Genomic DNA, 103940 nt, shown 5'->3' with positions numbered 1-103940 from the left:
TGGCTAATTTTGAGGCTCTGCACAAACGGTGTGAACGCCAATTTTCAGCTGCCAGGCTGAGGTTTGAAAGCATGCCTTAACGCACATATACACAGCCCCTTTGCAAAAACTAGGAGATTTTTGTTGTTACAGGTGATTAAGGAAATCTCTGTTTGATCATTAGCTGGCTGCTAAGCTAACTGAGTAAAAATTTCATTGGCTGCACATAACAAAGTATACAGACTTTATAGAATTCTTTCAGAAGAGTCACTGAATAACAAGTAGCAATAACAAATCTTGGGGAGGGAGATAAACATGATTTCCAGAGTTGCTGTGTTATTTAAAATGTCCAATTTTCAACAAAAGATTATGATATGCAAAAAAAAAAAAAAAAAATGGATGGCCCAAACACAAGAACAGCAACTGTCCTTCTTCAAGGACATTGGGCTTACTAGACAAATTATTTTCAAGGAGCTAAAGGAAACCATGTCTAAAATATTATATGAAAATATTTTTTAAATGCCTCACCAAATAGAGAGTATCAATAAATAATATAGAAATTAGATTTTAGGGGAGCCTTGGTGGCTCAGTTGGTTGAGCAACCAACTCTTAGTTTCAGCTCAGGTCATGGTCCCAGGGTCATGGGATCAAGTCCGCTTGGGATTCTTTCCCCCTCCTTTTCCCTTCCCCTCCACTCCCCACCCTCACTTACACACATACACACACTCTCTCTCTCTCTCTCTCTTTCTCTTGAATAAATAAATGGATAAAATCTTTTTTAAAAAGTTTTATTTTAGAGGCACCTGGGTGGCTCAGATGGTTAAGCGTCTGCCTTTGACTCAGGTCATGATCGAGCCCTGCATTGGTTTCCATGCCCGACAAGGATCCTGCTACCCCACTTATGGTCTCTCGCTCTGTCAAAGAAATAAAATCTTTTTTAAAAATTTCTATGTTAAAAAGCAAATGGAAAGTCTGAATAGACTGAAATAGAGGGCCTCAGTGTTAGATTTGAGCAGGCAAAAGAATCAGTGAGCTTGAAAATATATCAATGGTGACTGTCCACTGTAAGGAATGTATATGTTGGGAAGAGGGGAGAAGCGTAGTCTCAGGGACCTGTGTGACACAATTAAACAGACTAGCATATACATAAGGGAAGTCCTGGAAGAAGAAAAGAAAGGGGGACAGAAAGGATATTTGAAGAAACATGACTGAAAATTTAACCAAGTTTGAAAAATATTAATGTACAAATTCAAAGAGCTCAACACCAAGTAGAACAAATTCAAAAAGATCTGCCCCACACACATTCCAAAGAAACTATCAGAAGACAAAACAGGAATCTTCAAAGCAAAAAGAAACAACTCAAGAACAAGTAATCCTCAATAAGATTAATGGCTAGTTTCTCATCAGAGTCCATGGAGGTCAGAAGGTAGTAGGTTGACCTATTAAAGCTGCTGAAAGAAAAATGGTGTTGATCAAGAATTCTATATCCAGGACAATTACCCTTCAGAAATGAAGGACAAAGTAAGAAATTATCAAATTAGCAAAAACAATTTGTTACTAGCAGACCTGCCCTACAAGAAATACTAAAGGGAGTCCTTCAGACTGACTTAAGAGCATTAGACAATGACTCAACATTCACTAAGAAATAAAGAGCAACAGTAAAGGTAACAGCAAAGTAAATTTAAAAGACAAGATACAGATGTATTTTTGTAACTCTTTTTTACTCCTGATTTAAAAGACAGCTGCATAAAGCTGTAATTATAAATCTATGTTGATAGGCATACAGTGCATAAAAATTAATTTTTGACAACAGCACAAAGGTACAGGAAATAGAGTTACATAAGAGAAAAGGTTTGTGTAGTACTGAAATTTTGTTTTATTAATCTGAACTAGATTTTTAAAACTTAAAATGTTAGTTGTAGATCCCCAGGACAAACACTGAGAAAATAACTATAAAATACAGAAGAAAAGACAAAAGAATTAAAATGGCATCCTAGGAAATATCTAACACAAAATTAGCCAGGAATGGAAGACTAGAGAAACAAAAAAGACAGAAAATGAACAGCAAAATGGCAGATGTAAATCCTACCTTAACAGTAATTACATTAAATGTACCTAGATTAAACTCTAATTATAAGATAGGGATTAGCCAAATGAATATAAAACGTGATCCAATTGTATGCTGTCTGCAAGAGGCCTGCTTTACATTTAACAAAAGTTGAAAGCAACAAAATGTTAAAATAAATACCATGTAAGTAGCTACCTAAAGAAAGCTGTGGTGGCCGCACTCCTAAATAACCAATGAGTCAAGAAAAAAGTTAGAAAATATGTCAAGGTAAATGAAAACAAAAATACAACATTCCAAAACTTAGATGCTGTGAAAGCAGTGCTTACTGGGAAATCTAGCTGAAAACAGTAAAAAAAAAAAAAAGGGAAGAAAGATGTCAAATCTGTAACCTAATCTTTGACCTTAAAAATCTGGAAGAAAGGAGTGCAGACTAAACCAAAAGCAAGCAAAAGAAAGAAAATAATAAATACTAGAGCAGAAATAAATGAACTAGAGATTTTAAAATTCAACAAAGTTTTTCCTTTGAAAAGATGGACACAATTGATAGATCTGTAGTGAGAATAACCAAGAAAAAATGAGAACACTCAAGTTACTGAAATCACAAATGAAGAAGGGACATTCTATTGACTTCATAGAAATAAAATTAGAATAATATGAATTATATACCAACACATTTGCTAATCTAGATGAAAGGGACAAATTTTTAGGACAAACCATCAAAACTGTTTCAAGAGGATACACTAAACCTGGGGTACCTGGGTGGCTCATTGGTTAAGCGGCTGCTTTTGGCTCAGATAATGATCTCAGGGTCCTGAGATAGAGCCCTGCATCAGGGTAGGCCCCCTGCTCAGTGTGGAGTCTATTTCTTCCTCTCCCTCTGCCCCTCCACCTGCTGGTGCACTCTCTCTTCCTTTCAAATAAAATCTTAAAAAAAAAAAAAAAAAACCAGAAAATCTGAGTAAACCTATAAGAGCTAAAGACATTGAATTAGTAATTTTAAAAATTCCAAAAAGAGAAGCCTAGGACCAAAGGACTTTAGTGATGAATTCTACAAAATATTTAAAGAATTACCAGTCTTGCAGGGACCTGGATTAAGCATCTGCCTTCAGCTCAGCCCCGATCTCAGAGTCCTGAGATTAAACCAGGAGTCTGTTTCTCCCTCTCCCTTTTCCTGCTCATGTGCACTTGCTCACTCACTCACAAGTGAAATCTTAAAAAAAAAAAAAAAAATTACCAGTCTTTTTTCACTGACTTTTTTCTTAAGAAGTGGAAGGAATATTTCTCAACTCTGTGTGGTTGATACTAAAACCAAACAAAAGTATCAAAAGGAAACAACAAAACAGACCAACCAATATCTTTTCTGATTATAGATGTTAAAGTTCTTAATCCAATCAAACTGAATCTATCACTATCTAAAAAGTATTGTACACTATGAATATTCCTTATGAATACAGATGTAAAAATCATCAAAAACATACTGTCAGAATCCATCAACCCATAAAATCATTATATACCATTACCGAGTGGGATTTACCCAAGGAATGCAAGATAGTTTCAACATACAAAATTAAATCAATGTAAAACACAATATAGTATCAATACAATAAAGGGAGGGGCCCCACTGGTGTATCTCCATTGATGGAGAAAAAGCATTTAACAAAAATCCCATACTTTCTCATGATAAAAACACTAAGGGCAAATTTTTTCAACCTGATAAAAGAGCGTCTGAAAAACCCACAGCTAACATCATATTTAATGATGAACAACTGAAAACTTATCATCTAAGATCAGGAACAAGTCACAGATGTCCACTCTCATCACATATATTCAACATTGTACTAGAGGTTCAGACCAGAAAAATTAGGAGGAAAAAAAATAAAGACATCCATATTGAAAAGAAGTTAAACTATTTGTAGATGACAGAACCCATGACCTTTTATGTAGAAAATCCTAGGGAATCCACCCTAAAAAGTATTAGTGCTGATAAGTTCAGCAAGGTTGCTAGATACAAAAATCAATTGTATCCTTATACACTTTCAATGAACAATCCAAAAATGAAATTAAAACAATTCCATTTATGATAACATCCAGAAAAATAAAAAATACTTGGGAATAAATTTAACAAAAGTATAAAACTTGTACACTGAAAACTATAAGGCATCATTGAAAAAGTAAAGACTACTTAAGTAAATGGAAAGACATCTTGTGTTTATGAATTCAAAGACTTAATATTGTTAAAAATGGTAGATCAACTTAGGGAATATTGCTATTTTAACAATATTTTAAATGCAATTCCTATGCAAATTCCATTGCCTTTTTGGCAGATACTGACAAGCTGACCCTAAAATTTGTAAGGGACTGCCAAGGACTCACAATACCAAAACAATTTTAATAAGCAAGAACAAAGAAGACTCAATTCCACTTCCTAATTTCTAAACTTACAAACAAAGCTACAGATCAGGACAATGTGGTACTTGCTTAAGTATGGACAGATAAAGCGATCAAAAGAATATAACTGAGTGTATAAATAAACCCACTCATCTATAACCAATAGATTTCAGTAGGGTACCAAGATAATGCAGTGGGGAAAGAAAGATTGCTGCAGAAGGTGGCTTTGAGCAACCCTTCACTCACCCATAAGCACCAGCTGGACCCGTAGACTCACAGCAAAAAGGCAGTTGGGACCATCCACACCTGAGAAGGGGTGTTTACCTGAAATAAGGAAAGTCTACACTCTGGCATAGCACTTGCAATATGCTTTGTCATTCTGTTAATAATTACATGAAGTTTTAAGAAGTAGCCTAGTTAAGTCATTAATTTAACATGCATACACTGCCTGGGTTCAAAACCTGGCTGACAACTGAGTGTCCTTGAGCCAGTGTTTTAACCTCTCTGTCTCAGTTCCCTCACCTGTAATATTTGGATAATAAAGATCTCTATCTCATAGAGTTAGGGAGAGAATTAAGTGAGTCACTCTGCCCAACAAGACTCAATAAATAAAAACGGTATCAATATAGCAACCTGTTTTGAGGTAGATTTAGGACAATCCCAGATTTTTTTACACTCTTCCCACCAGTTGGTGGTGTCTATATTTCTTCCCCTTGAGTGTGGAGAGATGGGCTCTACAGCAACTTTACCAATCGGATTTGGTAGAAGACGGCTGCCCCCGCCTTCAGAAACTGACAACTCCCCCTTTCTGTCTCTTCTAACACATGTCCTTTTAGAAGCCTGACTATCCTGAGACCACTGCGCCCACATGGAGAGGCCCAGCAGAGCCTGCCGCCTGCCTCCCACTGGTGTGCCAGTCGTGTGAGTGGAGGGACTATCTTGGAAGTGGGGGCTCTCACCCCATCACTCTAGCTCTAGAGAGATGAGCTGCTATGGACTTTCCAAATTCCGGACACAAGCCATGAGCAAATTAAAATGGTTATTTCAAGTTTCTACATTTCAGAGTAGTTCCATCACTTAGCAATAGTTAATAACAACACTGATTATGAAAATCTAAACAAAAAACAAATAAGTTGGGGAAGAAGCCTGGGGGAAAGATGATTCATATTACAAATTAAGTCTTCATTTTTGTTTGTTTTACAAAGTATCCTATAAGAGCTTCCCTGTCAAATGTGGATGCTGTTTATTTCCTTGTTTACTGCTAGAAAGAACACAGGAAAAAGAGTCTCCAAGAGTGGTTGAGCTGAAATTGTCTAGTTTGACCCCCTTTTATAGACAGCACCTTAGACTTGAAGACAGGAGCGAAGGTACCCCAGGTCATGCTGCAAGTTAGGAGGCCTGACTTTGTACTCTTCAGCCAGAACTTTAAAAATATTATTTTATTTCTTGGTTTATTTGTGTTTTTGTTGTGCTACCTTGCAAGAACAGATCTGTTTTGTGACACACATACATTTTACACAATCAGTACACACTGACTGTGTTCCTCGGAAAGGTTGGAAACAGAATTTTATCAGGGCCTGTGGAATATAGGAGCCAACTGTGGTGTACTAATTGCAAAACAATGAAATTCTTCACCCTTTTCAGATTCATTTGTAATGCTAAAATAGTGGCTTTTATTATATCTTTTTGTCTCCATATTCCATCACCCTAGTAATTATCCTTACACATTTCACACTCCCTGTATGATTCACCCCTCAGAACTCAGCACACTGAGATTCAGAGAACATATCCTTCTTAGTTTTTTTGATGGTTGCTGAAAAATTTGGACTACAACCATTCTGCAAAGATGTGATGTTACTGAAAACAAATGCTTTTCTGTTATCTGCGAATGTGGGGGTTCTTTTACCCCCTTTGTTTTGACATATCCTAAAAACTGATGCAGTATTATATTAGAAATATCAAAATGGATAATCCTGAAGAATTACTTTCTCCCTTAAATTGCTATTGATTTTATTATAAATCTTAAACATAATTTTCCCTTAAATTGCCATTTATCATAGTCTCTTGGTGAGTCCTCATGGCTGGTCATGAGATGTGACTGGCTCAGGAAGGAGTAGGGCTTCAGGAAACCCCACTAGCAGCCAGGGAATCATTTAATTGACCATGCCATTCTCCTGCTTAATACCCTCTAACAGCTTCCCATAGAAACCCAAATGCCTGCCTCAGCCAGCAGGGCCTCCACACCCTGAAGTTTGACAAACTTCTATGGTTGATTTGAGTCATTCTGACTATCATAGATAACAAACCACCTCAAAATTTAATGGCTTAAAATAACCCCATAATATTGCTTATGAATCTGCAAATTGGTCAGTGCAAGGTAGGGGAGGCTTGCCTCTGCTCCACTCGCTGGGGCTGTTCTCTGAGTGTGGTTGGATTTGAGCACTCCGTCAGAGGGTTGAGAAGCTGGCTCTGCTGTCAGCTGGGAGCTCAACTGGGGTGAGGGTTGGAGACCTCCATTTCTTCATGAGTCTCCCCACGTGCTCTGTTTTTCCTCAGAGTGTGGTTGGGTTCCAAGAGTGAAATCCCTGAGAGAGAGAACCAGACAGGAGCTATATAATCATTCATGACCTACCTTTGGAAGTCATGCAGTGTCACATTTGTCACACTGCAGCCATGGAGACAGTCACAGAGTCCTGCCCAGGGTCAAGGGAAGGAGCATAGACCCCACCTCTTGATGGGGACTGCCAAAGTTTTGGAAGAGCAAGTGGGACCAGAAAGGTTGCAGCTGTTTTTGGAAAATAGACGGCCACAATATCTTTCATGGATTTTGTTTAGGGGTGTGTGTAAATCCATGTTTAAATGAGTCCTAGATGGTAAGCTCTCTCTAAAGGTTTTTCTCTTTCTTTTTTTTTTTTAATTGTGTTATGTTAGTCACTATAAAATACATCATTTCTCTAAGGGTTTTCTTATGTGACAACAAATTATGATTTCTAGCACAGTGTTTTACGTGGAGCTAATGCTTAATTTTCACACACGATGTTATGACAGCTGTAAGATATCCATAGCTGAATCAATAATTTTTGAAGAATTTGAACTCCCAAGTATATCCTATCTTAAAATCACACTGTATGTAATTTTATCTCTATTTGATTACTCAGGAATCATTTTAGAACACTGCAGTTCTTCCACCAATGGTAGGGATTTCAACTGTCACATTCCAATACTCGGAGAAAATGTACAAGGCTGACCTCATGTTCTGTAGGAATATTTAGAGTGTGGAGATGACAAAGATGCTGTCTTTACTTCAGAGTAGTAATGTCTTTAGTTATCACATCAGGACCCTATGGCAACAAACTCAGGATTCATAAGACATACAACTACAAAACAGGTCTTGAAGTTAAAGGGCACAGTATCAGAATCTCATTCTGCCATATCAGGTACTCATAGATCTACTAGTAATTTTATTTTTAACTGTTTGGCTATTAGATTTTTACTTCAGTGCTAGAAAATTAAAATGAGAAATCTTTCCAAAGGGAAAGAAAATGTTGTTTTGTTGTTCCAGCCTGCCTAAATGAAATAAGCACACTTGGTGACTCTCTAATCATTCATTCACTCATCCGTTCAGCAGTCAACATGTACTGAGCCCAGATTTTATAAACCACAGGGGCTGTGCCAGGAGCTGTAGACACAAAGATTAGTAGCATGTTGGCTCTGTTCTCGGAGGAGATCCCCACATCTTCACGGTGAAGAAGACCCAAACCCCTCTAATTTGCGTGTGGGCAACTGACTAGCATCTCTGTTCAGTTTTCCTCCTCTGCAAGATGGCCATGTCAAGCCTTAAGGCTCACAGAGGAGGTTAAGGGAGCTGTTTATGTGCATGTCCAGCACACAGCTGTCACTCACTACAGGGCAGCCACTCTCGGTGCAGCTCATGTTCTGGCAGAGAGGACCTGGATAAGTATGATGGTCCAATGAGGAAAGGCTCTGGGAACTTGGAACAGGAAATATCCCTTCAGTGGGAGAAGATTCACAAAGTGCTTGTGATGAAATGGACCTTGAGAGGTGTTTCCCCCTCAAAGAGGCCATTTCAAGTAAAGACAATATTGCTGAGACCGGATTCTGCTCAGCACATTGTGGAGTTGAGAGAATTCGGCCATGGCTGGAGTAGGGAGCTGGATTCATAGTGAGGGGTCAGCATGGGGCTCAGCACAGGCAGGGGTCCAGTAAGCCTATAAACTTCAGGGAGATGAGAAACAGGAGAAGCGGCATTTGGACTGAGGGGTGTGGCAACCAGCTCCAAGATGGTGCCCAGTGATCCTCCCCTCCTGGCCTGTGTCCTGTGTCTCCTCCCTCATAAGCAAGGCTGATCTGGGTAATAGGGAAATGATAAAGTGTGGCTCCTGAGGGTGGGACATTATAGACACTGGCATCCACCTTGCCCTCCCTTGGATCACTTGCTCCAGGGGAGAATTCAAGCCGCTGACAGAGGTTGTCCCTCTCTGGGCAGAACTTCGGTACCAGGCCACCTCACAGGTCACCAGCCCGCTCTCTGACTGGTTGGTCTGGGGTCAGGTGCCAACTCCCAGCCCAATGTGCGATGGCCAGGGGATGGGGACATAGGTTCAGAGCAGAGCCACCTGTGAGGAAGGGCTGGCCCAGGTGGGCTTTCCTCATCAGGGCTGCAGGCAGGGTCACCCCTCAGGAGGGGGCGGTGGGCACTGGGACTGACGGTCTGTGAGCAGGGCATGGTTTTGCCTTCTCTAGGAACAGGCCTTTCTCAGTCCAGTGTGAACACAGCTGATTGTGCCTCTCACTTCCTCTGTGAGGAAAACCACAAGCAGGCACAGCTGCACCTACATGAGAAACCACACCGACCAACCAACTTCCCCCAAGTCTCATTCGACCAAAAATACATTGGATTTCCTGCCTCTTACATTATGGCCAAGATTGCCATTTGTTTCCTGAATTTCAGGATTACAGTTGACAAAAGCATATCACAACCATTAGTCATAGGTGCATTTTTTTTCCCAAAAATGATTTTTTACTCATTTTCCCCTGTCCTCCATTTTGTTCTGCCCTCTGGCAGCTACTTTTTATTGTAAAAGCAATTGTTTTACCACCATTATTTACCTCCCCCCTCACTTCTACTTCGTAAGCAGTCGGTTCTAAATTGTCAAGACAAAGTAACTCAGGGAAAGTTCTAGGTGTTCTGCTCAGAAGGGCAAAACGTGCATCCAGCAGGTGCTTCCAAAGTTCTTCCTGGGTGGAGGGGTTCCACCGAGTGTGTATTTAGGATTGCTCTCTCTATCTCTCACTTTCTCAGGCTGACTTGAATCCTCTTGGCATGAAGCAACAAGATGCATTTTTAAGCTGGCTTCTATTTCCCTGGGGTTTGGGGCCAAGAGCTAAGTGGGCGGCAGCCAGCCACATCTGGCGCCACGAGCGCACCCCTTCTGGCAGGTCCCGCGTGGGGGAGGGCAGGCAAGCTCTGTCGGCTGGTGGGAGAGGTCCTGTTCCCCTTGCGGCAGGACTTCCCAGGGCTTCCTCAGGAATTCTCAGTTCTTCCTGCTTATTCCCTAAAGATGTGACTCATTCCAAACCTTTGCGAGCGAGCAGTGAATCAGCAGGGGTTTTGCTTGTTTGGCTCATTCCCACGTGCACTATTCAGTACACATTCTATGAATGAGAAGATTGCGGTGTGACAGGGTTTAAATAAATTGTCCAAGGCCCAGGCAGTGAAGAGTAAACAGTGAGGCAGAGGAAATGAGCCTGGACCATCTCAAGTGCAGGGTCTATGCTCTTTAGTAGCCTGCCTGGAAGCCAGAAAAGGGGTCTTGGAAGGCCATACTGCATGGGGATGGGGATGGGGATGGAGTCCCATTTCTTACTTTGCAGAATTATATATATGCACATACTGCTTTAAGACACCTAATTAAAAGAGGAAACCAGCCATGACATGGAAGAGGTAAGTCACAGCAGGATAATTATCCATCTTCCTTAAAACTTAGCCACTTCCCCACCTAAAAATCATCTGAAACAGTTACTAGGCATTGATTCAAAATGACTTTGAAATGTTGGATACAAATAATACAGAAATTAGTGGCCTAGTCATGATCCCAGGGTCCTGACATGGAGCCTTGTGTCACGCTCCCCACTTAGCTGGGAATCTGCTTCTCCCTCTCCCTCTATTCCTTCCCCCCACCCCCAGACCTATGTTCTCTGTCTCTTTCTCTCTCTCAAATAAATAAATAAAATCTTAAAAAAAAAATCGAGAAGAAAAAAAAAAAAGAAATTAGTGACCTAAAATTATCTTCCCTCACTGATTATAATGGTTTTGCTTCTGGAATTCATACTTGGCAGGACCTCACTCCGTACCTGATGGGCTCTCCAAAAATACCTGTTGTGTGATTGAATGAATGAATGACAACCGTGGGCCAACCTCCATGGCAGTTCTTGAAACTCTTCTTCAAGAGGTGGGACTCTGGGGACCACGAATGGACTCACACCCACGTCAGTCCATCCTGCACAGTTGGGCAACTGGCAGGCTCTCACCCAAAGTTAGCATGATTTATTAAGGTCTCTGGAATCCTGGATGAGACACGTTGTGCAGAAAGAATCCTCTTACTCATACTTTCCCACTGCTGCCCCTCTCTTCAGCACTTCCTTCCAGCCTCCTCCCTCTCGCTCGCTCGTTCTGTCTCTCTGGGGCACTGTGCTCTTTCTTTCCAGTTATTATGAGTCCTGCCTGACACATTCCATTTACTGACAGAAAGACAGATGGAAGGAAAACTTCCCTTCTATTTTTAAGAGCTGCTTCAAGATGCACCTTTCTGATGTTGCTAAAAGCTCTGGCATTACCATTTCCTCTGGACAGAATTCTGTTCATCCAGAATGGAAACGGGCCCATGCAGCCATTTCTAATACAGCTTTTGCTTTGGGAGTTTGTTTCTCACCTTCGCCGGTGTTTGAGATACGTGAGCTATTGTGTGTCCTGGGTGTCACTTGATCAACAACAAGAACGGGGAAAACACACACAAAACCCACCGCTTTGTGGGTGTGTAAAATATCAACTGACATTTATTGTTGTTTTAGCTCTAAAAACCAAATGTGAAATGAGAGATTGGCTGGAGGAAGATGTGACGTGGAAACAATAAATGTGAGCAGAGACTGCCAGAAAAGACTCGATAATTCACGTGGAAGAGGAAAAGCCGCTGGGGGAATCAGCCTCTCCTACTTTGTCTCACAGCTGCCACGATGGTAGTCTGGGGCAGAGAGGCGGTCCCAGGGCTCCTGAGTGGCAGCCTGGGAAAGGGCAGGGCAACCCGCCCACACGGCCCTAGTCCCTCTCATACAGCCGCCCGTACAGAGCTGCTGTCACCAGGCCGGAGGACAGTCCCCTCTTCCTCAGGAAAGAGTAGTCACTCTCCCAGCCAAACTGATCAGGGGTTTCCAGGGTCATCCCTGAGGTAAGAAGCAGAGGAAAGATATAGGAAGTACTGAAGTTCCCCCACAGGTGAAACGCAAATCTCCCCGTGGCCTCTGTGATCTCCTGGCCACAAGTGTCAAAGCCAAGACCCCCACACTTGACCAGGGCGCAAGCTTGAACATAGTAAGTGCCGTGCACAGTGTGTAGACCATCGAAGACCCCCAGGGCATACAACTCTTTGGACAAAGCGGGCCTCTGGTAAAGTAAATGACAGCAGAGGCCATTTGCACAGACACGGAGGTAGCCTTCCTTTCCCCACACAGGGACCAGGGTGAAATTGTCATACATCATCTCCGAGTGAAATGTGGGAGGAGCGTTCATGTTCCATTTGGTAGCTCTGTCACAGTGGACTTCCTGAGCATCCTTTTCACAGTATGGATCACCTGCCAAGAGTTCTAAAAACTTACTGTGGGACGGGTCCATTTTACCAGTGGCATTCTCCGTACCAATGAGACCCAGCGGATTTTTGGCTACTTGTGCTATTATAAGATGACCTCTGGAGTCTTCCATGTCATGATGCCAAAAGGATTTCCAAGGGCTGTGTATACCACTTCCAGTCATCCCCAGAGTTGGGTGGTGGATGTTAGCAGCTAGAAAGTTGATGCCGAACGCAATGGCAAAAGCTCTCTGAATCTGAATGGCTGCCAAGAGTGGGAGCTGGTTCATCCAGGCAGTTGGGTACACGATGTGCTTCACCTCAGGGTCTTGGAGGAGCCTAACGGCAGGCTCAAAGAACAATATATCAAAGCAGGTGAAGATGCCAAATTTGCCAGCAAAGGGGGTATCAAAGATGATGAGATCCACTTCGAGAGGGGCATCAAAAGCTGCCTCAAAGTAGAGGTTGTGTTTGCGGTAGCGGTCAACAAGGGTTCCATTATTGCTGAACACGACATTCGTGTTAAACTGGTATCTTCCATCATTTGGGCACCCCGGGTCATTGCGATGACAAGGCTGCTTCGTCCCGAGATTGGCCACCAGGAACATGTTTCCCTTGATGGCCATACAACTCAGGCGCTGGAGGACCTAAAGAAAGAGAAGGTATACATGTTTTAAATTTATTTTTTAAATCCTGCCTCTTGTCTTATAATTTTAATTAGAAATAATTTTAAAATAGAAAAGTAGCTATATTTTATCTATAATATGTAAACAGCTATCATAAATCAGTAAAAAAAAATACAGAATATGTGCAGTGGATGTAAAGAGTTGATTCATAGAAAAATAAATACGAACATCTGAGAAGATACCCAACCAGATTAGCAATGACAAAATGCAAATTAAGATAACGAGAGATCATTTTGAACCTACATAAGATTGGCAAAAATTCCAAAGGTGATTCTATTTTGCATTGAACAAAAGGTGGGAACACAGGCACTCAAACTATTACTAAGGAAGTAAAGTGAAAGAGCTTTTAAAAGGGAAACTTGGTACTCCTCAAAATAATTTAAAATGTGCATATCCTGTAGCTGAGAAATTCCAATTCTAGGAATCTTCCCTCATAGAAAAGCTTAGACATATTTACAAAAATAAGGACAATCATTGCAAAATAATAGCAAAGTTTCTTTTAAAAAAGCATAGAGCATGCTAAAAAACAGGATGTCAGTAACTACGAAATGTGCAGAATATAGTTGGATGCACATTAAACTGTTGGTGGCAGTTTCTCTAGGAAGAGAAGTAGGCGATGGGTGGGGTGTGTGACTTTCTTTTCTTTTTTTACTTCTGATTGATTCGTTTGTTTTCTAGGGGTATATTCATGTATTTCTTGTGTAATTAATAAATAGAACTATCCAGAGATGAGTAAAGGCCCCATAGTACTAGACATCCTCTAACTAAATGAATATATAGCCCAGGGAGTTTGGGGAGCCTGGGTTTCCTGATTAGGATCCTAGGATCTCCTTTTATCTTGATTTAATACGTCTCGGCTTTTGGCCCCGAGCTGGGTTCATCTCTGTGTGCCTTCTGCCTACTGAGGAGGAAAGCTGGGACCCTCACGTACCTCTGTGTCGTTGAATCGGTGGGGCTCCAGGCATGGGTTCCACCTGACCAACCGGGGAGATGGCATGAAGTCCAAAAATGGGTAAACAGATGTTCTTGTAAAGTTGAATCCATGAATGCCATCTTCTGGAAACACTATAATCTGTATGCCCTGTAAAGTCAGAAACATCGAAGTAGGGCATGTCATTGGGTAACAGGAAGCCTCCCTGCTTTCATTTGTTCATTCTTTCGTTCACATCGCTTCTCGGCCTTTTGGCTAAGATCAAGTGCATTCTTTCGTTCACTTGTCTGACCCCCATCAAGCTGCTGTTCCGTGCTGGGAACCAGGGGTATAAACAGGGTAGCTGGACTCTCCTCAGGGATCTTAGTCTCGGGGAAGCCGTCTCACTTGGCCTAGTTGTGAGGGAACCAAGGCTGAGGACTTTAGAAACCACCATTAACCACACCTGGGGTCGTGTCAGGGAAGGGGGGAATGAGGGAGAGGGGAACGGAAAGTGGGCATTTGCCAAGCAGATGGGAGGGGTGTGGAGTTCCTGATGGTGGAGTGGAGGATGGGACACAGTACAGAGGCCTCGAATACTAGGCTTGGTCACAGAAGGGGTGTCTCCAGTCCCACGGTTTCCACTCATTGTGCATTTTTTTTTTTTTTAAGACTTTATTATTTGACAGAGATCACAAGTAGGCAGAGAGGCAGGCAGAGAGAGAGGGGGAAGCAGGCTCCCTGAAGAACAGAGAGCCCGATATGGGGCTCAATCCCAGGACCCTGAGATCATGACCTGAGCCGAAGACAGAAGTTTAACCCACTGAGCCACCCAGGAGCCCTTCTCATCATGCATCTTAATCAGATGGGGAGCTTCTGGAAAAAAGCACGCTGGGCCCCACTCCTAAAAAGTCTGCTTCATTTGACTGGGTCTGACCACACAGTGTTGTCAAAAGGTTCCCGGGTGTTTCTTTCTTTTCTTTTTTAAGACTTTATTTATTTAGGAGGAGGAGTCAAGATGGCGGAGAAGTAGCAGGCTGAGACGACATCGGGTAGCAGGAGATCAGCTAGATAGCTTATCTAACCATTGTGAACACCTATAAATCCAACGGGAAATCGAAGAGAAGAAGAGCAACAATCCCAGAAACAGAAAATCGATCACTTTCTGAAAGGTAGGACCTGCGGAGAAGTGAATCCAAAGCGACGGGAAGATAGACCCCTGGGGGAGGGGCCGGCACCCGGCAAGCGGCGGAGCGACGGAGCACAAAATCGGGACTTTTAAAAGTCGGCTCCACTGGGAGACATCGCTCCAGAGGCTAAACTGGGGGGAAACCCAGGCGGGGTCAGCATAACCCCAGGACCCGCGGGGTCACAGAAGGACTGGGGATGTCTGAGTGCCGCAGAGCTCGCAGGTATTAGAGCGGGGAAGCCGGCTATAGCGACAAAGCCAAGGAGTGAGCTCTAAGCCCGGGGTTACCTTGTGCCGGTCGCAGGCTGGGTGGGCTCGGAGCGCGGCCGGAGGCCACGGAGACAAAAGCGACCCGGCGCTTTTCTCCAGCTCCAACAATTGACTGCTTTCCTCGAGGCGCGACCGCAAGCCAGGGAGGCGGGGCTATTGGGCGCTTTGCTCTGAGAGTGCACTGAGGAGCGGAACCCCAAGCTCTCGGCTCCTCCGGGCCGAGAGATTGGGAGGCCGCCATCTTCATTCCCGTCCTCCGGAACTCTACGGAAAGCGCTCAGGGAACAAAAGCTCCCGAAAGCGAACCCGAGCGGATTACTTAGCCTGGCCCCTGGCAAGGGCGGTGCAATTCCGCCTGCGGCAAAGACACTTGAGAATCACTACAACAGGCCCCTCCCCCAGAAGATCAACAAGAAACCATCCAAAACCAACTTCAGTCACCAAGAACAGCGGAATTCCACAGCAGGAGAAAGCAAATCCTACCTGGACAAAATGACAAGGCGGAAAAACTCACCTCAAAAAAAAGAACAAGAGGCCGTACCGAAGGCTGGAGACCTAATCAATACAGACATAGGTAGCATGACAGATCTAGAGTTCAGAATGACAATTCTCAAGGTTCTAGCCGGGCTCGAAAAAGGCATAGAAGATATTAGAGAAACCCTCTCCGGAGAGATAAAAGCCCTTTCTGGAGAAATAAAAGAACTAAAATCTAACCAAGTTGAAATCAAAAAAGCTATTAATGAGGTGCAATCAAAAATGGAAGCTCTCACTGCCAGGATAAATGAGGCAGAAGAAAGAATTAGTGACATAGAAGACCAAATGACAGAGAATAAAGAAGCTGAGCAAAAGAGAGACAAACAACTACTGGAACACGAGGAGAGGATTCGAGAGATAAGTGACACCATAAGACGACACAACATTAGAATAATTGGGATTCCAGAAGAAGAAGAAAGAGAGAGGGGAGCAGAAGGTATATTGGAGACAATTATTGGAGAGAATTTCCCTAATATGGCAAAGGGAACAAACATCAAAATCCAGGAGATGCTAAGAACGCCCCTCAAAATCAATAAAAATAGGTCCACACCTCGTCACCTGATAGTAAAATTTACAAGTCTTAGCGACAAAGAGAAAATCCTGAAAGCAGCCCGGGAAAAGAAGTCTGTAACATACAAGGGTAAAAACATTAGATTGGCAGCGGACCTATCCACAGAGACCTGGCAGGCCAGAAAGAACTGGCATGATATATTCAGAGCACTAAACGAGAAAAACATGCAGCCAAGAATACTATATCCGGCTAGGCTATCATTGAAAATAGAAGGAGAGATAAAGAGCTTCCAGGACAAACAAAAGCTGAAAGAATTTGCAAACACCAAACCAGCTCTACAGGAAATATTGAAAGGGGTCCTCTAAGCAAAGAGAGACCCTAAAAGTAGTAGATCAGAAAGAAACAGAAACAATATACAGTAACAATCATCTTACAGGCAATACAATGGCACTAAATTCATATCTCTCAATAGTTACCCTGAATGTTAATGGGCTCAATGCCCCAATCAAAAGACACAGGGTATCAGAATGGATAAAAAAACAAAACCCATCCATATGCTGCCTACAAGAAACTCATTTTAGACCCGAAGACACCTCCAGATTTAAAGTGAGGGGGTGGAAAACAATGTACCATGCTAATGGACATCAGAAGAAAGCTGGGGTGGCAATCCTTATATCAGATCAATTAGATTTTAAGCCAAAGACTATAATAAGAGATGAGGAAGGACACTATATCATACTCAAAGGGTCTGTCCAACAAGAAGATCTAACAATCTTAAATATCTATGCCCCTAACATGGGAGCAGCCAACTATATAAACCAATTAATAACAAAATCAAAGAAATACATCAACAGTAATACAATAATAGCAGGGGACTTTAACACTCCCCTCACTGAAATGGACAGATCATCTAAGCAAAAGATCAACAAGGAAATAAAGGCCTTAAATGACACACTGGACCAGATGGACATCACAGATATATTCAGAACATTCCATCCCAAAGCAACAGAATATACATTCTTCTCTAGTGCACATGGAACATTCTCCAGAATAGACCACATCCTGGGTCATAAATCAGGTCTCAATTGGTACCAAAAGATCGAGATCATTCCCTGCATATTTTCAGACCACAATGCTCTGAAGCTCGAACTCAATCACAAGAGGAAATTTGGAAAGAACGCAAATACATGGAGACTAAACAGCATCCTTCTAAAAAATGAATGGGTCAACCAGGAAATTAAAGAAGAATTGAAAAAATTCATGGAAACAAATGATAATGAAAACACAACAGTTCAAAATCTGTGGGACACAACAAAGGCAGTCCTGAGAGGAAAATATATAGCAGTGCAAGCCTTTCTCAAGAAACAAGAAAGGTCTCAAATACACAACCTAACCCTACACCTAAAGGAGCTGGAGAGAGAACAACAAAGAAAGCCTAAACCCAGCAGGAGAAGAGAAATCATAAAGATCAGAGCAGAAATCAATGAAATAGAAACTAAAAAAACAATAGAACAAATCAACAAAACTAGGAGCTGGTTCTTTGAAAGAATTAATAAGATTGATAAGCCCCTGGCCAGACTTATCAAAAAGAAAAGAGAAAGGACGCAAATAAATAAAATCATGAATGAAAGAGGAGAGATCACAACCAACACCAAAGAAATACAAACAATTATAAGAACATACTACGAGCAACTCTATGGCAACAAATTTGACAACCTGGAAGAAATGGATACATTTCTAGAGATGTATAAACTACCACAACTGAACCAGGAAGAAATAGATAACCTGAACAGACCCATAACCAGTAAGGAGATTGAAACAGTCATCAAAAATCTCCAAACAAACAAAAGTCCAGGACCAGACGGCTTCCCAGGGGAATTCTACCAAACATTTAAAGAAGAATTAATTCCTATTCTCCTGAAACTGTTCCAAAAAATAGAAATGGAAGGAAAACTTCCAAACTCATTCTATGAGGCCAGCATCACCTTGATCCCAAAACCAGACAAGGATCCCACCAAAAAAGAGAATTACAGACCAATATCCTTGATGAACACAGATGCGAAAATTCTCACCAAAATACTGGCCAATAGGATCCAACAGTACATTAAAAGGATTATTCACCACGACCAAGTGGGATTTATTCCAGGGCTGCAAGGTTGGTTCAACATCCGCAAATCCATCAATGTGATACAATACATTAATAAAAGAAAGAGTAAGAACCATATGATACTCTCAATAGATGCTGAAAAAGCGTTTGACAAAGTGCAGCATCCCTTCCTGATTAAAACTCTTCAAAGTGTAGGGATAGAAGGCACATACCTCAATATTATCAAAGCCATCTATGAAAAACCCACCGCAAATATCATTCTCAATGGAGAAAAACTGAAAGCTTTTCCGCTAAGGTCAGGAACACGGCAGGGATGTCCGTTATCACCACTGCTGTTCAACATAGTACTAGAAGTCCTAGCCTCAGCAATCAGACAACAAAAAGAAATTAAAGGCATCCAAATCGGCAAAGAAGAAGTCAAACTATCACTCTTTGCAGATGATATGATACTATATGTGGAAAACCCAAAAGGCTCCACTCCAAAACTGCTAGAACTTGTACAGGAATTCAGTAAAGTGTCAGGATATAAAGTCAATGCACAGAAATCAGTCGCATTTCTTTACACTAACAACAAGACAGAAGAAAGAGAAATTGAGGAGTCAGTCCCATTTACAATCACACCCAAAACCGTAAGATACCTAGGAATAAATCTAACCAAAGAGGCAAAGAATCTATACTCAGAAAACTATAAAGTACTCATGAAAGAAATTGAGGCAGACACAAAGAAATGGAAAAATATTCCATGCTCATGGATTGGAAGAACAAATATTGTGAAAATGTCTATTCTACCTAAAGCAATCTACACATTTAATGCAATCCCATCCATTTTTTTTTAAGAAATAGAACAAATAATCCTAAAATTTATATGGAACCAGAAAAGACCTCAAATAGCCAAAGGAATATTGAAAAAGAAAGCCAAAGTCGGTGGTATCACAATTCCAGACTTCAAGCTCTATTACAAAGCTGTCATCATCAAGACAGTATGGTACTGGCACAAAAACAGACATATAGACCAATGGAACAGAATAGAGAGCCCAGAAATAGACCCTCAACTCTATGGTCAACTAATCTTCGACAAAGCAGGAAAGAATATCCAATGGAAAAAAGACAGCCTCTTCAACAAATGGTGCTGGGAAAATTGGACAGCCACATGCAGAAAAATGAAATTGGACTATTTCCTTACACCACACACGAAAATAGACTCAAAGTGGATGAAGGACCTCAATGTGCGAAAGGAATCTATCAAAATCCTTGAGGAGAATGCAGGCAGCAACCTCTTTGACCTCCACCGCAGCAACTTCTTCCTAGGAACATCGCCAAAGGCGACAGAAGCAAGGGCAAAAATGAACTATTGGGATTTCATCAAGATCAAAAGCTTTTGCACAGCAAAGGAAACAGTTAACAAAACCAAAAGACAACTGACAGAATGGGAGAAGATATTTGCAAATGACATATCAGATAAAGGGCTCGTATCCAAAATCTATAAAGAGCTTATCAAACTCAATACCCAAAGAACAAATAATCCAGTCAAGAAATGGGCAGAGGACATGAACAGACATTTCTGCAAGGAAGACATCCAGATGGCCAACAGACACATGAAAAAATGCTCCACATCACTCGGCATCAGGGAAATACAAATCAAAACCACAATGAGATACCACCTCACACCAGTCAGAATGGCTAAAATTAACAAGTCAAGAAATGACAGATGCTGGCGAGGATGCGGAGAGAGGGGAACCCTCCTACACTGTTGGTGGGAATGCAAGCTGGTGCAACCACTCTGGAAAACAGTGTGGAGGTTCCTCAAAAAACTGAAAATAGAGCTACCCTACGACCCAGCAATTGCACTCCTGGGTATATATCCTAAAGATACAAACGTGGTGCTCCGAAGGGGCACGTGCACCCGAATGTTTATAGCAGCAATGTCCACAATAGCCAAACTGTGGAAAGCGCCTAGATGTCCATCAACAGATGAATGGATAAAGAAGATGTGGTATATATACACAATGGAATACTATGCAGCCATCAAAAGACATGAAATCTTGCCATTTGCGACGACGTGGATGGAACTAGAGGGTATCATGCTTAGCGAAATAAGTCAATCGGAGAAATATAACTATCATATGATCTCTTTGATATGAGGAAGTGGAGATGCAAGGTGGGGGGGTTTGGGGGGAGGTAGGAAAAGAAAAAATGAAAAGATGGGATTGGGAGGGAGACAAACCATAAAAGACTCAATCTCAAGAAACAGACTGAGGGTTGCGGGGGAGAAGGGGGATGGGAGAGGGTGGTGGGGAAATGGACATTGGGGAGGGTATGTGCTATGATGAGTGCTGTGAAATGTGTAAACCAGACGATTCACAGACCTGTACCCCTGGGGATAAAAATACATTATATGTTTATTAAAATAAAAAAATTAAAAAAAAAAAAAAAGACTTTATTTATTTATTTTGAGCGGGGTGGTGGGGGCAGAGACTGAGGGAGAGAAAGAATCCCAAGCGAACTCTGCACTGAGCAGGGAGCCCGAGGCAGGGCTCCATCTCACAACACTAAGATCATGACCTGAGCCAAAATCAAGAGTCTGATGCTTAACTGACTGGGCCACCCAGGCGCCCCTCCCGGGTGACTCTAATGTGCAGCCAACTTTGGGACCTTCTGTGCTGCTGGGTAAAAGTCAAGTGTATTGATTTCGGCATAGAAATAAGGATTTTCTTCTACTTGCAGTTCTCCACCTGGGAACAAGGAGGCTCCCTTCAGAATTCTAACCACCCCACAGGCTTTGTCCCACACCTGGAGACACCCTCAGCTCCATGACGTCTAGGCACCCTAGGGCACCTGTGGTGTCTGCAGTAACCTAACGAAATCCAAACAAGTGGGGTGCCCTCGGCTCTCAGCAGCAGGGCCTCCTTCTCCTGCTGCTCTCCAAGTACGACTTAAAATGTCAACGTGAAAGGTGGAGGAGGAAGGCAGAGAAGGTATGAATAATCTCAAATAAGAGGCAGTTTGAGTCACTTATTTCTGGAATGCACTGCGAACTTTTTTCTGGTTAAGAAAGCTTCGAAAGTTTAACTGTAGGAAACTCAGAAAACAAAATACTAGTTAATATTAGTTTAGTTTTTCATTTTTTCTCGGTGTATAATTGAGATATTAAATATTTATTATAAATAATAAGACATGTTTTCCATCTTGACTTTTCTCACTACCCAGAACCTCAAGACTGCACAGCTACCTTCAGAAATACCATTTGCTGTGGCTACATTCTATTTAAGGGGCCACCCCAGCTCATCCATTATCAGTGGACATCTGTCTGTATTGTTCCCAACTTCTGGTGACCGTCTGCATTCAGGGGGCTCAAAACACTTGCTGAGTGTTGTTCACAAGTCTTTGGATCTCTGATTATTTCTTTAGAATGAAGTCTTTTTTTTTTTTAAGATTTTATTTATTCATTTGACAGAGATCACAAGAAGGCAGAGAAGCAGGCAGAGAGAGGAGGAAGCAGGCAGAGAGGAGGAAAAAGGCTCCCTGCTGAGCAGAGAGCCCGATGTGGGGCTCAATCCCAGGACTCTGGGACCATGACCTGAGCCAAAGGCAGAGGCTTTAACCCACTGAGCCACCCAGGCGCCCCTAGAATGAAGTCTGATAAGTGAAAATACTGGCTCTAGGATATGAAGAGTTTTCAGTTCTTTACACTGCCAAATAGCTTTCCAGAAAGATGAGGCCCGTGTATACTCCTTCCAGGAGACATTGGTCATCTGGTCGCACCTTGTAAAGCAAAGTCATTGCAAACTGGGAAATAAAGCAGGATGAAGAACGTTTGCCTTTCTAACACATGCCAGGGGACTGGTTAACAGGCTCAAGGATGACTGACCCAGTGAATGTGTCACTGTTGGGCTTTGTTATTTCATAGAAGATCACCTCAGAGATGATCCTTGCCTTGCCCTGTAGGACATTAGCCAGTTTTGTACTGATTCGCAAATTCATTTCAACATTCATTTGGTGAACACACTTCTGCTCCTCAGATGCTCTTCTGAACCAGCTTTACCATCTTATAGATTTCTTTATTCATCAGTGAGTTAAATGACAGCTTTGACACATGCCCATCCTGCATTTGTATTGGAGTCATGTTCTTAACGTCTTGAAAATTATACTTGGACACAAGTTTTCATTTATTAAAAACAAAACTCTGAGAACACTGAATGGTTCCCTTGGACAAGAGCACCTAAATTATGGATACATAGTAGATTCATACTGAGGTTAAATTGCATTTCCTGAAGTACGTATTTTCCAGGAATAAGAAGAGGAACCAAACCTGAGCCAGGGCAGAACTTGGGGTCTAATGTGATTACTGCTCCCTCTAGAAAGCACTCAGCACTCCTGATAAATGAGCACTTTTCTGACAGACCTCCATGAGATCAAGAACTCCTGAGGAATTAAGGTTGCCAACCCAGCTGACTGAGCAGCCCAGCAGCTTTACGATGGGCTCCTTTCTTTCTCCACAAATACCTCTACCAAGAGAGAGATACTTCCGTTGGCTTTTTCGGGAACCCCTGCCTTGATATAAAAGTTTGACACATGCTTGGCAGCCATGTGTCTTAGAAGTTGCTTTAACACGTATAACCACGCGAGGGAGCCGAGCGATGTGGAAGCACTAAAAATGATCAGATTAGCTGCTTCACCCCTGCCTTTGGGCCACACACACAGAAGGAAGGAAGCCTTGCAGCCAGCCTGGGTTCAACAAGAACATGGTGTCTAGGTTTCCTTCGGGGGCAGGTTATCGGTAGGCAGGGGAATACTACAGCTGTGGTGTCCGGGGTTCAGTAGGGCGTTTGCAAACATCTTAGGACAGTCTTATGGGCAGGATGGAGAAGCAGGAGGCTGACGCTTCAGCCCCGTGCTGGCGAGCACCTCTGCATGGAATGCTCTGGAGCGGATCTCTGTCATCGGCAGGTCCGAGGGCACAGCCTGGGATTTTTTTACACTGACTTCAGCGTAGACCTCAGTGAGGTGTGTATCAAATGTGTGAATGACGTGAAGGTAACTGATAGGCAGGATGTCCGTAAAGATCCCCAAATAGCCCACCAGGCTGGAATGAGGACACTTCCCAACATAAACGTGAAGTCAGGCGCTCAGGTTAGAGACATTAACTTCGTAAGGACAGGGTGGCAATTGGCAGCACGTGTGTGTCTGTGTGTGGAAAAAAGGCTCAGGAGTGTGAGCAGACAGCGAACACTTCATGAGTCCACAGTGAGACGTGTCCACCAACAGTTTTCCGGAGACAACGTCTCACATGAGACTGCCCTCGTCAGACAGCATAGGGAGAGCTTCCTATAGCTCTGGGCACACAGAGCATCTGGGAAGTCTTTGGTAGAAGGGATATATAGCCTGGGGGAGAGACACTGAGTTTGTGGGGTGGGAGCGGGTCATGACCAACGTCCTCAGGTCTGTGGAAGATGGCCGCCAGGGTGAGGCCCTTGGTCTGCTCTGTTTAGCTCAGAAGGCAGAATGATGGGAAGCAGTTGCAGGGAAGCCGATTGTTCATTGAAAGGAAGACCTTGCCAGAAGTCCCCACTCTCTCAGGAGACAGGGAGTGCTGGGCTACAGAAGGTGCTCAGGGAGAAGCTGGATGTGGGGCTTTGAACAAGAGAGGAGTGTCTCCCATCAGAAGAATCTGGACCAGGTCTTCAAGTTCCCTTCCAATCTTAGTTTTATATATGTGTATATATTTTTGAAAGATTTTATTTATGTATTTGAGAGAGAGACTGAGAGAGCAAGAGAGAGCACAAACAGGGAGAAGAGGGAGAAGCAGGCTTTCCATGAACGGGGAGCCCAAAGCAGGCCTCGATCCCAGAACCATGGGATCATAACCCAAACCGAAGGCAGACACCCAACCGACTGAGACACCCAGGCACCTCTATATGTGTATATTTAAGAAAAAATTGCCTATAATTTTATACATACAAACATAATGGGTTAGAATTTTAAAATGCAGCACTAGAGAGTGGCTGTGCCGGGACCCCTGACCTCCCAGAACAAACACAGGGACCACCAGGGGCAGGGCCTGTGGGCCTCACCCTTTCTGGCTTCTACAGTCTGGGAGGAAGGAGGCTGTGCTGACATGGGCTTCACCTCCCGCTGGGCAGGGCAGGGCCTCCTCACGCAGTTGGGCTCCCCACCACTGGGTCAGAGCCCAAACTCCCATTTGGTGATGGGTTTCCCAACAGGGCATTTTCTTGCAGTCACATCTGGCACCCAGATTTCCCCCTGCGCCCCACCCTTCCTGGCGGGAACAGTGCCTGTGGGCCAAGCAGGAAGCCCTCACAAAGGCTGGCACCGACCTCCCTTTGTCCATCTCCGTTCTGTCTGCACTGAGTTCTCAGCCTGTTCATGGTCTGGAACAGGGACCAGAAATGAGCCCCAAATAATCAGAAGTGGCAAACAGCAGTCCTGCGGATGCTTACTATTTTCAGTGCCTCAGAGAGCGTGAGAGACCCCCATCCCTGCTAGTTTCCAGATTTTTCTGTGCATTGGAATCCACTGGGGAGCCTTAAAAAAAATCCCGCGGCCCAGCTCAGACCCCCTCTGACTCTGCGAGCATGAGACCCAGGCACCCACTGGACAAGCAGTCCCTCTGCACAGCCACACTGAGAGCCAGTGGTTAGCTCCAGGCTTCTCAGATATGAGGAGCAAAGCAGCACCGGGAGACCTTGGTACAATGTCGATCGATTCAGCAGATCTTGGGTGGGACCCAAATTCTGCACCTCTCACAGGCTCCTGAGGGCTGCAGCGGCCGGCCGACCACTGAGACAGCTTTACCAGCTGGACTAGTTTTCCAGAGGGCCTGCGGGAACCACTGACCAAAGAGCGAGCTGCCCTGTTCTACCAGACAAGCTGGTGGGGGTCTGCCCCGGAGCTTTCCTTGCCTTTTGGGCTGCGATCATCACTTGCTGCTCATAGATGTCGAGGTTCTGGTTCATCAGCTCCAAGGCCTGCTTGCGGCTCATGAGAGCCAGGGGGTCGGGGGTCAAGATGGACCGGTGCTCATACACGGCGGCCATGTAGTGTTCAGCCTCGTGGTGACTGGCCATGCGTGGCTCCTCGGCGTGGACTCCCAGGGCAACCACGTAGCAGCCGCAGAGGAAAAGAGCAAGCTGGCGGCCGGCCCCAGACATAACGCAGACCGTAAATCTGGAACGTAAGGAGGCAAGGGAGAAACAGCTGAATAAAGAATCCTGCCAAGAATGTAACTTTTGCAGCTGTGATTTATTAGTCCCAGCAATTAAAGCTCCCGCCTGAAACTGCAGCTCAAAGATTTTTTCATGTGCCTAATAAAAGAGTATGTGTTTCTCTCCAAACACGTAGCAGGCGACATTTAACATGGCTCGCGTTGTGAATCTAGTTTTAGAACGTTTCCAAAACAGACCCAGCATTGGCCACGATTTTCTAACCTGGGGTTCAGCAAGACACGAGCACATCACTACTCACCTTCCTAGCCACACACTTAGGTTTTAGGCAAGAATGATGACTACGATTATTTTACAGAATTCGGGGGCCTATTCCACATCCCACCACCTGCCCTCTCTACACACAGGCAGGTCGACCCTCTACGCCAGCTCTGACTGTTGTGATCCTGGTAATACAACTCGACTTTCCTGGCCAGGAAGATCCCATGGATTAAAATTCTCCCTGCCTTCCTTTGGTCGGTACTGAATATAAAGGGTAAGTCCTTCTTAGCACAGGATTCTTTCTTTGGTGCAGAGAAGCTGCTGACTTCTACTTAAATGCCAGTACCTACTCTCCATTATAGGCAGGTAAAAAGAAGTCTCCCGACCAAAGCATTTTTTCCCCTCCTTCCTGAATTTGACAAGTATCAGTGTACATCATCATCTTCTCAACCTCTGTCTCTGCAATTCCAGAACTCTTGCTCCAAAGTGTATCCATTTGGAAGTAAAATCCTTTTGCAGCAGTAAAACGCCATATTCTAGAAAATAAACTAGAATTTTCTAGAAAATATTCTAGACTTTTCTAGAAAGTAAACTCAGCTTTGTAGGTGTTACCATAAGAGATTAGAAGTAAATTAGGTCACTGACGACAACACTTCTGTGTGCTCTTTTCCCAAGAACAGGAATTTTTATTTCTAATGGTCAGGTATTACACCGAATCGTCCAATTCCCCCTTGAAAAACAGCCTGGCCTCCCGGCTGAAGGCCCTCCCCCTACACACAGATTTACCAGGGACCTTGCCAAGACCGGGCCACTTGCTCTGTGGAGAGGTTCTGGGGCTGACCAAGTGCCCAGGAATCCAGATTAAACATCAAGATAACAGAGATGAATCAAGGAATCCTATCTCAGCTTTTTAAAAAGACAACGGACACCCTGTCCGAGTCTGACTCATAACTCCCGTGTTTTCATTTTAAAACCAAACTCTCCAGGCCGCAAATTTCCTCTTATTTTTCTCTTAAACGGTCCAGAAACAAAAATAGCCCCAAGTATTTTCAACAACGGAACAAGGACGAGGGATGCTCAGGCAGGATCCTTGCAAAAGCAAACACTTCTCAGGCTGAGCAGGGCTCATCCCGCCCGCCCCTCTCCCTTCTCCTGCTGTTACTCCTCGCCCCAGGGAGTAAGTACACCAAATACCAAACCCCGAGACTTGTTGCCATTCATCTGGGACACTGAACAATGTTTGAAGATTAGAACAAGGCGCCTTTGAGTAAGCAGTCATGAGTTTCTGAGTAAGAAACAAAAGTATAATTGATAAGCTCTCTTATCTGAATTTTGCCTCTGAAGATCAGCAAGGAGTAATTTTAACAGCCTCAAAATCTAGTTTCCATTCCCCCTGGCTCCATAATGATGATATTGGGGGGGGGGGTACTTTTATCTTCAAAGACACATTCCCTATATTTCTCAAGTATTAGGCAATGGCCTCAAGAAGAGGTAGGGAAACTGAGGCTGGGGGTGGGGAGAGTTGTACTAACCAGTGCCTGGTGGAGCCAGGTCAGGAGTTCCTGGAGGACAGAGTGTCCCCTGTTCTCAGCTAAGAGGGGTGTGTCACCAATTTACCTGAGGACAGAGGGTGTGTGTTTAAGTCTCGGGACTACCACACAGTAAAACCAGAAAACTGGGACGCCGGCAAGATAGCATTTTTCTTTCTGTTTCGAGAAAATAAAATTTAGATTATTTACAAAAGGTGCCTGGTAGGAGAGCTATACATGGCAACCATTTGTGTGTGAACGAAGGTGGGTCCATAATAAGAGGTTAGGAAGAGTCTACCAGGTGTTCACACTTGAAAGAGACGAGCTTAACGAGCTAGGAGAGAATGAGTAATTATGGTAAAAATAGCTACAACAGTTTGCCCTTCTTGAAGAGTGGGGAAACAGCAGTCATTTAAACCAAACTGGCAAACGCTGGCTTTCTCTCTTTATTTGGCACTAACAAATGTCTCAGGAAAAACCAAACAAGGTCCAAGGCAGACACTTAGAAGGGCAAACCAGGTAGGAGAGCGGGCACAGTTATAATGGGGCAGGACATCATCCAGATGTGGTTACCAGGGGCTGGCTCACAACGGAAAGCACAGGTGGGCTGGGGTGGGTGTAGGGGCTGCCTGGGAAGAAGAAAGTTCTGGAAGTCCTGGTGTTCTTGCAAACCCAGCAACAGATCTCTTTAGAGCTGGCCAGAACCTGGACCCTAAACAAAATGGTGAGTAGAGGTATATGCTAAGCCTGAAAAGGTAGATTCACACCCTCTTCCATGGGAGGGCGTTTGACAGGTAGGCTCAAACTGCAGCAAAGCCCGGTGCCAAGGCCCCCGTCTAGGTGACAGTGCATCTCTGTACCCTGCTTTGTCCACTCTGCTCACTGTAACCCTCTGAGAAGAGGGCGTGGGCCCACAAGGTGCCCCGAATCCCCCTGCCAGGAAAACAGCCGAGCCAGGAGGGTGCTCAGTTTATATATCCATGGGACACCCGACTGTGAGCCAGATGCACTTGGCGGTGTTGGGCACAGCCCTGAGCAAGCTAGGCCCTTTCCCAGCCAGCACTCCTCAGGATGGATGGGGAGACACACCACAATCAAATCAATCCCTAGGATGTCAGACAGCAGCAAGCGCAAAGGAGAAATAAAGGCAGGGAAGGGGCCAGGGAGGGCTTGGCCTGGGTGGGGGGCGATTTTAAACAGGAAGGTCACGAAAGGCCCCTGTGAGGTGAGGTCTGCCGAAGGTCAGAGAGGAGACCATGTGGATGCCTGGTCGGGGGTCGGGGTGAGGGGTGTTCTAGGCAGAGAGAACAGCTGGGTCAGAAGGCCCAGGTGGGAACTCGCTGAGTAGCTTCAGGAAACAGCAAGGAGATGGGGCGCCTGGGTGGCTCAGTTGGTTAAGCATGTGCCTTCAGCTCAGGTCATGATCCCAGGACCCTGGAATCAAGCCCTGCATCGGGCTTCTCTTTCTCCCTCTGCTGCTCCCCCTGCTTGTGTGCTCATGCTCGCTCTCTGTCAAATAAACAAATACAATCTTAAACAAAACAAAACACACAGCAAGGAGAGCAGTGGGCTTGGCCCAGGGGCAGAGGAAGGCAGCAAAAAATGAAGTCAGAGAGACACAATGCAGACCTCGCTCCCTGGGCTCTCACAGCCCCCTGCAGCTGCCCTGTCCTCTCCCATTCTCCTCTTGCTGGAGCAGCTCATGAGAGCCAGTTCAAGTGCAAGTCAATCACGACACTCCTGTGCTCCAAGTCTTCCAGTGACACCTTGCTTCACGCAGCGGAAAAGCCACAGACTTCACAGCGTGCCGACAGGCATGAGCCGGGAGGCAGGAACTCACTGATGGGGTGGGCAGAGATTTGCTGGAGCCTGCTTCTCATTTCCCCATGAAAAACATTCCTCCAACCCTAATCCTGGTCAGGAAGGTTCTTGGGATCGTGAGAAAAAGAAATCAACATCTAAAGTATATGGCAATCTATTTGGTGGAAATTTGGTAACATGTCAATCACTAGTTATTTTTATACATGTGAACTTGTAGTTCTACCCTGCTAAGTGATTCATCTCGATAATTAGCTGTATTTCCTTCCTCGCCATACTATTACAATAGTATCTTCTGCAATAAAATGAAAGGACTATTATTAAGGTGCTCTTAATAAGATAATTTCAGAGGCAGGCATACACATTTAGAAATTTATATATAGAACTACTGATCATTTTAATAAAAGATCTTGTCATTCTTGACTTGTCAGGGAGAATAACAGTCCCAGGACTGGGAAAGGAGGCAGGAAAAGTCAGCAAAGGAAACGGCATATCCTGTGGAACAAAGCCGGAGGGACCTGCCAAGTCCTTAAGGAACCAGCACGGTCTATGCTTCCATGTGTATCTGAGAGAATGCCTCCAAAGACACTGTGAGTTTCCAAATGGTTTAAAATTTATTCTCGTGACGGTCATGATATCCTTGTCTAGATCCTTTTACATAAGGGGAAATAATGTCCAACCTCCACCTAATTTACAGACTCTGAATTTAAAGAAGTCCCAAGAGACCTTTTATTTCCTAGAAAGCCTCTTGTTTTCTGATTCTTCCCTCTGATGCTGCTAGTCGTGAGCTCCTCTATGACTGGCCCCTGGAATAGGAAGCCCCACAGTGGTTTTAGCTTGGACAGTTTCATGCAAACCTATCCACCGACAAGACTTTTGATGTCTCCATTGGAAATGTCAAGTGTAAACACTTGTGAGTGGCAGGTGACGATGACGTCAACAGTCAAAGCTGAACTCAAAACAGCAAATAAATTACCCAGTCCTGTGAACTGACTTGCTAAGTTGTGATTTAGCTTTTTAAAAAATCTCACCTATTATCTTACAAAGAGAGAGTGACATACAGAAGTGTAACTCCGGACCAGACCTTTGATGAGGGCCTATTTGTGTCACGTTAACTAGTTTATCTTAGGATACCCAATGAGCACTCAAAGGATTGTTGACACTTGAACCTAACTATAAGTCATCTCTCTTTTTCCTCAGATGGGAAATTGCCTTCATAATTTAAGTCAAATAAAACTTCTTTCTGAAATGCCCAAGTGTTTAATGCAAGAAGGCGCTTTCTTTTTCATTTTCTTGGGTGAACAGAAAGGGTCCCAGTGGAGACCGAGTATACAGGTTCACCACTGCCACCGTGTGGACAAACAAGACCGTCAGCCTAGGTTGGATTGCTTGTCAGTAACAGAGCAAAGCGATTCCTAAGCAGTGAATGAACAGTGTTTTTCCTCCTTTCCTTCTCCTTTTCATTTATAACACTTCATCTACCTCTTCTACAGTGGAAAAACAGGAAAAAAAAACATTTTCCCCGATGTGGGCCTCATGAAAATTGTTTTTTATTTGCCATGCTTCCAGGACCTAGGGTATCTTCTATATTCACAAGTTCTAAATTTGTTGCAATTTCTTCTCTCACAGTGGTACCCTCCATAGGATGTGACTGGATGTGCAGAGTGACACAGCCCATCCACCCAGTGACAGGCAGCACAATGAAAAGGGAAATCTAGCCAAGTCAAGGGTTCTATAGGGACAACATTTTATATTGACGATTTTACATGTCACAGGCTAACATTTTAAAATCATTTTAATAGCCGTCATTTCAGTTTCTCATCCTGTTGCATAAAGCATGAAACCAAATGGTAAAATTCTAGTCTCGAGGTGAGGGAAAACTCCGGCACTAGTTAGTAGTGAATAGGGTAGAAACCAGGTCCCCTGGCTCCTGGTCCAGCTCCCCCCAGCACATACTGAAGAACTGGGGCCATTTATCAGTCAAACCTTCAAAGACCACTGGGAGACTCCAGTTTAACTGTGGCAGAAGGAGAGATTCACGGGGGCTCTCAAATGCTAGCGTGCCTTCGGAGTCACCCGGAAGGCTTGCCCGCATAGATCCCCGTGCCTGGGAGTTTTGATTCAGCCAGCATGGGACCAGGCCTGAGAATCTGCATTCCCTAAAAAGTTCCTAGCTGACTGATGATGCTGATGCTCAGGGCCTGGGGTCATGCTTGGAATGTCGCTGGCCTAGAAGTTAAAGGCACAGAGATCCTATATTCTGACTCCTATCTTTCCCTCACTGTCCAAGACAGGAGTCTGAACCAACACCTTTATTTCCTGGGTGCCTCCCCAATTGGGCAGACTTCCAAGTGTTTCCACCATACTTAGTGAAAATGGGCCGCAAAGTATTTAAATACTCAAACCATAGGAAAAAAAAACAACAAAACCTCCTGAAACAACTAGGTCCATGTCAGCTAAAGGATTCAATTCTTGTCTTTGGTCTTAACAGGAACATCACTGTAGAACCAGGTTGTGAATGGTTTTTCTTTGTTTAAATAAAATAAAACAAGAGCATAAAATAAAATAAAACAAGAGCAACACAGATATTTTGTTATATAAATAGAGAATCCATCTATACATTTAAATTATACATTTATAGATAAGAAAAATCGCCTGTTTGGCCAAAATGTATCGGTTTCCTTCTCAAAAACATATCTGAAACCCTTAGGGGTCGAAACTGAATCACTGAGGATGGAAGTCTTACACCGCGTTCCGGAGACTTGGACCAGGGAGCAAGGAAAGAGTCAGAGGAGGCTTCTTCTGCTGCCAGTCAGTCTTCAGAGAAAAGAATGACAGGGCCACTTGCAGCCACTCTGCTCTTCTGGAATATTTATAGCTTCCAGCGAGCCTTCACCATCTTCATCCTCCAAGAATGATCATCAGTTTCTCTGAAATGAGCCTCAATGACTGTCAGCATGGAATTGTTTTTCAAAGCCCTTGGGAAGTTTCTCTTCCATTTATTTGTTGGAAATTAGAGTCACTGGGAGAATCACCTTCTAGATAATGAAGACCTGAAGGCTGGACATCTAGGAGAAACACAGCCAGTGCATGGAAAACATGATGTCCCAAAAACACAGGTCAAATTTTCCAGGGAGATGTGCTCAGAAATGTGGGCAACGTAAAGGCTCTTTGTGATTACTAAGTGTCTGGACACAACATCTCTAAGGCTGGAGTGGGTGAGACATCACCACGAGTCCATCGCCCCTGTGCTCTCATGTGCCAGAGCTCTGGAGTGAAAAACCAGATCCCAGGACCAGCATGATGGTGCACATGCCCTGGATCCTGTGAAGAACAAGGGGGTGAGTACTACAGCCCAGGGACCCTGGTCCCTAGGGCAAAAGAACAATCCTTCATAAAATAGCCTGGAAACACTGAAAGTGAATGATAGCAGGAAATGTGAAAACAACAACATCAAAAGCGAAAGCAAAACACAGCACTAGAAAAAACATGCCAAAGTCTACTGAGTTTCTCCTGTGGAGAAGCCAGGAGGTATATGTTTGGGGGAGGCACAGTCAAGATCACCACCAGCGAAAAGTGGACAAATGGATCCAAATGCTATGGGTTCTGAGTATCTAGAGAGGCGACTCTTGACACAAGCATGGTGAGAATGTGTGTGTGAGACCCACGGCGTAGGCAGGTGGTCAGTGGTATTCAGTTACAGGGCAGTGCACTGGCGAGAATGACAGTGACCTTCCAGCCTATTCACTAATTTGGCTGTCTTCTCCACCCATGGTATGGTAGAGGTGTAGAGAAATGGTCAGCCTCTCCCCTTTCTCTCTCTTCCTGGAGGCACCAAAGGGGTTTATCTTCTTCTGCTTTGGTTAGATCGGTAATTACACGTGTGCCTCTGGCAAAGGTCCCAGCTCGGCCACAGCTGCATCCCGGTTACTAACACAAGTCCCGTGGGGCCTGATGCCCTCCAGATCCTCTGGAGGGCAGACCTCTGACTGTCCCTCCCATGTCCTCCAGGTTTACTTGGCATAAGGGTCCAAGTCCTCCAAGCTCAGGGCTTTCTGAGGCTGGTGGAAGTGTGGAATTAGATGAGAAGGTATCAGAATCTTCCATGATAGGCTGGGGCTACATTCCTCGGCACTAGGGGCAAAGCCGAGAACAGTCTAGCTCTTCTTTGGAAAGAGATTACTCCTAAACTCGAAAGGGATCAATATCCAGAGCCAGGATTCAACCCAAATTGATTTTGTTCAAAAGCCTACATTCTTTTTATGCTCCTGCACTCATAACAAGGGGAGGAAGCATTTGACTGAATAAGTGATATTGGGACGACTGAATTACAAGCAATTTTTTCTAAAGATTTTATTCATTTACTTTAGGCAGGGGAAGGGAGAAGCAGGTTCCCTCCTGAGCAAGGAGCCTGACATGGGAGTCAATCCCAGGACTCTGGGATCATGATCTGAGCCAAACGAAGATGCTTAACCGACTGAGCCACCCAGGCACCCTGAATTACAAGCAATTTGGAATTAAGTTTAAATATCTTAGGCCATATACCATAATAAACTCAAAATCAAGAGTTTACTATTGAATGATAGGAAAACTAGCATAAATTAGAATCTGCTATCAGATACTTGATTAAACCACTTTCTAAAATTTGAAGCAGGTAACATAATAGAAGAAACAGACTGACAGAAATTTACATGCAAAATATAAACATCAACACAACAGTTATAAACAGGCAATGAACAGGAACACATTTAAATGAGAAGAAAACAATCATCAACAAATACTTTGAAAGATTTTAAACTTATGTACAAAATAAACATTAACTGTACTATTCCAAGGTGTTAAATTTGAAAAAAGAATTGGGGTAAACTAGTAAAGTAATAATGAATTTTTTACTGGGGGATAAAAGTTTGACAATTCCTCTTATGAATCACTTCTCTGTAATTCTTCTCTGTAATTCCTCTTACGAATCACTTCTCTATAAAGTCTACTTCTGGGACTTTATCTTAGGAGTCATTTGAAAAACAAGTTAGTTGAAATGACAGCGTACCATGGAAGTAAAGAATACAGGCTTTAGGGGTTTCAACATATCCAAGTTCAAATCCTGGCTCTGATTTACTCATTTCATAACCTTGAGTAGATTATTTGTGATAAGCTTCTGTTTCTTCATCTCTAAATTGAAAATGAAAATATATGATGTAAAGTACTTAGTGTTCAATAAATGGATGCCAGCTAAAAGCAAAGAATGACTCACAACAGGTGAAAGTTGGAAACAAACAGTATTCAATATGAATGAAGTTATGAAAATTAATGTATATATACCAGGTGGAACATTAAGCAAACATTGAAAAGACAGTAATGAAGACTCTGATGATGGACAATATCTAAGACATGCTAAATAAACATATAATGAAAACATTTCTATATTTACAATGAGAATAGCTAATAAAATATGTACACAGGTGAACAAAGACTGGAAAAGAATGTGAATTAACAAAAACACAGAAGGTCACATAATGGGGATTTAAAATGTTTTCCTCAATGTTACCCTATTTTTGCCAATAAATGAAAAACATAAGGGAAAAAAAAAAAACAGCCGAGACTTCTGGCATCTAGTCTGGTGTACAAGGAGCCTAGCAGGAGCCATCCTATTGTTAATGAGCCAAAACCTGAACGATCCAAAAACCAACAAGTCTTCTTAATGATTTCAGAGAAATGAGGTCAAAATTAGAGAGACAGACAGGTGGATGCAGAGAATCCCCACTTACTGGAACAGCGACCTCCGTGGGAACAAGGACTAGCACATGAAAACTTAAACTGTAACTGATGGGCCCCTGGGTGGCTCAGTCTGTTAAGCGTCTGCCTTTGGCTCAGGTCATGATCCCAGGGTCCAGGGATCCAGCCCCACATTGGGCTCCCTGCTCAGAAGGGAGCCTGCTTCTCCCTCTGCTCCTTCCCCTGCTTGTTCTTTCTCTCTCTCTCAAATAAATAAAATCTTTAAAAAAAAAAAAAAAGACAAAACAAAAAAAAACTGTAACAAACAAACTTTGGAGGCTCAGGCAGAATCAATGGGAGAACTACACATGGCAGGAGAGCCAGGCTTTTGCAAGCTTTAGCTCCAGGAGCTCTGCTAGGTTCTCACAGCGAGCACTGGGAAGAAATCTCCTGTTTCTGGCAGGGAGAAGGGGAAAGCAGCCAGGGCATTCTGTTCTTCGGGCCACCTGCCCTCAAGAGAAATGGTTTCATCAGAGCTAACCGCTTAAGCCTGTATCAGAACCTGACTAACCTAGAGGAAGGGCAGATACCCACCTCTGGCCTCCTCTCACCATCCTGCGACCTCATGAAATTCACAGTCCGGAGCCACAGGCTCTCTACCAGACTGCTGCAGCTCCAGTAGCCAAGTCCACTAGGCTGCGCGCCAGAGGAAGAACTAAGAGGGTATCTGCCAGTGCAGTCAGTTTTCCCCAGAGCCCTGCCCAATGACTTCATTTAAACTGCTCTGGCCCCCAAGGGACAAGTAAGGCTGGCCAGAATGTTGTATTCCTGGGTGCCTGGGTGGCTCATTTGGGTAAGCATCTGCCTTCAGCTCAGGTCATGATCCCAGGGTCCTGGGATCGAGCCCCACATTGGGCTCCCTGCTCCGTGAGGGTCTGCTTCTCTCTCTCCTACTGCCTGCCCCTCCCTCTGCGTGTGCCACACCCCACCCCCATCAAATAAATAAATAAAATCTTAAAAAAAAATTTGCCTAACTTTAAAAAAATTTAAAAAAAATAAATATGTTCAAATCCTAATCCCCGGAAACTGTGCAAATGTTTGGTTACAGGGCAAAGGGTTATTAAAGTTGCTAAAGAGCTGACTGTAGGGCACTTGGGTGGCTCAGTTGTTTAAGCCACTGCCTTCGGCTCAGGTCATGATTCCGGACTCCTGGGATCTAGTCCAGCATCGGGCTCCCAGCTCTACGGGAAGTCTGCTTCTCCCTCTGACCTTCTCCCCTCTCATGCTCTCTCTCTCTCTCTCTCTCTCAAATAAATAAATAAAATCTAAAAAAAAAAAAAAAGCTGACTGTAAAATGGGGAGATTATCCTGGTTTACGTGGGTAGGTTCAATGGAATCACCAGTGTCTTTATGAGTGAAAGAAGTATAAGAAGGAGAACCAGAGGGACTGTAGCATGGGAAGGTTTTGCTATTGCTCACCTTGAAAATGGAGCCAAGAATGTAGGAAGCCTCAAGAAGTGAGAAGTAACAAGACATGGATTCTCTCTTAAAGCCTCCAGAAAACCCATTTCAGACTTCTGAACTATAGAACTGTAAGATAATAAACCACTTTGTTGTTTAAAGCCACTAAGTTTGTGGTAATCAGTTATAGCAGCATAGGACACTGATAACAACAGACAAGATCGTTTAAAAAGCACAAAGTTGGGGTGCCTGGGTGGCTCAGTGGGTTAAGCCTCTGCCTTCGGCTCGGGTCATGATCCCAGGGTCCTGGGATCGAGCCCCGCATCAGGCTCTCTGCTCAGCAGGGAGCCTGCTTCCCCCTCTCTCTCTGCCTGCCTCTCTGCCAACTTGTGATCTCTCTCTCTCTCTCTGTCAAATTAAAAAAAAAAAAAAAAAGCACAAAGTTGAAGGACATTCCTACCAACATAAGACTTATTCTAAAAAATATAGAAATTAAGATAGTGTAGGATTGGTGCTGGGATATAAAAACAGTGGATTCCAGAGAGAAACCGCTGAGCAGGGAGCCTGATGCCGAACTCCATCCCAGAACCCTGGGATCATGACCTGAGCCAAAGGCAGACACTTAACCAACTGAGCCACCCAGGTGTCCCTCCCAGACACCTTTGTAATAATGTCTTTTGTAAGCTGGGGCTGAGGACATGTGTATGTATCAATCCCTGTTTCTATTCATGTGTCTGAAAGATGTCACAAATGTTAAATATAAACATATTTTAAAGTAAATGAAACAATAAATCACAGGTTAAGTGCCAAAGAACTCGAAGGTTATGATACAGAAAGAAGTTTAAGAGCTTAAGCTCTTCATCAGGAAGCTATCCCTCATCTGGGTTACACCCCAGCGGTTCAACTCCGAACCCTGCGAATCAGTCCGAGATTCTGCCCTAGAGGGGATTCTCTGTTTTGCTGACACAGCAAACAGATTAAAAAACACAAAACAATAAGGTACAAAGGCGATGCAATGAAGGCTAATGGCCAAACAGAAGAAACATGAAAACAGAAATGTTTAACCGCGGGTACCATGTTTCCTAAGTGAGAGCTGCTGCCCCCCAACTCCATCCCATGGGCCACCCCAAGTGTGGAGTTCTAGCATATGGAGAAATACGAGAGTACGTTTCAAGGCCATTTCTGATAAATCTCTCATGTTGTCATAGCATGACGTACAGTTGTCACCATTTCTGGTGCACTTTACACAAAGTAAACATGTTTATTAGTGATTTAATGATTGTTGATGCCAAACTACCCTAAATTTAAATTTAAAAAAACCAAAACCCCACTACCAAACACACAATGGATGAAGATAAAGCTAAAAGAGGGAAATAATGTTTCTTCAGTTTCTGCCCCAGGGCGCTTCTGGATCCAGTCTGGGTCTATCTCACCACTCAAATGTGGAGCAAAGGTGCTTGGCTGTCCAAGCCAAGGGCAGACCCCAAATTTTCTCTAGATCACAGGGCAAATGGGAAAAACACCCAGCGCCCGTCCCCTGCTAAGGGGCCTTCGGTCTGACCCTGACATCTCAATGAAAAAAATGTTTTCTGTGGTTTTGCTTCAAGCCTATTTCTGAGCACTAGTAATTTGCAGTCCATAAATTTAATTAGAAGCAAAAAATAATCAATCTCACCTATTTGCCTCAAAGAACAATTTTATTAAATATTTTATTTTCTGTTGTTTATGTTAATGTATTGCTTACAGCACATTTCCTGTTGTTCAGTTTTTCATGTTGGTTTTAAAAACAGATTTTTTTTTTCAGATTTTATTTATTTATTTGACAGACAGAGATCACAAGTAGGCAGAGAGGCAGGCAGAGAGGAGGAAGCAGGTTCCCTGCCGAGCAGAGAGCCCGATGCGGGGCTCAATCCCAGGACCCTAAGATCATGACCTGAGCCAAAGGCAGAGGCTTTAACCCACTGAGCCACCCAGGTGCCCCCCAAAACAGATTTTTTTAAAAGTAGAACTCTACATAGATTTGCCTTTTTTGTTATTGTCGCTTGCTTTTTGTTGGTATTTGAGATATTTGGTTTCAGTTTTCTCTTCTTTTATTTCAGCCACTTTTCTTTTCAGCCATTCTATAATGTATCACACATAACCTTAATTCATTTCTTCATTTGATAACCAAACACTTGCCATCTTGATAAAATAAGTTTGTGAGATAATTTCTCACAGGTGCAGGTGGTGTTATGTGCTTTAATAACCACAAGGATGTTTAGTGTCCTTGTTAGTTTACTGAAATTAAAACATACTGCCATAATTTGGGGGCCTCAGGAGGCCTTCTACAACCTTTAGAAGCTGATAAGAACAAGGCAAGAGAAATGCAGTTTAAATTAAATCTCCTTGCAGCCGACAGCCCACTGGGAGACCCTTGAGACATGCACAGTAATGGCTCTCCTCAAGGAACTTATGGCTGCCTTAATGCCTTCATGTTTATATTTTATTAAAGACTAAAAATAACCTTATCTTAACAGCAGCTAGCCCCCACGCCCCAAGGTCCTAAAAGCCTTGCTTCAAAATTCCTTAGGAACTTTATCTCTATCCTCGCTCCCTCCACAAACTTAGAGGTATATAATCAGTCACTCCTCACAATCCTGGGGCAGTTCTTTCTGCCCACGGATCCTATCCCAGTGCTATAATAAAATTACTCTTTTGCACCAGAAACATCTCAAGAATTCTTAGCCATTCGCTCTTGAACCCAAAATTCTTCCAAATGTCATCATTTTGGCAGCCCATGTGGGGCTCGAGTCTTTTCATCTGGACTCTGAGCCTCACTGCAAATTTGAAGGGTAATTCCTCTTCTCTTCCCTTTACTTTCATTTCAGGGGCTTCTCAAGGGGCCTGCTGGCTCTTAGTCAAACACTTTCATGTGGATTGCTCAGGCTGTAATCCTCCAGCCCGTGGCTACTCTACAGGGAGGGAAAAGCCTGCCTTTTGGCTAGAAATTAGTACATTGGCTGGAATAGTAATAACACCCAGAAACTTGATGCCCTCTCTTTATTCCTGTCCTTTTGTTTGTTTCTTTTTCTTTATTCCTGTCCTTAGGCTTGGGACTGCCTCCTAAGTCACTAGGACGCCTGCCAATCTTAAGAGTCCCCTGTTAGGTTTCCTTCTCATCAGTCTAATATGATCCCCTTCACACCTCTGGTCTAGCCGCTTCAGGCCACAATAATTCTACTTAGAGCTGACAGAAACCAGTACCCAATTAAATTAAAGCCCAACTGGGGACCATTTCCTAGGGAAGTCGGTTATAAGGACTATATGTGCTGGAATGTTGCTTAGATCACAGTGGATTTCTATCTTTACTGTTTTTCTTCAACATCCTCTATTGACTACTTAAGTTACTAAATGGAGTAATTTCCCCTTGTAAAACTTTTCTGGTGTTCTCTATGGGTTAGAAATGGCAGGTTCTTCGCTGCATGGCAGGACACTGTATTTTGGTCCATTCACCGGCATCCCTTTGTAGTGTAGAATGCAATGGGGAAGAGAGAGGACATGGGCAATCCTTCCTATGGGGCCTTTACTTTATAGCAGGGATGGTGCTCAATAGTGATTTTGTTGGAGGGATGCCTCCAGTCACTTGGATATCCAAAACTCCCAACATATCCTGCGTGGGACACCACCCAGGAGTAAGGAGAGATTTTTGATAAGGGACCTTCTCTAGGCTTCTTCGGTTCCCAAGGACTTTCCCATGGCATGCCTTTTAACCCACTGGAGACAATTTGGATTGTGAAATTTAAGAAAGAACTGATTTTCTTTTGTAACACTGCATGGCCTCAATAGGATCTACCAGATCTCTTCTGCTAGGAAACAGGGACAATGAACTGAGGTACCCTATGTTCAGGCTTGAATGGCCCTAAATCAGAACCCAATCTAAGGACCTCTTACAGAATGTGTCTGGCCACTAACCAGGCTGATAAGCTCCTTCCTGATTGTCTAAACAACCAAGGTTGTTAGAGGAAACACAGCGCATCTCTAATGAAGGGGATGCTGACCCCCTCTCCCTGTTCTCCCAACAGACTCAGGTTAGTTGTACACTTTGATGACTGGCTCCCCTGTTTAGAGAGCCTATTATCATTATGTTAGCCTTTTCTTTAAAAATAATTAGACTCATTCCTTCTCTGACCTCCTTCCATGAACGAATAAAGAAAAGCAAACAAAAAATTCCAATAAAACATCCGACAAATAAAATTCCATGTCTACTACCAATGAAAGTAATAAAGAATGTGGTTAATGCTTACAAAGTCTGCATGGAAGGGCCTTGGATAAATCACAGAAGAATCCTATAATCACAGTTGGATTGCAAGGAGTTGCTCCCAGCGCCTGTGAATCCTGGGGAGGAGGACCGTCATCACTTCTGCTCAATCATCTGACCAAGTGAACAGTGGAACGTTGCACCCTGAACCAAAGATATAAAGGTGAAAACAAGTTTAAACAGTCTCGTTGACTTTTCCCTTTGCTAAAGGACAAAATCCAGTCCATTGAGAATGTATCCTTTTTGCAAAACCAGTTAATGTGAATTCAGGGGATTTGTTCCAATTTATAGCATAGTTTTCACCACACTTTATAGGGAGTGCTTTTGTTTGTGATTCTCCTGACGCAGAAGTAGACACAAGGTCCATTGGCAGTCTGTGTTGCCAATGTCAAACTAGCCTTGAACCTGTTAGTCCAGACTAATCAACAGTATTACTCTGGTAACAGGCAATCACACAGTTAATTGTTAACTGATGCCTCTAGCATGAGTACAGAGCTAGTGGTTCCAAGATGGACTACAAATTAAAATAATGAAAATGTAGGTGCCTAACTTGTTCTAACACACCGATTTAGAAAATATGGTGTAGGGCCCAAGTAATTGTATTTTTAAAAAGTTTTCCAAGTGATTCTGATGCAAGGGGAGTAGAGACTGTCACATAGGTACTAATATGAATAATACCCATGCCCATGCTTCTCAAACGGAGACAGGAGATGAATAATAGAACTACTCGAAGCCACACAAAGAACATTTTGTGTATTTCTGGAATGGAAATTTCACTTGACAGGTAGTTTAAAATGTCGTTTTTATTTTGGGTGGTGATTACATAGGTATATACAATTGTTAAAACTTATTTAACATTTAAGATCTGTACATTTAATTGCATGTTTATTTTACCTTATAAAAAGATAATATTTATATTAAAATATGGACATACTTTGGAGTAGAACGCAAGATTTGCATTTATGTTTTAGAGGAACTCTGAGCCATTGAAGAAATCTCCGTATTTGATGGGCTGGTTACCTTACATAGGCTAGTCCCTGAATCCAGAGAGGACCCGATTATACTCTCTTCTGTTTAAGGTGGGAGGTTAGGGCTTGAAATGTTGAAAGGAAGACCTCTTGGAAAATGCCCAGGACTGTGGTTTCAAAATCTCTGGATTTAGAAATCCTTTCACTTCCAACGCTTTTCATCCATTTCTCTACCCATGACCCACTACCCCCCTCCTCTTTACCTTCCACATATTACTTGTCTTCTTGCTTTAAAACACTCAAAATCCTCAAAAATTTCAAGTTACTCTTTGTTATGGAGATGGTTTAATGACTTGGAGGCCACATCCACAGAAATCACACATTGCAAGCATCTTTCTCCACTCAAAAATGAGTGTGGGTTTTTTTTTTTTTTTAATTTTATTTTTGAGCCACCTCAGGGCCCCTCAAAAATGCGTTTTAAAAGGTTATCAGCTACAGGGGCTGGTCGACAGGAATTGAATCTAAGAATTATGAAAACCCACATTTCCTGATTTTGGAAAAGACAAGAACAGAGGGAGAGTGGAGAGGAAGAGTGAGTGAATAACAAGAGTTTAAGAAAACAATGGTCAAAGGTAACTAGGTTAGGTGCGCCTGGGTGGCTCAGTCAGTTATACATCCAACTCTTGTTACGGGGTTGTAAGCTCAAGTCCAGGTGAAGTAACTAGGTTCAAACGTTCCTCTTTGTCTCCTGTAGCCCAAGAGTACAAGTTTGGGATTCTGAGAAATGGTGTAAGCAGTTTCTGTCTCTTGCTTATGAATTAGGTGTCATCTATGATATCGGGGTAGAGTACATACGCATCCGGTTATGGATTTAATTAAAGTGTGTTAGTTAATTCCTATGTTTCACGAACTGCATAGTTGTTACAAAAGCATGTACAAACAAAAAAAGCATATAGCAAACGTCTAGCGGAACCCCAAGAGGACCCAAAGGCAACTTTGCACCACGCTAGCCTCCACCCACTGCACCCGTGTCCCAGCAGCCTTTGCGAAGCCAGCCCTCAACCCCTAGAGCGTGGGGGCGAACAGGGGGCGGCGCGGCCACGCCCCGCTCCGCGCGTGCTCCTAGTCCTCCTGCTGCCCCACTATGCGCATGCGCCACTCGCCTTCGCAAGTCCTCCGAGGGCTCCGGACGGTAATCGGACCCGGGCCAGAGGCCTCCGAGGTTTGGCGCCTCACTTGCCTGGCACTGGCCGCAGACTCCTGCTGGTCCCGCCTCCTTCTGACGCTCTGACCCGGCGACTGGAGGAGCTGGGAAAAGGACACGGCTCTGATTGGAGAAGAAGTGTATTTACAGACTCCTCACCGGGCAGGCCAACTACCCTAAGCCCCGCCTTTTCCTCCCCGCTATTTAAAGCGGTTGGGCGCCTTCCTCCTGTCAGTCAGAGGACGAGGGTCCTACAATTGGCGCGCCGCTGCGTCTTGACTCTGTTTTGACTGGTCACTGCGCGTGTGCGTGCGTGTTGACTGCAAGAGTACCTCGAACTTTTAGGTGGACGATGTGGGAAAGTAACTTCGCCGAGGGTAGCGACAAAAGCGAGAAGCAGGTTTCTGGTGCTGAAGTCATCGCCCAGGCCTTAAAAACCCAAGTATGGTGATTCTCCGGCAGGGACCGGAGACGTCCCGCTGACTTGGAGAGCACTGGGGTGGGACGGGTGGCGGGGGTGGTTTGCCTTGAGGCTTTCCCTTTAGCGCCGCGGGAGGGAACGGTGTGGCGGGGGTCCGGGCATTTATTCCCCTGTTCTTGGCCCCCAGGATGTGGCGTACATGTTTGGCATCGTGGGCATCCCCGTGACCGAAATTGCCGTTGCGGCGCAGAAGCTGGGTATCAGATATGTCGGGATGAGGAATGAACAAGCCGTAAGTATGGACGCCGGGAGCCAAAAGCATTATTGGGAATGACTGATAGTAATGGCAAATATTCATTGCAGACACACAGTCCTCACCACTGTGAGTACTTCACACATGCCAATTAAACGACAATCTTACGAAGCAAGAACGGTGGTTAATCCTAATTGACAGATGAGAAAAGTGAGACACAGAGAGGTTAAGTAATTTGCCCGAGGGGACAGTTGGTAGCGGCAGAGCCAGGATTTCAACCCACTTGTTCTGGGTCTGGAGCCCATGCTCTTGACACTACACTGGGTTGAATTCTGCCACGTCTAGAGGGTCAGGATCGGAAGGAACAGTTTCCCGGTTTGAATCCAGGCCTTCTGTTCTCGCATAACTACCTGTTACTGTGTGTCTGTTTCTGTGTATTATTTGGTGTGGTCTGACTTCCCTAGTTGGCTGTGAGCGCCAAAAAAGGAGGGATATTATTTCTTGATACATCTATATTCTCGCTGCCAAGAACATGATAGGTGCTCAGGCACTTCCTACCAGATGAATGGGTGAAGGCCAGGTCTCCTATTATATAATAGATGGCCCTGCAGGGTGACAGTATCCCAAATGGTAAAGCTGTGATTAGAACTTGAATCATTACCTTTTCTCTCCAGACTGGCTCTTCCCTCTGTATTCATGATTTGAGTCAGTGGTGCTGTGATTTCACCTAGTCAGTCAAGCAAGCCCAAACCTAGAGAGGTATATTAAAGGAATCAGGTTTAGTCTTGGTCTTTAAGTTGAACACAATCTGGGAAGGTGAGTGCAAAACACACAAAACAAATTTATCTAGTATAATAACTTAAAATAGATGTGTGTATAAGGAACAGTGTGTATACAGGGTGACTTTTTCTTTCTGAGTGGGACAGAGAAGATTATCCATAAAGACAATGTTCATGCTGTTCCATCAAAATAGCTTAAAGGCACAGTGGGCTGTGAGCCTGACTAGATAGCCTGAGGGTAGGTTGTAGTAAGTCCAAGGCTGGAAAAGGAATGTGGGCTTTCTTATTCAGCATTGATTGAGACTGCAAAGGGTTTTCTAAGCAGGTGGGAGACATAATTAGATTTGTGCTTTAGAAATCATGGTAGTACAGAGTATGGATCGGTAGGACTGGTTGAAGTTTTATTTAAGTCCCTATAAGCTTACTGGAGGGCCTCTGTAGGTCCCAGGGGCTTTATTGGGCATATGGATATGGAGATGAATGATATACTGTCCCTGTCCTTGAGGAGCTTATAACCTAGCTGTGAAGATAGACATAAGCTGACAATTTTATTATAATGTGATAAGTGCTGTGATAGAGGTATATTCAGGGTACTGTGGAAGCCCAGAAAAGGATACTCAGCCTAAAACTTCACAGGTTTCCTAGAGATGATCCCTGGGCTGTCCCAAAGGATGAGTGGGCATTAACCAGCTAGGAAGGAGAGGACAGGCTCTTCTGGAGATGATTCTTAGGTTTGGGCTTGCTTAACTGGCTGAGTGGCTCACAGAGCTACTGACTCAAAATTGGGAATATAGGGGTGCCTGTGTGGCTCAGTGGGTTAAGCCTCTGCCTTCGGCTCGGGTTGTGATCTCAGGGTCCTGGGATCGAGCCCCACATCAGGCTCTCTGCTCAGCAGGGAGCCTGCTTCCTCCTCTCTGTCTCTGCCTGCCTCTCTGCATACTTGTGGTCTGTATCTGTCAAATAAATTAAAAAAAAAAGATTGGGAATACAGATGGAAGAGCCAGTTTGGAGGGAAAGGATAATGAATCCCAATCTGGATATGAGTTTGAGATGCCTGTAGTACATTCCCAGTAGTACACAGTCCCCTCAGTCAACCTGACACTCGGCAGTAGTCAGATGACTTAACTAGTGCCTGAATTAGGGAAATGCCAGGGTAATGAAGAGAGAATGTGAGGACAGATTCAGAAGCCATGCGGGAGGCAAAAGAGGACTTGGCATCCAGTTACATGTTGTACTAAAGAGAAAAGTGTAAGTGTGATTTGATTGTCTTTCATCAGATCCGTAGAGTAATCAAGACATATACTGGGGTTTCCAGAAAGTAGGTACACTGTTAGTTCTCACTGTTTCATTTCTAATTGTGTACAGGCAATATTTGGAATGTTTTACGTGTATTAATTGATTTCATCCTCCCAGCAATGCTATCACTTATGTTCATTTTGTAGGTAAGGAAGCCATGGTCCAGAGTAATTTGCCAAAATAACACAGCAGAAAATGGGAGAGCAGGATTTGAATCAAAACAATTTAGTTCTGGAAGTCTGCTCTTTTAAGAACTGCACACAGTATTCTGCTTGTGAGTGGAGGTAACTTCGTAGAGAAATACATGTTTGTTTTCATTTTATTTATTTGAGAGAGAGAGTTTGCGTGATAGAGCACACAAGCACACAAGCACATGAGCTGGGGTTGAGGGGTGGGCAGAGGGAATGAGAGAGGCAGGCTCCCCACTGAGCAGGGAGCCCAACGACATGGGGCTCCATCCCAGGACCCCAGGATCATGATCTGAGCTGAAGGCAGATGGTTAACTGACTGAACCACCCAGGTACCCCAGGAAATACATGTTTTATGATCTATAAGAGGAGTTCCTTTTCAACTTTTGACATTTGCAGCAAAAGAATATAATTTTTGTTTTATGTTGTTTTGTATTTTGCATTCTGAAGCAACATTTCTTACCCCACTTTAATAAATGGACAGTGCTCCATTTAATAAATGGACAGTGTCCAAATAAGTGTTTGTATCTCAACAGATACTGTGTTTTATGCACTTGCATTCTTAGGAGTTATCTTATTATTATCCTATGTGAATTTGGTTTTATGTGCAAAAGGGAAAGAGATAAGGGCCAGTGGAGAATAGTAACACAGAAATGATGAAGAGCCTTTGTGCACCTTCTTAGTTGGACATATGTAGTGGTATCAGTTAAGATTATGATTCATAAAAATTTATTTTTAATTTTTTACATTTATGTCCTAAACATCTAAGTTTAGTGTACCACACATAAAGTTGAATGGAGGTTAGAAAATGTCCTATTTTTTATTATTTCTAAAAAAACAAGAAGAAATAATACTGGAAAAAAGCTGTCTCAGACTAAGAAAAAGGATTTTTTTGAGATGGCATTTAGCATATTTTCAGCTTATCTTGTATTTAATTTAGCACCTCCCCTTTTTTGCTGTGTAGCTGAAGTGTAGTTTAAAGGTGGGAGACATAATTAGATTTGTGCTCTTGCCTGGTTGGCTCAGTTGGTTAAGCATCTACCTTTTGCTCCGGTCATGATCCTGGGGTTATGGGATCGAGTCCCATGTTGGGCTCCCTGCTTAGTGGGGAGTTGCTTCTCTGTCTTCCTCTACCTGCCCCCTCCCAACTCCTGCTCTCTCCGTGTCTCTGTCTCTCAAAGAAATAAAATCTTTAAGGAAAAAAAGAGTAAAAACTAGCCATATGCAAGCCATAAAGAGAATCTCAACAAATCTCCAAAGATTGAAGACATATAAATATGTAACTTCACCATGTCAAAATAAATTTAGTAACAGAAAGATAACTAGGAAATCCCCAAACATTTGAAAGTTAAATAACACATTTGATACTTTATAAACAATTAAAAAGACTGGTATAATAAAAAACTCCAGGGCAGACTGGTCAAAAATGAAAGACTGAGGGCACCTGAATGGTTCAGTCGGTTAAGCGTCCACCTTTGGCTCAGGTCATGATCCCAGGATCCTGGGATTGAGTTCTGCATCGGGCTTCCTACTCCACAGGAGCCTGCTTTTCTCTCTGCCTCTCTCTCTCTCTGTCTCTCATGAATAAATAAATAAAATATTTTTTAAAATATTAAATATTAAAAAATAAAATATTTTTTAAAAATGAAAGAAAATACAAATTACTAATAGCAGGAATGAAAAAAGGATACATCAGGGGTGCCTGGGTGGCTCAGTCCTTTAAGCATCTGCCTTCAGCTTTGGTCATGATCTCAGGGTCCTGGAATGCAGCCCTGCATCGGGCTCCCTGCTCAGTGGGGTGTCTGTTTCTCCCTCTCCCTCTGTTCCTCCTGCCTGTTCATGCATGCTCTCTCTCTAATAAATAAATTAAAAATCTTAAAAAAAAAAAAAAAGAGGGGGGTGAGCCAGGGTGGCTCAGTCAGTTACACGTCTGCCTTCTGCTCAGGTTGTGGTCCCTGGGCCTGAGATCAAACCCTGCATCAGGCTCCTTGCTCAGTGGTGAGTCTGTTTCTCTCTCTCCCTCTGCCCCTCCACCTGCTCTCTCTCTCAAGTAAACCGATAAAATATTTAAAAAAAAAAAAAAAAGGATACATTTACTACATCACTATGAACCCTAATTAACCAGTGGATTGAAGAAGAAATCATAGCAGAAAATAGAAAATATTTTGAACTAAATGATAATGAAAAGATAAATTTCAAACTTGTTAGTCATAGCTAAAGCATTTCTTAAGAGGAAATGGTTTTAAATAAATCAATTACTGAGGAAGAGCAAAAATCAGTGCTCTAAGCTTACATTTTAGGAAGCTAGAAAAAGAAAACCACACTAAATCCTAATGAAAAGAGTAAAATAATAAATACAAGAGCAGAAATTAGTGAACTAGAAAATAAGTGAATAATATAGAAAAACAACAAAGCCAAAACTTGGTTCTTTGAGATTAATAAATTTGATAAATCTCTGGCAAGACCAATGAAGAAGGAAAAAAAAACACAAATTGCCAATATTAGGAATAAGATAGAGAACATTTCTGTTGATCCTATAGATATTTAAGGAGTTGTAAGAGGATATTATTAATAAACTAGATGAAGTAAACAAGTTCCTTGAAATACTAAGAACTAGATTAGATGCCTAAACTATTACTTGAAATTTACAGGTAGAACATTATTTGTTAAAACTGAAAGCGTTCCAAATCCTCCTTTACCATTCAGTTCTAGTTTCTTACTGAATACTGAATTTTTATACGTGCACTTACTGTAAGGATCCCAAAATGCTTAAGTTCCAGTATTTTTTCTTTGTAGGCTTGTTATGCTGCCTCTGCGATTGGATATCTGACAGGCAGGTAAACTAAAATCTTTGTTTTATTTCAATATCTTTTGAAGGCTGTCTTAAACAGAGTTTCTTAAGAAATGACTATAAATGTATAAAATGGCAAACTGAATTATAGGGAGATACTTTTTCCTTGAGTGTTGTAAGGTTAGAAAGTCACATCTAGTCTCATTTTCAAATTCAATTTAAAAAATTTGAGGCAGAGCATTACCTTTCAGAATTATTTTCTGTTAGAGACTAAATGACATATTTATTTGTTAAAAAAATTTTAAAACACTTTTCTCCACACAAACATGTACTCAGTATTAAGAATTGGCTTTTATATGCAGTTAAATTGATTGGGCCCAAATATAACCTCTTCAAAATACAAAGAGTTTCAAAATATGAAAAGGTTAGTGAAATACAGTGTGAAGATGATAAGTATCTTCTTTCTTGCAGGAAGACTAACATAATCTTCCCCATGTTTCTTTGATAATTCAGAAAATATTCTAATAATTGCTTTACCAGTTGTGGTAAAGACCTCTGTGTCCTCCTTTTGAAGTCCAGGAAGATTGCCATGTTCCCCTCTAGAGTGATATTAATCAGCATTGTATTTGACCTGCTTTTAATACGGTAAATTCTGTTTTGCTTCTAGGCCAGGCGTATGCCTTGTTGTTTCTGGCCCAGGTCTCATCCACGCTTTGGGTGGTATGGCAAATGCAAATATGAACTGTTGGTAATTAATTGTCATTTGCGATCTGGGGTGGGAAGACTTGGAATCAAGTGCTTGAAGGAATGGCTCTTTAAAAAATTAGAAAAGTATTAGGAAGAACATAAAAAATATCAGTAATCTTACTTAGAGGTAAACACTGTTAACATTTTGGAGTTTTTGGAAAACTTATGTATAGAAGAATATGGGAATACACATATGATTAACTCATTGAGTCTACCCTGTATATAAACTTTCCTTCAAGTAACATCTTCCTTCATTGAGATGTAAGTGTTTCGAGGGGTGCCTGGCTGGTTCAGTTGGTAGAGCATGCAACTCTTAATCTCAAGGTCATGAGTTCAAGCCCTATGTTGGGTGTGGAGGCTACTTAAAAAAAAATATGTGTTTCTAAACATATATGTAGAAGCATAGGGGCATAGCTCTGTGTTTAACTCATGGGAACTAGACAGTATATAATATGTCCTTCATCTGACATCATCTTTGACTGAAATTTTAAGTGTTTATAAACTTACGTGTAGAAGCTTATAGGAATAACTCATGTTTAACTCATTAAAATGAAAAAAAAAAACACATTTTGGAGTTTGTGTGTGTGTTTTTCTCTCTCTGCATATGTGAATGTGTGTTCAAGTCTTCTTTAAGTGCAGAATTATTTTTTAAAGACCCCAGCTCCATATGTAAGAATGTATATCCAGGTCTTCATCTTGTTTTGCATAATTAGCAAGACAACTGAAATTTTATTTTTTGAGTTTGCTCTATAAGCTCCTTAGTACTTACTCTTTGACATTGCCCTTAACCCCATCATTGGTACTTTACCAAATAGATCATATTAAATGGGGTTATGTTCTGGTCAATGCATAAGATAATTAACCTTCCTGGTATAAAAGAAGATTAAATATTTAGGTATTATTTAGACTGATGTCCTGGCAGGAAGGGCATTGTTCCACTTTCTTGCCATGTGCCTCTTTCCTTTTATCCTTCCTAGTCTTTCTCTTTCTTACCTACTTCTAGGGTCTGATATTTTTTAGTAACTTTAAGTTTGCTGTATCTTTTCTTTAAGAAATTTATTGCTGAGGAATTTCTCTCACTCCACCATTTCCAAGTAGACTCACTTGGGAAAGTGTGAAAAAAATTGTTTCCTCCATTTAATCCCAAGACTAATGGTAAGGGCATAAAAATTTATTTTACATCACCACACCTAGAAGTTTAGCATCAACATTCAGAAGGGCTTAGAAAGTGGATGGCCTGGAGGAAAAGCATTTACTATGAATTTCAGATTTTTCTGAAATTAAGGGAGGGTTCTCTTGTATCAGGTTGCTTCCTAAATCTTTTTTTTAATCTATAGTTTGTTTATTTTAAAGATTTTATTTATTTATTTATTTAAGAGAGGGAGAGAGAGAGTGTGCAGTTGTGTGTGAGCAGGTGGGGAGGGGCAAGGAGAGAAAGGAGAGAGAGAATCCTAAGCAGATTCCATACCCATCACAGAGCCCAGTGAAGGGCTCGCTCTCAGATCTCAGGACGCTGAGATTAGGACCTGAGCCCAAACCCAAAAGCCAGACACTTAACCCAGTGTGCCACCCAAGTGCTGCCCCTAATCTGTAGTTTTGAAGGGAAATGAAATCTCTCTCTCTCTCTCTCAGCATACATGGCTGTTTATTAATTGGGCACTCTCTTGAGTATTTTACATGTCAATCTCATCTGTAATTCTCTTTTAAAACAATGACTGTTTCAGGCCCTTGATTGTGATTGGCGGTTCTTCTGAAAGAAGTCAGGAAACGATGGGAGCCTTCCAGGAGTTTCCACAGGTACCAAACTCTAAAACTTTTCTTAGAGTTTAGTAGCATAAATGTATGCTATTAAGATTTATGGAGAAGAAATAAAAATTCCTATCTGCAAAATAAACAATTAAAATAAAATAGAGGTACCTGAGGTAATTTATAGATAATGTTCCTTAACTATAAGACAGTCTTAGTGTGCATATTACGGGAGCTCAGGCTCTGCTTAGGAGCAGTCTTCCAAGAAATATGTCTTTTAAACTCTGAAAGTAAGGTCTGAAGGAGTCAAGATGCAGGAATAAAAATGGTGTGGGACTATACCTGTCAAACTTTAGAGAAGTAAAAAGTTAAGAGGAAAAATCCTACATAAAATGACTATTAGTAGACTCTGGACAAGTTCATTTTTATTTTAGAAGGCTGAAGGAAAGCATTTAAAAATTTCTAAAAACTGAAAAGAATTTGTCAACAAAATGCTGTAGTTTGTTTTTCTTGTTTTTTTTTCCTTTTTTCTATATATTTATTGCAGTATTACAGAGATCTTCATAAATAGTTGTATAAAACAAAATGCTACAGCTTTAAGAATAGGTGTAGAAAGCGAAGGTGAGAGTGAATGATCAACTCTTAAGAAAATATTTGCACGTTTCTAGCACAAAGTTCTGAGCAAAGTTAAAACCTTAGGTAAAGTCTGTTGGTTATTACAGAAGTCACTGTGAGAACCTCAGAATATAAACATAGAATTTTCTCTATGACTTAAATTATTGTAAAATAACAGATCTTGTTATAGGTTGATGCAAAAGTTGTACTTTTATCCTCTTGAAAGGCAATTGAAGGGGCGCCTGTGTGGCTCAGTCGTTAAACCTCTTCTGCCTTCAGCTCAGGTCATGATTCCAGGGTCCTGGGATCCAGCCCGCATTAGGCTCCCTGCTCAGTGGGAAGCCTGTTTCTCCCCTTTTCTACTCCCCCTGCTTGTGTTTCCTCTCTTGCTGTGTCTCTCTCTATCAAATAAATAAAATCTTCAAAAAAAAAAAAAAAAAGAAAAGAAAAGAAAGGGTATTTCCGTTTACTTAGTTAATGGTAAAGAATAACAACCATTATTTAAAAGATGCTGATATATTTGAAAAATAAGCAGAGCAGCTAAGTTATTTAAAAGGAAATTTAAACTTACTACAGAAACTTTACAGATGAGGAGAAAGCAGAGGATAATGTCCACTACAAATATTTTTTCCTGAAAAGGAAAATAATAAAAGTTTATTAGGTGAAATTAAAAATGTGAGGAGAAAATCACTGATTTGATTTAAAATCCAAGTATCTGGTTTTTGTTTGTTTGTTTGTTTTCCAAGTATCTGTTTTTGAGGAAATACTTTAGATGACATGACTGGGAACAGACTGAAAATCTTAATTCTGTCATTCTCATGGGACTAAGACTACCAACTTTCATACCAAAAAGTATCAAGAGACACTATTTCTGTATATTGCTTCAGAGTACAATAAACAGTGAAAAAAATAACACTGCTAAATTGAGACATCCCAAATAGTGTAGTAGTGAAATATGTAACAGGAAAACCGACAGAAAAGTAATAAGAATAGATTATAATTGTAACAAGATGAAGCAGGTGAAATTTTGTTTTTCTGACTGTGAAATTTTGTATTTCTGACTGTGGAATTTCTGGGTCCAGGGATATGCTCATTTTAATTTTTAGCGGACATTATCAGCTTCCCTTCCCATTTATACTCTCACGGAGCTGAGGAGAATGCCTGCTTTCCTGTGTGGTGGTAAATGCTGAGTATTATCAGTCTTTCATTTTTGCCAGTCTGAGAAATGAAAATGGTGTCTTGTTTTGATTTACTTCCTAAATCATCCTGAGGCAGAAATTTGATTGTGCTATGTGTAGGCTTTTAAGAAACAGTCCAGGTAATGTACTTTCTCCGTCTTTTCAGTACACATAGTAGGAAGTAATGACTTAACATTTTGTTTTCCTTCTGAAGAGTAATATGATCTGTGAGCTGAATTTTAAGTGATTTTCTTTCTGCATATAGGTTGAAGCCTGTAGATTATATACCAAGTTCTCTGCCCGGCCAAGCAGCATAGAAACTATTCCCTCTATTATTGAAAAGGTAAGGTACTTAATTATAAGTCCTCTAAGTCAACTGGTTTTTCTCAGTTGCTCATACCTGTGTTATTTGTATTCCCCATAGAATGAGCAATAATTTGGTATATATTCAGGCAGTCAAAAATGATAGCGTTGGGCGCCTGGGTGGCTCAGTGGGCTCTCTGCTCAGCCGGGAGCCTGCTTCCCCCTCTCTCTCTGCCTTCCTCTCTGCCTACTTGTGATCTCTATCTGTCAAATAAATAAATAAAAATCTTTAAAAAATGATAATGTTAAAGAGCTATTTATATTTTAATGTTTGTTGTCAATTCTAGAAACATAAAATAAATCATTTTTGAAAAAAGTTTCTCCTTCAGTTTTTAAATTTTTACTACAGAAAAGTAAAGAGAAAGCTAAAATGAAAAATGTTTATAAATAAAATGTTTCTCTTGTGCTTTTGCAAAAGTTTAGTATTGAAAATTAGTACTAATGCTTATAAAACCATGTCTTAGTTGCCGAAACAGCTTTTTATAAGTTAATCTTAGTTAACCAACATTTGTATGTGGAGTTACATTTGAGCTGTTGCAAAACCATGTGTTACAGACACCATTTGACACATGTGATAATATCACTATTTCTGAAAACTTAGCCAAGTCATTAGGACTAGGAAGCAAGTAAGAGCACATTTATAATCCCTTGGCAGGAAGAGCCTGGTGGATAAGTTCTAAGACTAACGTGTAATAAGACATGAATTTTAAAACCCTAGTGAGTATTTTCTTTCTTATCGCTCCTCTTTTAAACAAAAATATCTTTTAAAATATATGCAGTCAATAGAGGGCATTTCAATTTTAGTTAAAAGTGTTTATTTCTTGGGGTGCCTGGGTGGCTCAGTGGTTTAAAGCCTCTGCCTTCAGCTCGGGTCATGATCCCAGGGTCCTGGGATCGAGCCCCGCATCGGGCTCTCTGCTCAGCAGGGAGCCTGCTTCCTCCTCTCTCTCTGCCTGCCTCTCTGCCTACTTGTGATCTCTGTCTGTCAAATAAATAAATAAAATCTTTAAAAAAAAAAAAGTGTTTATTTCTCCAACTGGGAATGTCCAAAAAAATTAAAATTGTATTCCTTTCACAATTTTTAATTGTCTCTGAGTGGACTACGTGATAAAGATTGAGAATTTTAAAATATTTTCTTCCATTTGTAATAAATTTAGGCAGTGAGAAGCAGTATTTATGGTCGTCCAGGTCCTTGTTATGTTGACATACCTGCAGATTTTGTGAACTTCCAAGTGAATGTGAATTCTGTAAAGTAAGTAATAGTTACACTGGAGTTCTTTCTTAATTGTGTTATTAAAATGTTTACCTTTTTAACAATTTACCTAGCAGTTTATAAGTTAATCTTCATTTGTTTTAACTTTTTTTAAAATTTATTTTGATAAATATATAATGTATTTTTATCCCCAGGGGTACAGGTCTGTGAATCGCCAGGTTTACACATTTCACAGCACTCATCATCATAGCACATACCCTCCCCAATGTCCATTTCCCCACCACCCTCTCCCGTCCCCCCTCCCCCCAGCAACCCTCAGTCTGTTTTTTGAGATTGAGTCTTTTATGGTTTGTCTCCCTCCCAATCCCATCTTTTCATTTTTTCTTTTCCTACCTCCCCCCAACCCACCCTCATTGCATCTCCACTTCCTCATATCAAAGAGATCATATGATAGATGTCTTTCTCCGATTGACTTATTTCGCTAAGCATGATACCCTCTAGTTCCATCCACATCATTGCAAATGGCAAGAGTTCATGTCTTTTGATGGCTGCATAGTATTCCATTGTGTATATATACCACATCTTCTTTATCCATTCATCTGTTGATGGACATCTAGGCTCTTTCCACAGTTTGGCTATTGTGGACATTGCTGCTATAAACATTCGGGTGCACGTGCCCCTTCGGAGCACCACATTTTGTATCTTTAGGATATATACCCAGTAGTGCAATTGCTGGGTCATAGGGTAGCTCTATTTTCAGTTTTTTGAGGAACCTCCACACTGTTTTCCAGAGTGGTTGCACCAGCTTGCATTCCCACCAGCAGTGTAGGAGGGTTCCCCTCTCTCTGCATCCTCGCCAGCATCTGTCATTTCTTGACTTGTTAATTTTAGCCATTCTGACTGGTGTGAGGTGATACCTCATTGTGGTTTTGATTTGTATTTCCCTGATGCCGAGTGATGTGGAGCACTTTTTCATGTGTCTGTTGGCCATCTGGATGTCTTCTTTGCAGAAATGTCTGTTCATGTCCTCTGCTCTCTTTGGGTGTTGAGTTTGCTAAGCTCTTTATAGATTTTGGACACTAGCCCTTTATCTGATATGTCGTTTGCAAATATCTTCTCCCATTCTGTCAGTTGTCTTTTGGTTTTGTTAACTGTTTCTTTTGCTGTGCAAAAGCTTTTGATCTTGATGAAATCCCAATAGTTCATTTTTGCCCTTGCTTCTGTTGCCTTTGACGATGTTCCTAGGAAGAAGTTGCTGCGGTTGAGGTCAAAGAGGTTGCTGCCTGCATTCTCCTCAAGGATTTTGATGGATTCCTTTCTCACATTGAGGTCCTTCATCCATTTTGAGTCTATTTTCATGTGTGGTGTAAGGAAATAGTCCAATTTCATTTTTCTGCATGTGGCTATCCAATTTTCCCAGCACCATTTGTTGAAGAGGCTGTCTTTTTTCCATTGGACATTCCTTCCTGCTTTGTCGAAGATTAGTTGACCATAGAGTTAAGGGTCTATTTCTGGGCTCTCTATTCTGTTCCATTGATCTATATTTCTGTTTTTGTGCCAGTACCATACTGTCTTGATAATGACAGCTTTGTAATAGAGCTTGAAGTTTGGAATTGTGATGCCACTGACTTTGGCTTTCTTTTTCAATATTCCTTTGGCTATTTGAGGTCTTTTCTGGTTCCATATAAATTTTAGGATTATTTGTTCTATTTCTTAAAAAAAAATGGATGGGATTGCATTAAATGTGTAGATTGCTTTAGGTAGAATAGACATTTTCACAATATTTGTTCTTCCAATCCATGAGCATGGAATATTTTTCCATTTCTTTGTGTCTGCCTCAATTTCTTTCATGAGTACTTTATAGTTTTCTGAGTATAGATTCTTTGCCTCTTTGGTTAGATTTATTCCTAGGTATCTTACGGTTTTGGGTGTGATTGTAAATGGGACTGACTCCTCAATTTCTCTTTCTTCTGTCTTGTTGTTAGTGTAAAGAAATGCGACTGATTTCTGTGCATTGACTTTATATCCTGACACTTTACTGAATTCCTGTACAAGTTCTAGCAGTTTTGGAGTGGAGCCTTTTGGGTTTTCCACATATAGTATCATATCATCTGCAAAGAGTGATAGTTTGACTACTTCTTTGCTGATTTGGATGCCTTTAATTTCTTTTTGTTGTCTGATTGCTGAGGCTAGGACTTCTGGTACTATGTTGAACAGCAATGGTGATAACGGACATCCTTGTCGTGTTCCTGACCTTAGCGGAAAAGCTTTCAGTTTTTCTCCATTGAGAATGATATTTGCAGTGGGTTTTTCATAGATGGCTTTGATAATATTGAGGTATGTGCCTTCTGTCCCTACACTTTGAAGAGTTTTAATCAGGAAGGGATGCTGCACTTTGTCAAATGCTTTTTCAGCATCTATTGAGAGTATCATATGGTTCTTATTCTTTCTTTTATTAATGTATTGTATCACATTGATGGATTTGCGGATGTTGAACCAACCTTGCAGCCCTGGAATAAATCCCACTTGGTCGTGGTGAATAATCCTTTTAATGTACTGTTGGATCCTATTGACCAGTATTTTGGTGAGAATTTTCGCATCTGTGTTCATCAAGGATATTGGTCTATAATTCTCTTTTTTGGTGGGATCCTTGTCTGGTTTTGGGATCACGGTGATGCTGGCCTCATAAAATGAGTTTGGAAGTTTTCCTTCCATTTCTATTTTTTGTTTTTGTTTTTTGTTTGTTTGTTTGTTTGTTTGTTTTTGGTTATCCATTTCTATTTTTTGGAACAGTTTCAGGAGAATAGGAATTAATTCTTCTTTAAATGTTTGGTAGAATTCCCCTGGGAAGCCGTCTGGTCCTGGACTTTTGTTTGTTTGGAGATTTTTGATGACTGTTTCAATCTCCTTACTGGTTATGGGTCTGTTCAGGTTTTCTATTTCTTCCTGGTTCAGTTATGGTAGTTTATATGTCTCTAGAAATGTATCCATTTCTTCCAGGTTGTCAAATTCGTTGGCGTAGAGTTGCTCGTAGTATGTTCTTATAATTGTTTGTATTTCTTTGGTGTTGGTTGTGATCTCTCCTCTTTCATTCATGATTTTATTTATTTGGGTCCTTTCTCTTTTCTTTTTGGTAAGTCTGGCCAGGGGTTTGTCAATCTTATTAATTCTTTCAAAGAACCAGCTCCTAGTTTCGTTGATTTGTTCTATTGATTTTTTAGTTTCTATTTCATTAATTTCTGCTCTGATCTTTATGATTTCTCTTCTCCTGCTGGGTTTAAGCTTTCTTTGTTGTTTTTTCTCCAGCTCCTTTAGGTGTAGGGTTAGGTTGTGTATTTGAGACCTTTCTTGTTTCTTGAGAAAGTCTTGTACCGCTATGTATTTTCCTCTCAGGACTGCCTTTGTTGTGTCCCACAGATTTTGAACCATTGTGTTTTCATTATCATTTGTTTCCATGAATTTCTTCAATTCTTCTTTAATTTCCTGGTTGACCCATTCATATTTTAGAAGGATGCTGTTTAGTCTCCATGTATTTGCGTTCTTTCCAAATTTCCTCTTGTGATTGAGTTCTAGCTTCAGAGCATTGTGGTCTGTAAACATGCAGGGAGTGATCTCAATCTTTTGATACCGGTTGAGACCTGATTTATGACCCAGGATGTGGTCTATTCTGGAGAATGTTCCATGTGCACTAGAGAAGAATGTATATTCTGTTGCTTTGGGATGGAATGTTCTGAATATATCTGTGATGTCCATCTGGTCCAGTGTGTCATTTAAGGCCTTTATTTCCTTGTTGATCTTTTGCTTAGATGATCTGTCCATTTCAGTGAGGGGAGTGTTAAAGTCCCCTGCTATTATTGTATTACTGTCAATGTATTTCTTTGATTTTGTTATTAATTGGTTTATATAGTTGGCTGCTCCCATGTTAGGGGCATAGATATTTAAGATTGTTAGGTCTTCTTGTTGGACAGACCCTTTGAGTATGATATAGTGTCCTTCCTCATCTCTTATTATAGTCTTTGGCTTAAAATCTAATTGATCTGATATAAGGATTGCCACCCCAGCTTTCTTCTGAAGTCCATTAGCATGGTACATTGTTTTCCACCCCCTCACTTTAAATCTGGAGGTGTCTTCGGGTCTAAAATGAGTTTCTTGTAGGCAGCATATTGATGGGTTTTGGTTTTTTATCCATTCTGATACCCTGTGTCTTTTGATTGGGGCATTTAGCCCATTAACATTCAGGGTAACTATTGAGAGATATGAATTTATTGCCATTGTATTGCCTGTAAGGTGACTGTTACTGTATATTGTCTCTGTTTCTTTCTAATCTACTACTTTTAGGGTCTCTCTTTGCTTAGAGGACCCCTTTCAATATTTCCTGTAGAGCTGGTTTGGTATTTGCAAATTCTTTCAGCTTTTGTTTGTCCTGGAAGCTCTTTATCTCTCCTTCTATTTTCAATGATAACCTAGCCAGATATAGTATTCTTGGCTACATGTTTTTCTCGTTTAGTGCTCTGAATATATCATGCCAGTTCTTTCTGGCCTGCCAGGTCTCTGTGGATAGGTCGCTGCCAATCTAATGTTTTTACCCTTGTATGTTACAGACTTCTTTTCCCGGGCTGCTTTCAGGATTTTCTCTTTGTCGCTAAGACTTGTAAATTTTACTGTCAGGTGACGAGATGTGGACCTGTTTTTATTGATTTTGAGGGGCGTTCTTAGCATCTCCTGGATTTTGATGTTTGTTCCCTTTGCCATATTAGGGAAATTCTCTCCAATAATTGTCTCCAATATACCTTCTACTCCCCTCTCTCTTTCTTCTTCTTCTGGAATCCCAATTATTCTAATGTTGTGTCGTCTTATGGTGTCGCTTATCTCTCGAATTCTCTCCTCGTGGTCCAGTATTTGTTTGTCTCTCTTTTGCTCAGCTTCTTTATTCTCTGTCATTTGGTCTTCTATGTCACTAATTCTTTCTTCTGCCTCATTTATCCTAGCAGTAAGAGCTTCCATTTTTGATTGCACCTCATTAATAGCTTTTTTTATTTCAACTTGGTTAGATTTTAGTTCTTGTATTTCTCCAGAAAGGGCTTTTATCTCTCCGGAGAGGGTTTCTCTAATATCTTCTATGCCTTTTTCAAGCCCGGCTAGAACCTTGAGAATCGTCATTCTGAACTCTAGATCTGTCATATTACCAATGTCCGTTATTGATTAGGTCCCCAGCCTTCGGTACTGCCTCTTGTTCTTTTTTTTGTGGTGAGTTTTCTGCCTTGTCATTTTGTCCGGATAAGATTTGCTTTTTCCTCCTCTAGAATTCCGCTGTTCTTGGTGAGTGAAGTTGGTCTTGGATGGGTTTCTTGTTGATCTTCTGGGGGAGGGGCCTGTTGTAGTGATTCTCAAGTGTCTTTGCTGCAGGCAGAATTGCACCGCCCTTGCCAGGGGCCGGGCTAAGTAATCCGCTTAGGTTTGCTTCGGGAGCTTTTGTTCCCTGAGCGCTTTCCGTAGAGTTCTGGAGGACAGGAATGAAGGTGGCGGCCTCCCAATCTCTCGGCCGGAGGAGCTGAGGGGTTCTGCTCCTCAGTGCGCCATCAGAGAAAAGCGCCCAACTGCCCCGCCTCCCTGGCCTGCGGTCGCGCCGGTAGGAAAGCGGTCAGTTGCTGGCACTTGGAGAAATGCGCCTGGTCGCTTCCGTCTCCGTGGCCTCCGGCCGCGCTCCGAGCCCACCCAGCCTGCAACTGGCACAAGGTAACCCCGGGCTTAGAGCTCACTCCTCGGCTTTGTCACTGTAGCCGGCTTCCCTGCTCTAATACCTGCGAGCTGCGTGGCATTCAGACACCCCTGTCCTTCTGTGACCCCGCGGGACCTGGGGTTATGCTGAACCCGCATGGGCTTCCCCCCGGTTTAGCCTCTGGAGCGATGTCCCTCCGTAGAGCAGACGTTTAAAAGTCCCGATTTTGTGCTCCGTTGCTCCGCCGCTTGCCGGGAGCTGGCCCCTCCCGCCGCGGTCTGTCTTCCCGTCGCTTTGGATTCACTTCTCCGCAGGTCCTACCTTTCAGAAAGTGGTCGATTTTCTGTTTCTAGGATTGTTGCTCTTCTTCTCTTCGATTTCCCGTTGGATTTGTAGGTGTTCACAATGGTCAGATAAACTATCTAGCTGATCTCCTGCTACCCAATGTCATCTCAGCCTGCTACTTCTCCGCCATCTTGACTCCTCCTCCTGTTTTAACTTTTGACAATTTAATGATTCAACTAAATCCTGGCCAAAGGGTTTAATTCTCTAATTAAAATGGTATTATTTAGTAATGATTTGGGGGTTAATTATTAAGTCAAATACATGGAGCTTCCCGAACACTCATTTGAAATTATTCTTCCAGAGGCTGTAATTAATACATCCCCATTAATGTGGTAGGGGTTATTCAGAGTCTTCATAGTGTCAACCAAGAGATGATGTGACCATTGAAAAATTATTTAGGACTCAGCATAGAAAATTTTAGTCTTTCTGTTTCTGTGATTTAAAAATATTCCAACTCAGGTGTTACTCTGAGTTTCCGTGTTCCCTTATTCCTTAAATAAACACTGAGTGAATAAAAAGTATAAGAAGCATTTTTCACTGGTATCTAAGTCACCTCTGGTAAGGATAGGTATTTAGGTTAAGACATCACCCTGGGTACCATTTAGTATATTACTGGTATTGTGGACCAAGTGGTTCTGTAGTGACTGCATAGAGACAGTGTGCATTTCTGTATATTCAGTATACCAAGGAGTTGTTTCTCTTTGTGAGAGTCAGACAAAAAGGACATCTATGCTGCATAATACCTGAACATGATAAAGTATTACTGGGGGGGAGGGAAGCAGACCTGAGTCTCTGGTAAATTAACTCTGTAAGCCTTCTTTAAAATGTTTGTAAAGGTTGGGGTGCCTGGGTGGCTTAGTCAGTTAACCATCTGCCTTTGGCTCAGGTCATGATCCCAGGGTTCTGGGATCGAGCCCCACATTGAGCCCCACATAGGACTCCCTGCTCAGTGGGGAATCTGTTTCTCCCTCTGCCTCTCTGTCCCCATGCTCACACATTCTCTCTCAAATAAATAAAATGTTTTTAAAAAGTTAAAAAAGATAAAATTTTTGTAAAGAGTGAATGTCTTTTTTTGTTTTATATGCTCAAATTTTGCACAGTGTGTGATGTTTATTAATTAAAATAAATAAAGACGTCCAGAAATACTTAACTATGACAGTTTAAAAAAATTTTTTTTCCTAATGCATATTATATTTCTAAAATTCTGACTCTCCCAGTGAGGTAGTTAAAGGCATGGACTTTGGAGACAGAATGACCTAGGTCAGTCCAGTCTCTGCCACATACCATCTGGGGACCCTGGGCAAGTTACTTTCTGAGTTTCCTTCCCCATCCCCCAATGGTGAAATGAAGATAATGGTAGTGCCTGGCCTCATTGCTTTGAAAAATTAAATGAGATTAAATAGCACATAGTATTAAACAGTGACTCTGAGTATGTTTTTTACTCTTCTTACAACAACTATTACTACAACATAGAGCCATTAACTCAAAATTTCCTGTCAATGAATTACTGATTTGATTGGCTTTTAGATGGTATTAAGGAGTAACTTAATTTACTAGGTATGGTAGGGACATTATGGTTATATAGGAGAAAGTCTATCTTTTAGAGCTGCATGGAAAAGCTTTTAACTGCCTATACTTCATTTTAAAATGGTTCAGGAAACAAATTTATATGCATGTGGGTGTGTGTATGTGTGAAGCAAATGTGGTAAAATATTAGTTGTTGAATCTACCTGGTGGATATGTGGAGTTTATTGTACTATTTTTCCCCTACCTTTTAGATATTTGGTATTTTCATAGTAAAAGGTTTAAAACTTGGCCTCTTTTAATTAACAGAACTCTTTATTTCAAGGTACGTGGAGTGCTGCATGCCCCCTCCTGTCGGTATGGCAGAAACCTCTGCTGTATACATGGCAGCGTCTGTTATTAGAAATGCCAAACGGCCCCTTCTTATCATCGGGAAAGGTAGCAGTGAATGGAACTCTAAATCTTGCTATGCCATTGAAAGAATGCTGATTCTGTTTAGGAATTATCTTCATTATTTATTAACATATCTAATATTTGAAATTGGCATATGAGTTATTTTCATGTAGGATTAGTTATTAATTTCAAAATCATGGAATTATTCTAGAATGCCCAGAGATCTCACCCTTTTAAAGAAATATCACCCATTCTTTTTCTTCAGTCTTATGTGTAAAATGTGTTTTTTCAATTATAATAATAATATTTGATCATTATAAAAATATTGGAGAAAACAGACGCTTAGAAAGAAGAAATCCCTTTATCCAAAGACAACTATTTTTGGAGCACTTGGGTGACTTAGTTGGTTAAGCATCTGACTCTTCATTTTGGCTCAGGTCATGCTCTCAGGGTTATGAGATTGAGCCCTACATAGGGCTCCATGCTGGGTGTGGAGCAGAACCTGCTTAAGATTCTCTCCCTCTTTCTCTCCCTCTGCCCCTCTTGCCTCCCTCACTTGCACTCTCTCTTTCAAAAAAAAAAAAAAAAAAGATAACTATTTTTAACATGTAATGTTTCTAGTCATTTCTGCATCTATATTTCATATATTGTGATCACACCATATAGACAGTTTTATTTATATTCTAATTATTTCATTTAATATTATAACATTTCTTCATGGTCTTAAGTTTTTTCCTAAATATAATTTTAAGGTCTATTCATGTATATACCAACACTTCACTGAGAGATACTTAAATCTTTGCCAGTTTTTTTGTTTGTTTAGTATAGCTATGACAGACATGTTTGTGCTTAAAGCTTTTTCCATATTTAGGATTTATGATAGATTCCCAGAAAGAAAATTAAATTAAAAGGTAACTCATATTTTAAGGTTTTTGGTACCTATTGTCAAGTTGCTCTCTCCTAAGAGAGGAGTTACTATACTCCTGTCAGCAAGTTATTTTAATATCCATTATATGTTCTAGAACTGAGGGGGCCATGAGTCACCTATGACCCTGCTAGTCAATTATCAACTACTGAGGAAATAGAAAGATACATAGAAACCAAAGATAATTTTAGAAACCAAAGATAATTAGAAACTACATAGAAACCAAAGATAATTTTAATGAAAATGGTGGACAGCAGAAAAAAAAACCCAAGTCAGAGCTGAGTCGAATGCAGCTATATGCTATCTTAGCTCTGTGGTCTTGGCAAACAACTACTTTGAGTCTCAGTTACCTTACTTGTAAAACAAAGATACTAACTTCAACAGAGTGATTATGATTAAATAATAAGATTGGTAGAAGGAACTCAGTAGATGCTAGTTTTCATTCTTCTTTTACCCCATATTTGATGAGTACTTACAATAAGGCGGGGATTACAGAAAACATTTGTAAGCTATATAGAGGAATAACGGTCCCTGCCTCGAGATATATTAGGAACAAATAAGTGCAGTGTACCCATATGTGGTGTGTATAGAGAGGATGAGGTGGATTCTCAAGGGAAGCAGCAACAATTTATTTGTGTAGGTAGAATGGAAAGACTCTCTGGAAGAGATGACACTGCTACACCTTGAAAATGGATGATAGGTCACTGAGTGGACAAGTCCGGGAAGAGAACTGGGTGGACAAAGATATTGAGGCAAGAAAGAGAATACAAGGAAACTTTCTGGATGAAAAAAAGCTATTTTTCATCTGACATGTATGAGAAAAGATTGTAAGGTATTTTTATATGGGAGAGCATTATGTTGAATCTGAATGTACTAAATGTCTCTTGTTAGAATTTCCGTGCTAGGGTAGGAGATTGTGCAGTCCGGGTTAGCTGATGGTAGGGAGCAACGTGTGAGGTTAGAGAGGGCCTTTCTCTGTCAGAGCAGAGTCCTTCCTTGCCCACCTGGGCTGGTCAGTAAAGATACTGTATTTAAAGAATTGTGAGTAGTAATTCAGTAGGAACCATAGGACAGACAATTGAGAGCAGGAAGAGAGAAGAGATGCAACTTTTGTTTTGTAGTAGACATCCTTCAGGATAATTGAGAATATTTTGGGGGAGGAAATTAGCACTGTTGTTTTCTTAAACATTTTAAAATACCAAAGATAAAAACCATAGTCACAGTTTGTTTTGAGTGTAAGCAAGCCCTGTATAAACAAGAGATTCTCTGAGAAGTTCTGAAAGCAAATTCATGTGAGTTGCTTTAAGAGTCACAGTGCCTGGAGCATAACTGACTTGTCCAATACATTTGCATTGGTTGTAGGTGCTGCTTATGCCCGTGCAGAGGAGGCTCTCAGGAAATTGGTGGAGCAGTGTAAATTACCATTTCTGCCCACCCCCATGGGAAAGGGTGTCATCCCTGATAACCACCCATACTGTGTGAGCGCTGCCAGATCCAGGTGCGTAGCATACTAGAGTTTAAGTACAATAGCTTGGCAGATCTTGGGCTAATTTATTTTGTGACTTTAATGAATCTAGGGGAAGTCCTAAAAATGTTATTTTAAGCACACCTGTTTCTTTTTAGAGTTTTCAGCACTCTAAAGATGTTGTCCACTGCCTTCTGACCCTCATGGATTTAGATGGGAAATCTGTAGTCATTTGAATCCCTGCTTCCCTGTATGTAATATGTTCTGTGGCTGCTTTCAGGATGTTCCTTTATCTTTGGTTTTCAGTAGTTTATTATGTATCTGGGTATGGTTTTCTTTTAGTTTATCCTGTTCTCTGATCTTCTTCAGTCTGTAAAGTAGTATCTTTCACTACATTTGTAGTTTTTGGCCATTATTTCCTCAAATTTTTTTTCTACACCAATCTCTTTCTCCTTTCCTGGGATAATGCAAATAGTAGACATTTTGATATTGTCCCATAGGTCCCTGAATATCTGTTCAGTTTTTTTTTTCCATCTTTAAGTAGCTTATTAGAATTTCTTTTCTTTTCTTTTCTTTTTTTAAGATTTATTTATTTATTTATTTTAGAGAGAGTGAGCAGGGAGGAGGAGCAGAGGGAGAGGGAGAGAGAAAATCTTAAGCAGATTCCATGCCTAGCATGGAACCGGACAGGGGACTTGATTTCATGACCTGAGCCAAAATCAAGCACTGGATGCCTAACTGATTGAACCACCCAAGCACCCGTATTAGAAATTTCTTATACAAAATATTCTTTTTATTTTTATTTATTTTTAAGTAAACTTTTTATTGTATTTATCTTTTAATTGAAGTATAGTTGACGTACAATGGTGCATTAGTTTCAGGTGTACAACATAGTGATTTGACATCTCTATACTTTATGCTATATTCTCTGTTTGGTTCTTTTCAATACTTTTATCTTATATTTTATATTTCTCTGTTGAGAATGTCTATCTTCTCATTTATTTGAAGAGTATTTTTGTTTACTTTATGGAGTATATTATAATAGCTGCTTTAAAGCCTTTGTTTACTAGTTTGAATATTTGGGTTATCACAGAATGGGAGTCTATTCATTTCTTTTGAGAATTGGGCACATCTTTCTGGTTCTTTTGTATATTGAGTATTTTTGGAATGTATCCCAGATTGTAAGTATTATGTTTTAAGATTCTAGGTCATATTTACATACTCTGTAGAATGTTGACTTCGTTTGTTTTAGCAGGCAGTTAGCCTGGTTAAATTCAGACTGCAAGGTCTGTCTTTCTGTCTTGCTAGAGGCATTAGGTCCAGGGTCATTTCAGCTTCAAAGCCCTTGCTATGTTCCTTTGGGTCTGTCTGCACATGCACAGCCCAAGCATGAGCCCCAGACATATGCCGGTTCATTCCCAGAACTAGAAAGTTCTTTTCTATTTTCTCTAGGATGACCCCCCCCCACACCCATCCTTTCTAGGAGTCTCTTGCTGCTGCCTTATAGTACTGCACAAACAGAACTGCCTTTGGGGCAAATAACAGAAAGAAAGGAAGGACAGGAGGAAGGAAGGAAGGAGAGAAGAAAGGAAGAAAAAGAAAGGAAGGAAATAGAAAAGAAAAGGAAAGAAAAGAAAGAATACGGGATTTTTCCCATACCCTTCACAGGCCACAGGGACCTCTTTTCTGGTTCCTCTTGCCTGAAAAATGATAAATATATATAATATATATAACATATAATTATTATGTTATATAATTATACAAACATAGTTAACATTATATGTTAATTTTTTTTTTTTAAAGATTCAAGCATAAGGATGTGCAACCCAGGGGCGCCTGGGTGGCTCAGTCAGTTAAATGTCTGCCTTCGGCTCAGGTCATGATCCTGGGCTCATGGGCCCTGCTCAGAGGAGAGTCTGTTTCTCCCTCTGCCTCTGCCCTCCCCTGACTTGTGCCTGAGCTCTCTTTCTCTTTCTCTCTCTCAGATGAATAAATAAAACCTATAAAAAAAAAAAAAGAAAAAGAAAAAGGATGTGCAACCTAGTACTTATAAATTATCCAGTAATTGAGAAAAGTTAAAATCAATTTGGTATATATGTTCTGCAAAGTATATAGCCTTCCAAAATTGTATTTAAGGGGTGCCTGGCTGGCTCAGTTGGAAGAACATGCAGCTCTTGATCTCAGACTTGTTTGTTCGAGTCCCACGTTGGATGCAGAGATTATTTAAAAAACGTAAAATAAAACTTAAAAAAAATAAAAATTTTAAGAAGAACATAATGTTGAAGATGGTTGTAATAAGCAAAAGTGCATCAGACAGTATTATAGCAGATGAGCTCAACTATGTAAAAATACACTTGTGGTGAAAGAAGACTTGATGAAAATATGCCAGGCTATTAATAATAGCTTTTTAAGTTGATAGTATTATAGGTTGAAGTTCTTTTTCTTTATACTTTTTCTGTTTTACAGAGAATTATCTACAGTAGACCTATTTTTTTAATGATAAAAAAGTAATAAACAATGATGTAGGTGTAGTTTTATAGTATTTTTCTTCTTTCATCTTTTAGAATACTATTTAAATAGAATGGTTTCATAATTATTTTGGTTTGAAAGATCAAATTTACCCTAGAAGCTAATTCTGAAGGCTAAAATAAAATAAGCTCCACGTTATTTAACTTTTCTAAGTAATTTAGAAATTAATTTTAGAATAATTCAAATCAGAAATGTAGATATACTTTCTGCATTATAACAGATTTTTTCTTTTTAATAGGGCTTTGCAATTTGCTGATGTAATTGTATTATTTGGTGCCAGATTAAATTGGATTTTGCACTTTGGACTGCCTCCAAGATACCAGCCAGATGTGAAATTTATCCAGGTACTAAGAGCACAGAGATTTAAAATCAGAGCTATCTGTGATTTATTGTTCTCCTTAGCTATTACCAGCTCTGCTTTCTTCTTGGCTTCTGTAGATTTTTATAAATTGTCTAATACAATTACAGGTACCAAAGTAAGCTGCCTTTTCAAGCCTATGAAACATAATATGCTGCTTTGCTTCTAACCAGAAAACCTTTTAAAACAAAGTTTTAAATAGTTTGAAAAGCAAAACTTGCCTCTTCTTCATAGTTCAAGTATATTTAAAGGTACACAAAGGGGTTTAAGTGAAATGGTAGATTAGAACAAAACATTCAGCTTTGTTAGAGATTGAGTTGTCCTTTTAGATGCCAAATCTTTCAAACAGCCTTTGGTTGGAAATCTCTAAATGCTGCTTTTACCTGTCACCAAACAGAGTGGAATATACTCTGACCTCCCTTTAATGGTTCTTATATCATTATGATTCTCTTTCTAAGCCACTTTCTTTATTGGTGTAGAAGGTACTGCCTGGGTGGCACAGTGGGTTAAGCCTCTGCCTTCGGCTTGCGTCATGATCCCGGGGTCCTGGGATTGAGCCTTGCATCAGGCTCCCTGCTTGGTTGGGAGCCTGCTTCTCCCCTGCTCATGCTCTATCTCTTGCTATCTCTCTCTCTCAAATACATACATAAAATCTTAAAAAAAAAATGAAAGAAGGTACTGCCTATGTAGTGCAATATGAACCTGTTTTTCCTACAGAGACTGTGTATGGTGTTTGATGACCCAGCTATAATTGCTGTCTTCTCCCTATTTGCCTTTCACTTTTTAAGGAGTCAGCTTCTAACATTGCCTCTCCCCCTGGGGCTATGGAGAACTAACTCTGCAAATAAGCAAGATCTGGGTTTACCTGGAAGATGCTACCACCTCTTTATTATCCCCCCTAAGTACAGAATAAAGTGTAGCCCCTTTGACGTGGCTAAAGCACAATTCCTTGCACAGCTGTTTTCACTTGCCCACAGCCATTCAGATATGGAGCGTCTGGGTAAATGGGAAATAATCATGCTTATCCTAGGAGTAGTTCTCAAAATGTGGTCCCTGGACCAGCAGTGTAGCACCATCTGGGAAATCTTTTAGAAAAGCACATTTTTGGTTCCCACTTCAGCTCTACTGAGATCAGAAACTCTGAAGTGGACTCTTGCAATCTGTGGTTTAACAAACCCACCAGGTGATTTTGATAGCTCACATTTGAGAACCGCTCTAGGTAGCAATTCCAGTCTAATTAAGTAGAACCTTTTTATTGATTAGATTCAAAACTATAATTGATCAAATCAAATGCATTCCTGTGTGTTTAATAGAACAATACCCAAATCTACCGAGTCGATATTAAAATGAATGAAGATGATGATGTTTCTGTCCTAGCTGTGATACGCATAGTTATATGGATTTTTGCTTTTATTAAGAAATTTCTGGGGTGCCTGGGTGGCTCAGTTGGTTAAGCATCTGCCTTCAGCTCAGGTCACGAGCCTAGGGATCAAGCCCCACCTCAGGATCTCTGCTCAGCCGGAAGCTTTCTTCTCCCTCCACCTCGGCCCGTGCTCCCCCTGCTTGTGCTCTCTCTGGCTCTCTCTCTCTCTGTCAAAAAATAAATAAAATCTTAAAAAGAAATTTTTGGGGCGCCTGGGTGGCTTAGTTGGTTGGGTGTCCAACTCTTGATACTGGCTCAGGTCTTGATCTTAGGGTCGTGAATCCAAGCCCTGCATTGGGCTCCATTCTGGGTCTGGAACCTACTATAAAAAACAAAATTTCCTGAATATAAAATTTTCAGTTCATTTATTCAGCCTTAATTGACCTCTTAAAGATTTTTAAGAATAAGAATGGCTTCTTCTTAAGCTTTTTCCCTTTTTTAGGTTGATATCTGTGCAGAAGAATTGGGGAATAATGTAAAGCCTGCTGTGACTTTGCTAGGAGACACAAATGCTGTCACTAAACAGGTAAGAGCTTTTGCCTAGGTTTTAGTTTATGGGGATTGGGCTTTAGGGAATAGTTAGTTCCTAAAAATGTTTCAACCTTAGATTCACTTGGTGGCATGTTTATTAATATCTATTTTAAACAAAATTTATGATGGAAAGCTATTCTTAAATATAACTTTGGAACTCACTAAATCCAACTGCTTGTATATAGATCATTTTTATGTGAGTAAGTTAAGCATTTTTGGAAGGCGATTGAGGACTTAAAGACATTCAGTAGGCAAACAGTGATTTACTAAGTACTATTTAGCTGTCTGAAAAATTATAATACAGCTTCCAGAAGAACTGAACTTAGAGCCAAGAAATGTCTTTATGTCCTGGAAAATTTTAAGTATTTCTTTAGGCAATAAAGAGAATTTTTACTCTTCAGATGGTACTTAGTGACTTGTCCAGATTCTTTTTTATTTGTACATAATTTATATACTTCACTGTAACAGGAGATAGAATATAGTCACATGTATTACTTGATTTTGGATACAAATTGGTATTGTTCATCATGGTCCTATAATTTTATGAAGCATCCTCCAATCACATATTAAAACATCCTGGAGCATGTGGTCTTATCTCAGGAATCCCTGGATGTTTGGGGTTGTTGTCCTTCCCGCAAGGATTCTGTGATTTTTCTCCTAGTGTCAAAGGCTGAGGAGGACATAAAAGCCCCTGCCTATGAGGTGTGGAGAAGGTAGCATTTCCCCTGTGTTCTGTGGAAATCCCAACTTCTGGTGGAAGTCCACAGTGACCCAAAATAAAGCTTTCCATGTTGCCTATAAAGTTGTTAGCCACCTAGAGGAAAAACAGTATGAGTGATGTGAATGCCAGGATAGTATAGCAGTATTGTCTTCTTTAATAAGAGATTGTTGTATTAATATGAGTTAAGTTTATTTCCAAAAAGTAAAAAGTCTGTGGTTTTTTAGCTTTTAGAACAATTTGATAAAACACCATGGCAGTATCCTTTAGAGAGCAGCTGGTGGCAAACTCTGAGAGAAAAAATGAAGAGCAATGAAGCGGCATCCAAGGTAATATGAGAGTCACAGAAACTCAAGAATACTTTTGGTTCATGGTTCAGTTAGCTCTGTCATAATATGACCTATGCATTCCTAAAATCACCACACTGTATAAAATCTTGCAGTAAAAACCACAGGGTTCACAGGAAAAAGTGTTGAGAGGCACAGCTCTCAAAAATTTTGTGAAATACTAAGATAGGAACCTAATAAAAATAGTGGCAGAGGGACACTCAGCCACTGGGTGGCTCAGTTGGTTAAGCGTCTGACTCTTGGTATCAGCTAAGGTCATCATCTCAGGGTCTTGAGATTGAGTCCCCACTCAGGCTCTGTGTGCAGTGGGGAGTCTGCTTGAAATTCTTTCTCTCCCTCTGCCCCTCCCCGCCAACTTGCATGCATACATGCATGCCCATGCACTCTCTCTCTAAAATATATGAATAAATCTTCAATAAATAAACAAAAATAAAAATGGCAAAGTTTTGTACATGATAAATGGTTAAGAAATATATATTTCAATAAATGTGGTTCTTTTCCTTGAAGAAGACCTGAAATCTTTTGTGGAAGTAGGCATTAGAAGGGTTGCGGCTTGTTGAGTTAGTGTGAAGTGGTAGAAGGAGACCAATCTGACGTTGGACAGAAAGTTTGTAAGAACCCATATGAATAGTTAGAGCTCACTGTCCTCGGTTTGACCTTGGCACCAAATCACAGTTAAGAGATCTTTTGGAATCTTAAATCTTGGAACATATTTTTTTACCTTTAAGATAAAAGTCCTTCAAGCAGGCATGTATGTATAATAGATAAGTGGTTCATCAAAATGGAAAATTCGATCTAATGTACACCCTTCTTTTTCCTTGTTAAAAAAATTTTCAGCTTTATTGAGGTATAATTGACATATGAGATTGTAAGATATTTAAAAGTACATTGTTTGGGGAGGGTATGTGCTATGGTGAGTGCTGTGAAGTGTGTAAGCCTGATGATTCACAGACCTGTGCCCCTGGGGCAAATAATACATTATATGTTAATAAAAAAAAAAAGTACATCATGGTGACTTGATATGCATATACATTGTGGAAGGATTCCTACCCTCCATCTAGTTCATTAACACATCCCTCACCTCACATTTCTTTTCTTTTTTTTGGTGGAGACCATTTATGGCCCTTTCAAATTAACTTTTGTATCACTACTGGAAATGACTTCACAACTTTCTCATCTGCACTCATGGCTTTGCCTGATACCTGAAGGCTTTGGAAGTTGAATAATGTGTGGAAATCACCACATCCCCCACTACTAGCAGTGAAATGAACCACTTCTGCAGGATGTGGTGATTTGTTTAGAGTCTTTGTATATAGGTAGATTTTTTTCTTCGTGAGAGAGGTTGTTCTTGATTTTTTTTTCTTTTTTTGTGTATTCCTATGTATCTTGGTTCAGCTGGGTGCAGTTTTCTGTGGCCATGTAGTGTTTCTCACTGACAGAACCCTGCATAAGCAAATACGAAATTTGAGCTATACTCATATTGTTCCCTAATATGCCAGATGTCTTGGAATGAATTAACATTTTCAAAACTAGCAGGATTATTTATACATGATTCTGTATTTCATTGGAATTTTAATCAGTGGCTGTTTCTATCAAGAGCCAGGCTCAATGCCATTTTCCCAAATGGTGTGATGATTAATCCCTCTTTTCCCTAGGAATCATATTAGTTTAAGATGAAAGGAACTTGCCTCTCTTCCTGGTGCAGGAGTATAGGCAGGAGCCTCATCCATCTGACATATAATTTCCAGCAGGCCAGAATAGCGCAGGTGAAGAGGCAGTGCTGGGAGCACATGGGGCTGTTGCTGCTGAAGCCCCACCTGGCTTTCTCTCCACTCTAGAAGGCATATGGCTAGACAAACGTACTCACCTTGCTCCATTCAGAGACTCTTTGGAATAGAGGGTGAAGCATATCCCCTTACTCTCCAGAGCATGTGGAGAAGAACCAGATTTTCAGATTTTCTAAAATCCTGACTTCCTTTTCATTTTAAGTTTAAGGGCATATTTCAGATTAAAATATTCTAGAATAGGGGCGCCTGGGTGGCTCAGTGGGTTAAAGCCTCTGCCTTCGGCTCAGGTCACGATCCCAGGGTCCTGGGATCGAGCCCCGCATCGGGCTCTCTGCTCAGCAGGGAGCCTGCTTCCTCCTCTCTCTCTGCCTGCCTCTCTGCCTACTTGTGATCTCTCTCTCTCTGTCAAATAAATAAATAAAAATAAAAATATTAAAAAAAAATATTCTAGAATAAATTTTTTACTTTTTCTAATGCAGCATTTCCCTAAAAGTACTCATATAAGACTGTTTAGTTTTGTTTAACCCAGTGTTTCCAGCTATCTTTACTGTAGGACTTGTCTGACTCTAGTATGCTAATGTGCCTGCTGGGTGTCCAGGAAGAAAGCTATTCTCTGGTTTATTTGTATCCAAAATTGGGTCTGTGGGTCCCCTTTTCCTTAGCATGTCCCACAGGCCTGTTCACAGATCCATTAGCTTCTCAGGGTGGCCATTTGGGAACCTCATAGCTCGTTCTTATTGCCTATTTCCAAATAAGTTGGATAGTAGCTTATTGACATTGCTCATTTTTCACTGTATCTCAATCTAATTTGATTATATTTCCCTCAAATGCTTTAGGAATTAGCTTCCCAAAAATCTCTGCCTATGAATTATTACACAGTATTCTACCATGTTCAAGAACAACTACCCAGAGACTGTTTTGTGGTAAGTGAAGGAGCAAATACTATGGATATTGGACGCACCGTGATTCAAAACTACCTTCCTCGTCACAGGTGAGGCTTCCGGTGAAGAAACTATAATGTGTTAAATTGGAAGCTATAGTAGTGTAGGTTCATAAAACATTTGAGAATTACACGTGTTCAGTATATAAGGACATATTTCCTAAAAGTATTCTTGGGTAAGATTTGGTGGAGTTTTTATGCTTGATACATCTTCATGATCATGTGATAATTTGTATACTTAGAGTTCCAAGGATATATTCATAGTCTTCCAAGCAATCATGAGAGACTTTTTCCACCCATTCTGCTTATCCTTGGCCTACTTGGTTCCTCACAATCTAAAAGCTTTATATTAAATAAAGAGAATGTTTTTATTGCTCTTTATTTTACACGTGAGTATGACTTGATTTGTGCCACTTCCAACATCAGCATGCCCCAGAGGGTTTCATTTTAGCTTTGTTCCCCAACAGGCTTGATGCTGGTACTTTTGGAACAATGGGAGTTGGTTTGGGGTTTGCCATTGCAGCTGCTATAGTGGCTAAAGATAGGAACCCAGGGCAACGTGTCATCTGTGTGGAAGGAGACAGTGCATTTGGGTTTTCTGGCATGGAGGTGGAAACCATCTGCAGGTAAATCAGCATTTCTTTCTCCAAAAGATAAAAAAATTACACATAAAGACTCACTCGCCTAACAAATGCTTACCAGGTGTTCACCATGTGCCAAGGGCCCTTGTACATAGCTCTGTGCTGTGTCCCGAGAATACTGGCATGAAGTAACCCTGGCGCCTTTCTCATCCAGGATAGTGTGTTCATGGCCCTTGACTACATGCCCAAACCTGCAAAACTGTGACAGGTGGTTCTGAGATCACTGCAGAAAGTTCTGGTCTGAGAAAAGCTTGTTTTCTGCAGGGAGACAGCAGAGCTTTGTGGTTAAGAGCGCAGCCTCTGGGTCATATGGCCTGGATTTAAATACTCATTTGACCACATCAGAGCCAAGTGATGTGGGTGATGGGGGTTAAGTTCCTTTACTAAGCTTTAGTCTCCTCCAAAATAGGAAGAGGAATAGTAATAGTTCCTACCTTAGAGGACAGTTGTGAGTAACAAATGAGGTAATCTCAGTAAAATTTGAGATGCCTGCTCACTCAGTGTGAGCTGCTCACATTATGCTTCTCGTTGTGAGGATTCATGGCAAAACTCATGAGCTGCTGTGGATCCTACTCTGTAAGTATGGGGATTTTTTTTTCTCCCTAATTATTTAAACTGTGGTAAAGTCATTCTGTATTCTTAGCCTGGCCTCTTATTAGAGCTCGTGTGTAAATTATGTTTTGGGGCCTTTCAAAGCTTTGGTGTACAACACTTTAAAGATCAGAAGGAAAGTATATGCTTATTAGAGTGTCTGTATTGACAGCCAGGTGATATACACCAACAAGATGGGTTATGGGAAAGCTGGCCTTCTAGAGAGTCCTGATTCCCTTTGAGCATGGAGAGCAAGTAGTTACCACAATCCCGTTATGTAACAGTGTAAAGTTTTTTTTTTTTTTTTAAAGATTTTATTTGTTTATTTGACAGACAGAGATCACAAGTAGGCAGAGAGGCAGGCAGAGAGACAGAGGGGGAAGCAGGCTTCCTGCTGAGCAGAGAGCCCGATGTGGGGCTCGATCCCAGGATTCTGGGATCATGACCTGAGCCGAAGGCAGAGGCTTTAACCCACTGAGCCACCCAGGTGCCCCTGTAACAGTGTAAAGTTTTGTTTGGTTTTTTAACACATAGTCTCAGAAATTATTTATTTGCTGTAGAACATAAAGCCCATCTTTTGTCAGTCATTAGTAAAGTTTAGTCATCCTTTTTTTGTCTTTACAATACTGTTTAGCTCATTATTAAGTATTCTCTTTTTCTCTACTTGTTAAACCATATAATGTTTTCTAATTTTGAGTGAAGTGGTTTGAGAGAAGAGAATGTAGTCACTTGTATACTTCCCCCGGCATCTAGCAAGTGCTGGTTATCTATGAGGAGTTCAGTAAATAGAAAGATACTTTTCAAATAGTACTACTGGGCACCATCTAGAAGTGGTGCTTCAGAGAATATTAAATATGGAAAGTGTCATTCTTATTAACACCTGGATCTGTGAAAACTAAGTTCAGAAAAGCTGTGTGAAGTCCACAGGTTCATAGAGGTAGAACCAAGTGTGCCAACCTCTAATCTACATCCTTTCTGTGACTCCATGTTTCTGTTAATGACTTGAGGTTCCTTATTAGGATAACAAATACTTAATTTTTAGCATTACCCTAATATTACAAAGCAAGCTTATGGAAAACTACTGATTTATGAGTTAAAATTTCAGCCTGAAGAAAAGAAACTGCTTTAGAATGAAGAATGATTTCCTTAATATTTTGCTTTCAATTTTAGGTACAACTTGCCCATTGTACTTTTGGTGGTGAATAATAATGGAATTTACCAAGGTTTTGATGCAGATTCTTGGAAGGAAATGTTAAAATTTGGAGATGCTACTGCAGTGTAAGTAACCCAGAACAATGTGTATTTAATTTCTCTCATCTATTTTAATCTCTCCTTAAAGAGTCTGCTGTATTGGAATGTGCTTCTGTGGTATGAGTATTGTTTACTTATATTGTCAGCCCCTCTAAAGAGCAGGAACCCTGTCTGCTCTTTGTATAACCATTCATGGTGGAGTGCTTCATTTTTTTTTCAAATTTTTACTTAAATTCTAGTTAGTTAACATGTAGTATAATATTGGTTTCAGGAGTAGAATTTAGTGATTCATCACTTACATGTAATACCCAGTGCATGAGGGTGCCTGGGTGGCTCCGTCTGCCTTCAGCTCAGGTCATGATCCTAGGGTCGTGGGTTTGAGCCCCACATCAGGCTCCCTGCTCTGCAGGAAGCCTGCTTCTCCCTCTCCCCCTGCTTGTGTTTCTTCTCTCGCTGTGTCTCTCTCTGTCAAGTAAATAAAATCTTTAAAAAACAACAACAACAACAAAATACTCAGTGCATGATAGGGTGCTTCAGTAAATAATTTATGATCAGGGAGCCACTGAAGACTTGGACAATTAAGTTTGATGTCTAAGCTTTGTTAATGAAAGGGCTTATTGCAAAATGTCCTTGGCCCTTCTACTACTACTACTCTATGGTGTAAATGAATGTTAACATTTATGATCCAGAAGTCTTCCTTCTTTTTATTAGTTAACAAACTCTTGATTATCTCATGGTAGAGTCAAAATGAGACAGTGTTGGGGTACCTGGGTGGTTCAGTCATTAAGTGTCTGCCTTCAGCTCAGGTCATGATCCTGGGATCCTGGGATCAAGCTCCACATCAGGCTCCCTGTTCAGCAGGAAGCCTGCTTCTCCCTCTTCCACTACCCCTGCTTGTGTTTCCTCCCTTGCTGTCTCTCTCTTTGTCAAATAAATAAATAAAATCTTAAAAAAAAAAAAAAAAAGTGAGACAGTTGCTTAGCTGGCCATGGGGTATGAGACGTGAATTTGCTCAGCCTGGGGGTGGAGCAGGGTGTGAGTATGTTTGCTTATGCCTCACTGACTTCATTTCTCATTTTGCTGTTATATGCTGTATTGTAGTAACCATTTCTTTTTTCTTTTTCTTTTGGGTTCATAGTAGTTGATGGCATAGCTCACACTGTTCAGTATAGTATCCAGTAGCCATGTATGGCTATTTAAATTAAATTAAAAAGTCAGTTCCTTATTTTAACTAGTCACATTTCAAGTGCTCACCCCAAAAGGTTGCTAATGGCTATGATATTGGATAGCACAGATATAGATATAAAACATTTCTATCATCACAAAAAGTCCTATTGGACATTGCTGCATAGACAATAAAAAATATATGGGAACTTTAGGGGCACCTGGGTGTCTCAGTCAGTTGGGCTTCTGACTCTTTGATTTTGGCTCAGGTCATGATCTTGGGGTCCTGGGATTGAGCCCCACATCAGGCTCTGTGCTCAGTGGGAATTGTGCTTGAGGATTCTCTCTCTCTCCCTCTCCTTCGGCTCCTCCCCACCAAAACAGATAATCTTTAAAAATATATATATAGAAGGTTCAGTGTATTGGTATCTTTGTTTAAGTGTTGGACATAAAAGTATGCCTTTGAGTTCAGCCTAAACGTTTCCACAAATTATTTCAAAAATGACTTTTTTTCTATTGACTTTAATTTTTTAGGGCTCCTCCAGTCTGTCTTCTGCCAAACTCACATTATGAACAGGTTATGGCTGCATTTGGAGGAAATGGATATTTTGTACAAACACCAGAAGAACTCCAAAAATCACTGAAGCAGAGCTTGGCAGACACAACTAAACCTTCTCTTCTCAATATCATGATTGAGCCACAAGCCACACGGAAAGCCCAGGTAAATTCAGTTGCTAAGCAGAAATCAGAAATGCATCTCCCCTCCTATCCCCAGAAGTATCTAGTAAATAGAGCACTCTTTTCACAGAGTTCTTTCTAAAATCTGAGTTTGGCACTTTCTAAACACTGTGTTTGGCACTTTCTTGTGTTTTTTCAATTAATATTTGTTGAGATATGTGTTAGGTATGTTGGATTACTTGTTAAGAATAGTGTGATGAGGGGCTCCTGGGTGGCTCAGTGGGTTAAATCCTCTGTCTTTGGCTCAGATCATGATCCCAGGGTCCTGGGATCAAGCCCCGTATCGGGCTCTCTGCCCAGTGGGGAGCCTGCTTCCTCCTCTCTCTGCCTGCCTCTCTGCCTACTTGTGATCTCTGTGTGTCAAATAAATAAATAAAATCTTAAAAAAAAAAAAAAAGAATAGCGTGATGAGCAAACCCAGACTCAGCCCTCACCTGGTGGAGCTTAGACACCAGTAGGGGAGAGGAACAGCCTAGTCACCTCACAACTGAACACATAACAACAGAGTGAAGCAGTTGTTCTGAAGGAAGGCACCCAGTTCTGAACAAATACACTACCAAGGAAGCTGATTTATTTTGGGGTCACAGGGGCAATCTCAGGGAAACTGGCACTTAAACTGAGATCCGAAATAGAAGTAGGGGCAGTCTCAAGCAAAGAGGGTAGGGAAGAGATGTGCAAAGGTTCTTTGGCAGCAAGGAGCATGACAAGTCTGAGCAACTGAAAGAAGGCCATAGGGGCTGGAGGGCAGAATGCAAAGGAAGCACAGTGGGAGGATGAGGCCATAATAGAAAGATATGTGCAGTTAACATTCAAAACTGGTTACTTTGACCTCCATAGCAAAGCTGTGGTGTGGATTATAGCAGTAAAATAAATGACAGGGTGTGTAGCATGATCCTTTCCCATCCCAGATTAAGCTGTTTTTTTTTTTTTTTTTTTAAAGATTTTATTTATTTACTTGACAGACAGAGATCACAAGTAGGCAGAGAGGCAGGCAGAGAGAGAGGAGGAAGCAGGCTCTCCACGGAGCAGAGAGCCAGATGCGGGGCTCGATCCCAGGACCCTGGGATCATGACCCGAGCCGAAGGCAGAGGCTTTAACCCACTGAGCCACCCAGGCGCCCCTAAGCTGTTTTTTGTACTAAGTTTTGTGCTCTGATTCTGGTCCTGCCACTTCCCTTCTCTTCTATACCTGTCTTCCATGCTTACATCTTGTGTACCAGTCACTGTTTTCAGAGCAGATTATTTTTTTAAGAAGTGTCTGTCTTGGTTCTTTATACATATATATGCTGCAACATCTTTTTCTTTTTTTTTTTTTAAGATTTTATTTATTTATTTGAGAGAGAGAGCTTGAGCGGGGAGGAGGGGCAGAAGGAGAGGAAAAAGCAGACTCCCCACTGAGCAGGGAGTCCAATGTGGGATTTGATCACAGGACCCTGAGATCATGACCTGAGCCAAAGTTAGATGCTTAACTGACTGAGCCACCCAGGTATCCGTCTTTTACTTTTTTGAATAAGGTAGTAGACCAATAGGCAAATGGATGCCTGGACAATTAGTTAAATGTAAATTAACTAATTTGGAAACTATAAAATATATAAAAATCTACTAAAATTCTTTTTCTAGATATCAGATCAGAGGGGCGCCTGGGTGGCTCACTTGATTAAGCGTCTGACTCTTGGTTTCAGCTCAGGTTATGATCTGAGGATCCTGAGATTGAGCCCTGTGTAGGCCTCTGTGTTCAGCGGGGAGTCTGCTTCTCTCCCTCTATCTCTGCCCCTCCCCCTGCTCATGTGTACTCTCTCTCTCTCAAAAAAATAAGTCTTAAAAAAAAGAAACCCAGATATTAGAGACTTTGTGAAAGGAACAGAACAGAACAAAAAATAGCTGGAAAACAATTAACAAAATGGCAATAAGTATGTATTTATTTGTAATTCCCTTACCATAAATAGACTAAATGCTCCAATCAGGAGTGGCTGAGTGAGTAAGAAAACAAGACCCACCTAGATGCTGTCTGCCACAGACTCACCTCAGATGTAAGGACACACAGTCTGAAAGTGAAGGGATGGAAAAAGATATTCCATGTAAGTGGAAACCAAAAGAAAGCTGGAATAGCTATATTTATATCAGACAAAGTAGACTTTAAAACGGGTATCGTACTAAGAGACAAAGAAGGACACTGCAGAGTGATAAAGGGGTTAATGCAAAAGAAGGTATGACATTTGTAAATATTTATGCACACAACAGGAGCACCTAAATGTATAAAGCAAATATTAACAAGCCTAAAGGGAGAAATAGCACTACAATAATAGGGAATTAAAATAGGGGATTTTAATACACCACTTACATCATCCAGACAAAAAATCAATAAGGAAACATTGGCTTTAAATGACACATTAGACCGAATGGATTTAACAGCTATATTCAGAACACACACACACACAGACAGTCTTGAGACCGTGTTAGTCACAGAAAAGCCCTAATGAATTGTCCACCTCCCTGCTAGTGAATTCACATTTCTAATGGTCTGCTTCTAATGATCTATTCTCCAAGTTCTCTATGAATTTGGGGGGTATTGCTGGAGAAATACAAGTTCTTGTCTCCTCTTTTTTAACTCCATAAGGATTATCCTTGTATTTCTTAAATCTATCATTTCAACATTATTTATCCTCATTTCAGTAAATTCCACATATATTACAGTTTCCAAGCTGTTCATTTTCATTGTCTCTGTGTCCATCTGCCATTTGTTTTTGGTTTGCAGTATAGGGCAGGCTGACTGCTTCCTGCTACAATAGTGAGAGGACCTGATTCTCTGCAGTCACCACCATGTCCAGGCCACCTGTGTAGGATGGTGTTAGTCCTGGGAAAGGCTTCTGTGCACTGCTCTTCTTAACCAGGTTCTTGGATTTGGGAGCTTGCCCTCTTTGGCCTTCCTTCATCTCCTTTCTTCTTTTGGGTTTACTTCTGGTTCTTCCCAATTCTATTGTTTGTGTACTGATTCCTGTTAATAGTTGTTTTGTAGGACAAGACAGCAAGGTTCACTCTGAATTTTTAGCTTCCTTTTGGGAAAAGCACAAGACCAAAGACAAACCTAAATGTGGACATAATGGACTTTCAGATTTTAGAACAAGGAAAACAGTGAGGATATAGTTTGAGGCAATTAATTCTTTTAACTGAATGTTTGTTGTCTTTTCTTTTTCTAGGATTTTCACTGGCTGACCCGCTCTAATATGTAAATAAAGATGCCAGGGAGTGCTCTGGAGGAGTTTTCTCTTTCTTGTAAGATGGAATGTTATTTTCCACAGCAAAATTACTAAAATGTCAAAAATCACTATATAAAGAAAAATAAAAAACATTTCTAAATGACATTTTATGGTAAAAGAATTGACTAAAAACAGAAAAAGTTGCAAGTATTCTACCACAGAGATAATCCATTTACAGATGAAAGGTGGAAGAGGGTTTTATTAAATAATAGCTTTGTAACTTTGTAACTGCCTAACTGCTGAGTTACACATCAGTATTCTTTTACATAAATCCATTCTTTTTTTTTTAATAAATCCATTCTTAAAGTCACATTTTTTAATTTAATTTTTTAAAAGATGTTGTTTATTAGACAGCAAAAGAAGGGGGAGGGGCAAAGGGAGAGGGAGAAGCAGATTCCCTGCTGAGCAGGGAGCCCAACAAAGGGTTCAGTCCCAGGACCCTGAGATCATGACTTGAAGTAAAATAGAGAATTGGATGTTTAATCAACTGAGCCACCCATGTGCCCCAAAGTCACATGTTTTTTAAAAAACATCTGAGAGGGCACCTGGGTGGCTCAGTGGGTTAAGCCTCTGCCTTCAGCTCAGGTCATGATCTCAGGGTCCTGGGATCGAGCCCCACATCGGGCTCTCTGCTCAGCAGGGAGCCTGCTTCCCCCTCTCTCTCTGCCTGCCTCTGCCTACTTGTGATCTCTCTCTGTCAAATAAATAGATAAAATATTAAAAAAAAATCTGAGAAAAAATTCTCAAGGATTTTCTAATGTAGAGGTATGTTCAGTAAGTTGGAGTACATAGGCTATTTCTACTTCACAGTTTATCTGTTGATCACTTTGTACAGAATTGGGGTTTTGTTTGTTTTGTTTTTCTGGAAAGAACTTACTGAGCTAAAGGAGAAGTCATACCATACCCAAACTAATAATTTCAGGGTATCTTTGGATTAATAGACATTAGTTTGTGGGTACCACATTGAGATCAACAGAGTCAACAGCCTTAATTTTTAAAGAACTCTTTCTTTTTTTAAGAGAGAGAAACACACACAACAAGAGAGGGAACACAAGCAGGGGAAGTGGGAGAGGGGGTAGCAGGCTTCCTGCTGAGCAGGGAGCCTGATGCAGGGCTCCATCCCACGATCCTGAGATCATGACCTGAGCCCCAGGCACACGCTTAATGACTGAGCCACCCAGGTGCCCCCCAAAGAACTCTTATAACTAAGAAAAATATTAATGTACTAGTAGAATGAGCAAAGGGCTTGAATGTATAATTAACAGAAAAAATACAATTTAAATGAGTATAAGTAAATATGAAAGAGTATGAATAAATGTAAACATGTAAGTTAGACTAAAAAGCTTTATTTTTGCTTATCCACTTAGCAAAGCGCTTTTAAAATTATGATTCTCAGAGAGGGCGTCGGTAAAATGAAGATGAAATTGCTATGCTATGGTAACTTTTCAGAGAGTAATTCCAGTGGTGTTTGTATTTGGAATCTTAAAAATGTTCATACGCCCTGGTTTTTGATTCAGTGAGCCTATTTGGAGAGTGTATCCTAAAGATAGTAAAATAGTCAAATATTTATAAACAAAGCCATTCATCATAGTGTAGGAACAGTGCCAGTGTTTAATAGAAGACATTGCTTACATATATTATGATCTGTTGACCTGATAAAATAAAAATTGTGCTAAAGAGTATGTGTAAATGGAGGAATCATCACAGTATAATACTAGTGAAAAAGACAAGCTGCAGAATGGATGGATACAGGTCAGGGTGTCCACCTATACTCTTGCACACATATACACACAGAAGAAAAAAGATGGGGACAACAAAACCAAGATTTGAATATCCTTGGTGATGGAAATATAGGCAATTTTTATTTCTTCTATTTTTTCCTTCGTTTACAAAATTTTAAAACTAATCATGTAATTTTTGTTATCAGAAAGACATTATTTTGAAAGAATATTAGAAATGGAAAAGTATTTTCAGGGTCATTCTTATTATCTGCAATTTTATATGAATTGGAGCACAGGACTTTATCTCAAAGTTCAGCGGGTTTGCATCATATGCATCAGACTTGTCTCCATTGGCTACTTAGGGGCATAAGTGACTTCTGCAGAGTGTACTCCAGCTCTGAGATGTCAGTCCAGGAGATACTTGTGGGAGCTGTAGTTTTATGCAGCGAGCCCCTGAAATTGGGCCCAGGCAGGAGATACTTTTTTTTTTTTTAATCTGTTTGACATAGAAAGGCTATAAGACGGGGAGCAGCAGAGGGAGAGGGTTCGAAGCAGGCTCTCCACTGAGCAGAGAGCCCGATGTGGGGCTCAATCTGAGGACCCCAGGACCATGACCTGAGCCAAAGGCAGATGGTTAACTGACTGAGCCACCCAGGTGCCCTAGCAGCAGATGCTCTTCTGTACTTCTGAGGTACACACTAGAGAGCCTGGGCTGCATAAAAGCATAGAGAATATCAAGAGGAGTGTTGAGAGTGTGTAGCTCCTATAAACCTCATCAGTGTCCTACTCTGCCCATGGACAGTTGCCTCTGGCGGCCAAGTGCAATACAGGATTCTGCTGCAAAAGAAGTGTGGAAGCTTTGATGAATAATCATGAATTGAACTATATAAATCTAACTCGCAGATATAGTTTGGGGAAAATGCTTGCTCTCTATCCATATTTAGCTCAAGAGGGGAAGAAAATAACGTGTTAGTAGACTATCCAGCAGAGGTCAGTCTGAGCATTTGAAGACCAGATTAATCTAGGAGCCCTTTGATCACACTGTCCATTGACTGCTTATTTTATAAAAGTACTCTAGAAATTAGTCTCCTTTTAACAGTTTTGCCTGGGGTGCCTGGGTGGCTCAGTCAGTTAAGTGGCTTCAGCTTAGGTCACGCATGGTCTCAGGGTCTTGAGATTCAGCCCACAGTGGGCTCTGGCTCGGTGGGGAGTCTGCTTGTCCTTCTCCCTCTGTGCCACCGCATGTGCATATGCTCTCACGCTATCTCTCTCTCAAATAAATTTGATTAATTAGTTAATTAAATCTTGGAAAAAAATAGAATTTTCCCTTAGAAGGATAAGGTGTTGAAGAAGTCCTTCTAAGATGAATCTATTGGTTGATAATCAAACTTACTTTGATAAAACATTTTTGCACTCCCTAGTCTAATAATTAACATTTAGGGGTCCCTGGGTGGCTCAGTTGGTTGAGTGTCTGATCTTGGTTTCATGCTCAGGGTCGTGAGATCAAGCCCTGCGTTGGACTTTTGGCTCAGTGGGGAGTCTCCTCTCCCTCTCCCTCTGCCCCTCTGCTTTTACTTTCTCCTTGGTTTGTTTGTTTTTTTAAGTTTATTTATTTAAGTAATCTCTACACCCAGTGTGGGGCTCAAACTCATGACCCCAAGAACAAGAGTCATATGCTTTTCCAACTGAGCCAGCCAGGTGCCCCAATTTTAGGTCTTTATACAGCCACCTGTTCTGCAAGTGTTCACTAAATAATAGTTGGATGAGAATTCATGATGGTTGGAAATAGCTCAGTGGATATTTTCTGTGGTTATTTAACACTAGGGCATTTGAAGTAGCTCAGCGTATTATGTGAAGTGAGTCTCTTTTCCTTAGGAAAAAAATCTCAACTCTGTTACAAAGCAACAGTAGGACTATTGCACACCAAAGGAAAATGAAAATATGGAATCCAGCAATGTTTTTTGTTCCTTTGCTGTTTGCAGCCACTTGGCTAGGCAATGGGGAAGTAGTGCGTTCCTATGAAGAGTGCCTCATGACTGAAACAAATAGAACTTAGAGTGACTAGGTTAGCGTTTCATATGAATATATTAAGAAAGGTGGAAACTAGCTGAATTCCAGATGGGAATTATGACCAAGAAACCCTGATCAAATGGACTCTGCTGACTGGAGAATGAAAGGTTACAGAAGTCAGAATCATCTGTTGATTCCTGGTTGCATTTGCTGCTACTAATCTGAATAATTGAGTAATGTGGATAGAGGAAATTGAAGATCCTATTAATTCCTCCTGTATAAGGTGCAAATAAAAGTATACCTTACTTGGATTCAGATTTGACAAGCAGCGCTGTCTACACCACTGGTTTTCACTGGATTGTCTTAGATCTTTCCTCCCTTCCAAGGCCTCTTCCAGGAGAGAGGCTAGCCAGTCAGTGAACCCATAGTAAATCCAGGTTGAATGCTTACTTCAGTTAGGGAGCAGAGAAAGGCACGCCCAGAAACCCCTGGATCTCCAGTTTCAAAGTTTAAGGAAGCACTTTAAATTTTGACTCAGGCCTGGAAATCACAGAGATGGCATTATCCACAATTTTGTTCTTTGTATCAGTGGTCACTAGAATAATCTGTGTGGTCTATGGAATGGTTAACCTACAGCCACGTGGCTCATGCCCTGGTTCCAGCATGTTGCTGGGAATTGCCCTTTTCCCTCCACTGAGGAAGGTGGGCTCAGGAAATCAGATTCGGTTTCACCTTAGCCTGAGTTTTGCTCACGCTGTTTCTACTACAGGGCCCTGTGTACACCTACCGATTTTTGCCATATGAAATCAGCTGTATCTTTCAAACTCTAGCGCAAAAGACATCTCTTCATGGAAATGCCCTTCCTCCCTGCACTCCTACAGCACCCTGTGTGTGCCTCTGTCACTACTCAGAATGTTCACAGTAAATTCCCATTGTTCTCCCCCACTCAGCTGAGTGTGTACCCAGATGTCACCCAGCCCTTGTCTTCCGAGGACTGTGCCCTCTTGCTCCTTTTTGACAGGCTCCTCTGTAAGTTCACTCCTGAAGAATCTACCTCCACATGGCATACAGCAATATAAACATCACAGACATTTTCTTGGAGAGGAGGTGACCCAGGGGTGGGGTTTATATCACAAAAGCTGCAATGAAGAGCCTCCCAACCAGGATGCACGGTGGGTACAGCAGCTGCCAAGGATCAGAAGCCCAGCCCTGATGGCTGGATATTAGCTAAGCCCAATGGTTCTTAGAGCAGTGTGGGAGGGGGTGGTCAGGGCCACGAGGCCCTGACACGACTGAATTAGTTTCCACCCTGGCAAAATGGAGGATAAAATCGAGTTGAATTACTAAAAATAAATATTTCTTTCACACTTGGGGACTTTGAACTGAAATTTATACCCACCATGTTCATAAAGCCATTTCATAATACAGTGCTACCCTGCCTCCCCCTACCCTTCACCAGCCAGCCACTCCAGCTCTCTCTGCACTGCCCTACCCATGTTATTTTTCAGAATTTTCATGGTTTTCTTCACTTGATTATTTTTGCATATTAACTTCACTAGCACATACACAAATCCACAGTGTGCTTTAAAATACAGTGTACTAATAGAAAAAGGTGAAGTTCAGTAAGGCCAACAGATCAGGAGATAATTATCTTGAGAAGATAGATTTTTTTTTTAAGGTTTTATTTATTTATTTGACAGAGAGAGATCACAAGTAGGCAGAGAGGCAGGCAGAGAGCGCGGGGGAAGCAGGCTCCCTGCTGAGCAGAGAGCCCGATGTGGGGCTCGATCCCAGGACCCTGGGATCATGACCTGAGCCAAAGGCAGAGGCTTTAACCCACTGAGAACCCAGGTGCCCCAAGAAGATAACTTCTCACAGTTCCTAAAAGGAGAATGCCACACCATTCCAGAACACACTGAGGTCGGTCTCAGGTGTAGAGAGAAAGGGAACTAGCAGGCTGAAGCCTTTATTGTGGTCTCCTAGGGAAGAAGGAGGTGAGGTACAGTAAACAGGTTTAGGACTGGCGGGTTTGAATAATTTCCAAGGGCTCTGGGGTGTAGGGGCAGCCCTGGTTATCTGGTGCTGGTTCTGGGGTGATTAGGGCAGGAGCATAGGGCAGTGTGAGAGTCCCTACAGCCTGTGATAGGGAGGAGGATGTGTGGGCTCCCAAATGGTTGGTTTGCATATGAAAGGAAAGTTTTATTTGTTAGGAGTTAGCTAACCTGGGAGGGGCAGTCCCTGGAGGCTCCTGGTGTCAAAGCATCAGAACTATAGAGAACAGAAAGACACAGCTAATAACAGTGTGGCATTAAATCACTATATGAAACTTGTTCACATGATATTTGGAGAACTGAATTTAAAGTGTTGTTTCTATTCAATGCTAAGGTATCTTTGGATTTTGGAAAATGTTTTGTTTGGTTGGGCTTTTTTTTGGTCCCTCAGTGAAGTTTTAATGTTTTCATCATATTAACCCAGCCCAATTTATGTTAATTTTATTCCTAGACGGTAATCTGTTTTGTGCTATTGTAAATTCTGTATTTATAGTGAGTTACTGTTTGCATATTTTGTGTATTAATTTCATACCTTAATGAATTCTCTTAAGTCTCTTCTTTCTTTCATAGAGAACTAACTGAAGGTCACCAGAGCGGAAGGGTGATGGTGGGGGGGTGGGTAGGAGCAGGGAGGGGGTGAAATAGGGGATAGGGATTAAGGAGGGAACTTGTCCTATTAAACACCAGTTGCTGTATGGAATTGCTAGATCAATATATGGTACACCTGAAACTAAGATAACACTACGTTAACTAATGAATTAAATATAAACTTAAAATATAATAATTAGTTTAGAAAAGAAACACCTCTTCCTCTCTTTTATCTGGTGCTTTGCTGGTGCTTCCAGAACAATTCAAAATGATACTGGTGACTGTGGTTACGCACCACTTTCATTCTAGGTGTTTTAGAATCAGCATAGATATATGGCTTACCTCCTTTCTTTTTTCAGGAGGAGCAAAAGATGACAAGAAAATCTCCCTACAAGGAGTTACTGAGGATGCAGGGTTTGAATGTCTTCCCCCAAAGGATATAAAGTCGGAAAAGAATCCCCAGCTTTTCCATGTTAGTCCTTATGCTTGTGGACACCTGTAATAAAAAGTAACTTCTTGGCAAATGACTTAGGGCTAGTTGGGGTGCTAGTCAGTCATTTGTTGCCTAGGCTGTCTTCCTTCACGGCACCAAGACCAATGACAAGGGCAAACATACCGAGAAACCTGTTCCTCTGTAGTCTTCACCTTCACAATCTCAGACCATGTTCCCCCAGAAAAGTCAGGAGAGGCTGACCTCCTTTCCCCCCACAGTGATGTGTATATGGTTGGGGGCACCACTGGGGAGGGGCTTTGCATGGGATTAGACACATCGAAGATTTTATTCAGGGGACCACCCTTGTGAGAGTAAACAGGGAAGGAACAGGAAAAGGCTGGGGGAACCATCCGACTGCTGGGCAGACCTGACCCTGGGAAGGGAGGGAGGGAGAGGGAAGGTTGGGCGCAAGCATCCCGGATGCCTGCAGTCTGAGGAAGATGGGGCAAAGCTTCCATCACAGTCCCAGGTCTCTCAGGAACAGGCCCCCTTCGTACCCGCCTGGGCACAGACATTGGAGAGGAGTGGCCCAGTGCCTGGGAGATGTGGCCTTGGCTCACATCGGGGATGGATTTCGGAGAGCAGCAGCTGGGTATCTTGACCATTGGCCCGTCATGGCTGCCACAGGCACTTCTGGAGGTCTCTTTGCTGCTGCCTTTAGACTGTTTGAGCTTAAAAATGGGGAGACAAAGTCTGGTCAGTGGGGCTTAAAATCCAAGGATCAGATCCAAGTCCGTCCGTAGCTTGTTTTCAGCTTGAGGACTCAGCTGTCCCTCTTGGAAGAGTATGATAAGCCCGAGGTTCTATCCTAGCTCTGCATTGGTGGTTATACACTCTAAGTCTCAGTTTCCTCATCTCTATAATGGGAATAATAGAATGCCTAACTCACAGCTTTTTCTGGAGCATATGCTGTTCATAGGAATGCATAGCACAAAAACCTGGCACAAAAGTGCTCCTTGACAGCTGTCAGCCCCTCTCCCTTCACTCCCTCTTCCTGCTTCAGGCACCCAACACTCACAGAACAAAGGGTCAGGAAAAAGCTAGCTTTCTCCCTCTGTGGAATCTTCTGGTAGGAGAAGTCCCCTCGTCTGTATAGTTATCGTGTGCTTTGGACAGCTGGGCTACTGACCATGGTCAATATTGAGTTTGACTGCTTTCCTTCCACACCTCAGCACAGGCCTAGGCTGTCAGTGTAAACTCAGGAAAAGGCACATTCATTTGAGCCAAACTAAATTAACCAGACCAGTCGGTGGCTGGGAAGTCACGTGATGCTTTCCCAAACCAAATAGAAATTATTTTTAGATTATTCACTGTTTGGTATTATCCATGCCACAGCTCCCTCCTATTAAGGCACATCAGAGAAAATTGGCACAGCCAATTAATGGATATTTTGCAAGCCATTTGTCAGTCTTGGGCCTCTGTTCTCATTTGTGCAAAGAGTGGTTGAAACTGACCAGCGGTTCTCAATCCTAACAGCTCATGGAAATCACCTGGGGGGTCTTAAAATTCTTGAATCCTAGGCCATGCTCTGGCCTAATTAGGTCAGAATCTCTAGGGTGGAATCCAGGCATCAGTAGTCCCACAGGTGATCCCAGTGTGCAACGCAGCTTGAGAACCAGTGGAAGAGGGTTTCAGAACTTCCTTCATCTCTGGTTCCACGGATAACCTTGAAGAGATAGTCTGCTTCTAATTTAATTCATAAAGTAGGAATTCTGACTGAATATGTCAGCAGTTTTGTAATTTTATATTTTTAAATTCTCTGCTCACCATCACCTTCCTCTTTGGCATTTTGGTCTGTCCATGTTTAAATTCATAATTTTACTTTTTCCTTCGTAAATTTTTGTTTACTTCATGTGTCTATCGTAATGTCTTATTTTCACCTATTAGTATGTTTGTGGCAGGTATATATTTCACAGAATTGGTTAACTTTTATTACTCTATAATAGAAATCAGCTGCTGAGCTCGACTTTTTTTTTGAAGATTTTATTTATTTGTCAGGGAGAGAGGGTGCGCACGCGCACAAGCAGAGGGAGCAGCGGGCAGAGGGCCCTAGGATCATGACGTGAACTGAAGGCAGAAGCTTACCCGACTGAGCCACCCAGGTGCCCCTATGTATTTATTTTTAAAGATTTTACTTATTTGAGAGCAAGAGAGAGAGTGAGCACAAGCAGCCGGGAGGAGTAGAGGGAAAGGGAAAAACAGGCTCTCCGTCGAGCAGAGAGCCCAACATGGGACTCGATCTCAGAACTCCGGGATCATGACCTCAGCAATAATAACATGTGGACCATGTGCAACTGAGGCTACTCCTCAAATTCCTGGCAACGCGGTACTCAATAGAACAGGAGATAGTTTTCATAGGACTAGCAGACAAAAGGACACATGAGAGATTTTGAAAATGGCTTCTCACTGGCTCTTTTAATTAATACAACTTGATTCTTCTTTAAACTATTGCATAGTAAACACTTTACATTCATTATTTTTTAAAAGCCATATTCCATTCTAAATAAAAATAGACCACTGGCTGGCCAGAGAGAGAAAGAGGTGACCAAAAAAACCAATGGTATATATGGCCAATGTCAGAGAAATTGCTGCTTCTGTTCTCTTCTATGATTTTTATGGTTTCAGGTCTCTAATCCATTTTGAGTTCATTTTTGTGTAGGTATGGTGTAAGAGAGTGGTCCCATTTCATTCTTTTGCATGCTGTTGTCCAGTTTTTCTAGAACCATTTGTTGAAGAGACTATCTTCCCCCATTGTATATTCTTGCCTTCTTTGTCATAGATTAATTTGAACATATAATCTTGGGTCCATTTCTGGGTTCTCTATCTATTCCATTGATCTATGTGTCTGTTTTTGTACCAGTGCCATACATTTTTTATTACTGCAGCTCTGTTGTATATCTTGAAATCTGGAATTGTTCTACCTCCAGTTTTGTTCTTCTTTCTCAAGATTGCTTTGGCTTTTTGGGGCCTTTGTGGTTTCATACAAATTTTATTTTTGTTCTTTAAAAAATCCTGTTGGTATTTTGATGGGGTTTGCATTGAATCTGTAGATTGCCTTGAGTAGTATGGACCTTTTAACAATATTAATTCTTCCAAACCATGAGTATGGAATATCTTTGCATTTGTTTCTGTCATCTTCAATTTCTTTTATCAGTGTTTTATAGTTTTCAGAGTCTAGGTCTTTCCCCTCTTTGGTTAAGTTTATTCTTTTTGGTGCAATTGTAAATGGAGTTGTTTTCGTAATTTTCTGTTGCATCGTTATAGAAATGCTGCCAGTTTCTGGGAACATATTATTTTCTTTTTCCTTTTGCTCTCAACGTGTTTATAATTGCACACTGGGTCTAACAAGTTTGAGCTATTTGAATATAAACCATTACAGCTTTTTTTGACAGTGTGACTCAACTTAGGCAAATAGGGTTGAAGATGATCCAGAGAAAAGTAGGAAAAATTGGCTATTTATGGAGCCAACTACTAATAGAAATGGAAATGCTTGTAGCACATGTTCTTTCCAGGAATCTCCCAGACTGACTGAAATAGGGCAAGAATAAAAATGGAAAATTATTTTAGAAGATCATTTGCATATTGGATGCTGCCACTTATTGGTTTCCTTGAGTATGTAGAGTTCCTAATTCAAGAACTGTTCAGTTTTAAAAATGGACTTCAAACTGAGATGTAAGGGGGGAATTGTAAAAGAAATTTGGGGCAAAAAAAAAAGTCATGAGATGTATTTTTAAATTGTCTTCAATTCAAAATATATCTTTGAATTTGCAAACCACAGACCTCTTCCAGAAAATTCTGCATTGATAAAGTGAAATATAATTACAAACTGGAATATGAAAATATGGTTAGCTATGTTTTTAGGGTAGATGTGCTATTTAAAGGGAGGGGAGGAACATGAAGAAGACAAGACAAGAAGAACACTGCTACGGGGGCACCTGGGTGGCTCAGTGGGTAAAAGCCTCTGCCTTCGGCTCAGGTCATGATCCCAGGGTCCTGGGATCGAGCCCCACATCGGGCTTTCTGCTCAGCAGGGAGCCTGCTTCCCCCTCTCTCTTTGCCTACTTGTGATCTCTCTCTCTCTGTCAAATAAATGAATAAAACCTTTGAAAAGAAAAAAAAATTTTTTTGAGAAAAAAAAAACAACACTGCTACAAATTAGAATTCTCTAGGGAAGCTATAAATTTGTCCAAAATTCCCTGCTGAAATGGTCATCTGGATAATTACACCCCAATAATTCGATCACTGTGAATACACTCATTTTGCTGACTGAACCCTGGCTTCTTAAAGTGTCCATGGACCAGCATCCACAGGACCTTGAGATATAAGAAGTGCAAATCTCACCCAACTTCCAAGACATTCTGAGTTCAAAACAGAAATCCGTGTTCTGACAAACCCTCTGGATGATCTGGTTACTAAAGTTAGACCTGTTTACTACAGATTCGTAAGTTTTTAGTTTTAGGCATCCAAGAGAGGAAATTTGGCCCATTTTTCTCCTGCCTAGGTGTGTGTGGACTTCTAGCCTCCAGATGTGTGAGAAAATGCATTTGTTGCTGAAGCTCCCCAGTCTGTGGTCATATGTTACAGCAGCCCTAGCAAACAAATACACCAGGTTCATGTGTTTTCCAGGCAGCATGTGGAGAATCACAGAAGGTAATCGAGAGAAGATCAGCGTCGTCCTCTCTGAAGACTGTTTCTAGGGGTTGGTGGCATTTATTTCCCAAAGCCAGATGTGGGTGGAGCGAGGTATTCAGATATCACGTGGTATCACTGACATGAGTGGGGTCTAGCATATCATGGAGAGATCCTGTGGGAGGCAGATGGGAGCCAAGGCACTCATGAAGCCACCGATCAGAGAGGGCTCTCTGGAACCTCACATTTAAAGGTCAGACTATGTGCCAGCTGTTTTACATGTGTCATTTCATTCAAAGCTAACTCCCCTGCAGCTGCGCAAACTCATGGTTCCCTTGGCAAGAAACAAGTCTGTTCTGAGACATGACAAAAGGCATCTTGATCCAGTCAGAAGTACTCTTCAGGTTTTAGATCCACTGCAGTGCAGTTTATCTATCTTGTGCGCACAATGCAAACCAATTCATTAACTTGTTCAGCACTTTGAAGACCAGCTGTGTATCTGAGTTGACACTTGGGGGAATAAAGGGATGAAGCAGTCATGAGCCTTGTGCTCAAGTAGTTAGTAATTCACTCAAATAAAATACAGCAAAGTAACATGTTACAAGACTGAATACATAGACCAGAGCTACACTTACGTCTGCATATATACTTACATGTGAAGTGTTCTTATTTCTGAAGAGTTTAGATTGCTCCTGTTAGATGAACCATGAGAGACTGTGGACTCTGAGAAACAAACTGAGGGTTTTGGACTGGAGTGGGGTGGACGGATGGGTGAGCCCGGTGGTGGGTATTAAGAGGGCACCTATTGCATGGAGCACCAGGTGTGGTGCATAAACAATGAATCTAAAAAAATAAAATAAAAAAAAAGTATCACCAATACTCCAGAAAACCCCTTCATACCCCCTTCAAGCCTTACTCCTCCCACAAGGGTAATCACTGTCCTGCTTCTATCAGCATGGCTTAGTTTTGCCTATTTTAATACTTTATATAAATAAAAGGGTACATTATACACTAAAAAAAAAAAAAAGATTGTTCCTGTTATGTGGCAAGGCATTGTATAAAGCGTTTTAGAAGTGGTATATCAAATCCATACTGTTGAAGAGGAGACCTCTCTCCCTACACTTCCACCCTCGGCCACTGTCTTGTAAGTTTATGTCCCCATGCCCTCCAGAAGGAAAGGAGTTATCAGTCTGATTAGTCAGAACCCAGGACATGAATTGAGCCATTTTGCCCATGAGCAGGGTCCCTCTAAAAGATCAGCTTTGTGGCAGATTCGCCAGTCTTTTTCCTGTACATGGGGTCAGAGGCTTCCTAGGAGCTGCTCATCTAGGTCTGGCCTCTGTCCCATCTTCCTTACCCTATTTCTGCAGGGTAGGCAGCAGAAGCCCAAAGAAGGCTGGTCATCTTCATTCTTTTTGGGAAAGAAGCAGGCAATCTTCTGTGGCTTGCAGACCTAGCCAACATCTTCCGACTCAGCCTTTGCAAGACTCTGCCTTGGTTGGTTACCACAATTAATTAAATGTTCCTGGGGCTCTTAGGTGGCTCAGTTGGTTGAGCTTCCAGCTCTTGATCTCAGCTCAGGTCTTGATCTCAGGGTCACAAATTCAAGCCCAACACTGGGCTCCATGATGCATGTGACACCTATTTAAAAAAATAAAAATGGAGTGTTCCTGATTCCCCCTTGGCTACTATCAGGCTTTCATGGAGCCCCTAATCAGGAGTCCTGAAGGGAAAGAGATGAGTCCTGAGATCTGGCTATTCCTAGTCCAAGGAAACTCAAGTTTAATCGCTTAAACTTCATAGAGAGAACATCAGGGAATGTTCTCTCTCTTGAACTCCTGAAGAGTTTCCCCATAGTGAGTGGCAGAGCCATGATTTGAACCAGCTACTGTCTGACTTTAAGCCATAGCTCTTGCCACCACGCATACTGCCAAGAATGAAAATCAAAGAACGCACTAGGGAAACTCCCTAGCTGGGGGAGTCCCGGGGGGGGACACATTTCTCCTGGCAAGCTCCTCATGGAAAGGAAACATTTGAACTTGGGAGAACTGGGAGCATTTGGACATGAAGGAGTGGGAGCACAGCCTTCCAGGAGGGAAGAAGCACAGGTATTCTGGAATAAGCTGTCAGGCCAGGGAGAACACAAGGCAAACAGTCCCTGCCAGCAATTCCCAGCATGAGCAGGAGCTGGAATGCTCCTGTAAAATATTCCACAGTCAGGTCACTGTCTAGTTATTCACATTTGGAAGTGATCTTCTGCTATTCCAGGCTGCCAGAACGGGCCTGTGTCTACCACCTAGGCTCAGCTTGTTCTGTTTCCCTCTGAGGACTCTGGCCCATGATGGTCCATGTTCATGCCTACTCTGAGCCTGGGGCTGGAGCAGTTGCCCTCGCCTGCCTCTTCCATCCCTGAAGTGTTTGGACTGGGTGCTAACTAGTGCGGTGTGAAGAACCCAGGCTTTGGGGTATGTGGCCAACTTTGTGCTTTAGTTCTGTGGCCTTGGGCAGGTGACCTAACTGCCCTATCAGCCCCTGTTTCTTTATGGAACACAGCGATAGTAGCACCTACCTCATGGGGTTGCTGTGAGGCTTCACAAAAATAACATATGTACTAGTATAATAGATGCTTAGTGAACAGGGGCTCAAATTGGTATTTCCATTCCTTAGGGTCAGAATTACCTCCAACTCTTTCATGAATCCCTCCTGAGAACTAATTTCAAGACTCTTCCTTACCTCCTTCATTTCTTTTCCTTTTTCCACTCTTCATGGAAGCCCTCTTGATTGATTATCTCTTTCCATTGTTCTCCCTTACATTGAATACCCCTGGACTTCTTTTTTTTTTTTTAAGATTTTATTTATTTATTAGGCAGAGAGGCAGGCGGAGAGAAAGAGAGGAGGAAGCAGGCTCCCTGCTGAGCAGAGAACCCGATGCGGGGCTCTATCCCAGGACCCTGGGATCACGACCCGAGCCGAAGGCAGAGGCTTTAACCCACTGAGCCACCCAGGCGCCCCACCCCTGGACTTCTATCCTATATGTTTCTTATCTGTCTTGAGACTCCCACGAGACTGTAGGTCCCTGAGGGCAAGAAATTTTACATTTGATTTGACTGAATCCCCAAATCCTGGGTCTTTGCCTGGGGCACAGTAGGAACTGAGTAAATATTTGTTGAATGAATGAATGAATGCTCTGAGCTTCCGCTCATCTTCCCGAGTTCTTCTTTTTCTGTTTCCATCTTCTCCAGTTTAGCCTTGTGCCTCCACTTCCAGAGGACACAGGACGTTTTGTGAAAATGGTGCAGTTATGTTCAGTAACTCTATGTGTCAGGAAACAGGTAATCACATAATCCATAACCGGGTGGAAAATTTTTCTCTCTAGTACTTAAAAAAAAGTCACCTCTTCTTATCCTAGATTGTATAGGTAAACATTTGGCCTTGCAGACAAACCTTCCTTTGTGGCTATTTTTAAAGCACTTTAAGACTTCAAGAAGTGGATTACATACAGAACATACTGTGGCCCCTAGTTTGTGCACGTTCCACTATAGCCTTCAGGACAGAGAACTTTCTGGTTACAGGAACATGGATCCCAAAGAAACATGTGTATACTCTCCTCTCTGTCATAGCTTATTGTTTCCTAAGAGTCTGTGATTCTAAAACACTCCTCAGTAGCTGCCAAGTATTGTTCATCTTGGCCAAGATCTCCCTTCCCAGAATGCGATTGGAGGATGTGTCATTATACGTGACATGGGCAGTGCCCTTTCCCACCCTTTACTTCAGAGCCTGGATCATAATGGGCCTATCAGTGTGTTAGGAATGGTCCTGTTCTAGGACCTTGCCATACAACACAGCCATGTGCCCTTGACCTCTCCCTCTGGCTGTACAGACACCAAATCATTTGAAAATGCTGCTTTGTCGGGGCACTTGGGTGGCTCAGTCTGTTAAGCACCCAATTCTTGGTTTTGGCTCAGGTCATGAACTCAGGATCGTGAGATCGAGCCCTGCGTTGGCTCTGTGCTAAGATTCTCGCTCCTTCTGCCCCTCCCCCCAACTTGGCCCATATGCACATGCACTCTCTCTCTCAAAAAAGAAAAAGAAATAACGCTTTGTCTTTACCATGGACCAAATCAAATTGTGAGGTGGCCCTTCCTCTGTACTCCATCCATTCTCGGAATACAAGAGGAACCATTGTCTCTAGGTGGGATTGTTGTAGAGGTGATGTGATGGGGCGGTGCGGTTGAGTTAAGGGGGAGGCAGTGGGGTTGGGGTGGTAATGTTCTTCCAATAAATATATAAAAATAGAATTTTTCAATGAATACATGGTAAATACAAATAGCAATCAACTAGGAACATGCATTTGGACTGGCTAGAAGAGAATGTCAACTAAGTTTTCTGGAATTCACCCTAGCAGATATTTGGGGCAAACTCAACCCACCTTCAAGAATGGGGCTAAGGTTGGGGCGCCTGGGTGGCTCAGTGGGTAAAAGCCTCTGCCTTCGGCTCAGGTCATGATCCCAGGATCCTGGGATCGAGCCCCGCATCGGGCTCTCTGCTCAGCAGGGAGCCTGCTTCCCTCTCTCTCTCTGCCTGCCTTTCTGTCTACTTGTGATCTCTGTCTGTCAAATAAATAAATAAAATCTTAAAAAAAAAAAAAAAAAGAATGGGGCTAAGGTTTGTTATGACCTTTGGTGGCTTAACAATTATTTTGAAGGGGCACCTGGGTGACTTAGTCGGTTAAGTGTCTGCCTTTGGCCCAGGTCATGATCTGTGGTCCTGGGGATTGGCCCCACATCTGGCTCCCTGCTCAACAAGGAGCCTGCTGCTCCCTCTCTCACTGCAGCTCCCCCTGCTGGTACTTTCGCAGTCTCGCTCTTTCTCATATACATACATAAATAAAATCTTTTAAAAAAACAATTATTTTGAGTTCATATATTTCTATGATTCTTGAAATAAGCAACATCAGGAAACTGGTTTTGCTTGGAAATCAGGATGTTTTCCCTTCTTACAGGTTCAGCTCAAGAGTCATTGCTCCTCAGGTGTCGTAAGCCATTTGGGGATCTCCTCTGAAGTGTCCAGCCCTCTCTCACTTCCTGCCATAAAAGCTTTCCCGTCTCCCTACCAAGAATGTGGGTCTTGCCTCTTCAGAGCTGAATGATTCTTGAACTCCCACCATTCTGAGGTCCAGTTTCAGGTAAAGACAAGTTTGACTGACATTCCCTTTTAGAGCAAGTCAAGACCTGGGAGCACTGATGGCATCTGGCTATGTGTACCAACATGAGGGCTCAGGTCCAGTCTTGCCAGTCATCACTCCACCTGCCAATGACCTGATACCTGCTGCTATCCCCAGAGCCTCACATAAGCCTGTTTCCTTATCTGTAAAATGGGAATTATAAATAATGTTACACTTCTTCCATCATGAAAAATCAAGGGGGAAAAATGATAAAAGGATTTTATAAAAAATCTAGCCCAACATAGTAATTATTTGTTTAGCACATCAGTAACGTGCTTGCTGTATAAAACATAGGTAAAAAGGGGAAATCAAATAATAGGAATTAAATAAAAATGGGTTTGAGAGTCAAATACTTTTCTTTTTTTAATTTTTTTTATTTTAATAAACACATAATGTATTTTTATCCCCAGGGGTACAGGTCTGTGAATCGCCAGGTTTACACATTTCACAGCACTCATCATAGCCCATACCCTCCCCAATGTCCATTTCCCCACCACCGTCTCCCGTCCCCCCTCCCCCCAGCAACCCTCAGTCTGTTTTTTGAGATTGAGTCTTTTATGGTTTGTCTCCCTCCCAATCCCATCTTTTCATTTTTTCTTTTCCTACCTCCCCCCAACCCCCCTGCATTGCATCTCCACTTCCTCATATCAAAGAGATCATATGATAGTTGTCTTTCTCCGATTGACTTATTTCGCTAAGCATGATACCCTCTAGTTCCATCCACGTCGTCGCAAATGGCAAGAGTTCATGTCTTTTGATGGCTGCATAGTATTCCATTGTGTATATATACCACTTCTTCTTTATCCATTCATCTGTTGATGGACATCTAGGCTCTTTCCACAGTTTGGCTATTGTGGACATTGCTGCTATAAACATTCGGGTGCACGTGCCCCTTCGGAGCACCACGTTTGTATCTTTAGGATATATACCCAGTAGTGCAATTGCTGGGTCATAGGGTAGCTCTATTTTCAGGAGTCAAATACTTTTCGAGGCAAAAATGAAGTTAGTAGGTTTATTTACCACAGAACTTCCCAATGGCTTTAGTATATACTGTAAATTCCCAAGAGGAACATAAAATAGACAGTGTTTCTCAATTTATGTGAACTCCTCTGCTTTTTAAAAATTGAGTGTCTCTTAAAATGTGTGTACCTCAAGCACAGTTTGGGAAACACTGAATTGGGTAAGATTATTGTTGCCATTATTGTGATTGCATCCAGGTAGTTCCAGGCCAGCTCAGTGCAAATCTCTTCCCTGAAAGTGAGCATGACCAAGCTTTCTGCCCTGGGGATGGAACCACAGCCTCCAGGCCTGGGTGCATCTAATTGGTCTCGTTAGACTTCCTGCTAGTTGTCCTGGTTCTCCGGTGGGTGTTCCCATTGCATCCCGAGCTCCATGGGTTCTGGCTCTGATTTCAGCTTGAGTTGCCGGGAGCCAGGGAGCTTGTGAGGAGGGACTTTCCCTGGGCTTCTTAGCTGCCCAGTCTTATCTCTCTCCTGCTGATGCAGCCGCCAGTGGGAGGTGGCCAGTGCCTCAGCATAACCGAGTCATCCTTAATTCCAGGCCAGAACATGCTCAGAGCTCTGTTCTCCGGCAGGACCAGTCAAAAACGGTCTGTTTGTGCCTCTCAGCACATTGGCAGGAACTTGCTGGACCTTCTACATGCAGAAAAGTCACCTTGTTTCCCCCTTTCTTTACCCCAAGAATTTGATTTTGTTAAGAAAATCATTTTTTGAATGATAGATTATGTCCATTGTAAAAACTTCCAATAAGACAAGTACATATAAGATTAAAAAGGAAATTTCCCTCCTTCTTGTCCCATATTCTTCCATCCCCAAGTGTGCAGTGTACACTCTTCTAGATCTTTCTCTCTGAACATATAAATAGTTGGTAAACAGAATTGCTTGTTCAGATGTTTGGTCAGATGCACTGCATCTTTCTAATTTTACTCAGTGATTCTCTGTGGAGAGCCTTCCATGTCCAGGCATAAATGCTAACTATCTTTGCCTTTTTTTTTTTTTCAGTCAAGTTTACTGAGGGGAAAATTCACATAAAACTCACCCTTTTTAAGAATGAGTTTTGACAAAGTAGACAAAAAACCACTCCAATAAAGATAAAGAACATTTCCATCACCACCAGAAATTCCCCTTGTAGCTGACTCTCATGACCATAACTGCTGGTTACCACTGAGCTGTTCTCCATCCCAATAAGTTTTGCCTTTTCCAGAATGCCTTATAAATGAAGTTATGCATTCTGTAGCCTTTCCTGTTGGCTTTAGCAGAACACATTTGAGATTCATCCATGATACTTGTTTCAGTAGTGTTGTTACATTTTATTGCCGTGTGGTATTGCATTGTACACAAGTGGTTATACCAGCTGATGGCCGTTTGGGTTGTTTCTAGTTTCTTGTTATTACAAACAAAATAGTAGGAATATCCACATACAAGTCTCTTTTGGTGGATATGGATTCATTTCTCTTGTATAAATACCAAAGAGCAGTATTGTTGTGTGGTGTGATGAGTGTATATTTAACTTTACAAGAAACTGCCAAACTGTTTTCCAAAGTGGTTGTACCATTCTGCATATTCCCACTAACAGTGCGAGAGAGCTTCAGGAGCTCCACATCCTCACCAACACTTGGAATTGTCAGTCTTTTTAAACTGAGCCATTCTAGTAATACATAGCGATGTTTCATTAAGGTTTTAATTTAGATTTCCCTAATGACTAATGATGTTGAGTATTTTTTCACATGCTTGTTTTGCCATTCATATACCTCCTTTGGTAAAGTATTGGTGTTTTGCCCTTTTCTTTTAATTCGGTCATTCGTTTCATTATTATTGAGTTGTAAAAGTTCTTTATAAATTCTGATTACACATCCTTTATCATATACATGTATTGCAAATCTATTCTCTTAGTCTTTGGTTTGTCTTTTCAACTTAACATTGTTTTTCAAAGAGCAGAAGTTTAAGCATTTTTATGAAGTCCAATTTAACACTCTCTTAAATGATTGGTGCCTTTTTGTCCTACTTAAAAAAGTTTTTTCATAGAGAGTCAAATGATGATTATCAGGGGTTAGGGAAGGTGGGGAAAGTGGAGGATTGGTCAAAGGGTAGTGGATTGGTCAAAGGATACAAAGTTTCAGTTATATAGGATGAATAATAATGGACAGCACGGTGGCTATAGTTAATAGTATTGTTTTGTACAGTTGAAATTTTCTAAGAGACGAGTTTTTAAGCGTTTTCACTAGGAAAAAGGTAACAATAGGAGTTGACAGATATGTTAATTAGCTTGATTGTAGTAGTCATTTCATGAAATACATGTGTATCAGAACATCATGATATATACTTTAAATGTATACCATTTTTATTTAAGAAAAAAATTTTAATTTAAAAGGAGAAATCTTTGCCTAACCCAAGGTCACTAAGATTTTCTCATGTTTTCTTTTAGAAGTTTAATTAGTTTTCACTCTGACATTTAGGTCTATGATCTATTTTGAGCTAATTTTCATGTATGGGGCAAAGTAAGAGTTAAGATTATTTTTGTTTTGCATATGGAGGACTCATTTTTCCAGCATCGTTTGTTGCAAAGACTACTTTATCCTTTGCAATGACTGTATAATATGACACTGAAGAGAGGTCCCATGATTTATTCAGTAATCTTACGTTCACAGAGAGTCAGGCTGTTTCAGATCTGAAGCTATAATGAACATTCTTGCACCTCAACCACCGGGCAGTTGAACGAGTATTTCTGTGGACTTTCTGGGTCAAATGACACTTGTAAGTTGTGTATTGATGGTATCATTGGATTGTGCACCAGTATATGTACACTCTTACCTCCATGACCTGCGAGAGAAAGCTCAAGTTTTGATTGGTTTTATTGTTGTAAACCTTTCACAGATCTCAAATAATTTCCTTCCGGATAATCTAATAGCCTGTGTTATTAGATTCTGAAGGATTGAGAGCCCTTCAGGAGAGTTTGAAGAAAGATGATAACTTCTCAGTCAGGGTAACCCTGTAAGAAATAGGCTCATAAAATAAACAGTCCATGGGAAATGGAAATTGACAGAGCTGTTTCATAAGTATTGGGGCTTATCAGTACCTACCTGTGTTCTGCAACCTCCCAGAAGGGCAGAGGGGACTCACACCCCAGTGGCCTGAATGTATACATGCAGCTTCTCCTGGCAGGCCCTAACTCTTCATGGCTGTCTGCCCACACTCCTCACTTTCTCCCCATCCTCGCCAAAACCCTGTCTTGTACCAGACCCAGGCCAGCCAGCTGTACGTGCAAAGACACAGAGAGGGGCTGGGAAATGCAATCGGCTCAGTGTGTCTGGAGCATAAGATCATGCCAGTTTTTCTACTTTTCTTTTTATCCTGTGGTGCTGTGTTTTGATCAAATTAACTGACACTGTTGAGGATGAGGTGACAAGGACCGTCCTGGGGTACACGGAGATATGGGACAGTGTTCTGTCTTCAGGGACATTAATACAAGTTAAATAGCAATGCAAGGTAGTTTAGAAGTAGCTCAAAAATCGTAGCAGAGGGTGTCACAGGCCGGACATATTGATCTACCTTGTGCCGACTGCACAGTCAATGGTGAGATCCAGGTATTAAGAGAAGGAAGAAATCAATTTGGTTTCACAGGAGGAATCTGAGCTGGATGGTGAAAGTTCAGATTTTTGGCACCAAGTCACTCAAGAGTTACCTTCCTCCTGAGTAGACCCCACCTTCTCCAGGCCACCAAAAGCCCGTTGTTGGGACTACAGGTCTCAGGAGTTAAGAAGAACAAGCCTGAGAGTTTCCTGGTGGGTTGAGCCAGCAATCACAGATCCTCCGTCAAATAGTTTGGGAACAGCTAAAGCTGTCCTGTTAATTTTGAATGTAACCCAAGTTTATTTTCATGCTTTCGAAAGACTTTCTTGTAAACCCTTTGTCAGTTAGCTCTTGCTACATAACAAATCATCCTAGAACTGAGCGGCCTAAAACAACAGCCATTTTATATAGTCATGAATCTGTAATCTGGGGTGGGTTCACCTCGGCAGTTCTTCAGCTGGTCTCACCAGGGGTGACTCCCGTGACTGCCTTCATCATCTGGAGACCTGCACGGGACTGGCTGATTCCAGCTGTCCTTGCTCGCGTGGTCAGTGCCTCATCTGAGGTGGCCGGGCACCAGGGGCTGGATGCTTCCCCGTCCCTGTGGCCCATCTGACAGTTCTGACTTCTTGTGTGGCAGTTTCTAAGAAAAGACAAAGGTAGAAGCTGCCAGGCTTATTAAGGCCTCAGCCTGGAAGTGGCACAGTCTCCCTTCTGCAACACTGTATGTGTCAAAGCCAACCCCAAGGCCAGCCCGATTGAGTGGGAAGGCGACTGGACGCCACCTCTTGCTGGGAAGAATGATAGGCACATACAGGGATGGAAGATTTTCAGTGGCCATCCCCGCGCCCAATCCACAGCTCCCTGGATTTCATTTTCGCTGTCTCTGTACACAGATTTTAACTCATGTATGATTCATCCCATGTTACCTCATTTAACCTTTCCAACACACCCTTAAAGGGAACATGGCCTCCATTTCATGATAAGAAACCTGAGGCTCAGAGATGTCAAATGTTTTGTCTGCTGTTGCAGTGGTGCTGGGAGTCAGATGCGACTGGTGCAAGAAAGATCTGGGGAGTGTTGCCTTACACTCTGCCTTCCCCCAGGATGAGGATCAGTGCTTTTCCCCCAGGAGGCCCAGCCCAGAGTCCAGTAACTACCAAACCATTTCTCAGTGAACTCCCACGAGGCACTGGGAGGACATTATGTAAATTAAACTTAAATGGACAACTCTGTAGATTATTATTTTCATCATTTTAAAAATCTAGGGGTTGGGATGTCTGGGTGGCTCAGTTGGTTAAGCCGCTGCCTTTGGCTCAGGTCATGATTCCAGGGTCCTGGGATCGAGTCCCACATCGGGCTCCTTGCTCGACAGGGAGCCTGCTTCTCTCTCCGCCTCTGCTTGCTTGTGCGCACGCTCACTCTCTCTCTGACAAATAAATAAATAAAATCTTTTAAAAAAATA

The 103940-nt window shown here is 41.6% G+C and overlaps 2 protein-coding genes across 6 annotated transcripts; one reads left to right on the top strand and one right to left on the bottom strand.

The window, feature by feature from the left end:
• Window positions 1–11489: 11489 nt before the first annotated feature.
• On the bottom strand, window positions 11490–43015 carry BTD (biotinidase). The gene is made up of 5 exons (XM_080814673.1): window positions 42895–43015; window positions 40750–40907; window positions 25425–25689; window positions 13915–14064; window positions 11490–12944 (listed from the first exon to the last, which is right to left on the bottom strand). The coding sequence occupies exons 2-5, from the start codon at window positions 40758–40760 to the stop codon at window positions 11772–11774; spliced, it is 1599 nt and encodes a 532-aa protein (XP_080670799.1). The 5' UTR covers window positions 40761–40907; window positions 42895–43015; the 3' UTR covers window positions 11490–11771.
• Window positions 43016–43167: 152 nt separating this feature from the next.
• On the top strand, window positions 43168–81480 carry HACL1 (2-hydroxyacyl-CoA lyase 1). 5 transcript variants are annotated; one of them, XM_080814612.1, is made up of 18 exons: window positions 43168–43377; window positions 43544–43648; window positions 47818–47870; window positions 48669–48709; window positions 49331–49411; window positions 51135–51207; window positions 53215–53292; window positions 54470–54564; window positions 62439–62551; window positions 64794–64929; window positions 67664–67769; window positions 69649–69732; window positions 70683–70784; window positions 73426–73580; window positions 73997–74155; window positions 75932–76039; window positions 77711–77897; window positions 81111–81480. In XM_080814612.1, exons 5-18 carry the CDS (start codon window positions 49386–49388, stop codon window positions 81141–81143), a joined length of 1455 nt encoding a protein of 484 aa, XP_080670738.1. In that variant the 5' UTR covers window positions 43168–43377; window positions 43544–43648; window positions 47818–47870; window positions 48669–48709; window positions 49331–49385; the 3' UTR covers window positions 81144–81480. The 5 variants fall into 5 exon arrangements, with proteins under 5 accessions (XP_080670738.1, XP_080670734.1, XP_080670737.1 ...); XM_080814610.1 differs by having other exon boundaries at window positions 43333–43377; window positions 49331–49383; XM_080814608.1 differs by lacking the exon at window positions 47818–47870 and having other exon boundaries at window positions 43172–43377.
• The last annotated feature ends 22460 nt before the right edge of the window (window positions 81481–103940 follow it).

The sequence above is a fragment of the Martes martes genome (genome assembly GCF_963455335.1).
Source record: "Martes martes genome assembly, chromosome: 1".
Classification (NCBI taxonomy): domain Eukaryota; kingdom Metazoa; phylum Chordata; class Mammalia; order Carnivora; family Mustelidae; genus Martes; species Martes martes.
Note: the sequence above shows the minus strand (reverse complement) of the source record. Positions and strands in the feature narration are given on the sequence as shown.

What these genes read in the sequence shown, in the direction of transcription:
- BTD (XM_080814673.1), bottom strand. An exon ending in TGATGATCGCAGCCCAAAAG is followed by an intron (nt 14,065 to 25,424) that starts GCAAGGAAAGCT and finishes CTGACTTTACAG; the next exon opens with GGCATACAGATTATAGTGTT. An exon ending in ACCGATTCAACGACACAGAG is followed by an intron (nt 12,945 to 13,914) that starts GTACGTGAGGGT and finishes CTCTTTCTTTAG; the next exon opens with GTCCTCCAGCGCCTGAGTTG.
- HACL1 (XM_080814608.1), top strand. Translation starts at nt 43,288, where the DNA reads ATGTGGGAAAGTAACTTCGCCGAGGGTAGCGACAAAAGCGAGAAGCAG. An exon ending in AATGCAAATATGAACTGTTG is followed by an intron (nt 49,412 to 51,134) that starts GTAATTAATTGT and finishes TGACTGTTTCAG; the next exon opens with GCCCTTGATTGTGATTGGCG. An exon ending in CCTTCTTATCATCGGGAAAG is followed by an intron (nt 62,552 to 64,793) that starts GTAGCAGTGAAT and finishes CATTGGTTGTAG; the next exon opens with GTGCTGCTTATGCCCGTGCA.